This window comes from Nelumbo nucifera, chromosome 1 (assembly GCF_055504915.1).
Source record: "Nelumbo nucifera cultivar China Antique chromosome 1, China Antique-T2T, whole genome shotgun sequence".
In the NCBI taxonomy this organism is placed as follows: domain Eukaryota; kingdom Viridiplantae; phylum Streptophyta; class Magnoliopsida; order Proteales; family Nelumbonaceae; genus Nelumbo; species Nelumbo nucifera.
This window is the reverse complement of record NC_142649.1, coordinates 166,102,929-166,204,169: the sequence shown is the minus strand read 5'-3', so window position 1 is coordinate 166,204,169 and position 101,241 is coordinate 166,102,929. Positions and strand designations below refer to the sequence as shown.

General features: G+C 40.2%; 4 protein-coding genes and 1 long non-coding RNA gene across 11 annotated transcripts; 1 reads left to right on the top strand and 4 right to left on the bottom strand.

Annotated features, from left to right (window-relative positions):
- Positions 1 to 40,489: 40,489 nt before the first annotated feature.
- Positions 40,490 to 47,070, top strand: LOC104613257 (guanine nucleotide-binding protein subunit gamma 1-like). The gene is made up of 4 exons (XM_010280992.3): positions 40,490 to 40,952; positions 46,032 to 46,084; positions 46,775 to 46,819; positions 46,930 to 47,070. The coding sequence occupies exons 1-4, from the start codon at positions 40,818 to 40,820 to the stop codon at positions 47,012 to 47,014; spliced, it is 318 nt and encodes a 105-aa protein (XP_010279294.1). The 5' UTR covers positions 40,490 to 40,817; the 3' UTR covers positions 47,015 to 47,070.
- On the bottom strand, positions 47,019 to 52,310 carry LOC104613256 (uncharacterized). The gene is made up of 3 exons (XM_010280991.3): positions 51,938 to 52,310; positions 51,499 to 51,721; positions 47,019 to 47,695 (listed from the first exon to the last, which is right to left on the bottom strand). The coding sequence occupies exons 2-3, from the start codon at positions 51,688 to 51,690 to the stop codon at positions 47,336 to 47,338; spliced, it is 552 nt and encodes a 183-aa protein (XP_010279293.1). The 5' UTR covers positions 51,691 to 51,721; positions 51,938 to 52,310; the 3' UTR covers positions 47,019 to 47,335.
- Positions 52,311 to 58,624: 6,314 nt separating this feature from the next.
- Positions 58,625 to 66,829, bottom strand: LOC104613258 (uncharacterized). Of its 5 annotated transcripts, none has more exons than XR_016080565.1 (7): positions 66,120 to 66,829; positions 65,753 to 65,892; positions 65,239 to 65,333; positions 61,681 to 62,151; positions 59,446 to 61,448; positions 58,985 to 59,216; positions 58,625 to 58,814 (listed from the first exon to the last, which is right to left on the bottom strand). It is a non-coding gene; the product is annotated as an uncharacterized LOC104613258 (long non-coding RNA). The 5 variants fall into 5 exon arrangements; XR_016080564.1 differs by having other exon boundaries at positions 59,446 to 61,731; positions 62,069 to 62,151; positions 66,120 to 66,828; XR_002023559.2 differs by having other exon boundaries at positions 59,446 to 62,151; positions 66,112 to 66,829.
- Positions 66,830 to 72,090: 5,261 nt separating this feature from the next.
- Positions 72,091 to 73,356, bottom strand: LOC104613275 (uncharacterized). The gene has a single exon (XM_010281019.1). It carries the CDS (start codon positions 73,354 to 73,356, stop codon positions 72,091 to 72,093), a length of 1,266 nt encoding a protein of 421 aa, XP_010279321.1.
- Positions 73,357 to 88,539: 15,183 nt separating this feature from the next.
- LOC104613259 (uncharacterized) lies at positions 88,540 to 93,644 on the bottom strand. Of its 3 annotated transcripts, XM_088895107.1 has the most exons (4): positions 93,461 to 93,644; positions 92,565 to 92,740; positions 92,061 to 92,485; positions 88,540 to 89,654 (listed from the first exon to the last, which is right to left on the bottom strand). In XM_088895107.1, the coding sequence occupies exons 3-4, from the start codon at positions 92,457 to 92,459 to the stop codon at positions 88,875 to 88,877; spliced, it is 1,179 nt and encodes a 392-aa protein (XP_088751233.1). In that variant the 5' UTR covers positions 92,460 to 92,485; positions 92,565 to 92,740; positions 93,461 to 93,644; the 3' UTR covers positions 88,540 to 88,874. The 3 variants fall into 3 exon arrangements, with proteins under 3 accessions (XP_088751233.1, XP_010279295.1, XP_010279297.1); XM_010280993.3 differs by lacking the exon at positions 92,565 to 92,740 and having other exon boundaries at positions 93,461 to 93,642; XM_010280995.3 differs by lacking the exons at positions 92,565 to 92,740; positions 93,461 to 93,644 and adding an exon at positions 93,293 to 93,432.
- Positions 93,645 to 101,241: the final 7,597 nt, after the last annotated feature.

The window sequence follows — 101,241 nt, the reverse complement described above, 5'->3', positions numbered from 1 at the left end:
ACTAGATGCCTATTATTTTCCTTTCTATTTCCTAACCTATTCCACCAATCAATAAGAGAGTGATTATTATCATTTAGGCCCTCTAAGGTAGTATTGATTGTCAACCAGATTTGTTTTGTACGAGGGCAATCTTTGAAAATATGACAAACATCTTCCTCTTCACCACAAAAGTTAGAAGATCCATCAATATTATATCTCCTTTTCCTTAATTGAGCTTTTGTAGGAAGCTTATTATTTAACATCAAATAAACAAAAGTTTTTAACTTTGGGGAACACTTTAGGTTCCAAAACTTTGAAAGCCAATTAAATGAATCATTCCGAGCTAGTGTAGATGAGCACTTAAGCAAATAGGCTGACTTAATGGTAAGGTCACCGATTACATCCCCAAATAATTTTATCTTCCATAGAACTTGGAGCTATAAAAATTGGTCTAATTTTTTGCCATATATTATTAGGTAATTCCGCTCAAATTTTATCCTCGATTCAACACTCTCTTTCGAAGTCAATCATATCTAAGAGACTGAGACCAAGGTATTGTCGTTTTCTCTATTTTCATGATGAAGAAAATTTGATAGAGGTTGGTCTATTATCCAATTATCCTGCCAAAATCTAATAGATCTCCCATTTCCAACTTGCCATCAATTGCCTTTACTAAGAGCTCTCTAACAAGAAGGATTCCTCTCCAGCCCCAAGAGATACTTTCTTCACTTTTACATTCTAGAAATTTTCTCTTTTCATATATTTGTCTTTAATAACTTTTACCCATAAATTTTCCTCCTCATTAAGAATCTTCCATCCTAATTTGGCAAGACTTGCCTCATTGACCCATTGAAGCTTCCTTAAGCCCAGACCACCCCATCTTTTTGGAGTACAAACTCTCTCCCAATTTAGGAGATGAATGGGTTTTCTCTCATCTGAGTTTGTCCATAGGAAATCCCTTAGAAGTTTATCCAATTCCTCTATAGTATTTTTTGGGACTTTGAATGATCTCATAATAAATTGAGGCATCATGTTGTGGTAGAATTGATAAGAGTGAGTCTACCTGCCAAAGAGAGGGAATTTCTCTTCCAATTTGCCAATTTTTGGATCATTTTCTCCTTGATTGTAGAGAAAGTATTTTATGTTACTCTCTTTGTGACAATGGGAGCACTCAAGTAATTCTCAGAATTAGCATGCCTAGGAATTTTGAGAATTTTGGAGAGAATTTTTTGAAATTCTATGGAGAGTATTCTTTGTGAAAAGAATTAATGATTTGTTAAAATTTGGACATTAACCAGAAGCTCTTGCATAGTTCAAAATGATTTCTTTGATTTTCAAGCAAGCAGGGATGGTTGAGTTAGCAAAAATGATGCAGTTATCTACAAACTGTAAAATGGGAATCTTTGGACCTCTCCTAGAAATTTTGCAGCCAAGTTGTTTATTAGTTATCATAGCTTCCTTCTCCATCTTTTTTGATAGTGCTTCAGCATAGAGCACAATGATATAAGGAGAAAGATGGTCTCCTTGCCTGATTCCCCTGCTTGGTTTAAACTCATCTACTAGACTCCCATTTATTAAGATTTTGTATGAAACGGTTCTTATACATTGCATGACCCATGCTATCCATTTCTCATGAAAGCCAAATTTTCTTAGATTTTTTCCATAAAATCCCATTCCAACTTGTCATAGACATTCTCCATGTCTATTTTGCACACCATTATCAAGCTGCCTTTTTTGCTTTTTCATAGAGTGAATCATTTCATGGGCAATAAGGATGTTATCATTGATTTGCCTATTTGGAATGAAGGCACTCTAATAAGGGGATATTATATTGTCTAATAGATGTTTTAGATTTTAGCAATAATTTTATATATAACATTGCATGGACTGATTGGCCGGTAGTCATTTACTGATTCCAGACTCTTCTTTTTTGGAATGAGGGTGATAAAGGTCTGATTTAATATCCCGCAAAGTTTACCACTATGGAAGAAGGATTTAACCACATTACAAACATAATCACCAATGATGCTCTAGAATTTTTTGAAAAATAGGACATTCAACCCATCAGGTCCTGGCGCCTTAAGCTCCTTCATAGAGTTCAAAGCATCCCAGATTTTAGCATTTGTAACTTCTCTAGCTACTTTTTAGAATTTCACTCTTTTTAAAGCTGGGCCTCAGGCCAATATATACTATTTTACGTTATATTTTATATATGATATTATAATATGACACCTGATGAGGGGTAATTTGGTCCTCCAATGATATCACGACATGTGGCATTGTAGAACAGTAGACTGATATCTCGCACCACATAAGTAGACCCCAAGAGCACTTCAGACACTTCATTAGCAATAATTTTATATATAACATTGCATGGACTGTTGGTCGCTAGTCATTTACTGATTTCGGACTCTTCTTTTTTGGAATGAGGGTGATAAAGGTCTGATTTAATATCCCGCAAAGTTTACCACTATGGAAGAAGGATTTAACCACATTACAAACATAATCACCAATGATTCTCTAGAATTTTTTGAAAAATAGGACATTCAACCCATAAGGTCCTGGCACCTTAAGCTCCTTCATAGAGTTCAAAGCATCCCAGATTTCAGCATTTGTAACTTCTCTAGCTACTTTTTAGAATTTCACTCTTTTTAAAGCTGGGCCTCAGGCCAATATATACTATTTTACGTTATATTTTATATATGATATTATAATATGGCACCTGATAAGGGGTAATTTGGTCATCCAATGATATCACGACATGTGGCATTGCAAAACAGTAGAGTGATATCTCGGCACCACGTAAGCAGACCCCAAGAGCACTTCGGACATTTCACAATCACAACCGCCTCGATGACCTCAGCACCACTCCGGTAGGCTGAACTGCGAACAGCCAAGAAAGACCTTAGGTCGGCATAAGAGTCGACCTGCTTCCACTGATCTGACCCAACTCTGATTAGCGACATGCTTGATGTGTCAAACAACCTCCCCCTTAAGTGAGCTATTACCTCTGAGTTCCTCGGGATCACGATGCCACGTTAAAAGAGCCGGTCATCACCCTGTCTGCTTTGGGCAGGACTGGATAAGTGTTACCCACTTATGTGGAGTCCACTTCCTGGCGTGAAACCACCTCTGGACCAAACGAGCCGGAGATCCCAAACGCGTTTCGTGAGGCTCACAGTAGCTTGCATATATAAGGGCCTCACCTCCAACCTCACAAGGTATGTGCAATTTAGCTCTCTAAGCACCCTAGCTCTCTTGCTTTCTTGTAGACAATTAGTAATTCGTTGTTCTTTTTGCAGCTCAACCAAGTGACTTCACCAGCCCAACAACCTGAGCTGTCTGGCAACAAGGAGAACCAGATCGCGCATCATCAACACCTATAATACATATTATATATAATATTTTTAAATTATATAATGTACAAAATGAATTTAACACACATATAATATAAAATGTTATATATATTTCATATTACTTATAAAGTATATAGGCCCGGAATTAGACTTGGGCTTATGTTTCATGCTTGGAACTCATGCATGATAGCCCCTAATTTAGGGATGTAAATCAGGCTGCTAAATTTGAAGAATTTCAACATTTGGATTGTGTTGGAATTCAATCCAATTGAAAGTTTAATCAAACCTGACCCAAGTTGTACTCTAGTTTGGGTTGGAAAAATTGGATTTTGTCTTTTGATATCACTTAAAGTCCTAGATAGGCTCCATTTTAGGGTTGGGCTTGGTTTGGACATTAACCTAATCCAATCTATCAATTTAATATCCATATTTTATTAGATAGAGATAAAAGGGGTTCAGAGAGTCAAAGAGATTTAAGAGTAAACTAGTCAAGACCTGTGCAATGCATGGGAGTTGAGCTTTGTCAAGAAAAATTGAAGGAAAGAATCCCACATTCCCTTTTTCGTAGAATAAGCATCCCCAATTGGGTCAAACTAGTCTAAGTTCAACTCAAGCATTATTTTTCAGTTAGAAAGGCTTTATTAATTTTATTAGTATAATCAATTTTATTTATTATATTAAAAGTGAATCTTTATTAATTTAATTATTTTTATTTCTCTAAATGGATATAAGTGAAGAAAAATAAAATTAAAAATAATAGATTTTCCTTAAATTTCTACATATGTCTATTAATTATTACTTTTATTACATAATTTAAATTGTCAATAGTCCTAATATGAATGTAATTATTTATATCAATTAAGTTTAACAAAAATTAATTTTAAAATTGTAAACCTTTTAGTAATTAATTATAAAATCTTGATAAACCTAATTCATAAATGGTTTCAGATTATACTTTTTATTTATAATAATTAATAATTATGAAATAATTATATAATTAACTTTAATTATTATAATATATTTTTAAGTCTTAATATTATATTATTATATATTTTTAGTGTATTTATTCATTTTAATGAAAGAATGATATGTTTTGGTCATCTTTTTCACGTGAATAATGAAAAGGGTTTGTTTTGTCTAAATTGGATTCCTCTACCATAAATAGGATATGATTGTTCCCTTATTGTATTGCTCATATGTTTGTTGGTTAATAAAAGGGAAAAATCTCGATTAGTACCATGTACTTTGGGCCTAGTGCCACTTTGGTCCCCAAACTTTAAAATGCGACAATTCAGTACCTGAAGTTTTAGAACATGTCAATCCAGTACCTATTGTTAACCAATCGTTAAGTAGCATTTAAAAAGACACAAATGCCCTTTGAGTGTCATCTAATTTTCTTTATTAACCATCAAAACGTTGACAAAAAATGAACAGTCCCAAATCCTTTTCTCTTCTATTCAAGAAAGTTGGGGTCACGTCTCACTGGGCATTCTAGTGACCCCAACTTTCTTAAATTGAAGAGGCAAGGATTTGGGACTGTTTATTTTTTGTCAACATTTAGATGGTTGATAAATAAAATTAGATGACACTCGAAGGGCATTTGTATCTTTTCAAATGCCACTTAAACGGCTCATTAACGATATGTACTAAATTGGCATGCTTTGAAGGTTCGAGTACTGAATTGTCGTATTTTAAAGTTTGGGGACCAATGTGGCACTAGGCCCAAAGTAAAGGGTACTAATTGGGAATTTTCCCTTAATAAAAGTACTAATGGGGAGGCCCTACTATGCAAGGCAAGCCCTTTATTGGAAAATGAGACATCAAAATGATAGGTGTAGATCTATAGGATTCAGTACTAAGGTGGTCTAGCTCCAAAGATCCCATTTTAACAACAATCTAAACCGGAGGAGGAAAGGAAAGGAGTTGGCCAAACCCTCAAAGGGGCTATCTACATACCCTCCGATGAGGGATGAGGCCACTATAGTTTATCGGTTTTGGAATTTCGACAAGAGAGAGAGAGAGAGAGAGAGAGAGAGAGATGGCTAGACAACACTGTGATTTTCTTTAGGAGACCTCTATTTATAAGCTTTTGGGCCCGATTTTTCTTGAATATGTAGTCAAAGGATTTACACCACTTGGGTTTGTCGGGATGTTGCCACATGTCTAGATAATTATTTTGGTACTTTGGCTCCCATTGTGTGCATGCAAAGACATGAGGTAGCCACAAACCTTCTTAGGTCTTCAAAAGAAAAGAGCAATGAGAGGTTGAGAGCAAGGTGAAACAAGATTGCAAGGTGAAACTAGAGCAAATTAAATCGCAAGGTTAAGTGTGAAGCAAGGCCACAAGGAGACCACGTAGCAGGGTTGCAATGCAAGTGAGGAGGTCACAATAGGAGATGGTGATGTTGTGAGGTGAGGCCTTGGAGTTGGATATGGGCAAGGGCGCAAGAAAATGCAGGGTAAGGTCGTAGAGGCGATTGTAGAGCCACGGAGGTGCCCATAGAGTGGGGCAAGGCTGCGAAGTCGTCTATGCAAGGTTGTGGAAGTGCTTGTGGGGCAAGGAGAGGCCACAAAAGGTATCGGCAAAGCAAGACTATGAGGTAAGGCTGCAAAGGTGCCCATAGAGCATGGCCAGGCCACAAAGATGTTGGCAAAGAGAGGTTGTGAGGCTAGGCCACAATGGTGCCCACAGAGTGAGGTGAGACCAAGGAGTTCGTGGCACAAGGTTGTGATTTTGTTTGTTTATTGTCCTCAGGTTTTTAAGTGTCCATTGAATTTTGCAAGTAGGAATGGCAATGGGGTGGGTTTGGGGCAAGGATCATGTTGCCCATCCTTGACCCTGATTTTGAAACAAATCCTCATCCCCATCCCCAATCTCTGCTAGGGATAAAAGTTACCCTATGTCCCCGATCCTCAAAAGAGACAGATCCCCCATGAGGAACCGAATCTTCAAAATTTTATAATTAATATAAATAATATCTAATACATATAATCAGGGTTAAGGCTGAACAAGGACTTCACTCCCCACCACTGTACCCATTCCCATTAGAGTTTAGGGATCCCTATTAATCCCCATCCCCACCCCGCCCCTACCAATGCGAGTTCGGCTTCAGTCAGAGCACATTCTATACGTTGCGTTCACGCAAAAGAAAGACATGCCACGCGTCTTTAACTTCGTGTGACCTAACTAAAGCATGCCATCCAAAGGGAACGGCGTCTCCTTCCCTATCTTCTCTCGAAAATGTCAAGACATTTTCAACACGGTTTCCTAATTCAAAAATGTGAAGACTCATGATATTTTGACACTCCCTGCTCTGCTCTCGCTTGTAGGTATGTCGGAACCCGCCGAGTATGAAGTGAGCTCGCCTAGTTGTGGTGACCCATGACGAAAGATTCTGGTGAGAGCAGGAAGTCTCTGACACTTAAGGATCGTAGAGGAGGTTATAAGAGAAGGTAATTGGCTGATCACATGCTGACAAATAATGAAACAAACTTTGTTTTAGGCAAGGAAGATCTAGGGGTAACTCCCGCTGCTGCCGCTGGTCCCGATCGTATATCGGCCTGGGTTCACTATTTGTCGCCGTCGCCTCTTGATGGAGGGATAAAAGCCGATCAATGTGTTGTTGTGGGTCTGTCACTGTTGTGCTTCATCTTTAATAGGGGAGTGTTCCAGATCTCAGTAGTGATGAAACAGAGAATAGAAGAAGAGGAAAAGGGAGGGGAAGAAGAGAGAGAGAGAGAGAGAGAGAGAGAGAGAGAGAGAGGATGAGAGGCTAGAGGTGGAGGTCTGAAATAGGAGAGAATCTACTACTGATTCACTGCCATTGTTAAGGGAGAAGAGAGGAGAGGAGAATACTCGAAAAAAATGGGTTTTGCTTAACTAACGGTATGAAGCATCTTCGCATGCTTCAACCATTTACACGAATTGGAGGATAGGTGCCTTCACCGAGGGTGCCTGGACTAAAGCGGAACTCTACCAATGCAATCTCCATCCTCAACCCCATCAGGTTAGGGAGGATAGGTACTTAGTGGAGATAGGGAAAATTGCCCTCTCTATTGGCAAGGATGTGATGGCTAACTCTATATACCTTAGCCCCATGCTTATGGATATGACATACAAAAGTGCCTACAACATAGATAGTGCATAAACCACAATCCACCTTGATTCGAGAAAAAAAGCACCAATACAATGGTGCCACATGGCAATATCAATATAACCATCACCTCACATCATACGCACTAGATCGAAACGTGAATCAATCAACCGCAGGGCTATTGATTTCTTATTGGCATATATAGTCCCTCTTTCTAGGGGTGGCAAATGGGTGAGTTGGGTTGGGTTGGGTTGAGTGTGGATTGAGTGGGTCACCACCCATTTGCCACCCATTTTAGTGGGTTGAGTGGATCACCCTCTAATTCAAATTAGACTTTTTTTCTCTAATTCTAATTGCATACATAAAGTATATATTTCAACTAAAAAACATAAAAGTTTCATTTTTTTAAATAAAAAATGCATAAAAACACAAAAAATGGTAAAAAATATATATTTCAGTAAAGCATTATAAATTGTAAAACAATATAGGAAAATTTTAGAAAAATGAAAAATTTTGCAAAAAAATACAGGAAATGTAAAACATACACTTCAACTAAAAAGACAGGAAAAAGGACAAAAAAGTTTGAAAACATTTTCAAATATAAAATACATAAAACACAAAAAAATGATAAAGTTATATATTTCATGTAAAACATCAGAAATTGCAATATATATATAACAATAAAAAATTTAAATGAAAATATACAATTCAGACAAAGAACAGAAATTGTAAAAGTAAAGAAAATTGTAGAAATTGCAAAAATAAATTCAGAAAATAGAAATTGTAGAAAAACAACAAAAATTAAAAAACTGAAAATTATATAAAAAACACAGAAATTGCAAATAAATAACAAAAAATGAAAAGTATAGAACTATAACTATAGAAAATAAAAAACAATAATTGCAGAAAAACTATAGAAAATGATAAAAATTTAATAAATTCTATACTTTCACTTAAAGTAAAAAATTGAAGAAAAACAAAGAAAATGATAAAAAATAACCAAAAATAAAATTGCAGAGAATACATAAATTGATAAAATTTGCAAAAAAAAAGTATATATATTTCTAGTTTGAATTAAAAATGAGAAATTTTAGAAAAACAGAAAAAATGAAAAAAATCCAAAATGATAATTGCGACATAAGCTGGGCGATTCAAAATTTTTAAGTGGCTATTAGAAATCAATCGTCCGCCACTAATTCCAAAAAAATCCCAAAAAAATCGATAGAGATCCAATGATTTCCACAAAACTTACAGAACAAGCCACTAAATGGACTGTTCTGCAACTCAAGGTTCAAATTGTTGCTTGCTGCATTGTTCCGCTGCAGAAAATTAATTTTCTGACCCACGAAGAGATCATTTGTTGTAGATCACTTCTTCCGAAACTTATTGTTATCGTTGTTATCATTTGTTGTAAACCCACGATCAGTGGTCGTGCAATAGTTGTTCCATGACAATTGACAAATCGGAGCCTCTATTCCATTTTAAGCGAGATTGACAATATTTTGTGGCAGTGGTGATGAAGACATGAACAACGAAAAATAGTGGCGGTGGAAAACAACGGCGGTGAGACTGATGGTGGCGAGAAACTGACATCAAGAATAAATACTAGATTGGCACGTTTCGAAAGTTCGGGTACTAAATTGTCACAATTTAAAGTTTGGGGACCAAAGTGTCACTAGGCCCAAAGTATAAGGTACTAATCAGAAATTTTTCCTATAATTTATATATATAATAATTAAATTATATAAATGCTTTATATATTTATATAACTTATATAAATAAAGTATTTATTTATATATTTATTAAATACCTAAAATAATTAATTGGTCAAATTCAAATCGAATCAAATATTGGAACACTTAGTTGAATTCAACTATTAATTTTCAATATCCATCGGGTATCAAATCGAATTCGGATATTGTTTGATTCTATTCGAATCAAATCCATTTACACCCCAGGACCCATATTGACCCACTATTCAAATGGGTGGAGGGTCACACGACCCATATTGACCCACTATTCAAATGGGTGGGTTTTCAGGTGAAAGGGTTAAAAGGGTTGGGGTCAAAATTGCCTTCTCTACGCCTCTACCTCTTTCTCGTTGATGGGCTGTCTTATTCAAGGAAAAGCGTGTGTGTATAGGTGAAAGGAGCCGTTCGATGAATGGATTCTGTTATCTACCCCGCACATGTTCTCCATGATTTTAATGTCATCGGCCTGCAATTTGCCTTAACTAAGTTATAAGTGTCATCAGAATTGTTTCACACTTCAACTTAATCAATTTTGTTGAATTTTTCTATTGTTGAGTACAAAACCCTTAGGCTTAGTTCGGAAAGAGTACAAATGCAAATATATACAGTGTAAATACATACAAAATATAAGATTTTGCACTCTACATATTTGCATTTGTACTCCTTCAAAACTCAGCTTTAGTATCTGAATTGTGCATTTGCCCAACTTGACCCAACCTAAGTTTTTGTACGAGTTGGACCTGCATTTTTGGGTTGCAGGCTATACCTGAGCCAAAAAAAAAAAAAAAAACTCATGCCAAGCCTAATTTTGAGTTGGGCTTGGGTTGAGGTCTCAGGTAGTCCAAGCTCATCCTTAATCTGGCCCAATTCAACCCAAGTCACAAAGTCACACAAACAAATACATACATGCATGCATGCATGTATGTACCATATATTATATATATATATATATATATATATATATATATATATATATATATATATATATATATATATATATATATATATATATATATATATTAAAATAAAGCAGTCAAGAAATTTCTCATTTTTTTGATTTTTTTGTTTTTTTTTATTCAATGTCATTTTTGAAACAACCAATGAGATGCACTTTCCAAAAACCAAAATAATCTCTTCTCCTAAAATTTCTCCTAAACTACCTTCCCCACTTTCTCCAAAATTATCTCTAATTCCTATTTATCTTCTAAATTATCTCTAATTCCTACTTATCTCCAAAATTATCTCTAATTTAGTAGAGTTTCTTTCCTAAATTATCTCTATTTCCTATTTCAAAAATTTAAGAATTATTTAAATATTATAATAAAATTATATAATAACTTTAAAATATTTATTAAAAATACAAAATATAATTTTATACTTTTATAAAATATATCATGAAATTATGTACTAACAATTTAAATTATGTTTTCCCGGATTATCAATTTAAATGTTTTTCAAATATTTAATAATATGTAATAGCTTTCAATAAATAACATTCAAATAATAAAAAAAATTTAATATTTTATAGATCATTTAAATATTAAAATAACTAAATATTTATCATAACAAGATTTTAAATAGTTAAAATAACGAAATTATGTAATAAATTTAAAAAATTTCTTCAAAGTAAAAATAATTATAACATAATTTTGAAATTAATAATAATTTAATATATTAGAAAATTAATAATGAAATTACGTAATAATAGTATCAATTATGATTTAATGGATAATTAAATTCAATAAATAATTAATATTTTAAAGTTTAAATAGTTTACATATTATTTAAGTATTTAAATAACTAAATAATTGAAATAAAAAATACTTAACATAACTAGATTTTAAATAGTTAAAATAAAGAAATTATGTAATAAATTTTAAAAAATCTGAAAAGTGAAAAAAAATAATTATAAGATAATATTGAAATTAATAATAATTTAGTATTTTTACATAATATTGTAAATAACTAATTTCACTTATATCAAGTAATAATTTGAGAAAATGACGATCAAAAAAATAATATTTATTAATAATAATTTTAAGCTCTTAATCTGTATTTATTACATAATCATATACTAAAATTAATATTTATTGTATTTCAGTAATTTTTTTGTTTTTTGTGATAAATGTATTTTCAATGATTATGTATAAATTTATTTTGTTTTGTTATTTAACAAAAAACTCTCAATAATTATTGGAGATTAAACTACTATTATTGAAATTTTTAAATTTAATTTATTGTACTTATTGTATTTATCAAGGTTTTTAAAACTGGCCCGGAGAATGAACCGGCCAAGGATCCAGTTCCCGGGTCAAACGGTCGGCCCGTTCTGAAAAAAATTGGTCAAAACCATTGAACGGTTCTAATGGTTCAACCTTCCAAGTCAACGATTTGCTGACCAAATCAACATTTTTTTTTGCAAATATCCGGTTTTAGGGAAAAACGAAACCGACCAACTGATCGGTTCCCAGTTTTTTTGGTCCAACCGTCTGGTTCAGTCCGGTTTTGAAAACCATGGTATTTATTGTATTTTTGTTATAACTTATTGATTAATATTTATTAGAGATTAAACTATTATTTGAAATTATACTATTCATTGATTAATAGAATTTTAGTACTTTTTGTATTTTTGTAATTATTGTATTATTTTCATTATCAATATATTTTCAATAATTGTGTATTTTCGCTATAAATTTTCAATAGTTATTGGAGATTAAACTATTATTATTTATCAGAGATGAGACTATTAATCTAACTGAAATTATGGAGTCTTCATGAGTTGGTTCAATTCAGTGGTAGGCTATTTGGCCAACCAAATTGACCTAGTCAGGTTAGGGAGTTGGTCAGTTGAAACAAAGTGACCTTTTGTGAAAACCGATCCACTCAAGTTGTATCAATTTGAGTCATTTTTTTTTTGTTTTGTTAGTCAATTCAAAAGATTTAAACTTAAAAATTAAATTTAATTTTAAAAATTATAATGCAATTATTAAAAAATAAATTTAAAAATTAGATTTATGATATAAAACATTTTAGACTAAGAAATATAGGAAATTTCTCACTTTTCTATATTAAAAATATATTAATATATATCCATGGTTAGGTCATTTGATTTTGGTCGGTTTACAAATGGCCAAAGTGAAACTGATCCAACTTGGTCGAATTGGAAAAGTTTTGAACCAAATCTAGCCTAAAATACTAGAAAACTAACCAACTTTGGTCGAGTTGATCGGGTTGGTCGGTTTCATCAGATTAATGAATAAACCTAACTAAAATTAATTATTGTTATTTTTTGTATTATAAAAAATTTATTAAAAGTAGTATATACAATATAAATAATTATTAATTATTTAAAACGTTGAAAATATAAAACAATTGTATACTCTTATGTGTTTCTATTAGGGTCATTTACTAGAACACACCTTATAGTTTTACATATTTACTTAAACCTAACTTATAGTTTTCATTTTATTAAAACATCCCATATATTTTACAACATATTTATTTAATCAATCTTTCATTAAGGAGTGTTTGTTTTGCCATTAGGCCCATGATTTTTTATTCCAAAATTACCCTTGTCAACACCCGATTTTTGCTTGGTCTGCCGCCTAAGCCTCCAATTCACCCCAAACACCCAATCAAACCCTTTCGATCTCTCCAAAACACCAAAAAACCCAGAAAAACCCAAGTTTCACCCCAAGAGCCCTTAGATCCACCATTAAACCTGTCTGATACCTATTCAATGACCCAAATCGACCCCTACTTACACCTCAACCACTAAATCTGACACAACCATCAGATCCAAGATCTCCAAAAACACCTACCCATAAAATTTCAACTCAAGATTCCCCTGTTTACCCCCTCATCAAACAAAGATTCTATTTCGACCTCTCTCATTAGCCTAAACACTCAGAACCCAGATTACCTTGATCTTGGCACATTTGAACCGATTGAACCACACATTTAAGCTCCAGACACACTAAAACACCTGCCCATGAAGTTTTAACCCTAAATTCTCTCATTTGTCCCTCCATCAAACCAAGATTCCACTCTAAAACATCCCATTAACCCAAATTCCTACGATCTTGACTCTCTAATACTGATCAGACCTCATGGTCAGATCCCAGACACCCCCAAATACTCACCTATGAAAGTTTAGCCTAAAATACCTCCATTTACCTTCAATCACACAAAGATTCCGTTTCAATGCCCCCGGATCAATCGAATCGAACCCTTTCCAGATCTGCCCAATCCAAAACCATTTGGGCCAATCTGACCCTATCAATCAAATTAAAATTCCCAAAAACCCTATACTATGAAATTTCATTCAAAAATACCATCATTTACCTCTTCATCTAAAACGATTCCATTCTGACCAATCTCGCTAGCCTATTGACACCAACCCCCTCTGTAGTTAGACCTATCTCAGCCGTTCATCTTTAACCCAAAATCTCACCCACCCATCATTGAATCAGGATGTCCGGTTTGACCCAGACCCGGTGGAAATCTCTCTCCACCGATCCCTTTCTCTTACATTCTTCTCCTCCTCCTCCTTCTCCTTCTCCTTCTTCTCACTCCATTTTCTCTCGGTTCACTCTGGTCGCTGCAGGTTGTAGCAGCGGCAGATCTGGACTCTTCTTCCTCCTCTGGACCGAAACAGAGCAGCGGCCGATCGGCGGGGCGGCAGTTACTTCACACCCCACTCTTCTTCTCGTAATCCCACGAGGGAGAAGTCTTCAAGGACTGTAGCTCATCCCCTTCCTTCGAATCCAATCCAGAAGACTGGCGGAGAACACTGTTCATCTTCTCTTCCTGTTCGAACGGAACCAGCGGCGGTACTGTTCATCTTCTCTGACCTCGCGGCACCAGAACAGCGGCGAAATCCGGCTCATTTGTCGTTAGATCTTCAGCGATTTCTCACCGTCTTCTGCGGACCAGTGCTTATTCCCCGTCATCCACATTTCCTTCTCAGCGGGAAAAACATGAATCCTTTGAAATCTACTGTTCATCATCTTCGCAGGGGCGGCGGCTGCCTTCTATCTCTATCTTTTTATTGCGTTCGCTGGACGAACAGATACAACCGTAGCAGACGTCATTAGAAGTCTTGCTCAGCCGCGGAATCTCTGTAGCACCTCCCAATCTAACAGATTTGATGCGCATAGATAGCAGCACCAGCACCTTTATCACAATCTCTTGAGTCACAGCGGGTATCTCTTCTTTCCAACTCGCCCAGTTGCAGCAATTCATCTCGGTTTCAGGCCAAATTTAAATCATGTGAGGTTGTTCTCGTTTTTTTATGTGCCCAATTTTATGTGTTTTAAGTTACTTGAATGGTTTCTTCGAATCTGGAGTTTGGGGGGAGAAAGGATCGGCGGGGCTGGTAATCGGTTCTATTGAACCAGCTCCAAGAAGCACGTAGTATCACCTCCAATCTCACCGGAGCTATTTTTCTGTTATTGTCATTGTATGAGTTTCTTTCTTTTCCCATATAAAGAATCAATCTGATCATTTTTGTCTTTGATTTTTATCTTTGTTAATTGCATAGGTCTCCTTTAATTGTTGTTTCTTCTGCCTCAAATGTCTTTTTAGATTCATGTTGCAGTTCTAAGGATAGATAGAGGAGTAATGTGTTTGTTAGTCTGTAACTAGTTATGCTCCTTCTCGGCTTCACTGAAACAAGGGCAGGAGAAGATTATTAACATGAAACTAATAAATAAGTGGTGTTTTATTCTCTTATATTAGTTCATTCTTGTTTTTTCTCACTTGCTAGTGTATTTTTAGTTAATTGAAGTAGTATTTCTATGTGTTCATGTTTGAACTGAATTCCCATGTGGGCCCCACCTATTGGACTCGGGAGTGGGTCACATAACCCCTTCCTTCTCCATCCGAGACCTATTCAAGCTGGTTTAATCAGTGCCTTGGGCTATTGGAGTTACTATTGAACCAAAACAATTTCGATACTATTCTCAGAGGTCTCATCACCTCTAATTCCTAAACTGATGGGTGGCGATTCCATTTCCGGTCTAAGTGGCAAGTGGGCCCGATTTTTCTAACTCTCACAACCCTTAACACTTTTTTTTTTATAGAAAACAAAATTGATCAAATATAGCCAATAGAGTGGTTGCCTGTCTTATAAAGGGCAAAAATGGTATTTATATTTTTATTTTCTTTTGATTAAATTTATTTAAATGAACATTAGGATCAACACTGTCATCTAATGGAATATTGATTAACTCTATTGCAAATTATAAATGGTGTTTTAGTCAAATGCTAACTATATGGTAGATTTTAGTAAATCCATAAAATTATAAAGGGGTATTTTAGTAAATGACCATTTCTATTGTTTAACTTTGCTTAAGAAATCCCGTGCAATTCCCTGCTAGTTTTTTAATTATATATACATACATAAAATATGTATGTCTGCATTTGTAAATGAATTTTGTAGATATTTTTAATCAATTTTATTTTTAAATTGGACCATAAAGCCCAATAATATATAATCTATAAAATATGTATTCATAAATTCTTTCAAACCCATCCAACTTGTCTAAACCCGACCCAACCAACCCTAGCCCATGGCCCAATGGATTAAACTTGAATTGGGCCTGACCTCAAATTAGACTAAGCCTAGTCCCAAAGTTAGCACTTAAGGTTGGGCTTAGGTTGACCTTCAACTCACCCCCCCACCCCCCCCAAGTAGCACCCCTAGTTGGGGCTGTCAATGGAATCCAAATTTTCCAGACACCCGATCTGGGAGTTTGAGAACTGCTCCGATTATTTAGATTTGGTTCCCTTTGGTTGGACCATGGAAGATTCAAGCGTATCCTATCTGATTCCGATTCTAAACTCAGATTTTATAATTAATGAATTCAGTATTTCATATTTATATAAATTTATTCTATGTGTATAGGTTAAAAAGTTATCAATTTTATATTTTCTTAGGCCTTCAGTTTAAAGATAATATCAATCCACTCGAGACTCCTAGGTTCAATTGGATCAAATATCAACTGCCTTAGTGTGAGCTGAAAAGTACCAAAGCATGTTCTTTTTTTCTTTCTTTTTTTTTTTTGATATATGGATCGAGTAATGTGTCCAAAAAGAAATATATTTGAATGGATTTTCACCCTTAAATAATGCAAAATAAAATAAAATGATCGAGTAATTATTATTATTATATATAATAATAATAATATATAATTTATTATAAATAGAGAGATAGATAGATAAATAGAGAGAGATACCGGTCAGTTGGGTTTAGTTTTTGGCTTTTGTTGAGCACTCCTACTGTCCCATTTGGGAGGCTGAGGGGAAGTGCATAATTTCTAACTTTCTGAGGTGGGCCTCACATGGATAGACTAAAACTTGTATTTGATTAAAGAGGGCCCAAATCAATTGCTAGACAATTATAAGGTCTGTCCACTTCAACCTCTTATTTGAATACCTTATGTGGAGTACTTCAAAATAGCTGAAGTCTGAACTAGTTTAACTGAATCATCAGTTTGGCCCTCCTACATGGACCCTTATTAGGATAGAGATATCAATAGATTGGGGCTACTAGATAGAACTGAATGGACTGAACTGATTACATTCATTATGATTTTGATTTTGTGTCCCGTTTATAATTGGGTCAGGATCAGTTTTTGTTGTTCAACTGATTAAGTCCCGAGCCAATTATATAATTAATAATATAAAGTCTCCTCTTCTTGTAATTTTTGTTATATTTTATATTAAAAGGAAAATTTTCATATGCAGTATATAATATTAATTAATTAAAAACAATGTTTTATCAATGAAAAAACGGTTTATTGTCATTTTTATTAGGGCTATATTATCAAAAGTGAAATTCCAAATTGTTATAACATAGGTAATTATGGATGTTAAGATAACCAGGTCTAACCGAGTCAGACTTGATTATTCCAATTAATAATTGGTTTAATTCTGAATTTATTTTATACAACCAATTAATATTCCATCCATCGACAGCTCCATAATAGGGGTGTTGTTTCTCTGAACCGAACCAGATAGTAATTTAAACGAAATTAATAATAGGTTAAAATGTTATGTTGGGCCAGGTTTGTGAATGATCAATTGCGTAGAGTTGGAAACATGAAGCCCAGGCGTGATCCAGATTTTAAACAAATTGGGCGATTAGGCCACCCAAAACCAGAAATAAGGAAGGTGGTTAGGAGTTCAGATTTCCTTCGTAGAATCCTCCTCATACCCACCTTCAGTGCGGATTGCAGCCGCACATTAAGAACATCTCTAATATTTGTATGTTTTAATTAGGAAATCTGGATTTGATTGGTTGGACATGTAAAAAATTCCCACTCCTAATCTAGGCCATAGATGGTTGATCATCTAATCATATAATATTGAAGATTCAAACTGATAGACATTTTTAGAATTTGACAAAATTCCGAACAAATAACACATGAATACCCATCAAGGCATCAAGTGAAACCCTAACCACAACCTCGGTCCTTGGCCAACAATTTGACACCACCAAAATAATTCATAGTGCTGCCAAGCGATTATGGCTGTGGCGTTTGGTATCGGAAACGTTTCAATTTCTATCATGTCAGTGTTATGTAGTCATTTTGTTTTCTTTTTCATTTTTTCTTGTTTGATTGAGTGTTTTTAAAATGTTTTGATCAACACTAAATTCCATAAGAATGACTTTTGAAGAAAACATTTTGATATTTTTTATAAAATTATAATAGAAACAACATTTTCACCTTTTTAACCTCTGTGGTTTATAAATTGTTGGAAAGTAGTAAAAAAAGCATAATGGAATTTATTGGTAATCGCTTTCTAAATCGAGAACTTACGAAACTATAGTGTTATAGAACTGTGAATCTAAGAACTTGTAGAGAGGAGGGTTGAGTCGTGCCACTTGGTCACTCTCCTTAAAACCGCATTTGCCCCCTATCGTGCAGTTGGGTGATTGCAAGTCAATCGCCAAGATAAAACAGCCCACAGGCCACTAGTAGGCGTGCACTCGTTTACCAGACCTCCGCGAACCACAAAGAATGATGCTTAGATGGATGCTTAGAAAAGAATGATTGATAGAGAAGATTGTGCACTGGTGTGTGTTTTTGGGTCAATCAACACTCCTTTTATAGAGTGCTCTCAATCACCCGAATGGACACAGAAGTGTCCTTTCAGACAGAGGCCTCTTCAAAATAGTGCACCTGTTCGAAGAAATACAAAGAGGAAGAAACACAAAATAGAAAAGAAAACGTTTAAAAATAAATTTAAAAATTTAAAAATCAAATTGTTTAATCCGGTCAAAACCAAAATGATTTGGTGTAGTGCACGTATACATGTACACGTACACGTGCCCTCACCCTGACTTGGCTTGACACGCACATGTGAAAAACACCCCCAACCCTCCCTCACATGCATGGGAATATCTATAGTGCTATCCTCCTATGAGTCCCTATCCATAGTGAGAGAGCAAATCTATAGATATACTCCAACTCAACCCCTCTCCCAAAAATTGTGGGACAAGAAGTCTTCCCATGCATTCAAAGGAGGGAAGAGGAAAAGACAAAACTAAAGGAGCACAAGGGAGGGAGGAGAGATTCTTGAAATTTTGAATCTCCCTCCAACATAAATAACAATATAAAAATATACATAAAAGATGAAGATACTTTACCAAATTATAAGAGATGGCCATTGTTTGAGTAAATTAAAATGATACCAAGCATCACATACAAGTAATTGTAACTCAAGGAAAGACAACTTGGATCGATCTAACTATAGATTAATAGTATCATTTCTTATGCCAAAATCCAAAATCCAAAATCCTTAATGGCACATATGAAGAATACAACTCATAATAACATGGATGAATTCTTTTATTTATCAGGTAAATAAGACAATGACCATTTTATTCATAAAAATCAATTATTAAAAAGAGCATTTTTGTCCCATTCAAGTGTTGGCAACTTAGGGGAAATTTATTTACCCACCTGGGAGATGGGTATCATTTACCAGGAAAATAAATTTTCCTTGGTCCCCACATAAATTAAAAAAAAACAAGCAAAATGAGTTTCTTGGTCAATGAGAACCAAAATCTCATTAACCCCCCTCTCAAAATCCAAAAAACGAACATCTCCTAGATAGTAATATGAAATTCAATTAAGGCCATGTTTGGGAGTGCTTAAGTTAAAAATAAGTGCTTAAAAACAATTGCTTACTTAAATAAGAACTTATTTCTATTTGACACCCAACCTTCAATTATATTGGGCATTTTGTAGTCTTTTTTTCTAATAAGCACTTAAATTAGCATTTGTGACTATTTTGTCTTTCATTTTCTTTTAAATTTTCAAAATATACCCTTTGAAAGCACTTTTAAGAAAGTATTTTTATGAAAGCATTTTACAAAAGCACTTTTAAGCATTTTTACAAAAGCACTTTCATAAAAGTGTTTTCATAAGTGTTTTCATAAAAGTACTTTCATAAAAGTGCTTTTGTAAAAGTACTTTTGTAAAAGTGCTAACGTGAAAGTACTTCTATAAAAGTACTTTTGTAAAAGTTCTTTCATAAAAGTGCTTTCATAAAAGTACTTCCGTAAAAATGCTTTCATAAAAGTACTTTTGTAAAAGTGCTTTCATAAAAGTACTTTCGTAAAAGTGCTTTCAAGTGCTTTTATAAAAGTGTTTTCATAAAAGTACTTTTATAAAATTCAACAACTAAGGATAATTTTATAAGTAGTAATTTAAAATTCAACTAGGAATAATTTGAATAAGTGATTGTATACGCACTTAAAAAGAGCTAGAAATTTGGGCTTAAAAAATAAGCACTTATTTTGGACTTGTTTTCCAAATACCAGTTGATGTAACCGATTCCGGTCACATATCATTTTCCGGGCTAAGTACCTCGTCATCTCGTCTGCTCCCAAGTGACCTGTGACTCAGAGGCTGAAGTGGAGCTCCCTGGTGGCGAGCTGCCTGGTGTCGAGCTACCTGGTGGTGAACTACCTAGATGAGTTGCTTGGAGGTGAGCTACCTTGATGAGCTACCTGGTGGTGAGCTACCTTGATGAGCTGCCTGGTGGTGAGCTACCTTGATGAGCTTTGTTGCTCTTTTAGATGCCTGCAAGGAACCAAATGTCAGAGGACCCGGGGTGGCTAACCCGGCGAGGTCAGTCCGATGCCTAAGTTAGCACTTAGTGGAGAGTTGAGAATGATATCAGAGAATGAGAGAGCTAGAGAGCAGAGGTTACCCATCATCCTTTCGCCCCTAGGGGGTGAGGTCTTTATATACTGGAGTCCTCGTGGGTTAGGTGGAGCAGTTCCTGGATTCCCGCTATGAAGGGACCTGCTTTCGTGTTAGGTGGGGATAAAGCCACCAACTGGTAAGGTTGCCCATTTCCGCCTGACTCAGGGAGTGGGTGAGCTAATATAGCCATTACAAGTCACAATCCCATAAAATGCGGGGTACGATGGTGAGCTCCTCGGGGTTGTCAGGTTGGCACCTGTGTTTGGCCGCCAGGTTGGTGCCTGGGCCAGGTTGCCAGGTCGCGCCAGGGCCAGGCTGCCAGCTCGTGCTAGGACCGGGTCGCGCCAGGGCTAGGCTGCCAGGTCGCGCCAGGGCCAGGCCACCAGGTCGCGCCTGTGCCAGGCTACGCATGGTGGGACACCATCAACTTAGCAAAGGCAAGTTGTTGCCAAAGTGGTCCCGGGTGTCACCTAGTTGCTTTGAGGTGCCAGGTGTCATAATGTCATTGGAGGGCCAAATCCGCCTTCATCATTTGCCCCCCACTCCCAAGCTAAAGATAACTCGGTGAAGGGAGTAGATTTCTCCTTTTGGCCCGTAATTCGACGAGCTCGTAAGCACTGATTCAGTTCCTTAGGTTTTGGGAGTGACTCGTAGTCCACTCCTGAACTTTGCCCATGCCGAAGAGGCGACTAGGTCTTAAGTACCCATGCCGAGGAGGCGATTGGGACTTGTGAAGTGCCGAGCTGCCTGTGAGGTGCCGGGCTGACCAGATGTCGAGCTGCCTGTGAGGTATCGAGCTAACTAGGTGCCAAGCTGCCTGTGAGGTGCCGGGCTGACCAGGTGCCAAATTGCTTGTGAGGTGTCGAGTTGCTTGTGAGGTTCCGAGCTAACCAGGTGCCGAGTTGCCTATGAGGTGTCGAGCTGACCAAGTGTCGAGCTCTCTGCCAGTTCGGTACTTTAGCCCTTAGGCTCTGGGAGCGACTTATAGTCCACTCTCTTGGACTTTGCCCATGCTGAAGAGGCGAATGGGTCTTATGCAGCAGTATTGTAGCCCGTAAGCTTTGGGGAGTGACTCATAGTCCACTCTTGAACTTTGCCCATGCCGAAGAGGCGAATGGATCTTATGCAGCAGTATTGTAGCCTTTAGGCTTTGGGGAGCGACTCACAGTCCACTCTTGAACTTTGCCCATGCCGAAGAGGCGAATGGGTCTTATGCAGCAGTATTGTAGCCTTTAGGCTTTGGGGAGCGACTCATAGTCCACTCCTGAACTTTACCCATGCCGAAGAGGCGAATGGGTCTTATCCAGTATTGTGGCCCTTAGGCTTCGGGGAGCGACTCGTAGTCCACTCCTGAACTTTGCCCATGCCGAAGAGGCGAATGGGTCTTAAGTGATGAGGAAGTCTTTTATCAGTTCGCCAGTTCGCGCCTGGGTCAAGCTGCTAGGTCGGCGCCCGTGCTATGTCACACCGGGTGGGCGCATGTGCCAGGCTGCCAGGCTGCGCCCAGGCCCCCGGGTGGGCACCTTAGAGCTACTTAGTCTTTTAGCTCCCTGCATAGTCTTTGAGTTCATAAAAAATGGAAACTATAAAGCGAGAGCTTTAGTTTCTAAAGAGTGAAGACTTAGCTTTCTGGGAGAATAGGACTTAGCTTTTTGTATGATGAGAACTCAGCTTTTTGTAGGATGAGAACTTAGCTTTTTGTAGTGTTTTCCCACAGACAACGCCAAATGATGTAACCGATTCCGGTCACGTATCATTTTTGGGGCTAAGTACCTCGTCATCTCGTATGCTCCCAAGTGGCCTGTGACTCAGAGGCTGAAGTGGAGCTCCCTGGTGGCGAGCTGCCTGGTGGCGAGCTACCTAGTGGCGAACTGCCGTGCCGAGCTGCCTGGTGGTGAGCTACCTTGATGAGCTGCCTGGTGGTGAGCTACCTTGATGAGCTGCCTACTGGTGAGCTACCTTGATGAGCTGCCTGGTGGTGAACTACCTTGATGATCTTTGTTGCTCTTTTAGAGGCCTGCAAGGAACCAAATGTCAAAGGACCCGGGGTGGCTAACTCGGTGAGGTCACTCCGATGCCTTAGTTAGCACTTAGTGGAGAGCTGAGAATGATATCAGAGAATGAGAGAGCTAGAGAGAAGAGGTTACCCATCATCCTTTCGCCCTTGGGGGGTGAGGTCTTTATATACTAGAGTCCTCGTGGGTTAGGTGGAGCAGTTCCTGGATTCCCGCTGTGAAGGGACCTGCTTTCATGTTAGGTGGGGATAAAGCCACCAACTGGTAAGGTTGCCCATTTCCGCCTGACTCGGGGAGTGGGTAAGCTAATATAGCCGTTATAAGTCACAATCCCGTAAAATGCGGGGTACGGTGGTGAGCTCCTCGGGGTTGTCAGGTTGGCGCCTGTGTCAGGCCGCCAGGTCGGTGCCTGGGCCAAGCTGCCAGCTCGTGCCAGGGCCAGGATGCCAGCTCGTGCTAGGTCCAGGTCACGCTAAGGCCTAGCCGCGCCAGGGCCAGGCCGTGCCTGGTGGGACACTATCAACTTAGCAAAGGCAAGTTGTTGCCAAAGTGGTCCCGGGTGTCACCTAATTGCTCTGAGGTGCCAGGTGTCGTAATGTCATTGCAGGGCCAAATCTGCCCTCATCACCAGTAAATGCTTAATGGCCCAAATAAACACTTATGTTTAAGCACTCCCAAATACCAAAAAGCTTGTAAAGAATTTTTTTTTTATTCTTTATTACAAAGATTGAATCATTTTAAATTGTCAAAGTTTTTAAATGGTAAAAGTAGTGTTTAACCAAGCTGTTTTTTTTGTCTATAACATATCTCCTACCTGAGGTTTTAGAATATCTAGGTTCCGTTTGAACTTTGAATTGAAAAGATGTTCAATTAATTAATTGTCTCAAATAAACTTTAATAAACCCTTGTTAATTAATTGAGAAACTAGATATTCTAAGTTCAATTAATTAATTGTCTCAAATAAACTTTAATAAACCCTTGTCCCAAATACCATTAATAAACCCTTCTAATAATGTTTGTCCAATTCATATGATAAACCCTTCTAATAACTGGTCATATTAATGGACTATCTCCTTGTTAACTGTTGCATCGCTCCCCCACCCCTCCATTTTTCACAAATCTTGATTAGCTTGGCAACCCAGTGGTTCAGTTGGCATGTTTAGCTGATTCATTCTAACAGAGATGGGAATTTGAATCCCGTTAATATCATCCACCAACTTATCAAATTTTGGGAGTGAGTTACAAGTGTGGTGCTGCACTATTCAAACGGCCCCTATGGAGGATCTGGGAATATCATCAAATAAAAAGAAAAAAAAAACAGAGAGAACTATACAATTATAAATCATATATAAAAATTGGTTATAAATCAAATTCTTTTACCTTTAACCAAAAAATAACAAAACAAAATGGTCCTTTTACCTTGGTCCTATATTGCTATCGTCCCCCCATAGGACAAAAGACCGCTTTTGCATTGCTAGTGGGTGAGGGTGAGCCTTGTCACATACCTATCAGTTTATCATTATTTTTGGTAGGGTTTTGTTGGGTGCCTTTCAGGTTTCAAAACATGAAGATGATGCTTAAAAAGCATGTTGCTTTCCAGACCTTCAGCCTCACCTTTGGTCTCACAACAATGGAAAATGACTAAAAGTGTCTCATTGTTGTCATATAAATAATAACTAGAAAGATTATTTTCGGGTTTTAAATTGGTGGCTTAAAACCAGAAATTGAAAAGCAAAAGCTTCAATTGAGCCATTTTGTCTTTTAAGTTATCGGGCTTCACTGCTTCAGCTTCTATTAAACCACGGTTTTCAAAGATCGCATTGTCAGACCTAAAAGATCTGTTTTTTTTTTTTTTTTTTGGGTTTTATGGCTTTCAAAAGTCATACCCTAACGAAATGGGACCTAACCTTTTCTCAATTTAGGAATGCTGTATGGTACAATTACAAATTTCCTTATCTTGTAGCTAAAAGAAGAGGGAAATTTTCACCTCAATAGTGCACTCTTACATGCATTCAATTGGGACATTTTGAACTAGGAGTCCATTTGGGAGGGCTGAGGGCTTCAGCTTTGATTGAGATGCATTGATTAAGCCGCTTTGAAGAAGCTACTAAAACTAGTTTCACCAGAAAATTCATTTAACAGTTGAATTAAAGTGTATTCAGACTTTACATGCTTTTCACCAAACATAGCTTCTAGGCCTTTTGTATGGAACCCACCTTATAAAGCCATAAGCTGCTGCATAAAACCCTTTCAAACAGTCATTAGCCGCACGAAAAGTTGAATTGAGTGGGATCTATAATTAGGGGTGAGCATTGTTCGATTAAAACTGAAAAATTGAATAAAAAATTTCAGTATCGGTTTTTTGGTTCAGGTTATAAAGTTCAATTATATATATATATATTGTGTTATAAATTATATAGAATATCTATAATGCATTATAATATAATATATTATATTACATATTATAATATATATAATACAATTTTCCAAACCAAAAATTTTAGTTTCGTTTATTTTTGGTTTTGGTTCAATTTTCCATTTCAAAGTTCAGTTTATTCGGTTTAGTTTTTAACTGAATAAATTGATTGCTCATCCCTACTTATAAGTAGGCCTGTGAATGATATCCAAAAATATGAGTCCTAATCTGACATCCAATCCAGCTATCTCGGATTAAGATGATGTGTTTATGTAATTGGATTGGATCAGATTCTTCAATCCGCGTCTGATTAATAATTGGATTGGATTCACATTTGATTTCATCCAATCCAATTAAAATCCGAATCCAATTATATTGTAATATTTATTAATTGTAATCTATAAAATTTATATAATTATATTTAAGGTTATAAAAAATATTTATATATATATAATAAATACAGTATGTTATATTTACATTAATTTATTATACATAAAAATTGAAAAGTAATTAACTTTTTATTTTTTTATTTTAAAAATTAAGGTAGAGTCAGATTAAATCCAAATCCAATCTGAGCCCGTTAGGATTCAAATTCGAATATGAGGTCTTCAGATCCAATAAGATTTCAGAATTTGGATGCAATTTTTCAATAATTGGATCGATTAAAAGTAAGTAACTTAATTTTTTTTATAATTTAAAAAATTAAAGCAGAATCCGATTAAATACAAATCCAATCTGAATCGATCAAGATTCAAATTCAAATCCGAAGTGTTTAAATCCGAATGGATTTCGGATACAAAATTTCAATAATCGGATCGAATTCAAAATTTGCTATTCCGGTCCAATTAATTACAGCCCTCCTTAAGTTGGATATGTGTTGAACTCCCTTGTTCATTAAAATCAAATCATTCTCCTCAGGTTTGGGCCCTACTTATAAGTCCACTGCGTCAAGCGATTTGAGACCAGAGTTTGGGCCCTACTATACAAACAATCCAGTGCGTCAATTTTAAGTTTGGGCCCTACCATTCAAGCGATTAATTGGAAGACCTTGACCATCCAAGTGGTCCGATAACTAGACTCTAGACCTTTCAAAGAAGAGAAATTAATATAAAAAACGATTAGGATGTTTTCTTGTCATTTGAGTCCTTAAGATGAGTTTTACAGTTACTAGGTCTACGTTTGGCCTGACAGAAAATAAGATAGAAATAGAAAATTGGGGGGAAAGTTCTCAACAAGTAACTTGTTTCATAACAACACCTTTCATAAAAAATTTCTTAAAGAATTTCACATATTTGACTATGGATCTTCTTGCCCAAATTACCCCAAATGGGCTTAAAGTGTAAGGCCTATTGCCATCTCACCAAGTGGTAACAAGTTTCAATCCAATAATTGACTGCCATGTGTCTAAGCCTACCATTAGGTTATGTTTTCTCTTATTTTCTATCAAAACAAACACAGTCTTAGGCTACGTACATTTGGTTTGGTTTGAAAGAAACAAGAGAGAAACATGAAATTGAGAGGAAGTTGGTAAGAAATTTCATAAAATTTGTTCAAAACTTTCTTTTGACCTTTGTGTTTCTCTTATTATTATTATTATTATTGGTGATGCGTATTTTGGCATTTCCCAGCTAATAGGTGACTCGGATGCCTAGCTGAATAATTCCTACCTGGAATGTGGTTTGGATGCCTAGTTGAATGGTTCCTACCTAGAAAGTGGCATGAACGCCTAGCTGAAGAGGTGGATCCGATGCCTAGTTGAATGGTGACGAGCTGGAGAGGTGACTCTGATGCCTAATTTAATGGTGACAAGCTGGAGAGGTGGCTCTGATATCTAGCTGAGTGGTGACAAGCTAGAGAGGTGTCTTTAATGCCTAACTGAGTGGTGACAAGTTGGCAAAGTGGCTCTGACGCCTAACTGAGTGGTGACGAGCTAGAGAGGTGGCTCTGATGTCTAGCTAAGTGGTGATGAGCTGGAGAGGTGCTAACTAAGTGGTGACGAGTTGGAGAGGTGGCTCTGATGCCTAATTGAGTGGTGACGAGCTGGAGAGGTGGCTCTGATGCCTAACTGAGTGGTGATGAACTGGAGAGGTGGCTCTGACTCCTAACTAAGTGGTGACGAGTTGGAGAGGTGGCTCTGATGCGACCTGCAAGGAAACAATGTCAGAGTGCTCATGTTGCTTTACCCAGGGTGGGCACTCCGATGCTTAAGTCAACGAGTCGGGGATTTTTAAGATAGCTAAATGTGAGAGAGATGGAGAATTGCGAGAACTAAATTGCACATCTACTTGGGTCTCAGGGGTTGATGCCCTTATATAGCTAGGCTATCGTGGGTCTTGCGAAACGCTCCTGAAATCCTCTATTCGTGACATAGGGGTCTATTCCGCTTTGGAAGGAGGATAATGTGCCACTTAATAAGGCTTACCGTTTCCCTCCAATTCGGGCGGGATGAGGATAAGGCCTACGGTTACGCGACACGATCCCGAAAGGTTCGAAGACAACTGACAAGCTTCTAGAGAGGTAGGTCGCCAGGTCGGCGGCAAAGGCAGGTCACCAGGTCGGCGATAGAGGTAGGTTGCCAAATCGGTGGTAGAAGTAGGTAACCAGGTCGACGGCAGAGGCAGGTCGTCAACTGGAATCCCATTTTGGCTAAGGCAAGTCGTCTAGGTGATGCTGGGATGTAGTCCAACTGTTCTGATATGCCATGTGTTATGATGTCAGTGGAGGGCCCAATCTACCCTCATCAATTATTATTATTATTATTATTATTATACAATTCTGTTTCTCTTGTTTTCTATCAAACCAAACACAGCCCTAGGACGTGTTAGGATTGATAGAAAATGAAAATCATAATCTCTTTCCGTTTGCAACTTGTTACTACATGACGAGTAAACCGGATCTTCTCCTCGGATCATGTGTGAGACATGCAGTGTGATCATGTTATGTTGGAAGCGTTTTTTTAGTTGAAGCAGATCCCACCAACTCCATGGCGAGAGGGAGTGATTGTCATGGTCTCATGTCTCAACTCCTTAAGCCCTCCTTATAGGGTAATTTAGCGCAAGAAGATGCATAGGCCAACCAATATGGGCGGGGAAGAGAAAGTTGAAAAGACAAATGGGTTGGGGGAATTTGCACTAAAAAAATCAGGATATGAATTTAAACGAACTCCTACGCAGAAACAAGTAGGAAACAGCTAAGAAATTAGAGTTGGCAGTGACTAAAGAAGCTTTGATGGGTCCTGCTGGTCTCTTTGACCTCTGAAAAAGTCAAGGAATCTCATCATCCATTCCGGAGCAAATGTATGTATATATATATATATATATATATATATATTAATTCAAGGGGTCTCTTGATTCTTGAATCATTTCACTCAGCTGAATCCTGAATGAAGTCTGGTTGAAGAGTACCAACCAAACACCAGCCTTTTGAAGACTATTGACCAAAACGTCTTGGACCGGTTACTTTGTGAATCCGAGTCTCTCTGATTCTGATGTGCCAACTGCCAACCACGACTCAAGTTGAACCGTCTAAAGCGTAAAAGCAATAGACCGTGGCCGGATGACTTATTTGCTTTGTGTTTTATTTAATGACTTAATGGTCGAAGTTGAAGTTGGATTGATACATGTTGATGCTCGGATTGGCCGAGGTCAACACAGTCAGCTTACTCTCTAGTCGAGGTGAGGGTGAGGGGTCCGAAACCCGAAATCCGAGGTATGAGGTCCTAAGGTCCATGGGGCGAGGTGCCTACAGACTTGCGAACTGATCCTGCGAGGAGGAAAGGGTCTGAGGCCTCGGGTTCAAACTCGAGGCGAGGACTTTGACGATCATGTTAGTAGTGAGGTGTAGGGTGGATGAGGTCCGAGATACAAGCACCCAGACGAGGCCATAGGGAAATATGAGATCTCAAAGACTAGTGAGAGAGTTTGAGTTCTAGATCCTTTACTTGGAGGGAGTCACCTCTTATTTATATTTGAGGTCGCCTAGGGGCTGCAGAGCCTAAACGGTCGAGATGGAGTCCGTATGCAGGGAGCACGGCCATCCGAGGCTACCAGGTGACCCCGCACCATTGGTTCTGCGAAGCTCACCGAACTTGGGCATGCATGCACCTTGATTGGTCCCAACCTGAAGCGTGCCCTTGGACATGTGCAGGGTTGCGCTAGGACGAGCCAAACATGCCTACATCATTTTCCCCCCACTCCCAAGGCCATGGTGGAGGTCCAGGGTGAGGGTCTCAGCTTTGGCTGTAGGGAGTGTGCCAATGGTGTTGGGCGATGCTGTCAGATTTCCAAAAGTGACATGGCTTGCGGTGGCGTCGCTGCCTTTGCCCCCCTTTCTTTTGGGTGAGCCATGGGGGCCTTCTCCTATTGGGAGGCTTCAGCCTCAGCTTTGAGGTTGTCCTTGTAGGTGGGCAAGGGAGAGGCCTTGCCCCCTACCCTGTTCTAGTGCTAAAGTGGAAGCAAATCCGTTGTTACCTCGACCTCAGTCGCAGGGACCTTTGGTTGGGCGCTTTGGTGCCCAAGCTAATGACTTGGCCGCTTGCGAGTAAAGCTCGTCTTCAAAAAGCGGCCATGGAGGAGACGGGTTCTAGGCGAACTAGGTTGCGTGGTCACTTGGCCGGTTTGATCGGTCTAGCCAACGGGTCACAATGAGTCGGCTAGCCGGTTTGCTCGGCATTGTTTCATCTTCCCGAGGCGAGAGATGCATATCGATGCGCAGACGGGGCCGTCCATTCTTCTATAAATAGGGGTCTTAGTCGCCATTTTCCCCCACATTTACTCTTGAGTGCTTTCGCCTTCAAGACCCTTGCTTCCCAAAGCCCTCGACTTTAGCTCTTCTCTTTAGAACTCTTCGTTCTCGTCCTCATCCTAGGTAAATGCGTCACCATGTCTTACTCTAATTCCGGCCCAGAATGCTATGAACTCCCGGAATCCTCGGGGGTGAGCTCATTCCGAACCCCTTCGCCTATCAGCTCTAACTGAGACATGTCGGTTGCCGAGATCCTAGCCCTGCGTTACGAGGTCGAGGTGCTAAGGGAGAGGATTGCCCCCGATGATGCCGAGTGCGACCGAAGGGGCAAAGACTCTCCTCGTGAGAGTGCCAGATCCATGATGCCTAGGGAAGCTGAGGGATCCCCCTAGTGGTCCAGGGGGAACCGGTTCCCGAGCCAAGCCCAAGGATAGTGGCCAATTGTGCCGCCCAAGGTGTGCACATATAGCATTGACCAGGTGAAGTCCCTAGCCAAGAGGTACTACATCCCTCAATCCTATAAGTTGAGGGCCCCTGATATTGGTGACCGGCCGTCAATGCCGGAGGAGGGGGAGATATGTGTTTACCAGCACTTCCTTGAGTTCAGCCTCAGGTTCCCCCTTCATTCGTTGATCTCCAAGCTGCTGAAGTGGTATGGGATCACTCTTAGCTAGTTAGCCCCAAATGCCCATAGGACCATTATAGCCATGCTGGTGGTGGCTCAGCTTCAAGACGTGGACCTGATGCCGAAGGTGTTCCGAGCCCTTTTTGTGCCGAGGGAACACACTATCGAGGGCGGCATGTATTACTTCCATCCTTGGAGAGGTTGACCTGTAGACAACCTATCGTCCATCCACAACTGGAAGGGCAAATTCTTCTTCGTCTCTTGTCCTGAGGGTTGTTCTTTCAAGTCGGGCTGGGGGGAGATCTACTTGTCTGCCGAGAAACCTAAGCTGACGTTTCGGGATGATGAAGTCACCACGATAACCCATCTTCTTGTGTTGGGAACACTTCAGGCCAAGTTCCTAGTGGAGGCCGAGCTCCCCTTGGTTTTTGCGGGGCTCAACTCAGCTCCCCTCGGTAGGAGAAGTCTTTGTGTCGGCTATTTGACACGTCGACTTTCACTTTATTTGGTACTGATCTTTTGTTCCTTCTTGCAGAGATGTTGCTGGATGCTAAGCGTATGCTGCTAGAGAGTGCTCTAGCGAAGAAAAAGGCTCTGGAAGAGGGGCCGTCAAGGCAGATGCCGAAGAGTCCGGCCGGAGAGGTGCCTGCTCGTGTGGAGAGAGGTGTTGTGCCTGCCGAGAGGACGTCTCAGCCACAGGCCCCCATCAAAGGAGGGGGTGATAGAGGGAAAAGGCCGATGGATGGAGGTCGGCCAAAGGAGACCGGGAGGAAGAGGCTCGAGCAATAGAAGCAGAGGCCAATTTTCAGGATGCCATCCTTACTTGGAAGCGGACGCCGGAGTACAAGAAGTGTCTAGCTAACTAGGTGGCCGAGGCCTACCTAGAGGGGATCAAGGATACCAAGAAGGCATTGGTGAAGTTGGTCCCAGAATTCCAAGTGGATGATTTGGTGGTGCTCCCCGACACATTTCCTCTTGAGGGCGTTCCTGAGGACCCTACTGATGTTGTTGCCGCCAAGGACCCAGTTACCCCTCTAGTCGAGGGTGATGCTCAAGACGCTTGAGTTCCTTAAGTGCTTTTGTTTTTGCTTTGTTCATGCTTTTTGTAAAGGGGGCTTGGCCTCCCCATCAAAGGCCGATGCTTTTTGTAACTACCGAACCATTGAACACTTAATGAAATATACTTTTTGCATACATTGTGCCTTCATGTATCCTTTTTTTTACCAGAGGTCACAAGTTGCAAAAGTTGTAGTTCGAGGTGGCTCGTCACTTAGTTGCTCACTTTAGGAAGTTAGAAGGGCTGGCTGAGGCCGAGCTGGTCTGGGCCCCTCTCCTCATCGGGGAGGAGGGATGCCATCAGCTCTCCAAGCTTTGATCCTTCGAGGATTGACTAGGCAAGGCTGAGGTGAACCGCCGAGGTGGTCATCACACTCTTGGCTTACCACGCTAAGTGTTGTGGGGCTGAGGTGGCTGATAGCCGCCAAGGTGCTTGGGGCGAAGGGCCGAAATGGCCTAACACTGCCGAGGCACTCAGGGTGTAGGGTAGACGTTGGCTGGCCTAGCTGGCTTTTATAGGGGTGCCCTTACTGTGCTGTGTCATGGAGCCAAGGTGGCCGACAGCCGTTGAGGTGTTCAGGGTGAAGGGCCGAACTAGCCCGATACCGTTGAGGTGCTCGAGGCGAAGAGCCAAGACGGCATGATGCCACCGAGGTGCTCGGGGTGAAGGGTAGACGTGGGCTCTAGCCAACATTATCGAGGCGTGCTTAGCCAAGGACGCTATGCCCTTCCTAGTGTTTATTTCTTGTGGGCTGAGGATGCTGGCCGGTGTTTGTAGCCGAAGAACCTTGCCCCGACCATAGTCTGGTCCAAGCGTGGGGCCTCGGAGGAGGCTGTGCGCGTCGGTCGGGTCGTGCAGCCGAGGGGTCATGGCCACTTAACTTTTACAGCAAAAGATTGAGCCGAGGTGAGAAACTTAGCACTAGTATTCACTGCTCAGCAAATAGGAGTTACATTCAATGGTAGTACATTCGGAGATTCTCTGAGTTCCATGTCTAAGGGACAGGTCTTCCGCTAAGGTGTTCAAGCCGAAAGGTACTGGGGCCGACAACTTGTTTAATTTTGTAGGGACCCTCCCAATTAGGGTTGAGCTTGCTTACACCGGGCTCAAGCACCATAACCTTTCTAAGGACGAAGTCTCCTTCTTGGTAGTATCTTTCTTTCACCTTTGAGTTGTAGTAGCGAGCTACCCTCTGTTAGTAGGCTGCTACTCTTATATGTGCCTGCTCTCGGACTTCTTCCAGTGGGTCCAAGTTTGTTCTCAGCCTCATTGTACGCTTCAATTCGGAGTGTTGGCTGGCCGATTTCTACTAGAATGATGACATCAGTGTCATATGTTGGGTTGAACGGGGTTTCTCCCGTGGCCATCCGAGGTGTTGTCTGGTATGCCCACATGATGTTTATTTTGTTGGCCCATAGGCCTTTAGCTCTGTCGAGTCTAGTCTTCAGTCCTTCCATGATAGTTCGGTTGGTGACCTCGACTAGGCCATTCGTCTGAGGGTAGCCTACCGAAGTGTACTACTATTTGATGCCGAGGGAGGCACACCATTCTCGGAACCTCACGTTGTCGAACTGTTTTCCATTGTCTGTGATCAGCATGTGGGGGAGGCCAAAGCGATAGATGATATTCTTCTAAAAGAAATTATGGATCATCGGGCTATGATGGTGGCCAGGGGCTCAGGTTCGATCCACTTAGTGAAGTAGTCGATGGCGACGTACTTTTTATTTCCTGTTGCTTGAGGGAAGGGGCCGAGGAGGTCCATGCCCCACTTCACGAAGGGCCAAGGGCTGATAAGGGCTGATAAGGTTGTGGCTGGTCGATGGGATATGTTTGAATGTCTTTGGCACTTGTCACATTTTCACACCAGCTCGGTTGCGTCTTTTTGAACTATTGGCCAAAAGTACCCTTGCTTGAGTGCTTTTTCGGCCAAGGTTCTGGTTCTGAGGTGGCTGCCGTAGATGCCTTTGTGGGTTTCTTGGAACACGTACTCGCCCTCCTCTTGGCAGAGGCATCGGAGGCAGGGTAAGGTGAATGACCTTCGGTACAGCTTCCCATCAAACAAGGTGTACTGTGTGGCTTGTCGTCGAACTCGTTTGCCTTTGTTTTTGTCATCGGGCAGTTGCTTTGTCACAAGAAAGGTGATGATGGAATCCATCCATGATGTCTCAGCCTGCAGTAGAAGAACTTGGGCTTCCTCGATGGATGGTTGAGCTAACTTCTCTATGCGAACTGTGCAGCTAAGGGTTGAGCCTGAGGTGGTTGCCAACTTGGATTGGGCGTTAGCTCTCATGTTCTCAGACCAGGTGACTTGCTGTAGGGAGAAGTGCTGGAAGTGGTGGGCTAGTTCTTGCACTTTGGCGAGGTACTTGGCCATGCTCTACTCTCTGGCCTTGTACTCGTCATTCACTTGGTTCACCACCAGTTGGGAGTCGCTAAAGACCTCGATGTGCTGTGAACTGAGGTCTTTCATCGGATGCAGTCCGACGAAGAGGGCTTCATACTCGGCTTCGTTGTTGGATGTCGAGAAGTCAAACTTCAGCACGTATTCCACTTTAGTGTTGTTCGAGGTGAGGAGTATGAGGCCAGCTCCACTTCCTCTAGAGTTAGATGATCCGTCAACAAAAAGTTTCCATGTGGGCCAAGCTTTTGTACTCGCCATTCTCTTCTAGTCCTTCTTTTAAGGCTCGGCCGAGGGGCCGGTGGAAGGTGCACTCTGCCACGAAGTCTGCCAGGGCCTGGGCTTTGATCGCAGGCCGAGGTTGGTATTGGAGGTCAAACTTAGATTGCTCGACAACCCACTTAGTTAGTCATCCTGAGGTCTCAAGCTTAGTTAGGATGGCTTTGAGGGGTTGGTTGGTTAGGACCGTGATTGTATGGGCTTGAAAATATGGCCTGAGCTTCTTGGCCGAGACCACTGAGGCGAAGGCTAACTTCTCCACCTTGGGATATCGGGTCTCAATGTCGTAGAGGACCTTGCTAATGCAGCAGATTGGCTTCAGCACTTTGTCTTCTCTGATAAGTACCGAGTTGACGACCTCGTCCCCAACTGATAAGTACAGGCACAATATGTCCCCTGGTAGGGGCCGAATGAGGAGGGAAGGTGATGTGAGGTACTGCTTTAGTTCTTCGAAGGCGAGCTGGAATTTTTTGGTCCACTCGAAGTCTTTCAGCTTCTTGATGGCTCAGAAGAAAGGAAGGCAATGGTCGGCCGACTTTGGCATGAAGCGGTGGAGGGTAGCCTCTGAGTTTCCTTGACTGACTGAGGTGGTGTCATGTCCAAGATGGTTTGGATCTTCTCTGGTTTGACCTCTATGCCTCGCTGGGTGACGACGAAGTCTAAGAATTTTCCTGACGTGACACCGAAGGCACACTTGCTGGGGTTGAGCTTCATGTTGAACCTCCGCAAGGTGTCAAAGGTCTCAGCCAGGTCCGAGGTGTGTTGGTTAGCCCTCAGGCTCTTCGGCACCATGTCATCTATATAGGCTTCGATGTTCCTCCCCATCTAGTTCTTGAAGATGTTGTTGACGAGGCATTGGTAGGTGGCCCCAGCATTCTTGAGTCCGAAGGGCATGACCTAGTAGCAGTAGGTATCATGCTCGATAATGAACGAGGTCTTCTCCTTGTCCTTGGGGTGCATCTTGATTTGGTTGTTTCCAAAGAAGGCATCCATGAAGCTAAGTAGCTCATACCCTATGGTGGTGTCAACAAGGTGGTCTATCATTGGCAAAGGAAAATTGTCTTTGGGGCAAGCTCGGTCTATGAAGTCAATACAGATCCACCACTTCCCATTAGCTTTCTTTATCATAACCACATTTGACAACCAGTTAGGGTAGTGTACCTCTTGAATGAAGCCAGCGTTGAGTATCTTGTCAACTTCCTCTCCTATGGCCTTTCAACGCTTCGGTGCAAAGTTCATTTTTCTTTGTCAAACTGACTTGGAGCTCAGGTCCACGCTTAGCCTGTGAGTAATGACTGAAAGGTTAATTATGGGCATGTCAGCGGCAGACTAAACAAAGACGTCAGAATTGGTTCTAAGGAAACTTACCAGCTCGGATAGGCTCTCCGGGGGAAGATTGGACCCGACGCGGACTGTCTTCTCGGGCTCGACCTCGTCTAAGGGGACCGAGACGAGGTCCTTGGCCAGTTAGCCTCATCTCGTCAGCTCCTCCCTGAGGTCGAGCTCCTCAAGTGGAAAGGCTTCTTTGTCCTTGCCCTTCAGTGGTGCCACATAGCACTAGAAGGCTACTTGTTGGTTCCCCCGAATGACTCTGATGCTGTGCTCAATGGGGAATTTGAAGGCGAGGTGGTAGGAGGATATGGCCGCCCTGAGTGCATGGAGGGTCGGCCTCCCAATGATGGCGTTGTAGGGGGATCTAATCCTCATGACTAGGAAATCATTCATCTTCATCACCTGCCGAGGCTCTGTCCCTACTATAACAGGTAGGGTTATTCTTCCTTCCGGCCTGACTACACTGCTAGAGAAGCCGACGAGTGGGACGTCGGCGGGCTGAAAGCGTTTGGGTGTAAGCTTCATCTTATTGAACACATCATAGAAGACGATGTTGGCCGAAGAGCCACTGTCAACCGGTATCCTCTTCACCATGAAGTTCACTACGACGGCCGATATAACAAGCGTGTCGTCATGGGGGACGGTGACCCCCCTTCAAGTCCTCGTCCGTAAAGGTGAGGGCTTCCTACTGCTTTGGCTTCTTGGGAGCTGACCTCTGGATGTTCAGCTACTTGGAATAGGCCTTGCATGCAGAGGCCGAGGCTCCACCCGGCTAATTGTTGGTGCAGCTGATGGGAAGACGAGGCCCCGACCTCGCCTCCAACGTACTGCTTGAGGTGTCCGTGATGGATGAGGGACTTTATTTCATTTTTCAACTCATAGCAGTCCTCGGTATCATGGCCAATGTTGTGGTGATACTTGCAGTACTTCTTTGGGTTTCCCCTCTTGGGGTTCCTCTTCATCTTCTTTGGCCACTTCTCGTACTCCTCTTTCCCGACTTGCATCAAGATTTGAGTTCAGGTGGAGTTGAGTGACGTGTACTGATTGTAGGCCAGGCCTGAGGCTGGTGGCTTCTTGTCCTTGTTGTTGTTTATTGTTTTTGTTGTGGTGGTTGTGGTCTCTGTTCCTTCTTTTCTTCTCTAGGCCTCCGTGGGGGCAGTCGGCCTCTCCCTCCTGACAATCATCAACTGAGGTCTCCTCGGCCACGATGTACTTTTGCGCCTTCTTGAGGAATTTCACCTTGGACTTCGGTAGGGTCTTGGCAACCGAGCCCTTGAAGGTCGAGCCGAGGAGGAGGCCGTCAGGGTTCAAAGTATCGAAAACGCTATGCGTATCGAAAAGGCAAATTTAATAGACGTATTGGGATACACCTTGGATACGCATGGATACGGACAAAAAATTAAGATGCGCATGAAAACACATGGAAATGCTATAAATACTCTAATAATTCATAAATAAACATTAATATCACTAAATATAAGACATAAATGAGCTATTTATGCATAAAAATAACATGTTTTAGTGGGTTTTATGAAAAAAACACATTATAATCAATAAATAGGAAGTCGGGAACAGAAACATACTATCTAATTATGGACATTATAGATCAAGTAATTATTTTGCATGTTTTATTCTAATTTTTTAAAAACTAAATAATTATTTATTTTTATTCAAATAATTATTTCGCATGTTTTATTCTAAAAATTAAATTAAAATTAAAAAAAGTAAACATGTAACAAAAAATTGAATGGATTTATGGGCATAATAGATGAAATAATTATTTTGCATATTTTATTCTAAAAATTAAAAAAAAATAAATATCAATGTTTTAAAACATTGAGGTGTTCCATTACTTAGAGGCATGAAGCATAGTTCAGAATGCAAGAGACGTAAGCCTCTCGAACACAAGGAGGTGAAACCTTCCTTAAGAGGAGGAAGGAGGAAGGGGGGATTTCATTTTTTTCTTTATCTTTAATAAAAATCTTTTATAATAAGAACAACAAAAATGCATAACAGTTGTTAAAAGGGGGGTCTTGTCGAATCGGAGGTCGAAGGGGCAGGGGGCAAACCACTTTCTTTCCCCTTATCTTTTCTAATATTGGCTGAAAATATAAAAGACATTTGAAAAAACATATTTATTTTCGCTCCTTTTTTCACAACCTTGAAAACTTATTGAATCTTGCAAATTTATAGATGTTTTGGCAAATTTTTATAAGATTTGAGTCTTCAGAAAGGTTAAAAAGCTTTTTGAAGGGTTTGGGAAAGAAAGAGGGCTTCTAAAGTGGGTTTAGAAGCCCTCTTTCGAAGGGAGTTTTATTTGTGATTCCGCCATAGTAAAATTGTACTGTATCGGTGGCGTATCGACTGATACGGTGCCGAAATGCATCGATACTCAACGATATGGGCACGATACGACATCGATACAACAAATAGATACGACACATTCAATTTGGTGCCATGTACCGTACCGAAAAATTGCCAGAACGATACGTATCGGCCGATACGTGACGAAATTTTGAACCTTTTAGGCTGTTGATGGCAGCGTGCATGGAGACCATGGGGTCGAAGTCTTGGACCTTGAGTTCTTTCTTCTTGAAGCAGTCGATGTAGGACCGTAGACTCTCGTTGTGCTTCTGCTTGACAAACATCAGGGAGACGACACTCTTCTGGCACCACCTACTACTGATGAAGTAGGCGAGGAATAGGCTAGCGAACTGCTCCCACGAGCTAATGGAGCAAGGTGGGAGACTGGAGAACCATCGCCGAGCTGCCTCCTTGAAGGTCGCTTGGAAAGTCCGGCACGTCAGGGCGTCGATGTACCCATAAAGGAGGATGAACGCTTGAAACTTTCTAGGTGATCATCCGAGTCGGTCGCCCCATCGTACATCTCCAAGGCTGGGGCTTTGAAATGCGGGGGTAAGGGCTCGGAGATGATGTTCGAGGTGAATGCGTCCATCCTTCCAAAAGGGTGGCTCTGGTCGATCGAGGCTTCAGCTCGGCTCTCTCTAACTTGGTGGAGCTCGTCCTTGACGACTCTGAGCTGGGCTTATAGGTCCGCGATCCGTGGGTCGAGGGGGGCTTGTGCCTCGTTCTGGTCCTTGCGGACTCGGTGGGGTCTGCCTGAATCCTAGAGTACTCGGATACGGGGCCACGCTCATTCCTTTTGGCCCGATGGTTGTTTAGGAGGTCTTGGAGGTCTGAAACCCATGAGGGAGAGGCGCAGTGTCGGCCCTTGGCCGTCGAAAGGGGGCTGTGGTGGCCCAAGTGCCCGCCTACCTCCTGGGGGTTCTCTCTTTGGCGGTGATGATGCTAATCAGAGTCTCGACTGTTGTTGCGAGACTGTGCTAATTCTTCTCCCCTTCGGATGGGGGGTCTTGAGGTTCTTTGTGGCTGGCTAGCACGTCGGCTGTTGTTGGATTCAGAAGGGTTGGCCCGCGGGAGGTCGGTGGGGCCAAGGGCTAGTAGGTCCGTGGACTCGCACTCACCCTGGTGACCCGAGCTCCCGGCGAGGTGGCCGCCTTGGGGGCGGCTTCCTGCTTGGGGTCTGCCTCATCCACTCATCTGGCGAGGTGATCCAGCCTGTCGAGGACCTCTTGGAGTTCTTCCGCTGTGACTAGGTTTTGGGCATTCCTGGTGTTCCTCACCATGTTGGCTGAGGCATAGGAATTGATTCCCTTAGTTTTAGGTTAAGTTGAGAGAAGTCTTAGCGATGTTCGCATAGATGGCGCCAATTGATGCTCGAATTGGCTGAAGTCAACACAATCAGTTTACTCTCTAGCCGAGGTGAGGGTGAGGGGTCTGAAGCCCAAAATCCTTGGTCTGAGGTATGAGGTCCAAAGGCCGAGGTCCACGGGGCAAGGCGTCTACAGACTTACGAGCTGATCCTACGAGGAGGAAAGGGTCAGAGGCCTTAGGTTCAAACTCAAGGCGAGGACTCCGACGGTCAAATTAGTAGTGAAGTGTAGGGTGAACAAGGTTTGAGGTGCGAGCACCTAGACAAGGCCATTAGGAAATATGAGATCTCAAAGTCTAATGAGAGAGTTTGAGTTCCAGATCCTTTAACTGGAGAGAGTCACCTCTTATTTATGCTTGAGGTCGTTTGGGGGCTGCAGAGCCTAGACGGTCGAGATCGAGTATATAAGCAGGGATCGCGGCCATCCGAGGCCACCAGGTGACCCCGTGCCATTGGTTCCGCGAAGCTCACCGAAGTTGAGCATGCGTGCACCCTGATTGGTCCCAACCTGAAGCGCCCTTGGACACGTGTAGGGCTGCGGTTGGACTAGCCAAACGCGCCTACATCAATACATATCATTATTGAAAATTACCAAATTATCCATAAATAAGTATTTATTATTTAATAACATTTCCTATTAAAGGGCAAAATAATAAGTCATTCAACCATTTCAGCCGTGATGATCAACCAGAGCCAAGAGATGACCTAGATCGGGCAATGGGCAACTTGGAATTGGAATTAATTCTTGACCAAACTATATTCTTACTTATGACAAGAAGGATGGTGATTCCATTGGATTGGACCAGAGAGAGAGAGGCCTCCGCTCAAGGTCTCGCCGATCTGGGTGGCATGTGTCCGGGCTTGTCTGCTGGGATCTGGTGGGCTTTAATTTATCCAATAAGCCTCTGGCTCTGAGTAATGAATCCTCCTATCTTGTATGTCAGTACAGTTGGAGTTGGGCAAGGAATTTTGGGAGTTGCACCTAAAGCGCTGTTTACAAGCAAAAGCAATCCTTTGAATCCAATTATGCCTTTCTTTTCTTTCTGTGTGTATATTCCTTCAAGATGGGACCCGCAGCTAAGATTGTCTTTGAGGAAAAGTATCTGGTATGAACAGAGATAATATGATATTGACCGTACTACCAGAGTATGATAGGACAGGGACTGCCTTACGCGTGTAGTTAATAATTAAAAAATAAAAAATAAACAGAAAAAGACAGCATCCAATGACGACGCTCTCACTCTCTTCACAGTTCTCAGATGAAAGAAAAAAGAGTGACAAAACATAACAACCCGACCAAACAGATAACCAAACAAAAACCAACCAAACAGATCCCCGAAGACTGAGAAGAGTCCAAAAACAGACGAGGAAAAACCGAAAAAGAAAGACAGCTTTCAGGAAGAAAACTTTGCTGGGAAAAATAAAACAAAAAATAATCCTCTTTTTATTTTTATTTTGCCTCCTTTTTTATTTTTTTTTCCTTTCCCCCGTTAAAAAGGTGAGAAAAGCAAAAAAACAAAAATCAAAACCTCTTTAGTTCTCACGGTTTCCATATATTTTTGGGAAATCTATCTATATATCTATCTAATCTATTAGAAATTCTGAGCTGTTCGATCTGCAATCTCGGGTGTATCGGGTCCATCTGTGCTCACTGGATTTCTGCTTCATTGATGGACTGACGCTTACTTCGAAGACGATGAAGTATGGAGCTTTTATCGGTTTCATCATCAATGGCGTCGTTTTCGTAGAGATCTTCTTCTGTGTCTACTAGGTTCGAAGCGAGAGCTCGAAAGAGAGGGTTTTGATTGCCTGCGGAGATGCAGGCGCTGGACTCCGAAACCGCGTCGACGATAGATCTCCAGGCTCCTGCGGTACCAACAGCTGATACGCGAGGCAAGCATCGGATTCTCGCAGAATTGAAGCGCCTGGAGCAGGAAACTAGATTCTTAGAGGTCAGTTTTCTGCTTGAGATTTCTAGTTTTCCTTTTTTTTTTTTTTCGGGTTTGGCTTGTGATCTTGGTTTTCAATTGTTTTAAATTGTAATATATATCAGTGGAAATTTGATTGCCCTAATAATGAATGTCGAACTGAATAAGAGATAGCTTATGAGTTCTCTTGGTTCTGCTTCCTGTTTTCATCATTTGGCAATAGCCTGCCGCTGATGTTTTAGTGGTTTTAGGTCTTAAAGAGGACGGAATTTCATAAAATTTTCATCTTTTTAAGTTTGAAATAATAAGAAATGGTCCTCTGTGCAAGTCTTGCAAGTTGGTCAATGTTTTCAAGTCTTTCAGGTAGGGGGATAGTTTGGCAAGTCTATCATCGGAACACGATATACCGACTCTGAGCAGTTAAGAATCATTTAGTGGTTGGGCTCTTAACTCCAGTTTCGAGTCATTGTTTGGGGTTGGGGGACTTTGAGTAGAACAAGATTAAGAAAAATGCTTTCTACGGTTGATGAGAACTTGTAGTGAAGTGGTCATTTGACTTTCATAGGCTTGGGGACCCCTTATTTCTATGCACTTTATGGAGGGAAAGTAATGCCAAATTGTCAATATCTCAGTTTAAGCTGAAATTCTTCCCTCCCCTATTCAGACCATCTGCTTAACCTTGTCATGAGTGGTCTTTGTGATCTATGCCTAGTTTTGATCTGTACAAAGTGGGGATTCACGGTACAAGACCAGTAGAAAACGTCTTTTGCTGTAGCCAGGACCAGGTAACCACATTTTTCTAATCAAAATAAAAACCATCTCCTTATGGCATACTAAATGTATGTTCATGCCATAGTTTCCTGAACCATTGAGAAGTGAGAAAAAAATGATGAGGCAGTTTACAAGTTCTCTCTTTGATTGCCCATAACCAACAAAATTTGGATTGCAAGTATGTGTTAATTTTGATTCTGAAAAGTATATCCTAATAATAGACATAAATTCTTTCCTAGTAAATGGGCTAAATATCCATTTTCCAATCAAAGTGCCTTTCCATAGTTGATCCTCATAACTAGAAGATTTGGGTCGTGTTTGCATGGCTCTGGACTGGCAATTTCGTGCTTCTCACGTTAGGAAGCTAAAAGCCAGGTTGTAACTGTTTGGCATGTTGGGTTGAGGCGTTCACTCCTTATGGATAATTTTGAGCCATTTTATCAGATAAGCAGGGGCTACTTTTTATTGACTTCTGGGTTCTACATTTTCAGTGTTTATAACAATAAATTTCTCCTTGTGCCTATGCATTTTCAATAAAAATTATCCACAAGCAGAAGCACTTCTTATGGATAATCTTTAACCTATCGGTTTAAGCCCTCCCAAACACCACCTTGGTATTATAACTTTCTTGTTACTTATTACATAGTATCTTAAAGGAATCAGATAGATAGAGGTCAATGTCTGCTTCAGATTTATACTCTTTTTTGGTTGGTTATTTGTTTATTCAATGTTGAACTTGAAAATTTTCAGCTTGAAACTTGGTGGAGCTTTGGATGCCCTAATTGATGGCAATTGAAACAAGAAAAGAATTTTCCTTTCTGGAAATAGCTTAGCATCTGTCTTGTTTTCCCTTGCATTTATTTTATTCAGCAATTTCCATTCTGTGGATTTGGTAGCGATCTTAAGTTTCAATGAGTATGAAGCTTCTATCTTTTGGTTTAGATGCTTATTTTAGTCACACTTACAAGTTGGACAAGGTTTCAAGTTTTAATACGAGGTATAGTTTAGTGAGTTGATCAAAACTGGCTAATGAATTTAATTTGGTTAAGACCATTCCTCTTACCGTACAACATTGTGGAACTAGTTGTGCTGTTACTTGTGCGAAAAAGTAACAGTCGGGCTGGCAAGCATGATACGCCAAAGGTTACGACTGCACCCAGTCTACCCCCTCCCGAGACTCCAGATAGCTGGGACCAACATTGGGTATGGCAATGAATTTAATTTGGTTAAGACCATTCCTCTTACCGTACAACATTGTGGAACTAGTTGTGCTGTTACTTGTGCGAAAAAGTAACAGTCGGGCTGGCAAGCATGATACGCCAAAGGTTATGACTGCACCCAGTCTACCCCCTCCCGAGACTCCAGATAGCTGGGACCAACATTGTGTATGGCATTTTTTTTTGTGCTGTTAACTCTAATTCCAGATGGCCATTTGAGGTTTGTGAACCTTGAGTTCAACCAAATAACATGCAAGTGTTTTGTAGTTTGTTGTACATATGATAGAAAATTATTAGTCTATGGCTTTTGAACTTCCAGACGACCATAGACTTTGGAAAACCTTTTACTACTTTGGCATGTGCATAGAGGGGAAGGTATAAACATGTCAACAAAGAGGTGAAAGTTTCCCGTCCTTGCTATTGGAGCCTCTTCTGAACTTTTTGCTATGACTATTGTGTGGTCTATGCGTACCACTGCTCTAGATAGTGGTAGGAAGTTCTTTAGCTCTTGATGTCTTTAGTCATCTCTCTTTCTTGGAATCATGATATCTTGTGCCACTGCCACCTCCACCTGGTAAGCCCATATTTTCATGGGATTAGCCAATCTGCACTATAAGTTTTGTCCCTTTAGACAGATTTTGGGGTTCATATTGATTTGGGCCAAGAGACTTTTCTTGCATTGTTCTCTTAAATGAACTGGACGTTTACCTTAGCTAGGGCTAGAGGAATGTTCATAGGCATATAATTGTAAGTGATCTCCTGTAGTGATGAGTTAGTTTGAAGGAACACTTTTTCCTCCACTCCTTTTCCTGAACTATAAGACATGCCAGATAGTGCATGACTGCTATCTATGAAAGAAAAAAAAAATAGTGCATGACTGCTTATCAACCAGTATACGAGGATACTGTACATATAATTTTCTATTCTGCTTTACTAAGAGCTTCTTTCTTTTTCAACAACATTCTGACCACTTTGTCTTTACATAAATACATAGAAATTGTTGCCTGATCCTGAGGATAGAACATTCTATTCTGACAAGTAGATGGATGCACATCTCATGATCTTTCAATTAATTCTTGTTCTCCTGATGTGCTTTCTTGTAATATTTAATAACTACTTGCAGATCAAGTGTATACCCTACTCTAGTTGCTTCTTATTTACAATGGAATTTTCTGAGATTTGTTGCGCCCCCAAGTGGGATCTTATATGAAGGATTCATAGAATCTAGTTGAGATTATTTTTTGATCTTCTAGATTTGGAAAAGCTATCTTTCATCACATAATACTTCAACCAAGGATCTAACTACCTGAAAGTTGCCTTCATTAAGAATTTTTTTTTTGTTTGATTCTCTCTCTCTTTCTCCCTCTCTCCCCCTGTGTCCCTGTCACAGTGTGCCTTCATTAAGAATTTTGCACCCAGTACCTCATATACTAATCCGTTTGGACACCCTTGGTCCATTTGAGAGTGCAGAATGATTAGGGAAAAGGAGGGCAAAATTCTGTTGATGACTACTATTCTTCAAAATCAAGCAAAGACCACCTAGGTTATATGCAGCTGTGCAGGTCTGTAATGATTTTAGCAAGTCAAACCCTAGCAAAGCTTTCAAAGGTTTGAATGAAGTTTTGGTAAATTTGAAACTTCTCTTGTTCAAGTTTTAGGCTTTTGCATCATCTTCAGAGTTTCTTCTTCTTCTTTCAGGGACTGTTCAAACTTCCTAGGAGAACTTTGATGCTTCAAACTGTAATTTTATATATTCCAATTTCTTCTCCTTTTCTTTCCTATTTTTTCTGTCTCTAATCTGATATTCTCTTTTATTAAATTTTCTCATCTAACTCTATGTTTTATTCTGTCTTATTTCATCTCCATTTCTGGACCAAAACTAGAGGAGTTTAACATTCTCCATAGACCATTTGAGTCACCTCGAAACTGGAATCAATTGTCAAAATTTAGAACTTTCATCCTTGCTTGGAAACCTTTGACTGCTTTGTTTTAGCCTCCAGAATACTTGGTTTTGCAGGAGACTGTTAACCTGACTTTCTTATTCTCATGCTTTGCTTGAGAAAATTGATTATGTAATAAATGTGCTTTGGAAATCATTTGCACCGCAAAAGATGCTAATAATAATTGTCTTGGTGGGCTTTCATTCAAGTACTTGCAAAATTTTAAAACTCTTAATGCCATGGTTTTCTTCCCTAATAGTAGCTAAAACCATCAAGACTGTTTAGGTGAAGCATTTCGCCCAGCAGTTTACCATTCCGTACATTAAGGTTTATTTCCTTGATGGTATCTTTTGATGAAAAGGAATAAAAATGTGTCTCCCACACTAGATGAGGCTTCAAAAGAAAAACAGACCGGACAAGGGAAGTATTTATGGGGCCATTTGGGTGATAAACTTGCAGATTTCGATTACCAAAATGCCACAGAGATGCCTCAGCCAATCACAATATTTCAGCCAATCCATACTGTTGCATGGACATGGGGGTCAGAATCCGAAGTGTTCCCAAGAGTCTGAATCCAAACGGTTTGGTCCCGTTCCTCCTAATTGGTGGGGGTGCCATGTGACTATCTCTATGTAAAATCATATACTACTAAAATAGTTTTTCTATATTTACTTCTAACATTATGCACATGCAAAAAGGGGTCAAAAATTCTGCTCCATTCCAAGTAATGTTGGATGGGAAAAATGTTCATCTTGTACATTAGCTGTTTGTTTATGCCAAATAAGCTATAATGATGCAAAGGAAATGTTATGCATGAGTGTCCTCAAGAATACATGGAGTGTGGGACTCCAAAACACATCATCCATTTATGAGAGTCCACGCAACACTCTGCACTGTATGCCCAATAGAGTTGGACAGTTTTGGCTGTTATTCCAAGTCAATGCCCCGGTACTTCTACATGGTTTGATGATTTGATCCAGGGTTAACTAGCCTTTTTATTGGATATTCACTCATACTTGATGCCTCTTTAGCGTGTAATCAGTTTGTTTACTTTGGTTAAATCTGTTATTGGCGTTGCTGAATCATTATATGAAACTGCTACAATAATCTCACTTTTCCTTTTACAATTGATTAGGTTGTGTTCCTGAAAACTTGTTTCCCTAAAATGCCTGCAGGAAGAACTGGAAGAGCTTGAGAAAACGGATAAAGTGTCAGCTGCATGCGAGGAGTATGTGTCAGAGATAGAGATCTCTAGTGTTAAAAAATGATTTCACATGTTATGCGACTTCTAATTTTATTATTATTATTATTATCAATGTTTTTAACCCATTTTGAACTGTCACCGGTCAAGATTCTGGATCCAGTTTGAGTAAAATCGGAGAAGGTCAAAAAACTGTTGACTTGGTCATAACTGTCTGACCTGGATGGTTGGATCGTTGACCCATTTGACCTGGTGATTGGGTCGTGGGTTACATACTGTGTCAGGAGGCCATAACTTTGCACTCTGGTGTCCAATTGAAGTGATTTTTTTTTGGATAATTTTTCGAGATCTATGCATTCCAAGGTGTGCCTTACCCTTTTTTAGTCTCAAATTGCAATTTTTAATATTTTTTATAAATTTAAATTTTAAAATTGAATTAAAAAATAAATTAAATATAAAATATTTTATATATTATATATAAAACATAATTATATATATTGAATTTCCATATGACTGACATGGCATGGTCTGACCCAGCAAGTCAAACTGGTGACCTGCGACCCGGAGGCAAAAATAGTTTGGCCTCTGGGTCAGTTTTTAAAACACTTTATTATTATTATTATTATTATTATTATTATTATTATTATTATTCATTCATTCATTCATTCATTCATTCATTCTAGGGGACTAATTTTTTTTTTCTTTGTTGTCCAACAGATTGCTGACAAATATTGAAACTCGACCGGATCCACTACTTCCAGTGTAATTGCTTCCTCTCCGATACTTTTGTGCAATGTTATTCTAAGCTGCGTTTTCTTCCATAAATACAAATATTTACCCCGACTAAACATTCGTATATTCTGGTTTGACAGAACAAATGGCCCCACCAACCCATCTTGGGATCGATGGTTTGAAGGTCCACAAGATTCTAAAGGTTGCAGATGCTGGATACTCTGATCACTGTCCATCTGCAGATTTGCATTTGTTTGTCATTTGTTGTCAGAGGCTTAAAGATATGTTTATTTACAAATGTTACAAACACCTGTTATTTTTAAAAAAATCTTAGATGAAATAGAAATGCTCGATTGTGCACAAAAACAATTTGTTTTTTAGGCAAATCAAAATGATAATACAATTTGTCAATCTACTCTGGCAAAGCCAAATATGGATGGTACTTGTTGGTAGAAATAGAGAAGCTTCTCTTTTCAGTTCTCACCCTTCCAACAAAACCCATTAATGGAAGTATCAATGTGCCAACAGAAAAGCATCCCGATTCTTCTAACTGGTAGCTTTCCCAGTCACTCGCTGGGCTATCCACCCCAAACCGTCATATAATCCTTCTCCTGTGAGGGCACAGCATGCTTGGATGTGCCAATCATGATTCTTGATGCTGTGGAGTGAAAGTACATCTGTGATCTCAGCTGGGGGCATGGCATCCTTGAGATCCTGTTTGTTTGCAAATACAAGTACGACAGCATGCTCAAGATCTTCATGTTGTAGCAACCTGAATAATTCATCCTTGATAATGCTGATCCTTGCTCTGTCAGTGCTGTCTATCACCACAATGATGGCATTAGTGCCGCTGTAATATGTTGCCCACGATTTCCTTAGTCGTTCTTGTCCACCAAGATCCCACACCTGAACAGTGCAGTTTGTGATTAAATAAAATTCTAACGGTCATCCAAGAAATCTCGTCTTACAGTCACGACAGACAGGCAGATCAATCTACGGCAGCAGGAAAACAGGGACTTGATCAGAAGGCATGCCAGCCGTGTTAACAATGGTTCACCAGATGCCAAAGCAGTTAATAAAACAAAACAAACCTGGGGAATGAAGCATTTATCAAATCACTTCTTGTGAGTCTTTAACTTCCCAAAGTAGACAACGACTACCACTTTTAGGTTTTAACAAAACCCCACCTCCCAAGTCCCAACCACCACTAACACAAAAAAAAAAAAAAAACCCGAAAAGAATATATAGAAAGTACATCAACTTAATTTACTTACGCCCAAAAAGTAATAGGATTTCCTTGTAATTATGGGCTTATTTGTTCAATGCACACGTTCAAGCCTCCATTGAAATATTTGGTCCATAAACCTCCTTTCAGCAACCCTAGATTATCCATGATGACCCCCTCCAACTGCCACGTACCACCAACAAGAGAGCTGCTGCCACGATGAAGCTCTACCCTTGAAAATAATTAAATATCATAATTTGTATTACAACTTCTCAAGTCTTTTCTTCATTGTCCTTTTAAGGTATTCAATTTGCCCCCTTTTTGCTGGTGCTCTCATCATCCCATTCAACTTTCCCTAATCCTGTACCTACTAGGGCTACCACTAACTTCCAACTTCTACACTTAAATGGATCTTTAATACATTCATTATAATTTTACCTTACCCCTGTAGTCATGCTACTCACCCAATTCAATCCTCATCGCGGAGACTCTTCATACAGATCTGCCATTTATTGATTGAGCAATATTTTTTCCCACAACAATTTCCTCTAATGCAAATTGGTATCAGTTGCTACTACTTACATTTGGAATTTCTTGGATCAAGTTTCCCATCCAGTAACTGGATTAACATATCAGTTTCTACAATACATCCCAAATCCTCCAAATGTGCATTAAGACTCCTTCCACCATCACCACCAATAAATAAATGAATAAAATAAAGAATAAGAGTACAAATAAAGCATGTTTAATTCAGTGATATCCTATAATACCTTGTTAAGAAATTAAGACCAGAAGTCTCCATTAGGTCCACCGCCCTCAAACAACTTCAACAAGTGTAATCTCTCCCTTAATGGTGGATGGTTAAAAAGGGAAAAAAAAGAACTAGGAAAGAGTTCTCTCCAGCTTGCTTTTGTCTAAGGTGACTCTTTAATGGAAAACTATTTAAAAGTCCTCTGTTCCTTCTTTACAAATTATAATAACTGGTTCAAAAGTGTGTTCTTGCTTAAAACATGACCTTATGCAAATGGCCCAGTAGCATCATCCAAGAACCTATACCTAGCCTAAACAACAATTAATTGTGCCACATTTGTATACAAAATTATGCTTTTCTAATTCTCATCATTTGTCAGCATCTTTATATCTAGAGACAGGAAACGAATCCAACATAAACCTATGAATTAATCAACTTTTTCTTTTTCTTTTTCCTTGTTGTAAAGGTTTCAAGCAACAATGATTTGTTCTTGGAAGAATGGGTAGCTTTTGAAGGATATAAAGAAAAAAAGGTATATCAAGGAAAGAAAATAATAAACAGATAATGGGAATCTTTGTGCATTAATTACATTAAAAAAAATTTGGTGCCAAACAATTAAACTCCAAAAGCATGGTTTTAAAAAACGACCCACTGTTCTGGCCACCGGTTTCCGGGTCGACGGTTCGACCGTCCGGTTCAAACAGATGGCCCATTCTGACAACAAAAATTAAAAAAATAAAAATAAAAATAAAAAATGGCAAAAAATGTTGAACGGGTCTACCCTTGACCGAACTTTTTTGGCCAGGGACCGGGTTTGGGGTAAAATGGAACCGGTTGCCTAGACGGTTCCTAGGCCGAATGGTCTAACCGTCCGCATCAACGGTGGTTCGAAAACCATGTCCAAAAGCAATAATTTTGAGTGGAAAGGAGAAAGACCTTAAAGTTTAATGCCTTGTCCACCCTCAAAATAATGCAGTCAAAAATCTTATAAGTTGCTATTCAATACACAAATGATTTAAGGAATTTGTATATGGACACTATTGGATAATATTATTAAATCATCTAGGGAATATTTTTCAGATATTACTTAGTCAAAATTTGAATTCAATTGATTAGGACTATTTCCAGACCTCTCTGAAAATGATTCACCTTTCCTTTTTGTTTTGGAACACCCTTTCTTCACTGAAGTTTTACTTGGATTCTTTTTACAATATTTGAAAGGATTTAAGGATTTGGGATTTTGAAAACCAAATATTCTGCTGAGAGAAGGTAGTTTCACCACTTCTAATTAGAATTTAATTCCATCTAATCCAGTATTCTTCTAAATCAAAAAAGGATGAAAAGAGCATAGATTTCTTGGTTGTCTGCATGTCTTAGAGAAAGAAGGATATTTTTCTAAGAAAGACCACACAGCTTTTGATTCTTTATTTTTTCCACTTCCTACATTGTTAAGGGAGTATATGGTAGTATAATTACATTTACATGACATGAGAGCCTCGTTTTGAGATTGATCAAAAGATCAAGTTATATTTTCGGTTTAAGTGTGTAACTATCATTGAAAACAACTAACTGGGAAGAGGTTACCTAAAATATACAAAGAACATAAATTAGATCCCTGTTGTCTGGACATTCCCAAAAGTTTCGGATTTTACTGCTCGAAAATTATTGGAAAGGGCATAAAAGAGGAAAATATCTGTAAAAAAGAGATTTTTCTTTTACCTCCATGATAGAAACCTGGAGGTAGAAGGAAAAACTTAGATCTTTAGTACTGGATAGTTTTGTTTAAAAGAAAAGGTGGAAATAAAAAGGAATAATAAGCTACTCTATACCAGACAATGTACTAGAACTTTCCCGAAGTGATATTAACCAAACAGAGTTTCAATTGGCTTCTTGTGACACATGGCTGAGGCTCTCTGCTGGAACTTACCCAGTAAATATAGCGTACACAGGGAACATAGAGGTTCTCTGTGGGACCCTGAACATGGCAAGCAAGGTAGAGACCTTGTATGTGTACACATTCTTTTCTAAACAACCCCAGTAGAAAAACCATTCCCAATAAAGATTGACCAGGGAGGAGTACATACAATACTTTACATGACCACAAAGGTTTAAGCTTCGTATAGGAGACCAAATAGGAAAGGCGGGGTGTGAATAGGGGTAACTCTTTTTTATCTTCCCTTTCTTTCCCTTTTGAGGCTAATTGGGTTAGTTGAGTAAGATAAAATATGGAAGGTAGCATTGAAATTGAAAGGGATTGAGAAATTGGATCACAAGCATTTTACATGACACACACACAAATGCACATTAACAATAAGATTTATCCTAATTAATCACCTGATCAGCGGATTTAATCCTCTGTATTTATAGTGTAGATAAGTACAAGCCTGAAGATATTCTAAATCGTAGTCCCATGTTGCACCTAGATCACCCCATTTCTGCAAATGCTTTCACCTTTTCCTCTTTACAACAGTTTCTGGTATCTAGTGTTCAAACAAGTTTATCTTCTTCAAACAGTTTAGGGAGGCAGAGTAGCTTATTAATATTCGAGATACTGATAAATCTATTTTTTCTGTAAGAGGAATTTGCTTATATCACTTGCAGCAAGAGGAAATTAGCCACAAAATCCATTCGTCATCAGACATGGAACTTAGTTACAAGAAATGCAAGAGATAAGAATTCATTACCAAACAGCGTTAGAGAGCAAAAGGAAAAAGATTATCAAGGCAAACTTACCTCAAACCGAATGTTCTTGTATACAATTTCTTCGACATTGCTCCCAACGGTGGGATGTGTAGTGACAACCTCTCCCAAGTGTAACTTATAAAGCGTGGTTGTCTTTCCGGCATTGTCCAATCCAACGACCACTATCTTATATTCCTTCGCTGGAAACAACATGAACCATAATCTTGATATAAAGGCTCCCATCTTCTATTCAAATTGAGCAAAACCCTTTGATCTACAGACAAAAGAAACCACCAAAATTGATCAATCAACATATAACGAAAGAAAACGACCAAACGTCATGAAACACAAATGTAACTGGAGAAAATCCAGAATTACAACAAATGAAGATCAGATTGCCTAAAAACTTTTGCATCAACGCGAATCAGTTCTGCAGGAAAAAAGTTCAAAACAATTTTAGCAAAAATAATAAAGGAAAACAGACATTTACCTAGGTTAAGAGACAGGATAACGGGTGAGCTGATTCTGGTTGTCTAATTTGGAAAGGAGAGAGAGAGAGAGATAGAGAGAGATCGGATGGTTTCCTGATCCTCTGGTTCAAACTTCAAAGAGATGGAAAATGATAGTAGAGAAACCCTACTCCGTGAAAGAACCGCAACGGAAGGAGAAATGGCAAAACAGAGTCTGCTGTCAGCTCCGAGCTCGGATCTGGTGCCCCACGCGTAACCACAAGATACTACAGCCACACGTCAGGATCATCTCCGCATGAAAGATACCAGATCATGAATGATAAATGAGATGTTCCCGATGTACGGTTGCACTGGTGTATGTAAAGTAATGTTGTGGATAGCAGATCTGGACTCGACAGTTCCCGCCATTGCGGAGTGCTGACGTGCACCGCTTCATGGGACTCGGGAACGGAACATACGGCTTGCACCGGAGAGCGGATCTACTCCACTCTCATGGCGCCTCACACCGATCTCACAGTTACATTCCACCGTGCATTAGAAACATCTCCCCCTATAATGTAATTTTTCTTCTAACCTCACCTTATTGTTTCCCCGCAAAGAGAATCGGAATCTGCTACTCACAGAACGCATCTCATACGGACTTTACAGCATCATCCCACCGTGTATTGGAAATATCTCCCATGAATAACAGCACAAAAGATGGAAGATGTTGCCAATACAAGGTGAGATAAGGCTGTGAGGCCCATGTGAGGTGGTGCATTCTGTGAGGAGCAGATTCGGACTCCCACAAAGCACCTCACTAAGGGTGTTAATGGATTGGATCATTCGATCCTATTTGGTCAAATTGGGATTACCCCTCTTCATATTGGATTCTAATCACCCCTTATCTGATCCAATATATGTTATATACTTATAAATATAAATATATATAATACATATATATATATGTTATTTATTTATTTATATTGTATTTTTATAAATTTATTATATTATTATTTTTTATAAATATATATATATATATATGATGAAAATAATTAAAAAATAATTGTATTTTTGTTTTTTAATTTAAATTAGTATATTTTATTTTTCTTTTAATAAATTATTAATTTTTAAAGAAAACAAGTCGAATCGGATCATATCCAAAGATCTAACTTACTGACAGAATTCGAATTCAAATTGAGGTCTATTAGATCCGTTCTGATCGGATCCGATATGAACAGTGTTGAATCGGATTTGGATATACTGTTATTTGAATCTAATCCGATCCGTTTGCATCCCTACACCCAAATCGGATTCTACATGAACAATGTTGAATCGGATTTGGATATACCATTATTTGAATATGATCCGATCCGTTTGCATCCCTACGCCCCACAACCCATCTCTTTCTCGTACATCTTCCATGCTTGTCATAGGGAGATGTATTCCCAACTCATAGAAGGTAGACCTGGCAATTGGGTTGGGTGGGTCGAGTTTGGGTTGGGTCAGCAAATGCTAGACCCTAGACCCTAACCCTAAATATTTGGGTTACAGTTGAACCATGGGTCAATTCAGGTCATCCCTAAAAATAATAGAAATTGTATAAAATAAAGAAAAAATACATGAAAAGTGTCAAAATTAAAAGAATTAACCTTAAAATTCCAAACATAAAAGAAAAAAAAATTAAACATTCAACAATTCAAAGGGCAAACGATACTGAGTAAAGATGAAAGAGAGAAAGCTTCTAAGAATACATAAATAGTCTCAATTAGACCTAACAATCGAGTCAGTGGATTGAGCCATGACCCAACCCAACCCAGGTTTTTCTGGGTTGAATCGGGTCAGGTCATTCTCAAAACTGTGTAGCTAAACATGAGACCCTAATCTTTTTTCGTGTTGGATTGGATCAAATTTATGGATTGAATCAACTTTTTGCTAGGTCTAACAGAAACTATGGGATGTGGGGGAATTGGGAACTGCTCTTTACGGAGCGTGCCTCACACCGGCGTTACAGTCACATCCCACCCTATAGAAAACATCTCCGATGTTTGAAATGTACGACTAGGACATGCTGTGAGATCGATGTAAGACGCGACCTGTAAGGAGGAGATCAGATCCGGATTCGATGTAGAGGCGCTGTGTGGGAAGTCCATCCTCCATCCCGTCTCCTATAGACATGGTGGGACCTACGAAAAAGATACGCCAGGAACAAATCTAACCAATTGCACGAGGGTTAATTTAGATGTGGGTCGAGTTTGGTTATAGCTGGTTGTGATTAAACCAGGGGAACTTGATGTTGTGCATTGAGTCTAATATGGCATAACATAAGGAACAGGGACGGATCAACTTGCATTTGTCAAATTCTAGCTGATACTTCATCATAGGCGGGTTGGATTCATTGGATTATCTTAAAATTCTTCCGAGTTGGATCAAGATTCAGATTTGATTAATTCGGATCCAGATTAACGCAAACCAGCTCCAAATGCAACCGCTCCATGGCCTTTAGTTTTTAAACGACCTGAAACAACACCAATGGGTGTTTGCTGGAAAAAGCCAGCTAACATACACACAACTGACCCACCCCTCAACCTGTCGGTGTGATGCTGCATGAGGGGTTGGTACTGTGCTTCAATTGAGTCCGGATCCGCTGATCCGAACACATTTTTGGTCACATTCATCCAATTGGGAATACGGTGAAATAAAATATAATGTGTATCTGGGTGAATATGGCCAGCAAGCAATGTGTTTTGTTCAACTCTATTCAAACGATTTAGACATATAACCAAAAATAAGTGGCCATTTCAATAATTGAGAGCCACAACAGCAGCTTAAAACAATAGAATAAATTTGATTTGCTTTCTTTTAATTCTTTCATCTCCTCTAAAAGAAATTATCAAAAACAAAACCAACCAGGTTGTTGAAACACCTGAATCTTAGGTGTGGTGGCAAACTATTGAAATTCAAAAGTATCCTCTAAATTCCTTTTTCTATTCATTGAACATGTGTGTCTAATCCGATAGGCCCCTATTAGATAAGAATGGCAATGGGGCGGGGTGGGGATAGGGAGCTACTTCTATCTCTGCCATGGGGATAAAGGTTATCCCCATCTCTATCTCCACGGGGATCCCCACTTTCCATAATTTTTTATAATGTTAATTATTTTGTTTTTGTTTTTTATTTTATTTAAAAATTAAAAATAAAATAATTAAAATTTACAATATTATTAAAAATGATTTAAATATATTCAAACATATTTAACCATATTTTTATAAATGTTAATATACATACATACATAGATGTATGCATACATATATACATATATATTAGTAGGGATCTCCACGGGACAGGGATCAGGATCCCCACAGGGTGAGGAGTATTCTCTCTGTCCCTGTCCCGTCCCCATCAACAGGGATGATAATTTCTCCATCCCCATCCCCGTCCCTACGGGAGAAAATCCTCCCCATCTCCAATTTAAGGCGGATATTGGGGAAATGGGGAAAATTGCCATCCTTGCTATTTGATAAGTCAAGATCAGCTGAATACATGATGCTGGCCGATCATTAAACCTAAGGACACTCATAGTAAACATCTCTTGCAATTCATACCGTCATTCATGAGATGTTCCCAATGTGTGAATGTAGTGTCTCATGTCAGTGTTCAATGTTTTGTTCTCAGCAGATCTAAACTCTTATTTTAGTTTTTGATAAAATAAAATTGCCCATTAAATGGGATTCTATAAGGCTAAAAATGGTAACAAAAATTTATGGAAACATAAAAGAATAAGTGTCACATTGAAAATAGTTAAGCAGGTAAATGTATTTACCCAAATAAATTACTTACCGGGTAAGTGTCACTTTAAAGCCCCGCCCCATCAGGCCCCATTGCCATTCCTAGTAATGAACTGAGCGTTGAGGGATGATCAGTTCATTAATACCCTGCAATTAGCCGTTAATGTAATAATTTAGGATCCGCCAAGGAGTGTCTGTGGCTGTGGTTGTATGGTCATGGTCTCCACTGAATTTGTAACAAAGGGTAAGCGCATCTCAAAACTTCTCCAAGACTCCAATGTGCCAACCAGCTGGTTGGTAAGGTCGCTATGAGTTGGTGGATGGTTACCCCCGTTGTGTAGTCCTAATTAAGGATTCATTATGGTCCACGTGATATCTCCAAAGGCTAATCACCAGGATTATCAACCTGAGAGTTGAAGTAGTGAAAAGTACCCCTCGTACGATAGGAGAGGATTTCAATACAAGAATAATCTTAGGCTCAGTTTTGAAAGCTGGGATGATATCTTTGTAATTGTAATGGAATTTCCAATGTGAGGTAGAGGAAAATGGAATTAATCATTGGGCTCAATTTGGAAAGAGTAGACAATGACATGGACTATGAGATTGAACGTGTAGGTGGTATTTGGAAAATATGAACTCTAAAATCTGATCTTTAAAATGTAAGAATTCAATGGTTAATGTCATGGTTTTTAAAATTGAATTGGTCAGGGGTTCGGTTACCGGTTCGAATGGTTCGGCCATTCGACTTGAACAGCTGGTCCATTTTGATAAAAAAAAATAAAAAAATAAAAATTTTAAAAAACGGTCAAAACTATTCGAATTATTCGAATGGTTAATCAGCCAATTTAGCGATTTGTTGATCAAAATCAACGGTTTTAGAGGAAAAAGCGGGTTTGGAGAAAAATGACCGATTTCCGATTTTCCGGTCCAACCGTCCGATTTTAAAAACCATGGTTAATGTCAAACAAAATTGTGATAGGGCAATATTAATTGTTCAAATAATATCTTCATTTAATGTTGAATCAGATCACCTTGAACTTTAAGGAGACCGCATCTGCTGCTCACAAAGCACACCTTACACCGACCTCAAAACACTTTTCAGCCGTGCATATGGAACATCTCTCATGAATTAAAAATTTATAAGTACAAGATATTCCAGGTGCATGGTTGATACATGCTGTGAGATCGGTGTAAGACGCACTCTGTGAGGAGTATATCCAAATTCCTCTAAATAAAACCTCCCTTCCGTCATTGACACAGACTAGAAATGTATAAACTTATGAAATTACCCTTACCCCTGACTAATCTGCACAGCGTCATTTAAAATTCCAGATTGCCCTCATTTGAGCACAACACTTCCACAATTGGTTACCGTTCTTTTTCAGAGCAAAAAGAAAATAATGCAACTTAACACCACTAAACACTTGCAGCGGTGCCATTGCTCGGAATACTAAGAATTGCTAAAATTTAAAACATACACGCAAATGATTAAGAAGAAACAGATCGTTAGGTGTTTCAATATAAAGCAAACAAGACCATGTAAATGAATCACTGCGACTATGGTTATGGCAGATGTGAATGAGTGTCGATCATCTCTTTCTCTCTCCCCCGCTCTCTTGATCTCCCTCCATCGGTCGACTGCTGGTAGAATTTGGTTCTGTTAAATAGAAGCAGTCAGTGTTTCTGAAGCTCTTTCATTTCAATACAAGGATAAAAAGCCTATCTAAAATCTCCACGTGAGCCACGTCTACCTGCTATATATCATCTGTTCTCTATTCTCATAGACTTTACGTTGGGAGGTCTTGAAAAGCCCAAGGGGAAGAATCCGACCAGCACTGCATTTTGGATGATAAGTTGAAAAAATGCCACTTATTACCATTTGTTCGTCTTCTTCAAAGTAACAAAGGTGCTTTTTAAAAACACGTATTGAGTATCCACTAGGCCAAAATTCTTTCTCAATTCAGGGCTTGCCCATTACAGTTTGCATGCCATTTTCAAATTCACTTCCTCAATAGAAGCTCCTGCTCCTCTCTCTGTCTCTTTAATTGCACCACTAGTCTGTAATCTATAGTTTCCCATTCACTTGGGGCTGGGTGAAGCCTAAAGTGGACTCCCATGCGGTTCTTTCTGAGTTACCCTCGAGCGATCAAACGAGAGACAACAGATAGACAAGCAGACAAAGAACCAATGACTGTGTATGTGAAAGGCCCGATCTTTGTTGGCTTGGTGTTGCTTCTGTTTCTGGCCGGGGATCGCCATCTACTTCAAGCTTTTGAAGACTAAGATTGGATGAAGTTTGATTCCATCAGTTTAGTACTGGCATATATTGCATCAGTTTTCTTTAATTTCCCACTTTTTTCCTTGTTTGATGGTCTATGGTTGTTGATATTTTTTGGCTCTTGTTCTTCTTTCTTTCTTTCTGACGATTAATTAGGGATGGTTTTATAATTTTATATGTTTTCCATCTAATCAATGACAGAAGGGATTTTTTGTTGAATTTTCTAAAAGTTTAAGGGAGGTTTTTATTAAAATGAAATTAAAGAAGAGGTTTTTTATAAGAAAAACGGTCTAAGTCTTCAATCGTCCGCCCCCTTATTAACTGCCACCCTAGATTAGGACCTCCGCCTTAGAGGGCCGGTTGAATGCGATTTTAATTATTCTAAAGCGGCAATCACACAAAGCCGTCGACTTAGCATTAATCAGACTGCGGTTTTGACCGCCGGCTTAGATACCAAAAGACCGCCGTTTTAGTTTTCTATCAAGCTCTTTCGGGTTCTTAGGTGGCAGTCCAAACCGCGGGCTTACAGCCAGCATAAACCAATTTTTTCAAAAAAAAAAAAAAATCATATTCCTACTTAATTGCATCATTTTTTTGGTACCTGAATGGCTGAATTGTTTATTGATTTAGCATTTTCATACCTGTTTAATATAGCAAAACCATTTGATAAAAATCAATTTAAAATGAAATCTATTAATTCAAAGATTATATATTAAAATGTCCAAAAGACATTGTTCAAATACAATATCCAATTGACATATAAATAGTACAAGAACTTAAAAAAAAATAATCAAATTCTCTAATAATGCAGCACATCTTCCAATGCAAATCCACTTAACATATTGGTTGAACCTGCAAATCAAAACATATCAATATTAGAATTATATTCAAATATTTAAACTATAAAGATAAGAATAGTAACTAAAATTTACATGGGTTGAATTCTAAGCAATTAATTGGAATATCAATAGTAGTTCAAAATATTCTATAGCATCCATAAGGGCATACTAGCAATGCATTACTTATCAAGGGCAAACAACATCAAAGGTGGGCAGATTCAGTCCTCGCAAAACTGTGTTCACACCGTTCTCACAGCCCTTTTCAGCCATGCACCCGGAACATCTCCATGTTATCAATACAGCCTTCTGTTTGACCATCCAAAATATATAGGCACATCGATAGAAGGTGCCAACTAACTTTCTTGTAATGTATGGCTGGACATTGCAGAGGCTTGAGGTTGAATCCTGCCTTCACCTGGGTTTGGGAGAGAGCTACCCGATTAGCCCATTTTCCCACAAAAAAAAAAAAAAAAAAAAAGATTTGATCAATCTAATAGATGCTCTACCATTTGAGAATTTCGGCCCCATTAGCAATAACCATTTGAGCAATGTGAAATGTTGTGCCTTACATTTAGCCTTAAATATCATCTACTAGCATACAAATAAAGAAGTTGATGGGTTAAGAAAGGATGTGAAAGTATCACCTTCTTCCCTCAAATACAGCCTCTGGTTCTCCTTGGATCACCATATACTTTGTGCCACCAAGGTGTAAGCCAGTTGGAGCAAGTGATCCAGGTTCAGCAAAGTCATTCATGATGGTAGTTATTTCCTCAGGTATAAATTACAACAATAACACATAAGAGCAATGGATTATGATTCCCAAAATAAAAATAACAGAAATAAACAAGAGCAAAATCATTAACACAAAATCTTTCTTTGGGGTTAAACTACACTACAGTCTACACTACTGGAAAATTGTCTTAAGGCTGAATAACCCATTATTTTCTAAATCAGTAAAAATCATTGCCAGATTTTCCCCTGAAAGGAAAGCCAGCCAAATATGAGTATATGAAAAAAAAAAGGAAAATTGTGGATATCAAACTTATGCTCTGATATAAAATGCTTAAATATATGGTAACTAACTGCTGATTTTATTAGGATTAGCTTGAGGATCAGTTTGACATCAACAAAAACAACAGAATAACACTACCTTTTGGATCTGTTTGGATTGAAGAACTGCGGGAATAAAGAAAACAAACTTAGCTTGTCAAACTATATAAACAAGACTCAGGCAGGTCGATTCCATGGTTCTTATGTGTCTCTTGCCCAAATTATGACTAGTATTTCCAAATATTTTTCAACTAGAATATGATAAAAGCATGATATGCTAGATATTGGCTTGCAGAATTATGTGGCTGAAAATTTCCTAATTTAACACCCATGCCCTGTCTCCCTTTAAGGTCACCTACTTCATTCATATGATGAAGCTGCATGCAATCAATATCAAAATATTAAAGGTAAACTAGTGGTCTTATGACACCTACAAGTCTGACTTAATCTGAGACTCAACATTTTGTAGCTGCACCCAAATTCTTCAGAAACAGATACCAGGAACTCAGAGCTTTTCTTGCTTGTCTGCAACTTCATTTTGGTTTTAAATCTTTCCAAAGCCAATGCAAATAGAGTAACAGCCCTAATACCTGTGATCTACAGATCTTCCAATTTCTGGTTGAAAAAAAAAATGCATAAGAAATTCGACCACTTTATAAATTTCCACGACAAAATATGATGTTGTAAGATCTTACATGGGTATTAAAGGATCTGGGTTTGCCATCAGAAAATCATGAACCTTGTGAAGTGAAAATTGCAAATTATTTATTAATAATATAGCCTGCATATGTTCTTGATATAAACTGGAGAGCGTAGGATGACTTATATGCATGAATTAAAATCTTTCAATCAGTCAAACCGGTCAAAGTTGGATTTCCTTTTTTTTTTTTAATCAATTTGATGAAATGGCCAAATGGGGTTTCCTAATTTTTCTAATTAATCTTAGATTTATTATTCATTTCTCTAATGACGAAGTTGCATGCCGACTGCTGTAAGATGGTTTTGAATCTTTGGTATTACAGCTCAATATCCATGGATAGAGTTTGGTGTTCATAACTTATGACTCAACTGGGGCTGAAGCATTAATCACTTGATCTTACCAAAGGGCCGGTCACTTAGTAGAAAGAGTCTGTTATTAAGATATAGTCAAAATCTATGTTGAAGTTTAAGTTATATAGTTAGGGAAACTGACAAAATAATCAAATTCCAATGAGTAGTGCTCTAGCATTCCATGTCACAAGCTATGACTTGGATATTTTTCCTTTCTTTTAGTTTGTGGTGGGCCTTTGGTTCTAGAAACCTGTAGGATCCGATACTAATATCAACTACATCCATTTGCTTATTTGGCATGGTACAGTAACATTAATTAATTACCATAATCTAATTGATTTTTGATTCAGAGGATCTCATGGTGCCCCTCTGAAGGTACCCAAGTTCCTCCCATTCTCTCAATAGGAGATGTAGCATGGGTATCCATTTCTACAAAGGAAAGACACTACTGTAATTGCAAGTAGTTCACCAATACCTTGGCAATAAAGCTCTTTGAAACTACAATCACAGATATAATTGGCGCACCCAAACCTTTAGACAGACAGGCCTGGTATACATGTTCAATCAAGAGATAAAGATGCAGAAATCAAGTCATTTTATAATATAGTGGGGGAAAATGAACCATTAAACAAAATTAAGGAACGACTTCTATAAGTTCACACAAGGCTGTTGACCTTGCACGTCAATCAGGTAAATGTAGAAGAGATTTCATTAAAAAGGGAAGAATAAAAACAAGGGAAATAAAGGTAAAATTGCAAAATAATTAAAGAGAACTATACCAAAACTGAATCAGCAGCTTGTACAAGCCTACTAACAGTAACTCAAAGGGCCTGGCACCAAATACCAAAGTTAGAAGTGCAGAAATAGTAACAACAAGCATATGAAATGACACCACATAGCAGTACTGCAACATTTAAGGAAAATAATTAGAGTTCCTTGCCCATCAATTGAGAGCAATATAACTTTTTTTGGGGTGATTTCCTCAGAAGCTTTGGATATAACCATCATGAAACGAATGCATTCATGAATCTTTCTCATCTTTCCTTCACAATCATTAGTTGTTAGATATAGAAACTAAGCATGTTCAGGTCATATCTGAATCCAACAGGATGCATATCTGAATTTCCAAAGGGAATTGCATTTGGTCTGAGCATGCTCGGGTCATACATGCTTTGAAATGGAGTTGTGAAGAAAGGATCACCAAAAGGAGCCCCTACTTAGCCTATCCTGTAGAGAATTCCGGAGAGCACCTATGACATGAGAATTGTGTCACACAACCATTAATAGAACAATCAACAAGTAGCACCATTTTCACTAGCTAGCTGAAAGAGGATACAGGATGACCAAAATAAAGTAAAATAAAATAGAACAAAAAATTAAATTATTGGTAATAGTCATCAGAGCTATAGTCAGCAATCTTTGAATGGATAAAGATTGAAGACAGGAGTGCATAAGATGGCCCTTCCATATCAGCTCACTGCAAAGCTATAGCTTTAAATGTCTTATTCCTAGCCCACCCTATGACTTAGGTTTGCAGATTTGCTCCCAACCCACTAAATGGTACTTGTGAGCCTCTTTCCAGCCTTTCCAAAGAAAGTTTCTATCTCCCATCCCACCCTGTGTTATGGACGCCTTCCTCGGGAAGACGTACCATCGCCGCCGACAGCAACAGGCACCTGACCCACCACCAGCAGCAGCAGTGATTCAGTGATGGTCATCCTACCCAGTTCGGCAACAACAGCCTTATCTAGATTAGATTAGCTCATTTTGCTTGTTCTTATCTTATTGTTCTTATCTCTTATCTTATCTTGTTAGTAGCTTATCAGATTATGTTCTTATCTCTTATATTATCTTGTTAGTAGCTTATCAGATTAGGATTAGCTTATCTTATCCTTAGCAAGATAGAACTGGAAGTCTCCCTATTCAACAAGGAGACTCCCTTTGATTAGGACTCTTGTAATCTCCTATTTAAGGAGACCCCCATTATTGAATGAGATATCGAATATTCAGTTAAAGAAGTGAGTTAGGAGAGTTGGTGATCTCTTGAACAAATCACCAGAGGCGCCAAGATAGGTTCATCAAGAGCAGGAAGGAACAAGGGAAAACAGGAGGTTTTCCCCGTGGACCAACCCGTGACGAGATCCTATTCCCGGGCCCTCAACAACTTGGTATCAGAGCAAGGCGTCATGGGTGATCTGGAGCAGCTACCATCCAGGGTCCACGACCTCGAGCACCAACTCGTGGAGACCAGCTCCGAAGTCCGTGAGATCAAAGACGAAGTGAGGGAGCTGCGACGCCTGATGGAGCTATTCCTTTCTAGCAGGGAAGGGGACTCTGAAGGAGGGACAGCCGCCAATGGCCGCCGACCAGATCTGTCGGAGTCTTCCGGTGAGCAGCAGTCCGTGAGCCAAAGAACCGTAGTCGTCCCCAAGTACAGCAGGCTGGAATTCCCGTCGTACAATGGCAACGGAGACCCCTTAGGCTGGTTGTATTGCTGCGAGCAATTTTTTTGGAACCAACGGACAGATGACCGGGATAAGGTAAGTCTAGCCGCCTTTCACTTAACAGAGGAAGCACAACTTTGGTTTTATTGATTAGAGCAAGAAGAACCCGGGCTCAGTTGGCCCCAGTTTAAGTCCTATTGCCTTCATAGGTTCGGACCCCCACTGACCAGCAACCCACTGGGTGAGCTGATTAACCTTAAACAGACCGGCACAGTGGCTGAATATCAGCGACAGTTCCAAACCCTCCTCGCGAGGGCATCCTCCATGCAACCCGACCAGCAAGTGGATATGTTCACGGCAGGGTTATCAGAACCCCTACGGGTGGATATCGAGATGCAGAATCCCCCAAATTTGGTCACAACCATGAACTTAGCCCACGCGTTCGAGCGCAGACTGCAGCTCAGCCACAGAATTTTTAATGTGGGTCGGCCACCAAACTCATGGGTACCCCCAAGATCGGCAGCAACGACCCCCTCTTCTGCTACTAGCCGAGAACTGAAATCTCCCACCACCACCGCCTCTAGACCAATGACAAGTACAGGTAGCAACATGGCCGCTCCACCCATTAAGCGTTTAACCAGGGCAGAAATGGCAGAACGCCGAGCAAGAGGCCAATGTTTCAACTGTGATGACCTCTACTCGGCAGGACATAGATGCAAGAGGCTTTTTTGCCTTCTCATCGATGAACAAGAGGAGGAAGAAGAACCAGTCATATTCGAGCCAGAGATCTCTCTCCATGCGATCACCGGCATTAAAACTTCTCAGACCATGCAGTTACAAGCACAGATAGCAGGTCAACCGGTGCGCATTCTCGTCGATTCAGGGAGTACACACAACTTCATAAGTGAACATGCCGCCCTTCAGTTAAAACTGCCAATGGAGCTTCGACCGCGACTACAGGTAGCCGTCGCAAATGGTGAGAGAGTTCACAGTCCAGGAATTTGTAAGGACGTGCCGGTACAGGTCAATTCTGAACTGTTTCTTGCTGATTTATTTGTACTTTCATTGGATGGATTCGATATTGTTCTTGGGGTCAAGTGGTTAATTACCCTAGGCCCGATTTTGTGGGACTTTAGCGCACTCACCATGACCTTCCACCTAAATGGAAAGAAAGTTTCATGGCACGGTTGCAGGGTTAAAGAAAGGACACCACAGGTCCATGCACTTCAGACAGAACCGGCAGCCATGGAAATACTTCTCGCCGAGTTTTCAGATCTGTTCCAAGAACACTGTGACTGGTCTAGTAATATTTGTTTAGCTTTTTCTACAATCATAACAGGGTTAGGGATTTTGCTTAGAATATGGACTCATTTCTGCTTGTCCATATTGTCCACAAGAGGAAAGAAATTTTTTCCAACGTGTCTTTTATTCTATAACCCACTTTAGAGAGTATTAAACAGTTCCACCAATCTAGAATTTATCTATCTTCATCAATAGGACCAGGTCAACATTGATCTATTATCAATAATACCTTCTTAGCAAACAAAGGATCAATAGGGAAAGTTTGTACTGGGCTGTTTTGTAATTTTTCATTACTGTTGTCTCTATAATTTTCTTGTATTTTTCTTTTAGGCCATGTTTGGTTTGAAGGAAAATGTAGGGAAAGGAAGGGAAAGGTAGGGAAACCTTTACAAACTTTGTATTGGTTTCCCTGTCTTTCCCTTCCCTTCCCTTCCCTACCTTTTCCTTCAAACCAAACATAACCTTAAGGAGAGGAGGTAAACTCTCCTGTGGAACTTTCTCACCACTACACATTATTAGTATAACTTGGAAACAATGAATTTACACTAGGTGAAACATCATCTAAAAAGATTATTGACTTTGCAGGGTTACCTCAAAAAATGTAAAGTTGTTGACAGTGATTTGGTGATGGTAGAACATGATAATCACCTTCAACAAGCTTGAGGATACTATTGTCTTGCAAATTTCTGTATGCAGGGAAATTTGTTAACAATTCTTGCAGAAATGGATTGAGTAGAGGCATGATAAGCTAGTCATCTTCCAAGCAAGGGGAGGTTCAGATTGGTGAAGATTATAATGCATGACATGCCTCTAAAAATGATTACTTGTTATCTGAAATCCAGCAACAGTTCACAGTCTACAGTCATGCACAGGGTGACAAAAATTGTAACAAATGGTGAATCTTCCCTTGCTTGTAAATCATTTTGTCAAATTCCGTGAAATAAAACGCACAAAACTACATTAGCATTTGATATAAGATGTTTCCTTTTTTATCTCTCGATGGAAATGTAGTGAGGATTAGGAAGACAGGGCACCCAATTCCTAACAGGCCATAAACCCATATATACAAATCCAACGATGTTACAGAAAGGGAGAACATACGTACTTCTGAAGAGTTGATTCTCTAGCTAGGCTTCCTCGCACCATGTATTCGTATACAAGAAGTCAGTGCTCGTCCTCGCAGCAGTATCCGATCAACTTCACGAGATTGGGGTGCCTCAATTGCCCAAGAAATATAACTTCAGCCTGCAAATCAATACATAAAAGTCCATTTAGCAATTAACGCAAAGATGCAGCAGCGCCAGAGAATCAACCAAGCAATCTATTCAGAGAAGGCTTAACCCAACCAGTTGGGTCCATCACGCCAGAGCATAGAGAGACCTTCACTTTAATTCAACTAATCAGTTATAATTTCCATATATCAGATTGAATATTGATGAAGACAAATCAAGCGAGTTGGTGTACATTCTCACCAGCCACTCCCGATGTCCTTGCAAGCTCTCCAAGGCCAAGAGCTTAACAGCCACAGCCTGCGCCTTCAACTTAGGTTTGAAATTGTCATCGATGAACCCCTTGTTAACTAGGCCGAACCCGCCCTCGCCCAGGAAATTTCTTGACGAGAAGCTCTGCATGATCTCCCTTAGCTCTGCCAGCATAAACGCATGGAGATTGGAGCCGATGACAGAAATCGAGATATCATCGGCCGAAAGTGGTGAAGCCGGGTTGCTTATGTCTGTCAACGACATCCACGGAGAAGTTTGCTTCTTAATTCTCTTCTTGGGTTCTTCCGGCGGGATCTCCGCCCTGTAGCAACCGGGCGATGACGAAGCAATCGATCGCAGACCAATCAAAATAGAAGAACTAGAAGAGATGGACAAGTGATCGCCGGGATGGTGGAAATGGGTTTTGGTTTAGAAGATCGGAGAAGAAAGCCGAGATTGAGAACGAATAATCCAATGACCGACCAACCACTCCTAACAGAGTCGGTTATGCAAAGTGACGCATGATGGAATGGACAAGCTTGCTCATGTTATACCTGGATATCTTCCTCCGAGACCTCTCCTCACAAGCCTGCTCAATCCGTTTGCCGCCATTTCTAAGGAGTTTCAGGGGCTCCAAATATTTAGAGTAAAGGGAACGAGAAACAAAGATTTAGGCTTCTGGTCTAAAGTTGTTTTAGACCGGTTAAAGTGCGGTTCAAAATTAAAAACCATCATTCTAGTTTATAAAGACCGCTGCTTAATTCATTTTAATTTTCTAGGCGGCGGTCTTTGACAGAGCGCCACCTTAGCAGTTGTTAAAGACCGCCGACTCCAAACCGGTAGTTTTTCGTAGTGTTTTTATGATTGTTTCAGGGAGTTTTTTGTATATTACCCTTTTAACTTTAGTGATAAGACCAAGGGTGAGCCATTAATAACTAATGAGTAAATAAGATGGGTCCCAGGCCCAAACTTTTGTAAGTGTTGCCGCACGGATTGGTCGGGGGCAACGAGGTCTTCAGGTTTCCAATGTCGGCCAAGGACTCTTTAGGTGAGTCGCAGCCGAGGACCGTAGGCCGAGGCGAGGTATTCGTTTGACTACCGAGGATTGTAGACTGAGGTGAGGTCCTTGGTGACTAAAGTTATTGCACGACAGGGAATGTTAGAGGTCTAGGCCGTTAGTACGAGGTGTAAAGTAGGAGAGAGTGTAGGCAGGGTATTGGCAATAGTCCTCGGATGCATCAGATCTCTTGAAGTAAATGCTAAGGAAGCAAGATAGGTGTGGGGAGTAAATGAGCAAGTTGTGTTGAAACTTTCTATTCTGGATCTCCTTTAATGGGAAGTTATCTCTTATTTATACTTGAGCGTGCTGGAAGTATGTGAAGATGAACGCCCTTGATGAGAGTCGTACAAGGTCTAGCGGCAAGTCCTGGTGGGTACATCTGATCGTACCGACAAGTCCGTACGAAGGCAGTAGGGCTCCCTACTGTGGCTGACACTGTCAGGTGTTAGTGGGTTGTGTCTCCCAGCCCACGATGGGCTGGGCCAAGCTAACCCACATCATTCCCCCACTCCCGAGGCTGAGGCGAGGGCTTGGCTTTGGTCGGCAACGAGGGAAGCAATCAAGGTAAGGCATCGACTTCGGTCATTGGGAGTAGTGGTCGTTATGCCTTCGGATATGTCAGTCGAGGGGTGTCCTACAGTGGCGTCGTCCCTCTTCGGTTCAGAAACGTGTGTGACGTAGATGCCTCGGTTTGGTGGAGGTGTTCCATATCATGCATGAGCCGACCACGTTAGGGAGCTACCGTGCGGGAGATGATTATTCCAGTAGTCGTGTGTTTGTCGGGTTGAGCAGTCCGCTCGATGGTTCGCTCAGTGGGCTGCCACGAGCGATCTTCGTGGTCCACCTGTGTCGTTTCACCTTCTGAGGGCATGCGCTAGGAAGTGCGGTGGAACTGGTTCTCAAAAACGGAGGGCTCACGCATCCGTTGGATTCGCGTCGATCTGAACCGTTTCTTTGGGTGTCGTTTCATCTCCCGAGGACAAGCGCCGGTGGCGCATCATAGTTGGATGGTGGGAGCGGATTTGTCTCAGCCGTCGGATTCGTAGAAATCCAGACCGTCCATTTTCTTTTAAATAAGGACCCTGGCGGTGACATTCTCATTCATTTGAACTTAGACGCCCTTTCTCTTGAGTGAACGCATCTCCCCAGCTCTCAATTCGCCCAGACTCTCCTATTTCTTCCTCTCTTCGGGACATTTTACCCTCTCTTAGGTAATTGAATATGTCGTTTTCAGATTCCGGCCCTGAATGCCATGAACTCTTGAACATCTCGGGTGGGAGCTCTCCTGCAACCCCCTCTCCCCTATCTTCCCTGGGTTCCTTAGCTGTAGTGCCCCTTCGTCGGGACTTGGCCGTCCTCAGGGAAAGGTTAACTTTGGGGGGTGCTGAGGGCAATCACCGGGGGAATGATTCTCCCTATGAAAGTGTCACCTCGACGTTGCCGAGCGAGCCCGAGGGATCTCTCCCCGAGGATGATGTTGTGGAAGTTGTCGCTGGACCAATGGGAGGAAGTGATGCCCAAAGGGTGGCTGATGCTGGTGTCCCACGTTTGGAGTTTGACAGCTCCTTAGACGTGTGCTAGGTCAAATCCCTGGCGAGGAGTCTCCACATACCCCGGTCTTATAACCTGAGGGTCCCCGATGTGGGCGATCAGCTGTGGACCCCCGAGGAGGGGGAAATTTGTGTCTACCAACATTTTTTGGAGTTTAGCCTAAAGTTTCCCCTTCCTTCTTTGATCTCCGAGCTGCTGGAGTGGTATGACATTGGTAGGTGTCGAATCCAACCAAAGATAAATAGTCTTGCTCCAATTAAATAATTTGTAGATAGAGATGAGCAATGCCGTCTCCACAGGGATTGGGTGGATTTATTTCCAAGTAAACGAAGTAAGGGGGTTGTAAAGCTAAGGAAAACAAGAAAATAACAAAAAGCAAAAGATTAAATCGATGGAAGATAGCTTCCGGTTGAAGGGACAAGTTCAACTTTGATTCTTATCATTGATCTTCGATGCAAAGATAGATTCATATGTTTACGAATAAATTGGTTATAGCCATTAACAAGCTCTAACAGCCAGCCTCTACTCGTATTATTCGACAACCAAAACAAGCTCTTCGATTGCTTCTCTTATTAATAGACGGTCCTAAACAAGCTCTTAGGATTTAATCTATTAATAGCATTAAGAGGGGAGAGACCCAATTCTGGTCAGTGATCTCACAAGCTTGGACCGTTTAAACCAGATCATACATTTTCCTAATATAGATTGAAAACATTTTTGCAATCAATTTTTGTTAGTTGCGACCATGATTGAACCTACCAATCATATACGAAACTGGAGGTTCAATCGGCCATAGATTATTTTCATTGAATGAGCAAGGGGCCCTTCTTGCTTAATCAATAAAAATAATCCTCACAGTTAATCGCAGAAAACATATGAATACCCATAAACAATGAATTGAAATAAAAAAACAATTAGATCTTACAATGTTTATAGAATCAAAGCTTTCCTAACCCTTCAACCAGAAAATAAAACCTTATAGACACTTCATGATGAAATCGCAACTTCCATATGAGAGGGGGGCGAACTCTATTACTTCCTCCTTGGTTGCTGATGTCTCTCTCTGAAGGCTGAAGCTCTTCTTGGAGGATTTCATGATGGCCTTGGGTACTAGTCCACCCCCCCTTTATATATAATTAGGAGGGAGTTGTCTCCTTCTCCTCTAAGGAGTTCTTTCTCCATTAGGAGATCAGTTCTCTAATAGATATTGCTTAGATTAGATCTAGTCTATCCTTATCTCTTAACGGTAATCCTAATCTTCTTTTATCTTTCTAGAAATACAACAGGAAATTGAATCTGATAGGACTCTTTGATGTTTCTTATTCTTGCATTTGTATTAGGCTTCTTTAACGAATTGAGCCGCCGTAAGGCTTCTCTGCGAAATGGGCTTCAGTTGCGAAATGGGCTTCAACTGCGAACTGGGCTTCTCTACAAATTTGCTTAGACTTCGGGCCCGATTTTGACCTCAATGCAGCTTGAATCTATCAAAACTTAAAACATAAGAGTTGTAGAATGTTTCCTTATCTTTCCAATGCATTATGAATCTTCTCAATCAGAGTCCGGATGGGAGAGTTATGCCCAGATTACCGCATTGCACCGAAATTGTGCAAAATTACTCGACTGGCCTTGTTTTTCACCTAACGCCTTCTTTCATGCCCTAAATTGAAATACAAGAATAGTGATTCCAATTAGGTATTAATTAAGTATAAAATACTGAATATTGAGGGATAAAAATATGATAATTTTTATTCTCATCAAATCCACCCACACTTAAACCATGTCCATCATCGGGCAAGACAAAATTCAAACAAAAATAAAACAAGAATAGACTAACTATCCTACCATTCTTTAAACTCAAGTCTCCTTCATCTTTTTCCACAAATATTCTAGGTTAAATATTGTGAACCATTAAATCAACACAACAAAGTCATACACGACTCATTCATTAGTCAATCCAATTTTTGCTATTGGAAACCATGTAGTAAATCAGGGAAAACCTTTTTATCTTCTCTCTCTTTTTATTTTCTTTTTCTCTCATCTGAAGAAGTGAGTGCATTTTATGCTCCATCTCACTTTTGGATTACTTGGTTAGTAGGTGCATTTTATGCTCCATCCTACTGTTTGAATTGCTAGCTAGTAGGTGCATTTTATGCTCCGTCCTACTATCAGATGACTTGGCTGATAGGTGCATTTTATGCTCCATCCTACCATCGGATGACTTGGCTGATAGGTGCATTTTATGCTCTATCCTACCATCGGATGACTTGGCTGGTAGGTGCATTTTATGCTCCATCCTACCAATTGTGGAAATGGTGAAGAAATTACCCTAAACCCGAGTTTAGGACTAGCTTAACTGAAATGACTTCAGATAAGTCATGTACTCCTTAATTGTACCTCATTACTAGGTCCACAAGAAGTTTCCCAAAATATTGTTTCAATTGATTTCAAAAGAGTTGAGGGTTTGATATTTTTCATTATTATTATTACTTTTTTTTGAACTGAAATAAAATCCTATACTCTCCCCCCCACCCCCACACTTAGTCTACGTATTGTCTTCAATGTAAGGTAAAAAGAAAAGGTGGAAATAACTTAACTATAAATGCAAAAAAAAACAAGAAAAAAAAAAAGAAAAACAAACTTCCCTGTTTTTAATCATAAACCAGATCCTCCAAGTCTTGTAGTTGCAACTTCTGATGCCTTCCCATTTCATCTATCATGGGTGGGTTCAAATCTGGAATAGGGGCCTGCAAAACAGAGGGTATAGGTTTCTTGTCAGGAATCAACAACATAATATAAGGAGCATTACCTGACTGTTGTAACTCTGGAGAAATTGCTTGCAATTTCTTGTGCTGGATCCTTGCATTTAGGAGGTAATTCCTTTTGGAGGATTGCTGAAACATTTTCCCCTATGTGGACTTTCTCATTACCTTTCAACTTCTTTTTAGTGGTGCACAACTCCTTGAGGAATTTAGCATAGCGGGGTACTTGCTTCATTGCATCAAGGAGGGGGATATTTACCTCAACTTTACAGAATGTCTCGAGAATATCCTTTTCTTGATCCTCCTTCTTGGATTTTGCAAATCGGCTAGGAAAAGGTGGAGGGATCACTATGGCTTGGGGCTTTTTACCGCTTGGATCTTGAGTTTGGGGTGGCAGTGCTTCCTTTTCTATTTCCTCTTCAGTTGTATTCTTAGGCACTTCCTTGCTAGGTCTATTCAGCTCCATTCCGCTTCTCAAGGTGATCGCACTAACATTCGGTTTCAGGTTGACCATGGTCTAGGAGGGTAGCATTCCTGATACTTGAGATTCCATTCGACTCATAGCAGTTGCCAATTGGCTGACCTGATTCTCCTAGTTTCGGATGCTTGTCCTTGTCTCCTGTTGAAATTGTTGAGTGTTAGTTGCAAGTGCTTTAACAATTTCATCTAGAGACATACCTGGGTTAGACGATGAATATTGTGGAGCCGATGGTCTAGACTGATATTGTTGTTGGAAGCCGAAGGGCTTGGCTCCGTAGCTAAGGTTAGGATGATCCCTCCATCCTGCATTGTAGGTATTTGAGTAGGGATCGTATCTCTTTTGTGGGAAGCCTCCAACAACATTGGCTTGTTCATAGGGTTCATCTTGAAGTGTAGGGCACATGTCGGTTGGATGTTCCGTAGTTGAACAAATCCTGCAATCCTTCACCATTTGCATATTACCTACAGTCATTTGACGAACAAGAGAGGTCAGACTTGCAATTTGTTGTTCTAGGGAAGAGATGTTTTCCTTATTAGCATGGTTTGCTGGAGGGTTGAGCCTATAGCCGAACTGTTGAGAGTTGGCCGCCATGTTCAAGATCAATTCTCTTGCTTGGGTAGGAGTTTTGTCCACCAACACACCTCCGCTTGCTGCATCAATCATACTCCTATCCATCGACAATAACCCTTCATAGAAATATTGGATAAGGAGTTGTTCTGGAATCTGATGTTGCAGACAACTGGCACAGAGTTGCTTAAATCTTTCCCAGTATTCGTAGAGAGTTTCCCCACTGAATTGTATTATACCACAGATTTCCTTTTTGATGTTAGCAGCTCGGGAGGCAGGGAAGAACATTTCAAGAAATTTCCTTTTCATATCGTTCCATGTGGTGATAGAACCGGAGGGTAAGTAGTAAAGCCAATCCTTAGCTTTATCAGCTAATGAGAAAGGAAAGGCACGCAGCTTGATCTGTTCCTCGATAACACCTTGAGGTTTCATGCTTAAGCATACTACATGGAATTCTTTTAAATGTTTGTGGGGATCTTCACCTGAAAGTCCACGAAAAGTAGGAAGTAAGTGTATAAGACTAGATTTGAGTTCGAAAGGTACCACTAGATCTACATATTCGATGCAGAGAGGTTGTTGGTGTAGATCTGGTGCAACTAGCTCTCTAAGAGTTCTCCCTTCATTGTTAGCCATGACTTCTTCTTTAGGATGGTTAGATGGCTCAACGATCTCTGCAGCCGACTTCACTCCGGGAGTTGGGAGTGATGCTGATTGGTTGCGACATTGCTTGGCTTCTTTCCTCAAGCGGCGAACTATGTTTTCGATCTCGTGATCGTAGTGGAGTTCACCTACACGAGAAGAACGAGGCATAAACCAAGCAAAAGGAAATAAATCTACTTAGGACACCAATCCTTGGCAACGACGCCAAAATTTGGTGGGTGTTGAATCCAACCAAAGATAAATAGTCTTGCTCCAATTAAATAATTTGTAGATAGTGATGAGCAATGTCGTCTCCACAGGGATTGGGTGGATTTATTTCCAAGTAAACGAAGTAAGGGGGTTGTAAAGCTAAGGAAAACAAGAAAATAACAAAAAGCAAAAGATTAAATCGATGGAAGATAGCTTCCGGTTGAAGGGACAAGTTCAGCTTTGATTCTTATCATTGATCTTCGATGCAAAGATAGATTCATATGTTTACGAATAAATTGGTTATAGCCATTAACAAGCTCTAACAGCCAGCCTCTACTCGTATTATTCGACAACCAAAACAAGCTCTTCGATTGCTTCTCTTATTAATAGACAGTCCTAAACAAGCTCTTAGGATTTAATCTATTAATAACATTAAGAGGGGAGAGACCCAATTCTGGTAAGCGATCTCATAAGCTTGGACCATTTAAACCAGATCATACATTTTTCTAACATAGATCGAAAACATTTTTGCAATCAATTTCTATTAGTTGCGACCATGACTGGATCTACTAATCATATACGAAACTGGAGGTTCAATCGGCCATAGATTATTTTCATTGAATGAGCAAGGGGCCCTTCTTGCTTAATCAATAAAAATAATCCTCACAGTTAATCATAGAAAACATATGAATACCCATAAACAATGAATTGAAATAAAAAAAAACAATTAGATCTCACAATGTTTATAGACTCAAAGCTTTCCTAACCCTTCAACTAGAAAATAAAACCTTATAGACACTTCATGATGAAATTGCAACTTCCAGATGAGAGGGGGGCGAACTCTACTACTTACTCCTTGGTTGCTGATGTCTCTCTCTGAAGGCTGAAGCTCTTCTTGGAGGATTTCATGATGGCCTTGGGTACTAGTCCACCCCCCCTTTATATATAATTAGGAGGGAGCTGTCTCCTTCTCCTCTGAGGAGTTCTTTCTCCATTAGGAGATCAGTTCTCTAATAGATATTGCTTAGATTAGATCTAGTCTATCCTTATCTCTTAACTAGTAATCCTAATCTTCTTTTATCTTTTTAGAAATACAACAGGAAATTGAATCTGATAGGACTCTTTGATGTTTCTTATTCTTGCATTTGTATTAGGCTTCGTTAATGAATTGGGCCATCGCAAGGCTTCTCTGCGAACTGGGCTTTAGCTGCGAAATGAGCTTTAACTGCGAACTGGGCTTCTCTATGAATTTGCTTAGACTTCGGGCCTGATTTTGACCTCCATGCAGTTTGAATCTATCAAAACTCAAAACATGAAAGTTGTAGAGTGTTTCCTTATATTTCCAATGCATCATGAATCTTCTCAATCGGATTGCGGATGGGAGAGTTATGCCCAAATTACCGCATGGCAACGAAACTGTGCAAAATTACCCGATTAGCCTTGTTTTTCACCTAACGCCTTCTTTCATGCCCTAAATCGAAATACAAGAATAGTGAGTCCAGTTTGGTACTAATTAAGTATAAAATACTGAATATTGAGGGATAAAAATATGATAATTTTTATTCTCATCAGACATCACTATCAGCCAGCTGGTACCCAATGCCCTTAGGACCATAGTTTCCATGATGGTGTGGGCTCGACTCAGGGGGGTGGATTTGACGTTGAGACTGTTCCAAGCCATGTTCGCACCAAGTAAGCACGCTTTCGAGGCCAACATGTACTACTTCCACTCGAGGAGGGGGAAGCCTATGCATAACCCCTCATCCGTCCACGGGTGGAAGGACAAGTTTTTCTACGTCTCCTGCCCCGAGGGCTGGTGGTTTAGGTCTAAATGGGGGAAGGCATGCATCATTGTCGAGAGATGTCCCCTACCGCTTTGAGACAAAGAGGCTGTAGTTGTAGCTCACCTGCTTCTGACGGGGACATTCCAAGCAAAGCCGTTGGTGGAGGAGGAGGACGCCCTAGTCTTCACTGGGATTAGCTCAGCCCCCCTCGGTAGGAGAGGTTATGTAGTTAGTGCGTCTTCCACATTCTCTTCTTTTTCACTTTAATGTACTAACTGTTTTCTTTTGCTGTTTCGCCGAAGTGCCAATGGATGCCAAGCAGAGTTTGTTGGAGAAGGTCCGGGCGAAGCAGGTCGGGAAGAAAGACGGAGGGCAAATGCTGAAGAGGCCCAGCGATGAAGCTGCCCCCTGCCCTGGCGAAGGGGGGAGATCTGCAGGTCACCGCCAAGGGGAAGCAGCTGGTGGTGGTGCCGAAGAAGTTGACGGAGGTGCCAAAGAAGCCCACCACCGGGACCGAGGCGCTAAAGAAGCCTACAGACAGGCCCGAGGCGGGTAAGAAGAGGCCCGCAGTAGACACGTCAAGAGAGAAACCGCCGTGGAAGGTGGGTAACACTGATAGGCAGGCCGAGGAGGTGGTGCGGAGGTCCACGCTCGGGGAGCGCCCATCAGAGCCTTCATCAGCCCCTCCATCAGTACAGGGGCTCCTTGAGAGAGCCGAGGGGATTGGGAAGATCTTCCACCCACAATGGTAACTCCGAGAGGGGGACTCCATTCAAGATGAAGGGGTCAGCCAGAAGTTGGTGAGTGGGGCCATCCTGCCAAGTGATCATTACCGTCTACTGCAGAGTGACCCCAAGGCGATCTACGACGAAGGCCTGTATCACTTGGCTGAGGTAAGATGTTCTTCGGCTTCACATTTTCTTCTCTCCTTACCTTTTTGTTTGCTAACTAGTTTTGTTGTAGGCCTGTCTGCATTTTGTTGATTTGGGGGACCAAACAAGACTGGCCATGTCTCGAATTGACAAGGCAGAGAAGGAGAAAAAGGCCACCGAGGAGAAACTCCATAAGGAATGGGAGAAGTTCCAGAAGGCAGTTGTCACTGCCGATGACAAGTACCAAAAATTCCAAAAGGCACTCCTGGATGAGCAATCAGTTCGGGAGCGCCTTGAGGTTCAGATGAAGGAGGCGTGGCAAGGGCTCTCCAAGGATCAGATCTAGTTGGAGAGCATAGTCACGGAAGTGGAGAGATAGGCAGTTGAGACAGAGAAGAAGACTGCCAAGGCAGAGAAGAAAGTTCCTGAAGCCCTAGCCTCGGCAAAACAATTGAAGAAAGCAACAACCGAGGTGGTGGAGGTGTACAAGAAGTCCTCCGACTACCTGGATACGCTAGCGGAGTATGCTTTGTCGTCCTACCTCGACGGTATTGAAGATACCAAGAAGGCACTCCTAGTGGTGCTGCCAGATTTTGGCGTCGAGGGGCTACAAGTGATCCCCAATGCTCCCACCGAGGCTCAGCCGGCCGAAGACTCCATTCCCCCTCCTTTTTGTTTAGTGGTTGTAATACTTTGTTGTTTGCTTTTCTTCTTTTTCTTTTTGTGAAGGCAATACAAAACTTTTTGTACAGGCTATACTAGACCAAAACTGAGTAATGAATGAAGCCATTTTTTGTATCTACTATGCTTTGTGCATGTTGTCTTTTCCCCTTTCCTTTTTCTTCTTATTCCTTTTTCTCTTTTCCTTTTTTTTATGAGAGATCCTTTCCCCTCCGAACAATCAAGACCACGACACACAAGGCGCACACGATTCATTCGTAGTACTCGTTTACTTGCACGCTCGCCTCAAGTAATTGGGACATTGGGAGCTGAGGCGGAGTCACACGTCTGAAGTGGGGCTCACTTGGTTCCCAAATCCTGTGTTAACTTAGGCAAGGCCGAAGGGACTTGGTGCCATGGCCGAGGTATGCCGCCGAGGTACTTGGGTAGATGAAGAGACAAGGTGGAGCGGCACCATCGGGGTGCAGTTCCCCTGACTCGTTCTTACCAAGTGTTTTTTCGGGGGAGGCCGAGGCATCCCACCGGTGAAGCCAAGGGCTCTGTCTCACTATTTCCATTACGCTAAGTGCGGGTAGCTGAGGGGGTCACCACGCTCCAAGGTAACAAGGCGTAACAAGCCATTTTCCTTGGCACGTATGTCCTGGGTGAGGTGTTGTTTTCCGCAATGGCCCGTGTCAAGGTTTCGTCCCTCAAAAGAGGGCTTCCCACGTTGGCAGGTCCCAAGGCTGTAGGTCTTTTTGGACTTAGGGTTCATTCGTTCGATCATCCAAAGTGGAGATGAACTTTGCTTTATTCATTCATTACTTCATCAAAAAATTACATTCACCTATAGTACATCTGGAGGTCCTTCGAATTCCACGTCCGAGGGATGGGTCTTCCATCTAAATTTTTCCAGCCGAAATGTGACGGGGCCAAGAGCTTGCTTAATCTGGTAAGGGTCTTCCCAGTTGGGGCCCAGCTTTCCCACTCTAGGTTCGGGGACCATGACCTTCCTGCGGACAAGGTCTCCCTCTCTGTAGCGTCTTTCTTTCACCCTGGAGTTATAGTAGCGGGCTACTCGTAGATGCCTTCGTGAATTTCTCGGAGCACGTACTCACCCTCCTCCTGGTGGAGGCATCAGAGGTAAGGCAAGGTGAAGGACCTTCTGTACAATTTACCTTCTAGCAGGGTGTAGTGTGCTGCCTAACATCGGAGTTTTCTAGCTTTGTTCCTATCGTCGGTAGCCTCTCCGTCTGTAGGAAGTCGATGATAGGGTCCATCCGAGACGGTTTGGCCTCTATGGGGAGGATTTGGATGTCCTCTATGGAGGGCCGAGGTAACCTTTCAATGCGCATAGTGCGGCCGAGGGTCACGTCTGAGGTGCTTGCCAATTTGGAGAGGGCATCGGCTCGGGTGTTCTTGACTCGCGGGACTTGCTGCAGGGAAAAACGTTCGAAGTGGCGGGCTAACTCTTGAACCTTGGCAAGGAACTTAGTCATGCTTTGTTCTTTGGCCTCGTACTCACTGTTGACTTGATTCACCACTAGCTGTGTGTCGTTGAGGACTTCGATGTGCTTAAAGTTGTGATCTCTGGCGAGCTGTAACCCTGCCAAGAGGGCTTTGTACTCGGCTTCGTTGTTGGATGCAGGGAACTCGAATCTCAACACATACTCTATGACGGCACTGTTAGGAGTGAGGAGAATGAGGCCCACTCAACTCCCTTTGGCATTAGATGAACCATCGACAAAAAGTCTCCACGCGGGGGGGGGGGGGGGGGTCTCATTGGCCGAGTGTGGTTCTTCTGATTCGTCTCCATGTGACCGGTTGAGGGGCCTGCTGAAGGTGCATTCTGCTATGACGTCACCTAAAGTTTGCGCTTTGATCGTAGGCCTCGGCTAGTATTGGATGTCAAACTCCAACAGTTCAAAGGCGTCCTGAAGTCTTTAGCTTGGCGAGGACGACCTTAAGGGGCTGATTCATCAGAACCATGATAGTATAGGCTTGGAAATACGACCTGATCTTTTTAGCCGAGGTGACGAGGGTGTAGGCTAGTTTTCCACTTTGGGGTACCTAGTTTCAACGTCATAGAGGACCTTGCTGACATAGTATACAGGTCTTTGGACTAGCCTACACCCGCTTTGACGTCACCTAAGGTTTGTGCTTTGATCGCAGGCCTCGGCTAGTATTGGATTTCAAACTCCGACAGTTCAAAGGCATCCTGAAGTCTTTAGCTTGGCGAGGATGGCCTTAAGGGGCTGATTCGTCAGAACCATGATAGTATGGGCTTGGAAATACGACATGATCTTTTTAGCCGAGGTGACGAGGGTGTAGGATAGTTTTCCACTTTGGGGTACCTAGTTTCAGTGTCACAGAGGACCTTGCTGACATAGTATACAGGTCTTTGGACTTTGTCATCTTTCACCAGGACCGAGCTGATGGCCTTGTCTCTAGTTGACAAGTACAAATATAGAATTTCCCCTGATGTCGATCGAGCAAGGAGCGGGGGTGAGGCAAGGTATAGCTTGAGCTCGTCGAAGGCACGCTAGCATTCTTTCGTCCATTGAAAAATTTTCAGCTTCTTGATGGCACGGAAGAAGGGAAGGCAGCGGTCTGCCAACTTTGACATGAAATGGTTGAAGACGACTATCCTGCTGGTGAGTCTCTAGGTCTCCTTTCCTGACTAAGGGGTGCCATGTCTAGTATGGCCTGTACCTTGTCTGGGTTGGCTTTAATGCCTCTTTGAGTGACGACGAAGCCTAGGAACCTTCTCGAGGTAACTCCGAAGGCACACTTCTTCGGGTTGAGCTTCATGCTGAACTTGTGTAGAGTATCAAAGGTCTCGACCAAGTTCGAGGTGTGTGCTTCGGCCTTTAGGCTCTTCACCACCATGTCATCCATGTAGGCTTCGACATTCCTCCCCATCTGATTCTTGAAAACCTTGTTGACAAGGCACTGGTAGGTGGCCCCTACATTCTTAAGGCCGAATGGCATTACCTTGTAGCAGTACGTGTCGTGCTCAGTGATTTACGAGGTATTCTCATTGTTGGGGTGCATTTGGATCTGGTTGTACCCAGAGAAGGCATCCATGAAGTTGAGTAGTTCATACCCTGTAGTGGCATCAACGAGGTGGTCTATCCTTGGCAAAGGAAAACTGTCCTTCGGGCAGGCTCGGTTAAGGTCTGTGAAGTCAATACAGATCCGCCATTTCCCATTAGCTTTCCTTACCAAAACCATGTTAGACAACCAGTTGGGGTAATGAATCTCACGGATGAAGCCGGCGTCGAGTAACTTATCAACTTCCTCTCCTATGGCCTTCCATCGTTCCAGTGCAAAGTTTCTCTTCTTTTGTCGGACTGGCCTAAAGCTCGGGTCCACGCTCAGCTTGTGAGTAATGATCGAGGGGTCAATTCCGGGCATGTTAGCGGTAGACCAAGCAAGGACATTGGCGTTATTTTTTAGGAAACTTACTAGTTCGGGTAGGCGTTTAGGGGGGAGGTTGGACCCAACGTGGACTATCTTCTCTAGGGCTAATTCATCCAGGAGAACCTAGATGAGGTCATCAGTTGACTGGCCTCGGCTTGCTGGCTCTTGCCGGAGGTCGAGGCCTTCTAGTGACAAAGCCTCCTTATTCTTTCCTTTTAGCGCCACCACATAGCATTGGTGAACGATCTACTGATTCCCACGAACAACTCCGATGTCGTGCTCGGTGGGAAACTTGAGGACCAGGTGATAGGAGGACATGGCTGCCCCTAGTGCATGAAGGGTTGGCCTCTCCATTATTACATTGTAAGGAGAGTTAACCTTCACCACCAGGAACTCATTTATCTAGGTCACCTGGTGTGGTGCTGTCCCCACCATAATGGGTAGAGTAATTTTTCCTTCCAGCCTGACGACGCTGCCGGAGAAGCCGACAAGGGGAGCATCGACAGGTTGGAGCTGCTCTGGTGCAAGCTTCATTCTCTTATAGGTGTCGTAAAATAGGATATCGGCTAATGAGCCACTACCCACCAAGATCTTCACCATGAAATTGGAGATGATGGCTGCGACCACGGGGGCATCATCATGGGGAACTGTGACCCCCTCTAAGTCCTTGTTGGTGAAGACGAGGGAATGTGGACAGCTCAGCCTCTACGGAGCATCCAGGTACTTCTGTTTCTTCGGGGCAGGCTCCCGGATGTTAAGTTGCCTGGCGTAGGTTTTAGAATCGAGGTTGAGGCTTCACCCGAGGCCATGCCCCCGACGATGACGTTGATGATGCCTGCCACTTGCTGATGCTGCTACTGCTGGGAGGACGAGGCATCAGCCTTTCCTCCGATGAACTGCTTGAAGTGCTCGCAACGGATAAGGGACTCTATTTCGTTCTTTAGATCGTAGCAGTCCTCAGTGTCATGCCCGATGCCGCGGTGATACTTGCAGGACTTCATAGGGTTCCCCCTCTTGGGGTTCTGCTTCAGCTTTGTTGGTCACTTCACAAACTTCTCTTCCCCGATCTACATCAGTATTTGAGTGTGGGTGGAGTTGAGTGGCATGTAGTCCTTGTAAGCCAAGGTCGGAGCCGATGGCTTCTTGTTGTCTTTGCCGCCATGGTTGCCGGGGTGGCACTAGTCCCCCCACCTTTCCTCTTCTTCTCTGGGGGCCCGTCGTGGCTTTTGGCTGCCCTTTCTTGGTTGTCCCTGATCGAAGCCTCTTTTTCCGTGATGTATTTTTGGGCATTCTTGAGGAATTCGAGTTTAGTCTTTGGCGGGGTCTTGGCGACCGAGCACTTGAGGGCCAAGTTGGGGTAGAGTCTGTTAATGGCTACGTGCATGAAGACCATAGGGTCGAGGTCTCGAACCTCGAGCTCTTCCTTCTTAAAGCGGTCAATACAAGACCACAGACTTTCACTCGGCTCCTGTTTTAGTGACATCAAAGAGACTACGCTCTTCTGGCATCGTCTACTACTGATGAAGTGGGCGAGAAACAAGGTTGTAAATTGCTCCTATGAGCTGATTGATCGAGGAGGGAGGTTGGAGAACCAGTGGCGAGCGGCCCCCCTGAAGGTGGCCTAGAAGGTCCGACACGTCAAGGCGTCGGAATACCCGTAGAGTATCATGAGTGCCTTGAAACCCTCCAGGTGGTCATTGGGGTCAGTGCTCCCATTATACGTTTTCCAGTGTGGGAGCCTTGAAGTGTGGGGGAAGAGGCTCTGAAATGATTTCCGGGGTGAATGCGTCCATGCGGCCAGTGGAGTTGCCATGACTGGTTGAGGCATCAGCTCGACTCTCCTTAACCTGGAAGAGCTCGTCCTTGACGGCCCCAATCTCAGTTCACAACTCAGCAAGCCTTGCCCCGCTTCTGTCCTTGTAGACTTAGTGGGCATCAATTTGGACTCCCGAATACTCTGAGACAAGGTCGCGTGTTCCTTTGCGGGTGCGACGATCATTCAGAACGTCCCAGAGATTCGAGACAGAAGGGGGAGTGGCGTGGCGTCGGCTCTTGCCTCGGGAGCAAACTCCAGGGTGGCCGAGATGCCCGTCATCGTCCTGGGGGGCCTCCCTCTGGCGGCGGTGGTGTTGCTCTGGAGGCTGATGACTATCTTCGAATTGAGCGGGCATGCTTTCCCTTCGGTTAGGAGGACAGATGTTCCTTCGTGGTGAATCCGGGGGACGGTTGTTGCCCGATTCTGATGGCTTGGCCAGCGAGTTACCGTGGCCAGGGGCCGATGGCTCGACATTCTCATGTCGGCCTTGATCCTCAAACACCCCAGCGGGGCGGTCGTCTCGAGAGGGACCTCCTGCTCGGGGGCAAACTTCTTCCATTCGTTGAGTAAGGCGGTCTAGACAATCGAGGACAGCCTGAACTGTTCATAGGTGACCTAGTTCTGATTGTTCCTGGTTCTCTACACCATGGTTTTCAAGCTTAAGAGGGCTTGGATTTAGAGTATGTTGTTTTTTATCATAAAGTGGGGGTCGTCTTAGCAACATTCACACAAACGGTGCTAATTGTTGCCGCACAGATTGGCTGGGGGCAACGAGGTAAATTCACTCTCCAGGTTTCGAATGTCGGCCGAGGACTTTGTGGCCTCGGAAGAGGTGAGCCAAAGCCGAGGACCACAAGCCGAGGCGAGGTATTCCTTCCGAGGACTGTAGACCGAAGCGAGGTCCCTGATGACTAGAGGTACTGCAAGACAGGGAATGTCAGATGCCTCGGGCGGGTACCCGAGGTAGAGGCTCTGACACTCAACTTAGTATGAGGTGTAAAGTAGGAGAGGGTGCAGTCGAAGTCTTGGCAATAGTCCTCGGATGCACCAGATCTCCCGGAGTAAATACTAAGGAAGCAGGATAGGTGCGGGGAGTAAATGAGTAAGCTGTGTTAGAATTTTCTGTTCCGGATTCCCTTTAAGGGGGAGTTACCTCTTATTTATACTTGAGTGTGCTGGAAGTAGGTGAAGATGAACGCCCCTGATGAGAGGCGTACGAGGTCAGGCGGTAGGTCCTGGTGAGTACGTTTGATCATCATATGGTTGGCTCCATACAAAGGCAGCAGGGCTCCCTCCTGACGCTGTCAGGCATTAGTGGGCTGGGCCTCCCAGCCCGCGATGGGCTGGGCTAAGCTAACCCACATCAGTAAGTAAATCTCTCTCTCTCCACAGGTATAATCATGGGATAAGGGAGCCTAGGGATATGCTGATTTTGGGCCAATGTTTCCAAATTACCCATTTTTTTTGTAAACGGGTGAAGATGATGAAACTACCCAAATGAGCAGCCAGGTATTCACATCTGGCATGTACCCAAAAGAAAATTCGTGACTTCACTACTACTTCAGAGATAATTAATTTTCAGAATACAGAGATATGTTCAAATGTTTAAACCCGATGACCACTAAACTTTGAAGATCAAAAGTTTTAACTAGAATTCACAAATCGATTCAACATTACCAAACACCACAGTACTTAGACGCTAGCATCTTAAGCAAGTCCTTCCCTAATTTCAGGCGAGATAGCTGGACCACTGCTTGGCTTCTCCTAGGCAATACCAAACTGTCCGTAATTTGTTTCTGAAAACTGCCAACTGCTGCTGTTTTGTTTGGTCAGGGAGAAAGGTCATTCCATTTGATGTTTGTCTCTTAACCACCCTTCAACTTCAAGGAGGGCTTTCAGTTAGGCTGTCTATCAAACCAAAATGTTGAGCCAGAAAATTAAAAACTAATGAAAAATTGATCATTTAATCAGTATTTTATAGATATTATTGAAATAAATTATGTATGAATAATATATCAAGCCCATTTATCGATATTTATTTAAAGTTTTTTAATTTGTTTGGCAATTTATAGAAATAAAAAATAATAAAACCAATATAATTATTCTTAAACTTTATGATTTACATATGGCATGTATTTTTGAAATTCTAATGGTTTTGATATAATTTTTAAATTAAGATTATATATTACTGTAAATTATTATTGATAGTATAATTTATAATAAATAATAAAATATCAATGGTCTTATACACTTAGGTTGCATTTGGCATTCCTTATTTTGAGGACTTATCTCCCTTTTACAGTTAAAGTGTCCCTATGAACAATGAGGTTTTAACTGCAGAAAGGAGAAATGTCCTTAAGATAAGGAATGCCAAATGCATTCTTTATAATTTGTAAAGTATATAGTACATGTGTTGGACTCTTGGTTGATATAATAGTATATCTATTTATCCCAGTATAATGAATTCTTCACATAAACCATTAAAGCATGTAATTCATATGTGTTCATACCTTTTTCATAGTTATTTACTTATTCAACCTTAGATTTAGCATTATTAATAAGATAAATTTGTTAAACTACCCTTATGGTTTAGCCAATCTAGATCTCTCGGGCGATACAGAGTGGGAGCGCTAATGCCCGTGGTCCATTTTGGAGTCAGTGCCACCAATGGTGTTAATCATCAGCTTCGACATCTCTTGCTTAAGGTGGGCATGCCAGCTTTGACCTCTTCGATCTTCTTGAGCAACTCTTTTTCTGGAGGGGTGTCCATAAGAAAATCCCAATGAAAAACCCCTATACATCCGACCTCTGCAATTCTGGTGGTTCCGACGGTTCCGGAGAAGAGAACGAGAGATTAAAGGAAGAGGGGAAAGGTCGTAACTGTGATTCCCTTATAGCATCCGACCTCTGCAGTTCTGGCAGTTCTTGAGAATAGAATGAGAACAAAAAGGAGAGATCAGAGATCTACAGCGAAAGAGATCGAGGTGGAGGGTAAATTTTGGTTTTTAAAAAAATTATATGTCATGTTTCTATGAGTTTTGATGGAATATTAATAGAACCTAATGGTAAGGGTAGAGTTAGTCAATTGTTAGAAACAATAGGGATAGTGTTAGTCAATTTTCAAACAATAAGGGTACACTTAGTCAATTAGCTAAACCATAAGGGTAGTTTAAGAAATTTACCCTTATTAATATATTGGATTTTTTACTTTAACCATCCTTGAACTTTGCAAAAAAAAAAACAAAACAAAAGCCACTTTAGACCCAAAGGAATTAAAATGGCCAAAATCGTTGGCTTGGTCAGCAACTTATTGACTTAGGTAGTCAAACTGTTGACTTGTTCGACTTGGACAATGGTTTTTTGACCTTTTTGTTTTAATTATTAGTTTAATTTTTTAAATTAGAATGAGCGGTCTATTCAAATTGCTGACCTGGAAATTGGTGACCATAATGGTTCCGGTTCCAGGTTAGTTTTTAAAACATTGAATAGCACCCTCCTCCCAAGGTACAAGCTCTCTCTCTCTCTCTCTCTCTCTCTCTCTCCTCATGGCACACCTTGAAGAACATCTCGCACATTTGCATTCACTATGAGATCCTAGAGTCCCAGGATATTAAGCTCCTTCTTCTCCATATCATCTAACTTGATCATTGAAGGGTTCTCTTTGAAGACCTAACTTTGGGCCTTTGGCGCTACTTTGTGATTGTAGGTCACCTAAATCCAAGGATCATCTAGTCACTATCCAGCTCTCTCCTTGTTGCAAAATTGAATAGCAACAATGTGCAATACCAATACTTTGAACTAGGGGTGTTCATGAGTCGGATCAGTTCAGTTCCAGGCTATTTAAGTAACTGAATTGACCTGGTTAGGTTGGGGAGTTAGTCACCTGAAACCGATTGACCAATAATGAAAATTGGACAATTCAGGTTGTATCATTTGGGTCAGTTTTCCGTTTGGTTGGTCGTTCAAAAATAAATAAATTTAGAAGTTAAATTTAAATTTAAAGAATTGTAATGGTATTACTAAAAAATAAATTTAAGAAAAATAAAATATTTTAAACTAGAAAATATGGGAATTTTCTTAGTTTTCCATATATATACATATACATATACAGTCAAATCGGGCCAGTTTTGGTTGGTTTGCAAATGACCAAACTGAAACCAACCAAAATAATTAGATAACTAACTAACTCAAGTCAGATTAGGTCAAGTTGGTCAGTTTCATTAGTTTGATGAACAACCCTACTTTGAACTTTGGTTTGAAGATAGAAATCCTAGATTTATACTTGTTTGATGATGTAAGATAAGAGGTAGACAAGGGTTTAATCTCAAAAGTAACAAAAAAAATTCCAAGCATGTTTGGTAAAGGTTCCTTTCACTTGATGTTAATGGTGTCATGGTGGTTGGCATTATGGTTTTTTAACCATTGTTGACTCAAACAGTCGAACCATTTGGCCCAAAAACCAGCCAGACAACTGGTTATGTTTCACCCTTGAACTGTTCTTTCATAAAAAAATAGTTGATTTGATCAATAACCTGCTGACTTAGGCAGTCGATCAATCCACCTCAACAACAGTTTTTGGCCATTTTATTTTAATTGCATATGGACAATCCATTTGAATCGGATGGTCCGACCTGGTTGCCAATACTGTTTTGATTCAGGATCAGCTTTTAAAACATTGGTTGGCACTTGGCAGCCATACACACGCACAATTTTAGTATACATGGACCACAATTGCATAGCTTTGAATGGGAGTTTGCATCTTTGAACCGTCGCCAACCAATTTGTTTAAGAGAGTAAAGTAAAATAAAAAAAAAAAAAATGCACAAAGAAGAGTAGTTGTAATGACTCTCTTCTTTGTAAAGATTTTATCCTAAGGTTTTGCACAAAGAAGAGAGTTATTTGTAAATAGCAAACTTGAAATGATGATAGATCATTAGATCCTGGGAGATTTAAACCTCTTAGGGTGCCACCATGAGAAGGAAAAAAAATACGACAGTGCAGTACTTCACAATGTCAGTGTCACATAATAAACTAGAACGAACAGGGTTCATTTTCCTAACCTACTAGCTACTACTAACTCATGCCTAGCCTGCCCATGTTATTCAATAGGGCACAACCAATTGCTATCCATGCAACTCAATTCAACAAAGCCTTACCTCAACTATACCGAGTTAGCTACATGAATCATCCTGGCTCCTGCTCATGTTATTCATTATAACCAATTGTCTTGAAATAATTTCTCAGTATTTACACCCCTTGTTTATAGAAAGAACCTTTCTCCTCGGAATTGTTATCTATAACAAGAAAACTATTTTTCTCCTTATCTATAACAAACAGTTGAGATCAAATCAGCCCCCCACAACGTCCCACAGCACATCCCCACCGTGTATTGGGAACATCTCCCAATGATAATACATGTTTCCAATACACAGCGGGAATGTGCTGTGGGACGTTGTGGGGGGCTGATTTGAACTCCAAACAGTTTTCTTTTCGTAGCAAGGTAAAAACTAAATACAATAACTTTTGATATGTAATTCTTACCAGGAAGATAACCATTGCTGATATATGAACGTCATGATTTTCCAATGATGCCTTCGTAAACTTGAGTTCATCTATTTACTATTACAGGTAGTGGCCAATGGCCATGCAAAACCAGAATAACATATGATGATACATAATCAAAGATATGCGGAGGATACCATGTTATCTTTTCCCATGTACCATGGGAAGAGATTTTAACTTGCATTGTATAAGAAACAAAGAGAGAAATTCAACAAATTATGTGCAGCATAGAAACTATTTATGTTCAACAAAGTATTGCTTTCCTACAATAAGACCAGACATGTTGACTCTTTCTTGCACAACTCATTTATAGGCAGCTCAACTCAATCAGTATCATCGGAGTCGGACTTCTATATATGTGATTTATTAAAGAGTATTTAAAATGAGTTGGCCCGCCAAACCTCTGGCCCAAAAGCTGCATCACTTGGCAACTCAGGCAAACCCTATGCAATTTTGCAGTTTAATTTATCAAATTCCACCCATTCTTGGTAGTCTAGAGTTCACATCTGTGCCCCACAGCGTGTCCCAAAAACACCCCACATGCACATCTCAGCATGTATTGGGAACATCTCCCGTAATTGTCTTCAGGAGATGTTTCCAATACACGGTTGGGATGTGCTGTGGGGCGTTTTTGGGGTGCGCTCTGTGGGGCACAGATGTGAATTCGTCCTTGTCTAGCTATGCTAATTCCAGACTTGACCACCTATTGAATTTTCTCAACAATCACAACAGTTTTCCAGATCCACTTGAAGTAAAAAGTTGGTGAGATCCCAAATCCCTTGCTTAAAGGGAGCATGTCAATGGAATTTGACAATTAACTGCAAAGAAACCATGAAGTAAAGCTGAGAAATATATACTCAATAAGTTCAGCAATCAGCAAGCATGTAGCTTTACTATGTTCAATATAAAAAATGTAGTTGGAAAAAGCCTATTGGTGAAATTTCTAATGCTTCCAAACTATAACTTTACAATGTATAGTTTCATTTCAACAATGATTTATTGTAAGCAATTCCAGTGAATTTGAGTGTTTCTTGGAGGAAGCACCTTCATTAATACAACATACATCAAATATCCACTTCAGACCTTGAATTTCAAGAACTAAAACCAGATCTCTTGACTAACATTTACATATATACATTGAAAGCAAAACACAGTTCTGCTGGATTATTTCTAAGAACTCATTTATGATTAAAACCTACCTCAGACCTGATAAAAGATTCCCGCTCTTATTGTGTAACTCATCATAATTAACAAGTAAAAAGGATTTAACATTTAAAAGAATGTTTTGACTGCTATTCTAAGCTGCTCTGAATTCTAGTCTAGTAACAAAAAGAAAATTAATAAAGATGATCAAAGAACTTTTTAAGATAAGAGGTGCCTCAACTGGAGAAGGTGCTCCTCATTTGAAATGTTAAGAGATAGACGAAGATTTGTTAAGAGGGACTCCTGTTCCCAGCTTAAAGGACCAGAAGCATATAATGCCTGAACAGTTGACTTATATGCATGTAGCTCTAATCTATGGATGTTGGCTTCTAGTTCTTCTTCGGCACAGGAATGCAAATCCTTCAACCCAGATATAGATGGACAGGATGACCCAGCATCACTGAAAGAGATGATAGGAATTTTCCTAGGTTTTCTGAAATTTTGAGCAGTAAATTCCTGGTAGTCATTACTGCTACAGCTAGAAACAGAGCATTCTTTACTCTCTTGAGTAGCCTGAACAGGCATGGAAGATGGATGTAAGGCAAAATTGTTTGTTTTACCCATTTTAACCTTCATTTCAAAAGATCCATTTATGCATTTCTCACCCATTTCCAGATTTGGGGAAGAAACGACATCTACCTGTTTAGGGAATGTAAGAGTTCTCATATGTGACTTGTCAAAATTTTCAATTTTTATGCTTGGTTTCCCCTTTTTACCACCTTGTCGGCTAACTGCATCATGTGGTGATGATTCAAAATCACAGATGTAATTCCTCTTTGAAGTTTTCACAGTGGGAAATGTCTTGAACTCTTCCCTCTCATTTCTCTCTCTTGTTAGAGTGTCTTTGCAGATTGATTGTTGAGCATCACCGCCCAAAGCATGAGAGTACTTCAAGCAATTTTGTGTTACTTTTCTCTTGATTAGTTTAGGTCCATCAACCTGCATGCATATGCAATAAATAGTTAGAAAATCCAAGAGAGATCCAGTTGTCTGGTAAAAAACCCTTTGACCATAATCAGTTCCATGAGACAGAACTAGAAGGTACAGGCAATTAACAGAAAACCAACCAACTTGAATACAAGTACTGAGGCTCAGTTTGGAAAGAGTACAAATACATACAAAATAATAAAAAATACAAGGTTTTGTACTCTACATATTTGCATTTGTACTCTTTCCAAACTGAGCCTGGAGAAAACACCACCAAGGAACACCAATCAGTTATTGGCAATGCCAATCAAATTGTTTAACCAGCAGAAACCACATCCAGAGCAGTGTGGGTTAGTTATTTCAACAGGAAGAAGAAATTTTCCTAGAATTAGTGAACAACAAAAATATATATTGACAGCTTAATGGCAGGGTATGGGCATCAAGCCCTAGAAATGACATAAACCGAAACATAGAACCAAGTAAAGGAAAATCTGCATAAAAGTATCAAAAAAATGAAGATTTCATCTATTCTCAAGTTCATGAAACACTAAGAAAAACAATATAACTTTTGTAATACTTAGAACTGGATTTTTAACTGAAACTTCAATTAGATAAAGATGAAAAAACAATATAACGTTTGTAATACTTTCACAACAATAAAAGTCTTTATTACTTATCATGTCTTTATTACTTATCGTTACTTCTGATGAAATTATCCATAGAGACAATTAAAGAGTTGCTCCTTCCCACCAAGATTAACAAGCTATGATACCCCTGACAATTACTTTGGAGCTTCTACAGTTCTAATGAGAATGAAAGCTTTCAGGCACACAAAATGGCTTCATACTTGAAAGAAGAATATAAAGGCCAAACTAAATCTTAATAAGTGATGAAAGTTCTTAAAAGCATCACATATCTCATTTATTAGTCAGAATATAACTCAAGCCCATAAGCACAACCTTATTATTTATTAACATTAGGGTTGAAAGTTGGGTTGCCCAGTTTGAAGAATTTCAACTACAACAGACTTGGGTTAGGGTTAAAATTTAACAAGTTGCTGACCCAACCCAGCCCAAGTTGCACCCCTATTTAAGGTATAACACAAAGACCCACTAGTAAACACATTTTCTAGGTTTGTAGAAGCCACAAAACTCAAAGATGAAATTAAGATAGAAATTCTAATTTATCGTCTAGAATTTTTCTAACCTTTGAAAATATTTTTCTTCAACCCAAGACTTCATAAAGTAATTCTTAAGTAACAAACTATGATATCTGGACTTATCATTTTTACCCCAAGTATCCATGTCACAACATTGACATGGGTACAGGTTCTTTCTCTTATCAGTCAAGTCTGTATCTGTTTTCTGATGCCAAGTTTTGATTGATTGGGTATTTTTTACTCAATTGGACAAACACTAAACATAAGTTATTAATAACAATTATTGTTAAAAATGGCATTCCATTAGAAGTTAAAGCATGCAATTAGGTGTCAAAGGTTGTTGCATAATTAGAAATTAAATATTTACTTTTCAATATATGATGTGTCCATATATTAGTAAGAGTTGCAGACCAATTTTCAGAAGCTACCATAGTTCAAAATTTTGTTGTCAAATGGATATGACTCTTGGACGCATACCTGCACCTGATGCCAAAACCTGAACTCATGTAATGTATGCTTGTTACTTGAGCTCCAGTAGTGTTATAAATCAACCAAAATTTTACTGGGGAATAAGATTCCATAGATTCAATTGTCAGTTAATATAATTACACCTCAAAGCAAATCATTAGATATGGGAATGATAACTTTATTATTATATCCAACAGTTTGCAATAAGGTGCCTAGGAGAAGGGGAAAGAAAAAGCAAGCACTGAGACCATGTATTTAACTTGCTACAGGCACTATGGAAGACATTCCATTTCTTTTAAGGAATTAAAGAATCTAAGAGTATATCATGGTTCCTTATCCCAATATGAAAAAGGCTGTAAAAATATAGTTCTGTTTGCATTATTTCGACAAATTTCTTTCCTAAAGCAATATCCTATCTCACATGATAAACATGAGGGGGCCATTCAAGTTAATAAAATAAATAACAAGATTAGCATTTAGCAGCAAGCTATTAAAGACAAAAAGGAAATCTGATCAAAGCAATAAGGCAATTTCAGTGATTTTTTACATGTTTTGCAATTATGCAATTGCTAACAAACAACAAGGGAGCACTGCATCAAATCAACTACACAGTCTTACAAGTTCCAAACAACAAGAAGATAAAGTTTGTTCAGTAGCTCATAACAAGAATCCATATAACATAATCTACATTCAAGACAAAACTAGGAGAAAATAATGACATTTGGTAGCAACAACATGAAAGAAAAGTAAGAGAAGAACTTGTCAAATGATAAAGAGGATTAAAATTTTACCTTCTCTATCAAATCCCACTTGTTGTTGTGCCACACTTGCCGAACCCGAAGAGTAGGTTTATCAAATTCTCTAAGCTGGATAGACCCAAATAGTCTGATGACAAACCGGTTGTTATTCATCACTTTGGCAATTTTCCCAGCCCTCCAAGAATGAAAATCAAAAACTTCAACTATATGACCGAGCACCCATTTCTCCCCTCCCTTCTTAGGTGGTGGCTCAGGCCTAACATCTTCTACATTTACCTTCTCAACAATTGGCTTTCCTTCATTATTCAACAACTCATATCTAACAGTGTACTGATCCCCATCTACTGAAATTATTTTTCCAGGATACCAAGAGCCAAATGGATCTTTTTTTCTTCTCAATACTTCCACTTTATTTCCTTCTTTGAACTTCATAATTCCAAAATTCCTTAGGCGTTACCCTGCGAACCCAATGCAAGTCAATAAAAGGAAACCATATGATCCATTCAAAGGTTTTGGCATAAAGAATGAAGGAGTTACATGCAAACAAAGACCAACACAAAGAGCTTCACGCCACGAGGCAAGGATACCTCCCAAGCAGGCTGCCCAAATGCCCAGAAAAGAAGTGGGCTTTGCAGATGCAGATCAAAGGAGGAGTCCCAAGGTCATGAAAGCAACGCAATCACTTAGATAACTACAGACTATTTTCCTACATTCTTTACAATTTAACAATTTACAAATCAATCAATTGATGAGGAAAAACTAGCACATCATTATACGAGAGTTCTGATTAACTGTAGCTTCCTCAACCCAATAATTAAAGAAACAAACTAGCAACAGGACTGAGAACAACAAGAGATTATCAAATCCAATCAAATAGATATTTTTTTGGAGAAAAAAGAGAAATTCTAAATAGCCATAAAATCGCGAAAACTGCAAACTGATAGTCATGCATCCAAACTTCAATTACTAGCAAGACTTTGCAGAAGACTTGAGACAAACCAATTTACCAGTTTTATCGAAAAAGCTTGTAAAAAGACAGAATACTGAAACCAACAAATTAAAAAATACAAAGTAATGCAGAAGTAAAGTAAGTATAAAGAAGTATAGGGATTACTTAAAAACAAATTTCAGACATTCGTTAAAATACCATCAACCATCACATCTCAATTCAAAAACCAATAAAGATTACAAAAGAGCACGAATCCATTACAATATAAGAATTAAAAAACAAAAAAAAAAAGAGAGAGAGAGAGAGAGAGAGAAACCTCAACCAGCGATTATGGCGAAAATTAAAGACAACCAGAAGAAAAGTAAAGGGAAGGTAGTCAAATAGATAGATGAAAAAAAATGTAAATAAAAAATTCTACAAAGCATTCTGACATGTTGAGTGTCAAAAATAAGGGCGAAAATTCACAAGAATTGATTGCACTGACCTGGGTTTGATCGAGAGACTGGAGTGACGGTTGAAAACGAATTCAACGCAGATTGTTGTTGTTCATGATCATGACCACATGTTTACGGAGAATGGAGTGCTGTTTTTCTTTTTTCCGGGAATAGGTGTGAGAGTAACTTAAACCGGCTTTAATTTGGAATTATCTTTTAATTAGGTACCAGCCGAGCCTACCATCTATATTAAATGACCTGGGTTTCATTTCATTTTATTCTTCCCGATTCCATCCAATACGATTTAAATTCAGTAAAAAAAAGAAGGTAAAGGAAAAGAAAAAAAAAACAATTCTTTCAGATAAAAAAGAAATATTTTTACCATCTCTTTTTAATAATCATCTTAGAAATACAACCCACAATTAGGGATTGAAATGGGCCGAGTTTGCGGAGGGTGTTGTAAATTTTAGAGTTTAAACCCTACCAGTCTCCTTAAAACCTCCCTAACTCATGCCTGCCTCAAAATTATTCATAGTGAGTATAAAGATGCAAAATCTTCCCCGTTCCTAACCTTCTCGCATTTAGAAGAAATGAATAAATATCAAAATTTTTAATTTATTTGATTAAGACATGTAAAATATACATAAATTATCAATCATCTTTCGCAATAAATTCATATGCTTTTGAAAACCCATATAGGCACACGTGTAAAATTCCAAAACCCATTCCCACCCTAAAATCCATCCTTCAAGCAGTTGGGTAGAAATTCCTAGCTTCTACATTCAACCACTTTACCCCTTAACATGCTAATAAGGTCGACTATGACAACAAAATTATTAAATTGTGCATTCGAAGTTCTATAAACTTACCGTAACAAACAAAATTATTAAATTAATTGGTCTCATAAAATAATGGCATAATAATAGCTATTTTTAGTAAAATGATCCACTGGAAACATCAAGGATACAAAAAGGAGCCCCCTTTTACAGAATTGAGAATTGAGAGGATGATCTTAAGGGGGTGGTTTTGAACAAAAAAAGGTAAGTTCTTAGCTATATTATGTGCCTTAATAACATCATCCCTACAGACATATAGCAGATTTATGATCCAGGAGTGCATGGCCGTTCCATCTCATGTTTCTTCTGGCTCCTTTTAATTGCATCAAAATGTCTTTAGTATCAGAAGTTAGAGTTGCTTTACCAATCCCCAAAAGAGCTAGTTTCCTTAAGCCTCTGATGATTGCCAGAGTTCAGTTTCACTGGCATGACATTGTTGCAATGCAAACATCATGTGTATAAGATATAGATAAAGTCTTGTAGAAGTCGTGTGGGTGCAAGTGTTCCAAGAGCCAGCCAGCCATCCACTACAACTAGTGAATGAGAAGAGAAAGAAAACCAATAATCAGAGAATGTGAGATCAGTAGCATTCTCTAACAAAGTGACATTTAGCTGAGAAGGCCCGCCCAACTCGTGGAACATATCCATCAGCTTTTAAAATTACTGTGAGAGGATCTGGTCTTTTCCCTCTAAAGACCACATCATTCCTATGATCCCAAAGGCTACGAAGGATGGCTAGAATTCTAGCCATAAAATGATCCCTCAAGGCTTTTGGTTCAAAGTTTTTCTTTGATCATCAGTCCAAAAAATCCAAGGATCCTGAAGAGATAAATTCATTCAAAGAATAGGTGAGCTTGTGTTTTGTTTTTACTTTGTTCATCAGAATCTTCCACCCAAACATTTGACATTTATAAGGAGCTTTCACCATCCAAAGCATGGGCCATCGAATGAGGGATCCTGATCAGGTTCCTTCTCCATCATCTGGATTAAAGCTTCTGTAATCATAATGGACTGTGTAAACTCCATTCTTTGATCCTTTCCACAACATGGTTTCTTCGGTCTGATGAGGAGAGATAGGGAGGGATATTGCAAATTGCTTCCACCGTACTAGGTTCAAAGAGTTGGTGCAGGATTTGAGTATCCACATTCCCAATTTTCTATAATGAGGTCTTTTATAGTCCAAGTCCGATATTCTTGACTAGCTAGCAGAGGGGTTTTTATTTGGGGTTTATTATTTGGCAGCCATGGGATCCAAGGGTCTACAAGAGGGTTGATTTTATCTCATGTTCCTATCTTCCAACATAGGTGCGAGGATATTTGGTCTCTTACTTCTAGGATATTTCTCTACCACCTTGAATGGGACTGTTTTTCTTTAACCTCAAAAGACTTTTGTTTTTCAAATATTTTACTCTTAATTGTCTTTGCCAAATTGATTCCCCTTCCTCAAACATTTTCCAGAGCTGCTTTGCAAAAAGCGCTTTATTCATAGGTTCCATTAATCTCAGTCCCAAACCACCTATGTTTTTCTCCATGAAATGTTGTGGCCCAAACTTTTCTCTTTATCTCCTTGCCACCAGAAGTTCCTCTGCATTTGTTCAAGTTTCTATAGAACTTTCTTAGGTAGTATATTTGTGAGCACCAAATAGGCTAGAACGCTTTGAATTACTAACTATAACATTGTGGTTCGGCTAGCTTGTGATAGCACCTTGTCTTTTCAAGTTTCAAGCTTGTTCTCCACTTTTGTAAGAACTTCTTTGTAAGGCTTACTTTTGTTTCTTTCTTCATCAATCCAAGAACCTAAGTACTTGCCACTAAAGTTCATAATGTTCATGCCCAATAAAACTACAAAGAATGTTTTGATGGGTTCTATGAACATTCTTGCTGAAGATAATGCCAGATTTATTGTAGTTGATCTGTTGACCAACAATCTTCTCGAAAAGAGTTAGTACCTGCTTGATTGCCTGAAGAGATTCTAGAGACACGCCTTGCATACTAGGAAACAATCATCCACAAATAACAAGTGGGTGAGGGGCTAAGAATTTTTGGCAAGTTTAATCCCCTAAAGTCTGCCTTCAAATTCTTCTCTTTCAAGAAATTTAGAGAGAACTTGCATTCCTATAATGAAAAGATAAGGAGAGAGAGGATCCCCTTGACAAAGTCCTCACTTAGTATGAAAGAAACTAAAAGAGCTGCCATTTAGTTTGGTTGAGAAAGAAGTGGCAGAAATGCATTAACTTATTAAGTTATACCATTTTTCCGGAAAGCCCAATTTTCTGAGAGTTTCAATTAAGAAGCTCCACCCCGTCGTCCTATCAAAGGCCTTTGCCATATCAATTTTTAACATAACCCATTTTTGTTTCACTTTCTGATGCTTCAATTTATTGACTATTTCTTTGGCAAGAATAACATTACCAGAAATGTTTCTTCCTTTTATGTAGGTTGCCTGATTTGGAGAGATTAATTTTGGCAAGAGAGGCTTTAGCTTATTTTCCAGGACTTTAGCAATTATCCTGTAGATGACATTACAAAGACTAATCGGACGGTAATGATTTGTAGATTCAGATCCCACTTTTTTTAGGAATGAATACCAAATAAGTATGATTCAATTCCTTGAGCAAGAATTTACTGTTGAAAAAGTTCTGCACTAATCTTGTAAGATCTGCACCAAGGATTTGCCAGTACTTCTGAAAGAAGTAAGGGGTGTGAATCTATCTAGTCCTGGAAATTTATGGGGACTCATTTCAAAGAGGCCTACTTTCACTTCAGTTTCATTAGGTACTAGCATCAGATTTGCTTTTTCTTCCTCAAAGATGAGGGGAGAGATTAAGCCCTCCAAGAGATCAGGGTTAAATTCTTCCTCTTGGCCAATATGCTTTCTACTTGAAACCTAGCTTTGATTTCTTGTTTTTAACCATTCTATGTTGTTCCATCTTCTTCTCCGATTGGTTTGAAGGTGAAAAAATCTCGTGTTTCTATTTCCAACTTTTAACCAAAACTCTTGAGATTTGAGTCTCCCGTCTTTCCTCATAAGCCAGCCAATGATTGAATTATTGTTCAAGATCCTTTAGAATAATGTTACTCTTCGGATCTAAGGGACTTTGCTGAATAGTTTGAATTTTTGTCTCTAACTCATTAATTTCTCTTTTATGTTACCAAAAGTCTCCTTATTCCAAGATCTCAGATCTTTCTTGATGAATTTTAGCCTTCTAGAGATTTTATAGGCCACCGACCCTGAGACTTGTTTTTGTCAGTTTTGTGAAATTAACTTTTCACAATCCTTATGTTCAACCCACGTTGGGAGAAAGTGAAAAGTTTGTCTCCCTCCCATAAAAGAAAAGCTTGTATCAAGGATAAGAGGGTTATGATCTAATTAATAGCTAGAAGGATTGTTAATTTGGTCTCTAGGAATAGATCTAGTCATTCTAGGCTAACAAAAGCTTTATCCAGCCTTTCTTTAACTAGTTTTCGACCTAGTTGCTTATTTGTTCAGGTAAAGTAAGGTCCTAAGTTCCCTAACACAGTTAGAGAATAGGAATCAGTAACATGTTTTATACAACTTGAGATATGGTGAAAATGACTTGGACTTTCATAACTTCAACATGAATAATATCATTAAGATCACCCATCATTATCCATGGATGATTTCGAAGATACTTTGAGAGAAGTTCTGCCAGAATAGAGCTCTATCACTTCTACTAGGATGACCATAAAGAAAAACAACGTTTGCCTTGAGGGCCTTGTAGAATTTTTAGTTTAATGAGTCAGTTATTTGAGTTAGTAATTTCAACTTTTAGTCCATCTTTCTAGCAACAAATAAGACCTCCTCATAAGCCTTAGGCTTCTACTATTTCAAAGTTGAAAAAACTTAGTCTTTTGTAGAGCTAAAGATGAACCAGTCATTGACTATATTGACAAGTGGAGAAATCTCTATCTCAATTGTTGAGACAAGCTCTCAGAAGCTTTAGCTACTGATACTTGTATCCAAGGCATGCATTGGGGTTTGCATTACATCCTCAAGGGAATAAAACCCCGAACATTTGAGGAACTGGCCACCCGCACCCATGACATAAAACTTAGCTTGGCTACCTGGTGTGTCCAGACGCGCATCGTTAAACACTCCGGAACACCAGTTTAAACATTTATAATTTTTACCGTTTCTCAAACAAATACAAACATAGTAAATGGGTGAGAACGGATCATATCCATAGGGAAGCAAGTGAAAAATTAATATATACTTAGATCCAGACAAAAGAATGCAATTGGGAATGGCAGAAAATACGAAAATAAAATCTACTATTGATGAAGTTAAATGTTTCGAATTTAAACAAGACAATAAACAAAAATCATAATTTAATAAAGTATGGGAATCAATAGAGGAAATAAAACTTGGGAGTATTTTCCAATTTTTGAACGGTTTCGACAATATTCAAATGAGACCAATTTTGACTCTTATCACTTGCTACCAATTTCTACAAAATTCAATATTTCTTTATTAGTTTTCTCAACTTTTTCAGTTTGGGAATCTCTTTTAATGGAAAAAAAAAATTAAAAATTTCTCAGTAAAATTTTAATTCTACACATTTAAAGGCTTATCTTTTCAATTGTTTTCTCTTTCCTCACCCTCAACTTAAATGCCACTATCCTTAATGGCATGACTAGAATGATGCAGAAAGGACTTGGGCTAAAGGGAACAATTAAGAGGGTTTTCCCGAGGGGTTCAAGGTTTGCCAACTGATCTCAAATCAAGAAAAGAAAAACTCTAATCCTAAAAGCAAAAACAACGCTAGATTTAAGGTTTGCCAACCACGTTGGGTTGCCTTCGAACCAACGCTAGGTTTAACATCTTTAACCATACGCAACTGGATCACTCAAACTAAAAGTCTCAACTCCTCTACTTTCAGATACTCCTTCTATGTACGGTTTAAGCCTTTCGCCATTGACCTTGAACATGGTCCCATTCTTGGGATCAACTATTCTAACAGCACCATGCTCGAACACTTTGTCAACAACAAACAACCCATCCCATTTGGACTTTAATTTACCTAGAAACAACCGCAATCTAGAATTAAAGAGCCAAACTTTTTTACCATATTCAAATGTTTTTATCATGAAACACTTTCATTTTGGCTTTATAAATGCAAGATCTTTCATAAGTTTCATTAAGAAGTTCTTCTAGCTTACTTAATTGCAGAGCCCGGTGGGGTCCAGCTTGGGTTAGATCGAAGTTAAACTTTTTGATGACCCAATAGGCCCGATGCTCTAATTCAACAGGAAGATAACAATCTTTGCCGAAGACTAGCCTATAAGGAGACATTCCAATGGGAGTTTTATAAGTCGTCCGATAAGCCCAAAGTGCATCATCCAATCTGTTGGGCCAATCTTTTCGGTCCGACCTAACGAATTTTTGCAGAATATTCTTAATTTCCCGATTGGAAACTTCCACTTAACCATTCGTTTGGGGGTGGTAGGGGGTTGCTATCTTATGAGTGATTTCACATTTGTAGAGCAAAGTACGGAATTGCGCATTAGTGAAATGTGACCCTCCATCACTAATGATTGCTCGCGGGCACCCAAACCTAGAGAAAATGTTATTTTGAACAAATTTTATTGCAACTTTGTAGTCATTGGTCCAGGTTGCTGCCGCTTCAATCCATTTTGACACATAATCAATGGCTACCAAGATGTATTCGTAACCGGATGATGGCGAAAATGGTCCCATGAAATCAATACCCCAAACATCGAAGATTTCTACAGTTAGAATGGGATTAAGTAGCATCATGTCTCTACGGGACATATTCTAAACAACTTGGCATCTTAGACAATTTTTACTGAAGGCATGGGTATCCTTTGCAGTACTTTGACTATTGTTTTCTTCCCTGAAAAGTGCCCTCAACAGGCAAGAGTGTGACAAAAATTAAGGATACTTTGGTGTTCAGACTCGGGGATGCATCTTCGGATTACTTGATCCGAACAGATATGGAATAACTCAGGGTCTTCCCAGAAATAATATTTGAGCTGTGAGAAGAATCATTCCTACTCATTCTCGGACCACCCCTCAGGAATTTACCCACCGCTAAATAGTTGACAATATGAGAAAAACACGGGGGTGTGCTATGGGAAACTGCCAAGAGGTGTTCATCTGGAAAAGAGTAGTCATGCACGGGTTCACTCTTTTCAATTTGAATTCTGGACAGATGATCAGCTACTACATTTTCAAAGCCCTTTTTATCTCGAATCTCAAAGTCAAATTCTTGCAAAAGAATGATCCATTTGATGAGCCTAGGTTTGGCCTCTTTCCTGGACAACAAATGTCTTAAGGCCGAGTGGTCAGAGTAGACAACAACTTTGGTGCCCAATAAATATGGACGAAACTTTTCCAGAGCAAACACTACAACTAACAATTCCTTCTTAGTAGTTGTGTAATTCAGCTGGGCCTCAGATAGGGTGCAACTAGCATAATACACTACCACAAGACATTTATTCACCCTTTGTCCCAAAACTGCTCCGATGGCATAGTCAGAGGCATCACACATTATTTCAAAGGGTAGCGACCAGTCAGGAGGTTGAAGAATTGGGGCTTTGGTCAGTGCCTCTTTCAAATAATCGAAAGCCTTAAGACAAGCCTCATCAAAATTAAATGGGTCATCCTTTGCCAAAAGATTGCACAGAGGTCTAGAGATCTTGGAAAAGTCCTTAATGAACCTACGATAGAAATCAGCATGTCCGAGAAATGAACGGATTTGTTTGATAGAGGTGGGAGGTGGGAAGTGGGAGTTTAGAGATTATGTCAACTTTTGCCTTATCTACCTTGATCCCTCATTTGGAAACTATGTGGCCTAAGACAACCCCCTCTTGGACCATGAAGTGACTCTTCTCCCAACTGAGTACCAAGTTTGTCTCGACGCATCGTTAAAGAACTTTTCGCAAGTGTTCAAGACAAGTTTCAAAGGAATCCCTGAAGATAGAGAAATCATCCATAAATATTTTCAGAAAGT

Coding starts and splice junctions, on each gene's coding strand:
- LOC104613275 (XM_010281019.1), bottom strand. CDS start 73,356: ATGCCTCGTTCTTCTCGTGTAGGTGAACTCCACTACGATCACGAGATC.
- LOC104613257 (XM_010280992.3), top strand. CDS start 40,818: ATGCAGGCGCTGGACTCCGAAACCGCGTCGACGATAGATCTCCAGGCT. Junction 46,085..46,774: donor GTGTCAGCTGCATGCGAGGA/GTATGTGTCAGA, acceptor GTTGTCCAACAG/ATTGCTGACAAATATTGAAA. Junction 46,820..46,929: donor CCGGATCCACTACTTCCAGT/GTAATTGCTTCC, acceptor CTGGTTTGACAG/AACAAATGGCCCCACCAACC.
- LOC104613256 (XM_010280991.3), bottom strand. CDS start 51,690: ATGGGAGCCTTTATATCAAGATTATGGTTCATGTTGTTTCCAGCGAAG. Junction 47,696..51,498: donor ACAAGAACATTCGGTTTGAG/GTAAGTTTGCCT, acceptor TGCACTGTTCAG/GTGTGGGATCTTGGTGGACA.
- LOC104613259 (XM_088895107.1), bottom strand. CDS start 92,459: ATGAAGTTCAAAGAAGGAAATAAAGTGGAAGTATTGAGAAGAAAAAAA. Junction 89,655..92,060: donor AGTGGGATTTGATAGAGAAG/GTAAAATTTTAA, acceptor ATATGCATGCAG/GTTGATGGACCTAAACTAAT.